General features: G+C 38.0%; 1 protein-coding gene across 8 annotated transcripts; it reads left to right on the top strand.

The window, feature by feature from the left end:
- Positions 1 to 27003: 27003 nt before the first annotated feature.
- Positions 27004 to 95892, top strand: SNX13 (sorting nexin 13). 8 transcript variants are annotated; one of them, XM_083823560.1, is made up of 27 exons: positions 35835 to 44588; positions 45409 to 45522; positions 48984 to 49096; positions 53926 to 54028; positions 58601 to 58690; positions 59089 to 59210; positions 61372 to 61493; positions 61640 to 61741; positions 62403 to 62491; positions 62854 to 62937; positions 65937 to 66075; positions 66812 to 66900; positions 68015 to 68114; positions 69085 to 69278; positions 70876 to 70980; positions 72297 to 72429; positions 74982 to 75019; positions 78640 to 78709; positions 81239 to 81411; positions 83203 to 83310; positions 84197 to 84307; positions 85013 to 85174; positions 86341 to 86412; positions 88541 to 88686; positions 90491 to 90559; positions 91696 to 91808; positions 92327 to 95892. In XM_083823560.1, exons 2-27 carry the CDS (start codon positions 45472 to 45474, stop codon positions 92572 to 92574), a joined length of 2946 nt encoding a protein of 981 aa, XP_083679686.1. In that variant the 5' UTR covers positions 35835 to 44588; positions 45409 to 45471; the 3' UTR covers positions 92575 to 95892. The 8 variants fall into 8 exon arrangements, 6 of the variants coding, with proteins under 6 accessions (XP_083679687.1, XP_083679683.1, XP_083679684.1 ...); XM_083823561.1 differs by lacking the exons at positions 35835 to 44588; positions 45409 to 45522 and adding an exon at positions 27004 to 27564; XR_014579434.1 differs by lacking the exons at positions 35835 to 44588; positions 45409 to 45522 and adding an exon at positions 27646 to 27869 and having other exon boundaries at positions 91679 to 91808; positions 92327 to 92466.
- The last annotated feature ends 25209 nt before the right edge of the window (positions 95893 to 121101 follow it).

Below are 121101 nucleotides of genomic sequence, written 5' to 3' on the forward strand. Positions count from 1 at the left end.
GGAAAAGACAGTCCTAGAAGGAACTGCCTGGAGGACAAGATCAGAACTCAGAAGGTGTTGACAAATTACCAGGAAAACCTGAGAAAAAGGTGAAATACAGTGGTGAAAGTGAAAACATCACGCTTGGGCAAAAAGAGTGCAAAAATACGCAATGTTTAGGTAATGTTACTTTGAAACAAGAGCTAAGAGATATATGCTATTAAAAGGTGAGTATGAGTTAGCAATATCACGCTGCTATGAAAAGGCCAAACATCACACTGAAATCAATTAACAGCAACAGACTGCAGACCTGGCACAACATTCCTACTCTGCTCTGACGGATCGATTAACCCACCTCCCAAGGTTGCATCTTTATAACAGAGTACTACATAGTACTCTGTTATAATATTTGCATTAGTTCATCAGAACAACTATCACTGTGAATCTTTGTGGTGTCGATTTAAGGCCAAAATTCTGAGAAAGGCCTAAATTATCCAACTACTGCAGAATTCAAACAGGTTTGGATGCTGATGGTTTCAGAGAAGTTCCTGGAATGCTGCTGCTTTGTATATCGACAACCCAGTGGAACCATAACTCAACAACAAAAAAAGTCACTTTTGAAAGTATCAGAATATTTTAGTAATTAATACTTGCATTAGCACAGATATTTTTTGCTTAATTACTTCTGTTTGCGATATATTCCTATAGCCCAATTCACAGTCCAGACTTTTTTCATTTGGGAATCTCCTTTTGTGTAACGATTACTACACTTTGGTCTAGTTTTTCTTTCATTAAAGCCTGCATTTCTCTGATAAATGCCACTGCTTCAATTAGACATTTCCTCCCCTTTATCTTCTGTATTTGTAACGAGTTTGGAAATGGCCAAGTCCATCATTATTAGAAGAGCCATTGTCTCTCATTTTTAGTGTGTTATTTTTCAAAAAAAAATAATATAGGAATTAAACTTATTTTTCACAAGTTCTTTGAATTTTTATGTATTAGAAACTTTCATATCTTCAAAATAGTCCTGAGAGCAGTAATAGCTTAAACTAGTAAAGAAAAGTTACATTGCATAGCAATTATTGAATACAACTAATTAATTCACTTTAGAAATGGTAGCTAAAAAAATGCAAAATTCACCCAAAAAACTATGACAGGCTTTATTTTGACATTAAATATTTCCATTTAATAGGCAGATTAGGTCTCTTACAGTTCCTTATTTCCATAATAGAGAACAGAGGATTACATGGAATGGATAGCCTAAGCTAAGAGCAGTGATCTGGGCAGAAGATAACGGTTTCGTAGAAGTCTTTCCATACTGAAGTTTCAGCATGAGAAGAGAAAGCTGTTCTTCTAGAACACAGACTAATTTTTGTTTTTGTTTTTGTTTTTTCCTAAATTTCAATCAGAGCCATGGAAAATGAGTCTGCTCAAAGAATGAGGCTTTTTATTAGAACATCTGGAAATCTATTTGAAGATGTGTGCCTCTGGAGGAAATCTGCAGTACGGGAAAAGGTAAGTACACAGGGAGAAAATTGGAAACCCATTTTGCTGATCTGAGCTGAATTTACCTTTTTGACGATTTCTGAGTATCGATGACAAGTTCCTAACACTTCCTAGAATCATTCTAGTGTGAAGTCAGAGAGTTTGCATGTTAACAGAATGACATTTAGGGGAAAAAGAAAGACAGAGGAAAAAACACAGTAGTATTTAAAATAACTTGGTAGTTATTTTTAAACAATTAGCTGTTCTATGGATATTTGTGCCTTCTCTAGCTAACCTAGTTTTAAAAAAAAATCACTCTGTTCTTCATGTAGTAGAGAATATACTGCAACTTCAGCTGTGGAACCAGTAGAGTGTCATGTTGTTTTGAGGAGTCATAGTAGTGACAGAACAAAAAGAGTTGTTATTAATATTAATGTTAAAATAGTTACGACCTGTAACTGGAGTGCTTTATAATGAGAGTGCCTTAAACTACGGAGTCACCATCCCTGGGGGTGTTCAAGGAAAGGTTGGACGTGGTGCTTAGGGACATAGTTTAGTGGGTGACATTGGTGGTAGGGGGATGGTTGGACCAGGTGATCTTGGAGGTCTTTTCCAACCTTAATGATTCTATGAGAGGGCATTCGTGTAAGGGAATAACTAACTTTCTGAATCAGGAAAAGAGATGTTAGAAATGCTGGTAATGAAGCCCTTTTGAGCCAGAAGCCTGTGAGTTCAGGATTTTGAAATTTTCATGGCAAAAAATAAATAAATAAACAAACAAACAAGTGAGTGAACTCAGGGGTGTGCTATTCTATACGGAAAGTCTTTAAAATGCATTGGAACCAAACTTGCTAACCTTGAGATTCCTCATGTTTTACAACACCACTGCAAAAGCCTGCAGCATTGAGTATGCAATAGGATAGAGAACAGCCGCTGTGATTACTCTTGTTGGTCTCGCAGTCTAATAGCTTAGTTGGTTGTAATGAAAAAAACAGAATTTTGAAGAGAAAGATATTTCATGATTGCACATAAGGAGTTAAGGACAAAAGCAGATTGCATAGCCTGACTTGACTTCAATTGCCTTAAGTGAGGTAAAAGGTAGGAAAGCAGAGCTTGTCTTAGGTCAAGTTGGTGGAAGACCTTCACCTCTTGGAAGAGATGTCTTTTCCCTTAACAGTCTTGTTTGAGACATGGTACATTTACATGCATTCTTAAGAACTGTTATGTGCCTATAACTAGTAAAGAAATACCATTTTTAAGCATTCAGAGCTTAAGAATAAGAAGAATAGAGCATATTTTACAGAGCTGTCAGAATTTAGGCATCAATCCCCCACTGACCAGACTTTGGTAATGGAATACATCTAGCTAAATTTACAGAAACACCAAAAACTACGTAAGATTTTAGGAACCTAACGTGTTAGTTTGGTGCTCATGTTCCACTAGTCCACATAGATTGTGCACAGTCCGCTAGGCCTTTTTCAAAAGGAGTAATAATTAAAGTTAAAGCACATATTACTGTATTAACTTATTAAATAGAGAATGTCCTTACTTTATTTAAAGCATTTATATTCTGCGCCTGAGATGTGAGGATTTCAGTGGTCATCCACAGAGAATTTCTAACTCAAAATGGAAAAAAATTATGTAAATGGCTTGGGCTACTTGTATTCTCTTGGTCCTTGCATCAATCTGTAATACTCCTTAGAGTCATCATGAATCTCAATTAGACAAAGGTTTTGAGTTGGATACACAACACTGCATTTTGAAATGACAGATATAGCTTCCCCAAAAGCAGTCTTATGAAGATTACTTAAATGAAAAAAAAAAAAAAAGGAAAATCAGAGATTGTCAGTATTATCAGAAAAAAAAAGTCACATAAAAGGATTGGATGCAATTGCAATGGAGACAGCGACACAGTTTCTTAGACTCTCAGCTAATCCCTAAACACTTAGTCCCTTCTGAAAGCAATATTATGCTTTCAAATATTTAGCTCTTTTTAGCAATACTGAACATCATTCAAAGTATATTAAGTCTGAATTACTGTCCCAAAAGGAGTCTATGAGTTGTGGCAAGTATCAGGCAAGTATCTCTCAAGTTTTTGGTGGCGCTATATCATCAAATTAATCTTCATCTCTATAAACACAGAATACAGGACTTCTTTCAAACTTTGTGACTGTCATGTATACTGATGTTTAGCTTTTATGTTTGCATAAAAATGTTGATATTGCCCTTTTTCTGCAAATACTTTTCTTTATTAGATATGGTCATGTTAAAAACAAACAAAGAAAACAAAACAAAACAAAACACTTTTGTTACGCTGCCTCCAAGTAAAACAGTGCTCATGTTTTATTAGTTACTAACCAGAGCTCTGCCTTATCTTCAGTAGAATAGGCTGAGTACTTTGATGTAACCAAAAGTAGAGTCACAGTAATCCAATATCAAAAGTTATCCATAATGTCATCTGGGCTCACAGAGGAACTCTCAATTGAGATCTTTAGCATCAACAGTAAAAACACGCCAGCAGGTGGAAAACACTGCACAAGGAGAATGGTAAGCATGAAAATGACATTTAAGACTAAGCTGGGGACTTTTTCCAATCAACCCTAAACCAAACAGCTAGCATATGGTACACCCTGCATATGGATTAGACAGAGCATACAGACATCTGTTCCCACCTCACTTACAGGTGCTGGAGTTAGTGAGCCTGATCTGGCCACAGCTGAAGTCACTGAATGTGTTTTCACAGCCATTGATTACAGCAGGATGGGATTGTTTGCTATTGAATCAATTAAAAGCAACATTAAAAAGTTTACAGTTTCCTTCTTTTTAATTCCTTCTCTAGTCTCTGCTTTCAAAGTATAGTAAGTTAATACTCCTCAACCTAACTTTGAACATTTTCTTTTAGTTCTGCTTCTTGCCTTTCTATTCACTTGTATTTCTCAGCTACCTGCTTTGCATTTCTTATTTTTCCTCAGGTATCATCAACTTAGATTATTTCATAGAGTCACAGAGTAACAGAATGGTTTGGGTTGGAAGAGACCTTAAAGATCATCCAGTTCCAACCCCCTGCCATGGGCAGGGACACCTCCCACCAGACCAGGTTGCCCAAAGCCCCATCCAGCCTGGGCTTGGACACCTCCAGGGATGGGGCATCCACAGCTTCTCCTGGCATCCAGTTCCAGTGCTTCACCATCCTCTGAGTAAAGAATTTCTTCCTAATATCTAATCTAAATCTACCCTCTTTTAGTTTAAAGCCATTACTTCTTGTCCTATCCCTCCCTACACTCCCTGACAAAGTGTCCCTCCCCAGCTTTCCTGTAGGCACCTTTTAGGTACTGGAAGGCCGCTGTGAGGTCTCCCCAGAGCCTTCTTTTCTCCAGGCTGAACAGCCCCAGCTCCCTCAGCCTGTCCTTACAAGATGGGTGCTGCAGCCCACTGATCATCTTTGTGGCCCTCCTCTGGACTTGTTCTAATAGGCCTGCATCCTTCTTGTGCTGGGGGCCCCAAACCTGAAGGCAGTGCTCCAGCTGGGGCCTCCAGAATAAACTCCAGAGCTCCAGAATAAACTGGAGTATAGCTTTCGACTAATGTGTTAGAGTAGTAGTCCTGCTTGTCTAATAATAGCATCATCTACCTGGTTGTATATAGGCTCTGAGGACTCTGTCTGTTAAATGACAACTGGTCACCACTGCCCTGCACAATCAAAAGACAAAGGGCAAAACTGAGAGATCCAAAATGGTGCTGAAAACCCATTATCTTTTGCAATTCTAGTGACAGATAATAACTTTTGAAAGGCTTTGTACATTGGATCAGTCCTAGCTGCTCCAAAAGTTTATCTACTTTTTCACATGATATAAGCATCAAACTTCAATAAAACAGATTTGATCAGAGTTCCTGGAGAACTGCATTGGCTTATCTGTATCTAGGGCCAACGCAGCGTTACTACAACATCACTCACCCCTTATTAATTGTTTATAAATCCTCTGTATTGTGTCTGATTTATTTTTAAAGTCTATGGGGATGTCATATCCTTAAAGAGGAAGCAGTTTTACAAAGAGTTCAGCAAGTGCAAAAAGACAAGTCAGTTTGCTGTGTACGCACCGTGTTGGTGCAGTTGGCTTGCAGAAAGCCAGAAGAAAAGGTTGCATCAGAACAGCAAATATCCTAGCAAGGGGCTGCAAGAACAGGTGCAGGCTGCTCAGGAGCAGCAAGCAACATCAAGTACTTGAAGCAGCAGCAGCAAGAATATTAGAGAAGTTTTCAGTAGCTACCAATTGGTTTGAGCCCACATTTTTTTTTTTTTTAAAAAGTGGTAGAGGGGCAGAGGGTTTTTAGAATCATGATCAGGCCATTCCCAGTCATCTCAGATTTATAGGAAAATCTTCAGAAAACAACATTTGCAAGTCATACCCTCTAAAACCCATTTACTCAGTGACCTGATTCTGGGAAAGAATATATAAAAATCATGAGAGTTGTTATGACTGTTTGACTTGCTTTTTCTTTCCGTGTTTATAATGTTGCATTTATGAAAGCTTGCTAATCAATATGCTGCCGCTAAACCTACATTTAAAAAAATGATGGAATAAACTGCCACCTAGAGTTAAAGCCTTGATATTAATGCTGGTTATATTTATATTCAAGATAGAAAGCGTTAGTATTTCAATATTCAGAACCTATGTACCACTAGTCAACATAGTCTTTGAACACTGCCAAAATGGGTACAGATTTGTCACAAATTACAAACTGAATGGGATGATATGCATGACTTCTTGACAGATAACAATCTATTTAAAAATCACTAAGGAACTACAGATCAGTATTAGCATGTTATTCTCACCCTATTTGACAGGAATATTCTAAATAATAACGGAGATCAATAGAATGAACAAGTATTATTGAAAATAAGGTGCTATTTTTCATTTTTTGACAGACTTTCAGTCTGTTGGGACCACATATTCACATATCATTAAGTTTCTATAATTTCATCAGCTGCTTTATTTTACCATCAAGACATTTTAAAGCCAAGAAATTTCTACTGCCCTTTATATTCTGAGTTGCATTTTGACATTTATAAACTAAACTATTACATAAGTAACTTACATGCTGAAAAATTGCATTAACCTGTAGAAAAGTAATCTCTACTTTAGAGCAGTTGTGACAGCCGAGGACAGCAGGTAATCTTGCTATTGAACGTTGTCCAGACAATGCAGAGTCCTGAATGAACAAGTTATCTCCCTGTTGGAGATGCAATAAGTACATTTGAGAGCCATACAAGCCTGTGGCAGAAATCAAAATGGAACTTGGATTAATTTGATACCTTCCCTTATACTAACACTTGTCTCCTTTCATGTAAGAGGCTTATTACATACCCTTTCTAGACTAGTCTTCTGATGCAGTAAGGTTGACCAAGTCATGCTGCATGCCCACAAGTCTGGAAGCCTGTCCCTCAGGAAGACCGGAACCCATTGGCCTCTACAAACTAAACTGGAAAGAAGATAGTTCAATGCCTGCAAGCTTTGTAGAAATCTATGATTGAGTTGAGGGGAGAAACCTAAGTTAATAGGCACTTCTACAGGAAAAGCTAACAAAATTTAGATATTTTAGTTGTTTTTTTTTTTTTTTCTCCTCTTTCACACCCAAATGATCAGCTTTTGCATAACTCCAAATAAGAGCTAGTATGAGATGTTTAACTCTAATCTGATTTGCTGTATGGACAGTGAGTTTCAAAAGAATGTAAGAGAACTGGGGCTATTGCAGCAGAGGGAGGCATTAGGGATAAAAAACAAATCCATAACAAACTAGAGAGAATTCTTTCTGCCCTTAGCAGGAATTTGTTTGCTAGTTATTATTGACTAATCCTTACCTTCTTTTTAGTTAAGAGATTGTGACCACTCGAATGGCCTATTAAAATGAAATCCAGTCAAGAAAATAGTTGTAAATTATTAGAAAGTACATGAACTTTGAAAAACTGTGTGCATAATATTTTTCTAAATGAATAAACATCCAATAGTTATCTATAAATAGTTCACTTCAACAGAAAAAATCCAGAAATGTTGCACCAAAAATAATCAAAGGCTGAAAAAACAGCCAAGATTGTTTTGACATTCTAGAGAGAGCCTCCGAGAGCTCATTCCTAGCAAAGACAGGTTGGTATGCACCTAGGCTTGACTGCTGAACTGCAGCTATTGATGCTTGGGTCAACAACTGGTTGTGCAGCCAGTGCTCATGACAGGGATTTGGCGTTTATGATGAGAGCCTTGCCTGTAGTGACCATGACATTAAAAATAAAGAAAGCAAGCCAAAGCCCATCTGGAGTTGAATCTTGCAAGGCACATGCAGCATATGGAGGGCAACAAGGTCTTCTACAGAGATATGAGACACAAAAGAAAGATTTCGGGAAATGTGTGCCTCCTGCTGAATGGAGCAGGGGCCTGGGGACAAAGGACATGAAAAAGGCCCAGGTACTCAAAGTCTTTTTCACAACTCTGTGTTTACTGCTAAGATTTGTCCACAGGAATCCCAAGTCCCTAAGACCAGTGGGAAAGTCTGGAGCAATGATGGCTGGCCATCTGTACAGGAGGAGTAGATGAGGATCAGTTTAGGGAACATTTCTGCAAATTGGACATTCACAAGTCCACAGAACCTGAAGAGATGAACTCAGAAGTGCTGAGGCAGCTGGACAGTGCTGAGGGGAGTGATCCTTCCCCTCTGTTTTGCAGTGGTGAGACATGTCTGCCTCCAGTCCTGGGGATAAATATCCCAGTACATCTCATGTGAGAGGCTGAGACAACCGGGACTGCTCAGCTTGGAGAAGAGAAAGGTCAGGCAAATCTCACTGGCACATGCTCTTGCTTAATGGCCTAATGGGAGTTAAACTGATTTATTTCTTGATAAAAGTGGAAGTCTAAGGTCTTATCTTGCATTTAAGTAAGCAGCAATGTACAGAGGCAGAGCTGTAGGAAGTGTAGTAAAGAAGCCTTAACTTTGTTGGCCTGTTCTGTCTTACTGGTGAAGACAGCCTACTACATTATTGTTAACTATCCCATTAATAAGCCTATTACACTTACCATAATCAGACAGAGGGTCCAAAATAATTATGTCACTTCTTCTAATTAGCAAGTTTGACTTTTTTGAATCTTCTCCGTGTTTGTCTTTGGGTCCTCCCCCCCAGAAAAGAAAATCAGGTTTGAGTGAGTGCTCTTGTGCAAGTCTGCTGGCATGCAATTTTACCATATCTGACTGGAACAGAAGTCTTCAAGGTTTTATTAGTTTCAGTAAGAATACTTAAGATTTTTCAGAACTGATGTCTTTGGAATGAATTTTATATTCAAACTTACTGAATTTGGCCTTTAGTCCACCACCCAAATCAAAACACAAGCAGCATTTATGTCACTGAAAACACTTTTTCCTCATATAAAAGTCTGTCAGTCTAATGTATTACTATATGAGACATTGATTTTTTTTAATAGGAAAAATAAAAAACATTCATTTAAAAGCTTTCATGTTCATATTGCGGAAGCATCTAACAGCCTTGCCACAAGGTATAAGCTCCACAGACAAAATAATATGATCCCTTTCTCAAATACATCTTTTTTTTTCCCCCGCCAGCTTCTTCTGAAGTCTGCTAAGTTCTGTCTGACTGTCTGTACCACTCTCCTTAGCACCTATCATCCTGACCAGCATTCTACGTTCCCCCTTTCAACAGTGGGAGTTAAACCACAGGGAGTTTGTTTCTACAGTTGGCTAACGATAGCTATTAACTACTTTAAAGTAAGTTAATTTGTGCATATCCACTGTACGGTCACTGTATGCTGGAAGCACAACATCTCTCCTCTGTAATGGCTTACAGTGAACCTCAAAGCCACTTGTAAACTATTTTGTACAGTAGCTGACTTGTTATAACTGTGTTAATTCCTGTTAGAAAGCAGTTGTGCAGCATTATGTCCGTCACCAGCATTTCAGAAGCACTAGCATAAGACATGCTGTCACTGCTGCTGTATCAGTGATCATTGTTTGTGAAGACTTGTCATGTAATCAATATTAAAGCAGTAAAAAGAATGCACAAAGTTCACTACAAGCCCTCAGATGTTCAAAAAGTTGCATCTACTTTCAAGGTTGAAGGATTGAGGGCTAACAGCACAGGGAAACTGTGCAGTTCCACCTATATCATGTAATTATCGTTTATCAAGCTGTAGTTACAGAGTTATAATGGATGGCTTCTCTACTTTAAGCCCACTCTGCTTTTAAGCTCTTCCTGCCTCCCTCATACGCATTCCTTTCCTTTCAGTCCTCTTAGTTTTGTATTAACCTGGTAACATTGAATAGACTTTGCCACATGCTAGCAGGTAGTCTTTTTCACACATTTGGAAGTGTTTGCTGGGTTTCATTATCACTAGTATTTATTTATTTATTTTGTAAATATAGACAGAGACGCAGGATTAGCTCGGGTAAAGTCTTTGCTTAAGGGCAGAGGTTCTTCCATCTAGCTTCGCAAGCCCAGCTCTGCTTCTCCAGTCACCAGTCAACAAGGTGTGCTCGACTTCAGCGTTATCACCCGATAAAGCTGACCCCGTGCTGGAGGAGGAGAGGGCCGCGGTGCCGAGGCCTCGCAGCCCGGCTGCGAAGGCCAGGCCTGAGGCCGGGCCCCCGCGGTCGCGCCGCGCCTCGGCGCTAGGTGGTGCTGGCGGAGGCCGCAGCCCGGCCTCGGCCGGCAGCCGGGAGCCCGGCCTTTAAGGAGGGCGCTTAGCAATAATTAAGACAGATTTCTTAGGAACGGAGCAATCGTGTCTCCCGGCCCTCGCCTGGCATTTCATGGGTTCAGAATCGCTCCACAAAGCAAACAAATAAAACACTGTGATCCGGACTTGCACGCTTCGGTGGAGATCAGATGTGTAAAACACCTTGTAGCTTATACTTCTTGGACATGCAGCTGCATTTCTCAGCTGCTCCCCATGAAGTAATTCCTTCCACATTTCCCAGGTCTTTCAACCTTTAGGTTTCATGCCAGAGTTGACCCTTCTTTGATAGGAATTAGTTTTGCTAACCCAAAATGTCCTTGGCACCTACGAGGCCCTTGCGCAGGAAGCAGCGCTCCACTCTCGGACTATTAGGTTCAGCCATTTCACTTGCTTTACTGAAACGGAAAATTCATCATGTGTTCTAGCATATTCCACAACAAAACAGTGCCCTGTGTTTTCCAGCACTTCATGCTGAATTCCACATAGTAAACAAATCAGCAGTACAATTCACAGCCACAGTATAAAGCCAACATCATTTGTCAATGAGTGACAAAACACCCAAGACCTTTTAAAACACAAAGAAGCATCCAGTACCTTCGATTCTCCTAGCAAGGCAAGGTCTTGCTTATTTTACTCACACTGCTCCCTTCCCCCCACCTTTCTTGCATGCTCCTGTGGAAATTTAGATCAGGCAATAAATTAGTCGCAGACTTCTAGGTAGGGAGTTTGTTTTATTAGCTCTGTTCTGAGGTGTCAAGCAAGAAGGCTTCAGGAGAAATGGTTTGGTAGCACGCAGGGAGAACTGATGTTTTTGGCATAACTCTGCATCCATTACAGTCAATGACACAGGACTTAATTTTCAAATAAGAGACAAGACAAAGTTATGCCGAGTTTTTCCTTTAGTGTTATACACTTAATAAAATCAGCAGGCCAAAATGAACATTTGTTGTTTCTGGCATATAGAAGTTGTACATTATGTAATCCCTCCACTGCCAAATACTTTCCAGTTTGTTCAGTATAATAGGCTTGAAAAAAACCAACGCTCAGTAATATTAAGCTGATTCTTAAATAAAAAGATGACTAATTGTTACTAAGTCAGGAAAGAAAAGTAATTGGCTAAGTCTACTAAGACTTGTGTATATATCAGCAACTTCTCAGATAAGCAGAAAACTCCCAATACTCTTCCAGAATTAGAAGCATGCCCCTCTTCCTATTTTTAAGTGATATGATGGAGGACTTACTACCTTCTCCTTTTATAGGTGGACTTTGTATTCTAATAAAGAATAAAATCCAAGCCAGGAAGTTATGGTAGTCAGCAGACCGAGCTGTAAGCTGTCAAAGAGCAGCAATAGCAGGGCTGCCCCAGGAGCAAGGGGAGCTGGGGATGAGTACAGCACAGGCAGGGCTTCACCCACAGGGCTTGGTCCCACCACACCACAGCAAGGCAAGCAGAGCCGTAAAAACAAACAAACGCCACCTCAACAAACAGGGCTGAAAACAAGTATACTTGCAGTATAGCTCAGGCAGAGAAATCAATAGCCTGGGCAAGAGCTGAAATGGAGGTCTGGGCCAGTAGCAGTGGCCATGTGGGTGAAGGTCCCAGGTGAGGCTTCTTGCGGCCATTGCACCTCTTAGGGCTCTCAGGGCCCAGGCTTGGAGCTTCTGCCTGCATTCACCAGGAGAACTGCCCTGGTTGCAGAATTACAGTTATCTTGCTGAAAAAAATGTAACTAAAAATATTCCCTTGAAATGCTTATCTGATATAATTAAAGAACCAGAGAGCCTGTGACATCCTTTCAGGAAGAGAATTATCCTAAAAAGATAATTGAACATAGGTATATTTGTAAACATTAGCAAGACCAGATGGGACAAAGACTGTAGAGAAAATATCACTTCTTTCCTGTTAGTTATTATCTGCCTTGCAGCAGAGAATGCAATTTTCAGGCTTTAAGAGAGTTCTTACCAAGCAATTCTAGTAACGAATAAAAGATATCAATCTTGAAAACATTTTGTCACAAAATTTATAATAATTGTGTTATTTTGTCATTGTTATCAGTTTAACAGCAACTCTACTAGGTATACTTTCTGACTTTTAAATAATTTTGTGAATTTATACACCTATTTGAAGCTTCCACATTTGATTGCACAGGTTTTTATTTTTAATTTTTAGTCAGTTCCTAAGCTAAGCATAAAGGTAGAGCCGTCACTGTGGAAGATATAATGTATTAAATTAGATCTCCTGGGGGTTGTATGGGAAAGAGAAAGAAGATAATATGATTAAGAAAGGACATTCAGATGGATTGTTATAAAGTTGGCAAAATAAAGAATCTTAAGGTATTTCTGCACTAACGTTAGAAGATTGGGAGAGCTGCAGAAAACACTACAGATTTTCATGAATAAACATAATTATAATTGGATGACAGAGACAATGTAGAATGAGCCTCACAAGTGAAATGCTCCTCACTGACACCCTGTACTCTAAATCCAGGTCCTGCATTACTGTGGAAAAGGCAAGTCTATTGTATTACATCCTTAGAGCCATACATTAACGGGTCATCCCTGAATACATATCCAGGGAATATGATCTGACTTCACATTAGAAATATTGATTCAGAGGCTTATTCTTCTTCAGCATTTGTTGGTCTTCCAATTTTGTACTAATTCAGAATCATAAAAGTAACCCAGTATCACTTTGGGAACCAACACATTATGCTGAAATGAATGAATTTTAAATAAAATATGCTCAGAATTATGTGGATATAATTGTTCATGTTTTCTATATAAAACAGTATGAGAAAATGCTGAAGAGAGTCAAAAGGTAATTTGACTTTTTTAAACTTGATTTTGGCTCTTTTTTTCTGTGCTTTCCTCAGAAAAGGAGGGTTATGAAATTGTCCTGCTTCTGTAAGCTCCCCTTCTGGTAATTTGCATCTAGCAGCAGCAACTACAGCAAAAGCACTGAGGTTTCACAGTTGGTATATGTACTCAAGTTTAGTGGAAAAAAAAAAAAAAGAGACGCCTAGAGAGAGAAGACAGATGCTAGTAATGATTCCTTAAAGAGAAAATAATAATAATAAGAAGAAGATGTGAAGAATGCAGACATTTTTCCTATGTAACAGAAGCTGCTTGGCTGATCTATGTACACTGGCCACCCAGTCAGGATGTGTAACTGCGCTAGTCATACCAGGTGCTTCATCTGGTACAGTACATAAATGCTAGTCTGCACAGCCAGCAGGTAAAATAAGAGAGATTTAGGATATGCTGGGTGTTTCGGCTATGTTTGCAAATGATGGTGGATTTTGTGTGATATTGATGCAGAGGAGGTTAGCAAAGGTCTTGGAGAAGACCACAGTTCTGCAGTGGGTGTGCTATAGGAACCTAGGGCAACATGAGCTTACTGAGAGAGCATAATATGCAGGACTAGGTCATAAGTCCAGAAGAAACCAAACATTTTCATTTCCACTGCTTTTAGGGCAGCTTATTTTGCTGCTTATCATTTATAACTATGGTTTGAAAGGTGTTCTTTATCAAAAATATCAAGAATATTAAGTTTTGTGATTCAAAGTTTTTAAGACAAGATAACTTTATCTTGAAACTCATACATTAAGTGAAATTGCAGCTAGCTGTATCTTTAGTAGGGTAACTTTTCTCCATTGTGAATTTAGTTATAATACAGCATGTCAATAAATATGTTTTTATGATTGCACTGTGAAATACATTCAAGAATCCTTGAAGTTTTGATTTGAACTCTGATTTATGTATCATTGGTGGTCTTCTGTATGCGATTCTACAGTAAAATACTTTAGAAATGCCAGCATCCCCCAGTAACTCCACAGAAGTTTTAAAATTCTTATATAGGTACATGACTATAGGCACAAAAGTGACCTAATCCACTTATTTTTGACTGCAGTTTACCTTTAAAGTGACATTTTGGTACGGGGATGATGATTATTTCCTAAAATGTCCTCCATAATAAATGTAAAAGAGGTAAATAGTTGGTCCTATCTTTTCTTAGTCCTTTAGAACCTGGAAAATCTATTGCCAAATCAAATGCTTGTCAATTAAAATAAGAACAACAATAAGCCAAACTCTTCTCCCACTTTCTACACTAAATAGTTTCACAGTGAAGAAAATTTTATTTCTTCATCACACATTCTCAATATATTTGTATACAGAATAACTAGAGAAGGCCACATTACAACTTAAAACATTTTTATTGTAGAGTTATTACAGTAATATGCTAATATGCACCTTTCATAGGCTACAGGAAGCAACAATATCTAAAAGTAGCATGTAACGGTATTACTGCCACTCCCATGGGTGTTCTGCATGCCTCTTTTGACTTCTTTGTCCAGTTAAGATACTGGACAATGTTAATATGCAAGGACAATACAAGGACATTCAAAATCATGACTCAAAACCATAAGACTGGTCTACAATCCGAGATTTTTCATGTGTTTTCCTTTTTTTATTTCCTTTGATTTACTTCTTGGTCATTGTATCACATTTTCAAAGTTTTATCTTCAAGCACAAAATTAAGATGCTTATGTCTTGTCTTTTTTGTTGTTGTTGTTGTTTTTTAAGCAAAGATCACATAAGAATAAGTAAATTTAAGAACTTTGACAAAAGTTCCTGAGACTTGTGAGACTCGTGAGACAGAACAAACTTTTATACTGCAGTATAATATTTTGCTTGGAAGTGTCAGACAAATGAAAAAAAAAAAAAAAGAAGTTGTAAAATGTCAGGTGGAGCACATCCTGTAGAATTTGATGCACTTTCAGTTCCTGTAAGCTATGCGCTCTGGTGCATTTGAGACTTTTGAAGGCAGCACTAGGTCTCTGCTAGTCCGTGTAGATTGGCCTGTGACTTCACAGTTGAAAATGGTGTGAGAAGCAAATCTTTCTGCTGACAAAGAGCTACACAGGCTGGATGCAAGCACCAGGTATCCTTTAAAACTCAACAAATAGTTTTGTGAAGTTGAGTATTCTGGGGACTTAGGTCTTTAACGTAAAATGTTGCATCTGAATGGAGGACTCAGAAATACTCCTAGGGTTGGTAAAGAAAGAAGACATAAAACCAGACGGCTGTGAACATTGAATGTATCACAACACGCACCATACAATTTAGACATAGACCAAGAAAGCGCCTTTTTTCCAACATCCGAGACATTTATACAGGTTGCCCCTCCGGGAAGATTCTCTACCGTTGAATAACATGTGCACTTACACTACAACCTTTCCTTTAATCAGGACACTGATGAGATTTTCTTCTTTACTTGGCCATTTTCCAAGCCTTGTAGAAACATATTTATTTTTAGAACTCTAGTCCTAAGTTAATTTGGTTGGAATTAGCCAAAGGGCTCAAAGGTATTAATGAAAAACAGAGAGATAAACATGCATGTGTGGATGCATGCATACTCATACCCATATACATGTATCCATACACACACCTTTGGTACCATATAAAACTCAATCTAAAAATACAATTTAAAACAAACCATCAGTAATCTGCATGCTATACATCAGCAGGAACATAAAGAACAGCTTACAATTTGGTTTGGAAAAATTCCCTGCAGCTTATGAGAAACAAAGTTGAAATATAGCATTAAGCTTATATAGGAAAAAAGGTTATTTTACAGTCCTAGTAAGATGGTTTGATTATGTGCAAGTCCTAGCATAATAAAAGACTCCTTGTTTGCCAGGTAACATCATGGTGGTCTGTAACGAACACTAACATGATACAGCATGTCAGGGATCAAAGCCTCATGGAATAACTCATGGAATCATAATTACTGTTTTGATTTAATCCAAAAAGTTAATCTAAAGCATTTTTAAAGACATTCAAGCATTTTGAAGTAAATATTTTCTGAAAGCAAAACAGGAAGTCATCTGGTTCCTTGTCCTTTGTCCTTTACTTTGTGGCACACCTATTTTTGATATTGGATAAGAAGCACGTATACAACATACCAATCCCCTCATCACAGTTTACCTTCAGTACTACTACCAGCTGTATCATATTTAAGTGGAAATAAATTTATTTTCCATCAGCATCCCGTTTTGTCCTTAGTATCTTGTACATGATTATAGTTACAACAAGTTTAAAATGTGCAGTCTTTTAAGATGCCAGAGTTGAACTGACAGTTTTGCAGAATGAGGTCATCATTATGCCATCAGTTTAACATGATGAAATGCATGCTGCTGTCAAAAGGGTGGCCTGTGCTCCCAAACTTGCCTGACTGCACCCTGTTAAAAGCCTCAGTGGTTGTACCAGCACAAGGAAGACGATGAAAGTGAGCAATTGGGTGCACGGGAAGACAGTGTCAGGTTAATGTGAGCATGTAGCCTTCGCTGCAGGCCTCTTATTTGCAAGGTGTTAACAAGAGGGATGTAGTTTCACTTGTTTCTGTGAAATGTTTCATACAGTTGGGGTACTTTTTAAAGTTATATTTTCCTTATGACAGTTTTCTTTTTATTTACGAAACAACTTACAAATATTTATCATAAGGAAAGTACATTGTATTAGTCTGACCAGTGGATTTTAATGACAAAACTGTCAAATCAGTGCTGATGCCTACACACCTCGATACTGACCTGCAGACAATTTATGATCTGCATAACAAGCTGTGTTTTCCCTCCTTCTTCGAGGGGAAGACCTATCCCAAATATCTGTGAAGTCAGTGAAGAGCTAAAACCTACAGCATCTTCAATAATCTATACATATATAAAAATTGGAAGCATGAATAATTTTGGGGTTGTGTCACTCACAACAGTAAGTATTGTCTTACACATTAAAACTGGGAGCAGTTAGCCTACCCTGTGCCTAAACTCCTGAAAATTGTAGTTGGCAATCACAGGAGTAGGCATACGCAGCTGAGCCAACAAAATGTTATCTTAAAAACAGTTCAACTCTGAAAATTAAATGTCATTCCTAATTGGAAAACAAATCACAAAGTGCCACTCAAACTATTTCATTCTGTATGTTTAAAAAGATTTTTTCCACGTCCCTTTTGCAATCTTTTAATCAGCACCTGTGTACTTTACATACATGACAAGAATAGTAAGTACAAAGGAAAAAAAAAAAAGAAAATGTTCTGTGGGAACAGATATAATTCTGCTCTCTCTAGCTAGTGTGCAGCAATCCAATTCATTTCAGACTCATTCCAATTCATTGTAATTCATTCCACAATTGAGCTCTACCCAATGCAAAGATTAAAAAGGGGGTTACAAAAATACAACAGCTTCTGTATAACTATCCCAGTATCAGCTATGTGCATCTCTATGAATTAATGCAACTCTATTCACAACTCTTACCTGAGGTAAGAGAAGACAGGTATCTTTCTTTATTATCTCAGAAATAAATGTCTTGCGGAAACACAGCTCTGTGTGTCTATAGTTGGTTTTGGGTACAGAATGCTGAAGTAATAAAGAAGACTTCTGAGTTCTGGAAATCTCCAGATTTCTCAGAAGAATACTAATGGATTGTCCTTTGAAATACCAATGTGCTTCTGGAGCACTGATGGAAATAGAGCTATCCAATCCCAATCAATAGGAAGATGATGTCTAAATATGTTTTTGTCACAACCCTACAGATGCTTAAACACATTTCTTTCAGTTCTGCTTGGAAAACAATTGCAGAAGTTATTCCAGTAGTAAATTTAACAGATACAAAGGTTTTGAAAACTCAAAGCTTTAGGAGTAGCAAAGAAATTTTTGTTCAAAGGGATTTCTGTATCACAAAACAGAGATGTATCTTCTGACCTTCCCTGGTTTCCTATGGCTTTAGGATTCACATGCGTAAGCAATTCTGTGTCAAGAGGAAGGAAGAAAACTTGCTTGCCTAAAGCAGAATCTTTTGTCATTGCACAGCTTAGACACATGACTCCACAGACAGTGGCTTTCGGTACAAAAAGAAAACCAGCCACAGGACCTGCTTTAGTGATGAAGTGTATCATATATTTGGCATGTCTAATTAAAGCTACTTCGTATTATGAAAAAGCTATACAGGTTAAAGATGCGTAGATGGCATTTACTGACCCCATTAGCAAGAGTGACTGACATATTAGATCCAGCAGTGCTTTGGGTAGCTAGCATCAGCCTTATCCCAGAGCACCTCTCCTCAAAAAGATAGAAGCCCTTTGGCTTGAAGGAGAGCCAGAAGATGGACAAGGCCTGGCAGCTTGCTCGCTCCCCTGGGATGGTTCTCTCCCCAGGAGCCAAGCAGGAGTCATGAGCCTGGATTCATGCTCAGCGGTGGGAATGAGAGATATTTCTGGAAGGAATAAGGAAACGTTGCTACACTGGAGGAGACATAGGAAGGAAGCATATTACTAGTATGAAAAGGGAGAAATAGAAGTAAAGAGAGCTTAAGTCTAGGTAAGGGTGAAGAACTCATCACAGGGTGAAGAACAAAAAAATGACAGTGAGTGAGCAGAGAGCATATGAATGATTGCAGGTGAATACCAGGAGACTTTGGAGGACAGATGTTTATTTTCCACAGCTGGATGTAGATGGACTGTGTTAAAAAATATATATTTTAGAATTATGTTACATTATTCTAACTTGATTTTGTTTCTTTCTCCTGAGATTTTTTTCTAAATGTGTTTATAGGGCTGCTCCTGAAAAGTGGAAAAAAAAAAATCTAATGCAGTTGATTTATGTTTTGTTACTGGAAATTCTCTGTTCCAACCTTGCTCTTTGTCATTGTTGTCAGATACTCTGGAGCTTTAATTAGAGAACTAGCTGCTGTTTGGGTTTTAAATCTGGAAACACTTACAGATATTAAGTAAGTTCTTAACTGCCTCTTGCATTGAGGAAAAACTTCATGTAACTAATATTTTTCTGAACTGGCAAATTTTTAGTTGAATAGATGAAAAAATTCAAAATAACAGTGTTAAGACATCAGTCACATATCAGAGTAGGACAGAACACTTTTTTTATTTTTAGTTTTTAATTTTTCTTCTGAGTTTTTCTCTCTTTCTTTCCTTATTCTTCTGAGTTTGGAGTAAAATGGGCGCTTTTTTTTCTTTTTTTTTCTTTTTTTTCTTTTTTTTTTCTTTTTTTTTTTCTTTTTTTCTGGCAGCAGCTATTTCATCTCTCAAAAGTGAAATTGTAATCCTTGTAGGAATCTAGCAAAAACAGGTTTGTAGAAAGCTGTTAATCAATCTGTATCATTCCAACATCTCTTATCAGTATGATGACTAAGCAGATCTGAATTTCAGTGCAACGCTGCATTGCAGACTCCTGTGCACAGCTGCTTAAATGAATTTAGCTTAGTCTGTAACATTGCAATCTCAACTTTGACTCCAGAGTAGTCTGGGTCAAGTTATGTTTGTATTCAGTGTTTCCAAATAAAATCTATGTGATCATATGGTAAGTTTAACACAACACTATACTCTGACTGCAGCATCTGTACTGTTTGTAATATGAGGCATAAATAAGCCTGCAGAACTGTGTGCTTAGCCTGAAAAAATGAGATAGCCATTGTTAAACTAACTGACGTCATGGAGGAAGGGAAAGAGGAAACATATTTTAGGCTTACAAATCCTTTTTCAAGTTGGCATTTCAAGAGGATCTATTTCAAGAGAGAATGGAAATTATCAGGAAATTTTGGGATTTACTATGGAGAATTTTACCGTTCTACTTCAGGATATGCCTTTGCTGCAAGGATTAATACTTGAACCACTGTAAAAGCTCAGATTATGTTCTTAACTTCATGACCTTAGGTGTATTGCTGAAGTCATGGCAGCAGCAGTGAAATCATTTGTTCCAATTCTTTCACAATAGACAGTGGGTAAACCTGTCTGTCTTTCTGGGAACTGGATGTAAATCATGAGAATGGACAAGTGGCAATTAGCCTTCATGGTAAAGTGAAGGAGAAACCCACACAGAAGAGAAGGCTCCACACCACACCTCCCTGAGGTGGCTCAGGTTGATAGATGAGACACTCTTAAGTGTTAAAGGGAAAGGAAATAATGGCAACATTTGAGTAAGAGTTGAAGATAACAACTCTTTGACTCTTATTTAATCCTAAGTAGCTTGCAGTGGCCTTGCAGTATGTTTACTAACTTGTAGAGGGAGTGTTACAATCAAAAGTAATGGTAAAATAAATAAAATAAATAAACATCTTGTGAAAATCTCGAGGAGAAAAACATGATCTCAATGATAAACCAAACAAACCATAGCACTAGCGAGAGGTATAAGATCTTTAGTCAAGGGCACATTTTGTATATAAAATACAGCCAGTGGAAGATTCTTCATAATGGCCTCTCTGACTATGCATGTAACTATGAGGAAGAGGAGTGCCCAAGGAACAGGTTTTTCTGGTGAAGGAGGGACCGGGTAGTCCTGGTACCACATGAAAAACCATTTGGAGTTGACGCAGGACCAGTTTTCAACCCTCCTTCAGGGGAGCAGCAACCAACTTGTGGTGTGAATTACATAGGAGAAAATATTCTGGGTCTGACTTTAACAGAACTGAGGGAAATGCTGTCATTCGAATAAGTAATGACGGTACTCCTTGGTATTGTCCTCTTGCTAATGTATTACCAGCAGCATTTCAATTTCGGGAATTTGGATTTCCTGAGGCTCTTTTTGATGATTAAATTAAATCTCTACATTTTGTGGTATTTTTTGCATCAGTCTTTGTTATGAAGAAACTGCCATAAGTGTGCAGCAAAACAAACGACTAGAAGAATGAAGCCAATCTGCAAAGTGACCTCAAGGGTCCGAGCAGTGAGAGCTTCAGCTGTGAGAGCATACACAATACTAATAAACTCCTTCACCCAGAGAGAAGACACAAATAGCAGTGACGCACAATGGAAAACAAGTCTGATAAGCCCTTGAGTATCCTCACGGTATTTGCCAAGTCCTACAAATTTATCAAAACTTACAATATTTAGCTTCTTTCTTTGAGTTTGTGGAGCCATGTTATTAAATGCAAGTAGAAATAACCTTTAAAAAGAGTTTGTAGCCTTTATGATTGCACAGCAAAGTCTGAAAATATGACTTGACTGCTTCTTAAATGTTCAGGAAACAGGGAAAATATGAACAACTTTCGTTTCTATTGTCGTGATTCTTCAAGCCTGGCTAATGGCTCTGAACACCTAGGGTTGTGAGGCAACAGTCAGAAAACACCTCTTAAAGTAAAAAGAAAAAAGTTTTAAGGACAGTTCTAAACCCCTTCGTCCTCCCCAAGATAATGCATATTTATCCTCCACTCAGTTTTTAGTTTTCAAATGTATTTTCTAATTAAAGAACTCCTCGTGCCATGTGTTAACTGCTGTATAGTTGGGCAGATTTCTCAGACTTCTCAGATTTATAGCTTCATCTGGTTTTATGTAAAGCTGGCAGTTTCCACTTAAATGTCTTAGATATAACTCATTTTGTGTTCTCCACGGTATTCTCCATGCTATCAGATACCTTCATTTTGATCTTGAGTCACTGGCAAAGTTCAGTATCACTGGGACACTATCACTGTATCAGTATCACTTTAATCACAATTAAAGCAGTATGTAACCTGAAAATTCAGGCCCAAACTCTATCTGATTGTGACATACGCCTGAATGCCTGGAAAGATAAGCATGATATAATGACACAAACGAATTCGTCTTACCAGAAAAGTAAACTGAGTCTCCAGCACTGAAAACAAAACAAAACAAAAACCTCACATACACAAATTCTGTTTGCAATGTGTTTCAAAACTGGCCATATGCATGTTTGAGAAGATACCATGAGAAGATACTTTTCAGACCTGTGGGGCCTTTATCTAGACTGATCTACCTGCCAGACACATTCAGGAGTTCAAATATCAGAAGAGAAACCATCTAAACCCTTTTGCAACAGGTAGTTGTTGTCATCAGGCCAAGCAAGGTAATAGCAAATACTTTGAAGAGCAACAGAGATATCTTCAAACCACAGAGATATGTTTTCATGACTCCTGACCCACTTGAAAGGAGGGAATGTGCTCATTTAACATATTGCAGAACAAGCATTCAATTTAAGTTTTATGTTCAAATTAGTGTCTCTCAAACAATTGTATTGGTTGCTTCTAAAGGAGTTTTATGAATTAAGGTGAATTTTCTAAAGATTTTTTTTTTGCTTCCCTCTGTAGCAGCAGTGTGCAAATAGCATCGGAAGCCTCCTGTTTGTGTGCACTGTTTTCACAGAACATCAATGGCCAGAAGCTAAGCAGCTGATGACTAAGTTCTATATTAAATTCTGAGATGATTCTAGACATGTCATTATAGACTTCTGAAAGAGACAACAGTATAATTTTGAGACAGTTTCCTTTGTATTAAGAAATATTGTTTATCTTTATTCTAACAGTTGCTTGGACAATTAGGATTAAGCTGCTAAGGCAAACAGTGTCTGATTTAGTCAGAGACAACTGTTGGAATAGCAGAAAGTTCACTACAATGAAGGAATGTAGGCTAGCAAAGGCTTTAAAAGAAATTTCAGACCCCAATAGACAATTCTGAGAACCTGAACAATGGGTAGATATTGCAAAAGAAGAAGCAGGAACTACACGTGATGCTTCTTCAGTGATTATTTATTTACTGCCCAATATTCACATACTATTGTTTATATTGGCCCTTTTGCACGCGCCCTTGCATTTTCTGTCTGTGCTGCACCTAGGCAAATGCTGATAAACCAGAAAGTGAATAAGATCTTTAACTGGAGGTTGTAGAGCTGTGAGCCTGATCAGAAGCAAAACTTCTGGCAGGTCACAGCAAAAAGCTTAGAATAGGCAACATCCTGCAATAACAGAATATTCAAATTTCACGCATTGAAGACACTCTGAGTTCCCCTTTCAATCATGTTGCTGTGTAGTCATTTGCTCTTATAGAATTCAACCATAAAGATACAGCACTGCTTTTAAACAGTGAGACTGAACACTCGAAAGGTTTAATGACAATAAAACACTCCTCAGACCTCCTGTGTCCTACCTTCTCTCCCCTCAAAAACCAATCACAAACCAAAAAACCCTAAGCAAATGCCAACCATACTGCCAGGCTAAGCTATGCAAAGCCAAAATTTGGTTTACATTAGTTGATTGTGGACAATGAAAGCTAATTTATAGTATATGGAAATGATGCTGTGAAAGATCTATTGTAGACTTTAGCAAAAGGTGTAAAACTTTAGGCTTGCTGATGAACCTAGAACAGTCTTGTAACTACTTTAATGAAGCTGCTTAGTAAAGTAAATCGGTCTGTTCACGCACTGTGTCCCTCCCCCAGTGCTGGCTATTGTTTCCCGTTTCCTTGGTCTTCATTTGTCTTCTAGTATAAGACAAGAGGACATATCCTTTTGCCCTCCAAATGCAGGTTACTGCTGTTTCAGAGGGTATCTTAATGGCAATTAGGTCATTGATTTCATTTTTCATTAGCTGGTGAGCTAGCAGTTATTTAGGTTGTGGGACTGCCCTCCTTTTAGTACTGGAAAATAATTTGTGTTCTTTTGTGCTTCCCTGCAAGTCAGCAGAGTTGCTCTTTTATTTCTAAATCTTGCCTGTGCCCCTTCCATATATGTTAAATCCGCCCCCTCACAATTATATTTTTGTCTCCAAGTTTGCCTTTCAACTTAGTGAACTCACTATGTTACACTTTACAAAAACCTTTATAAACTTCTAGCTGGAGAGACTGTCAGTAGTATCCCTATCTCCTCCTGTTCTATTTCTGATTTTAATTCTGCATTCACACATGGTAGATATGCATGCAGTTTCCAGTGTCTGCAGTGGGGTTTCAAAATGTGAATCCAGAACATCACAAGAACTAGCTGGGTTTATAGTCAGTGAAAACTGTAATCAATGTAAAGAACACCAAGAAGTTTGGCAACAAGTAGGAGCTGTTTTATAAATATAACCCTTTATAGTCATTAGCCTTAAGGTACAACTGCCTCTGACTCCTTCCTTGAATTAAGCATTTATAGTCCTATGAGAAAGAAAATTCTCTGAATACTTTAAGGAGTGACTGGGAGCACAGTCTTTCTGCCAGGTTTGTATTTGATTAGAGATAAATATACTTGCCATAACACACTTCTTTGCAGAGTGCTTGCAGGTTTGTGGAGGTGACAATAAAAATAACGAGCGTACTGCTCTGCCTGGATGAGCATGGTACTCGTGTGGCTAAAAGCCTTCCGGTAAGTATGCAAGGTCATTGCAATGCTGATCCCATGGTATATCTGTAAAGAATGCACAAGGATAAAACGTGAGGAATACGCCTCTTACGGATGACTCATCAAGTTTAATAGCATTATTGTCACTTGAAGATAGTCTCAGGAAAACAAATAAGTGGTCAAGTGTTCCTGGCCCACCAAGTATTACTGATAATCCTTGAAATCATCACTGAAGCCTTGTTTCCAGACCTTCTCATACTAACTTAGAAACACTCTCCTCCCCAGAAGAAAATAATTCATACCTATGTTTTTTCAGTTTATTCCAAGAATGGAAGTAGACAATGTAACTGTTCAATGCCTCAGTGTTGGGCAGCTTCCTTTTCTCTTGCTCCTTTTTGCTACTCCCAGCAGACTACTCTCTCAAGAAATGTCTCATATCCTCTTTCCAAGCTGCTGCTCTCAGCTCTCCTCTTCTGCCTCGAGTCTACCTTTATGTGGTTCTGTCCTTCTTCGCAGCCTCATTCCTGCTGTTGCAATTACGCTACCTTTCCCTCTTGAAATTGATGGTGCTAACCTAAAGTTAAAACAATGGACTATACCATTAATATTTTGCAACGATATTAAGGCTATGCCAACATGTGTAAAAACGGGGAACAGTTTTCAGTACCACTGTTGGTAGGTTTATTCCAGCAACACAAGAATGGAAGGTGCTTCCCTGACTAGTAGGCTGTTGGGCTGCCAAATAGCAAGCAGAAGTAGCTGTGAATTCAAATTAGAGTACAAAGTATTAATTATAACCAAATCTTGGTCAGAAAAAAAAAATAATAGATAGTGCGGGATGTAAAACCATGATCTGGAAATCTATTTTTGGGGGGTGTAGGGGTAAAGGGTGCTGCTAAAGGGAAGGGATGGGATGTGACCCAGGCTTGAAACTGATGCTGAAGGGATGCTGATGCCTCTTTGAGGAAAGGAAATATGTTGAAGGACCTCACAGAAACTGTGAATGAAGTTATGCCAGAAATTAACAGCACTGTAAGGCTGAGATAGGTCTCTTCCCATAAACTGATACGCCTTTTCAAAAGTATGTTTGTAAGGGAGTAGAAAGACCTTTGTGATATAAGAATTTTCTTAGTCCCCTCTCCCAAACTGTTTGAAATAACAGCATCAGAGTTTTACAGATTAACAAACTACGTGTTACATGCAACAATATCATTCCTATTATTTGTTCTTAGCTTGTAACCTTTAGAAAAACAAACAGTAACATTTTTGTGAGGTTTGCATAAGATTGTCCTCTTCTAGCATCTACCACACTTAGGACATACACAGTTTTGCAGTAAGTTTTAAAATGGGGTTATGTTTCTTCTGAATAACTCACCTTATGTGCTTAAACATAAAGGGTAAGAGACACTTTGTTTTGCTAGACCATCATCTTGGTTCAACTACAGAAAAGCTATCATTTATTTATATTCATGTAAGTCATGAGACTTTCACATCCTGTTTACCCCTTACATTTTATAAGCTAGGTAATTTATCTTATCACTGTTCCTTGCCCAGAGAATGCATTTATGACTAAGTGACATGGCAAACAGTAAGTGTTTTAAGTATTTTAATTCTATTCATACCTAAATGTGTTTTTGCATAATTACACAACTGATGATTTACTGAGCACTCTGCTATATTATGAGTCCCTTCGGGGTTTCCTCTACCACAGACTGGAGCACAGGGCGTTATTTGGCTGAATTGAAGTGTGATGAAAGCTGTGAATAGAGAACCATAGTAAGGTATGCAAGTGTCTTCCAAATAAGCATCTACAGCATGCTTTATTTCTGCATGTAAATAAATGTCAGGGGACCAAATCAATAAAGTAGATATTTCACAACTCTCATTGCTCAATGGTTTTGAACAATTTTTAATTTATCAAGATGGTGAAATATCATATGCAAGGCCATTGCATGGTTCTGTTATTGTTAAACATATTCCTGAAAAGAGATTTCTGTGTGCTGTGAGATTTGGATTTTCTCTAAGGAATACACTTGAAGAAGAGTAATGCTGACACCAAATATTTAAACATGCAGAAGAATTTCAGAAGTACATAGCTACAAAATACTTTAAAAGGTTAATATTTTGGATTATTTAGAAAAGGCAAATAAACCACAATGAATATCAGGAGACTGTTTTTTTGAAAGTTTGATTCACATGACTAACAGCTGGGTCTCTGCAGGGGAAAAACACTGTATGAGTAAAACTGAAACTTGGTAATACGAATAAAAGCAAGAAGTGGGCAACCTTGAGCTGCTAAGTATTTAAAAATCCCTGTGAAAACTTTTATAAAGCCCAGCAGCCGTAAGAGCACCCTGTCCCCCTTTCCACCTCTGCAATAAACAACACAGGGCCTTTGCTTTTACTTGGTGAGAAAAGCAACTGTAATTGAAGTGTTTCTTTTTTCTTTTCTCCTTTTTTTTTTTTTTACCCCCTACATTATAGTAGTATTGCAGCTTTTCTTTCATCTTTTCTGGTAATCATTACTATTTCGTTTGTATGCATTTTCTCTTACTGGCAATGCAGAAGAAAACAAACACGTATCTCATTTCTATTCCTATCAAGCTAGCGCACCTGAAGTTAACTTAGTAACTCTGAAACCTAGTTAAACAAAACCAAAAAGACCATCAGAACAGTGTTTAATGGAAAAGCAACAAATTTCACACAGGAACCTTCACATGTATTTGAATACTGAGCTGCTGGAGTATGCTCTCACATGAGCAGAAGGAACTAGGCTGGCGGTATGTGAGGCGCAGGTTCTGATGTGTTTCAGTTCCACAATTTATGCCGCTACCTAACAATAATATCGGTAGCAAACATATAGAGGTTTCTTTGTAACATCTAGAGCAGGAAAAAGACATGCAATGCTGCATGCCCTACTGGAGTAGAAGTCGTGCTGTTCGGTCAGAAATGTGTAAAAGCGTTTAAATTAGCGACTGCTGCTTGGCACCGAAGAGCTCAGAGGAAAAGTAGAACCGCGTCTCGTCGGGGACGGGGCACAAAAACTGTAAAGTGCTTTTGGAAACAACGCCTCAAGTTCTCCTGCCCTCAACTTCTCCCTTGGGCTGCCGACTATTTGAGGCCGGAGCAGCCGAGGCCGGGCTCCCGCCGCCGCGAAGGCGCTGCCCGACCTGCGCCCTGCCCGGCCCCGCATTCACCGGCTTGCCCCGGGCCCCTGCGGGGGAGCCGGGCTGCCCATGGCCCCCCCTGCCCAGGTACGGACAGCGGCGGGCTGGTGAAGGAGGGAAGGAGGGAACGGAGGAGGGATCGGGCCCGGCCGGGGGCGGCCCCCATGGGCGGGCGGCGGCGGCGCACGGAGCCCTCGCAAGATGGCGGCCGCTCGGGGCCGAGCTACCGGGGCGGCTGCGGGGCTGGGGGCGGCGGGCGGCCGCTGAGGGAGGCGGCCCGGGGCTCGCCTGGCCGCAGGGTGGGGGGAGCTTTCCGCGCGGCCGCCGGCCTTCACCATGCTGCGGGGCTAGAGCCGCGGAGACGCCGCAGCGGGGTAATAATGTTAGCAGAGGTAAGAGCCCTGCCCCGGCCCGCCGGGGTGCGGGGGGGACGGGAGGGCAGGGAGCGGCTCTCCGCACGGCAGGGCGGGCAGCCCCGCGCCGCGGTCCCCGGGGGACGAGGGGCTGCTGTCGGCGGGGGCCTCGGCTGCTCGCACCGGCCAGCGCCGGGCCCCTCTTAGCGCCCTGCCTCCGCCCCTCTCCTCCGCCAGGAGCCGGCAGGGCCCTCCCGGGCCCCTTCACCCTGCCCGGCGAGAGGCCGCGGGGCGGCGGCTCGGGGAGGGAGAGCCGCACCTGGCCGGGAGGCCTGCCTAGGCCGCGCCGGGGGGATGCGCCGCCCGGCCCCCGCCGAAGCCCCTCCGACCCGCCCCGCTGCGGTGGCTTTGCTTAGTCAAGGCTCCGCGTTTTCTTTCCCCTTCCAAAGGCTTAAGCCGAGCAGTTCTGCCCTGGCTGGAGTTTCTGGCTGTAGGCAGTTGGTAGAAGTGAGCTGCATCTCCCTGCCCGGGGGTCTCAGCCCAAAATCGGACAGACGGCTATGAGACAAGTCTCTGTCTGAGGGTCTGCGTGGGTCAGGAGGGGCTCCCGTGCCAAAAGGTGATGCCCACGGGGGAGGCTCGCGTTGTGTGTCAGTCGCACTAAGCGAGGCTTTCCTCTGTACTTGGTTTTCTCTCCAAAGACGGATTGATTTTCTATTTTTAATCAGTCAACAAGGTGTCTGGCATACAGACGCTTCCCAAACGTGATGACTACGTTACGTGCATTATGTGTTTTGTAATTTATCGCTTGATCCTGCAGTGAAGGTTATTTGTCCAAAAATAAATTGTCTTAAAACTTAAGCATCTTACAGGATGAAGACTTGCCTTCTGACACCTGGAAAATTTAGCTTTGCTTTCCTCAGCGATAGCTAAGGAAGTACACTGAAGCTTTGAATTTGCATCAGAGTTTCAGGGCATTAGAAATGTGGCTCTGTGGAGTGATGAGCTCTCAAATCTCCCCAGGAGGGTAACATCTGCCAAGTGACTTAAACATGTAAAAATACATGACCTATTTTTGCACGCGGGGTATGTGATGGATAGTTGGAGTTAGTGGTCTGCATGAAATAGCCCTGGTAGGGATGATGTGTACAAGCATTAATACTTGCAATTGAGATTATTTTAAGGGTGTCATAGAATGTTCTGGGTTGGTGCCTCACACCTGACTTTTTGTTCTGTTTGGTGATGGCTGTGTGTGCCTATTTCAGGACACTTTATTGTCTTGGACTTGAAAATTCTTGTCTCGTATCATCCACGCTGCTATACCAGTGCCACTTATTCCATTGGCTTTTGGAGGTAAAACCTGAAGCTTGTGTTTGTTATGACTGGTTATGATACTTAGCCTTGGTATCTGGAGGACTGGGTTCTGACGTGTTCTACTTCTTGTTCTCATTACAAAATCTTTGTAGACAAGATGCTTTGAAGCATTGCAGGCTTGGTGTCTTCCAAGAAAACAAATTTTTAAAATTTTGGGGGCGTCTAGCAAAGTTGTAGGCAGGCTTTGATTGCTTGCCTGAACAGCAGTTGTGGGGAGGAGTTATTTAAACAACCAGACAGCTCTGGAACGGCAACAGCAGTGTTTGCAATTTAGAAGCAAACAAGAAAACTCTTCTGACATACAAACTGGAAGGAGTCCTTCTCAGTGTGCTTTTTTTGGCTGCTCTGATGGTGACTTGAGTGACTTGGTAACTAAATCACCTTGTGAAAACTGCGTGCATGCCTGTGAACTGTTTCACACTTGGCAGGAAGATGCAGATTGCCTGAAGCCTACTGATGCATATACAGTATTCTATAAACACTTAAATCTCCTTTTTTTTGAAAAAACAAAAACACTTTATTAGTGAAAAGTTAATTGGAATGTATGGTGGACTGGCATTAGAGTAGGACAATAGGGAGAACTGCATGCGTCTTTAGGCTGCCTAAATTTATCTGAATATCTGGATGCGGTATTTCCTGAACTATGAAGGCTGTACTAACTAACTTTAGGGAGGGTGAACGCCAGACAGCCAGTAGGTCTTTTTTTTCTGTCACAGAGTAACTGTTTATTTAAAAGCATACAGTGAAGTGAGATTAGAAAAAAATAAAAAACCTAATTTGGTGGATTTTTGTGGACGTGGGTAGTTTGCTACTGCCTAAAATGGCCAAGATCACCGTCAATTTTTGGGTCATTAAAAACTTGGAAAAAAATCCTGCTATAACTGCTAGTTTTATGAATTCAATATAATTAAGCAAAATATTTAAGTTTGCATTTTTAAGTGCGAAGACGAGGCAGGATCTGGTTCTGCATGTGCTGTTATCATATGGTTAAAATGTAACTTAGTTTCTCAGAATCAGCTTCCTGCATCCTTTGACTGTATCCATATATGCAGACCGCAGCAGATTCAGGCCAGTTCTGATGTGGTTAGAATTAGGGCCTTGTAATCAGTAATTTCAGGGGAAGATCGCACTTCCTGTCAGGAAAAAAATACTGGGTAGTTGGTTGGATTTTTTTTTTTTTCCCCTTACTGCAGGTCTTATTTTAGTTGCATCACAAATCGCATTGTTGGATGCCAGACACGTTCTTATTTACCTACCTAGCAAAGGCTGTTCCCCAACTTCTTGTCGTCTTTTTGGCCACTGGAACTCACTTTTGCGGTCGTGGCGATGCGTTCTGTCTGTAGGTGTTCAGGGTGCTGCTGCAACAGCTGTTTCTCTAGTTGACCTTTCTGTGTCTTTTCACTTGTTCCCTTTTTTTTACTCATCAGATGTCTCCTTTGCCATTCAAGACTCAGTGTGGCCTGTTCCCACGCGACTTACTGCTTCAGCACTCAGCGCTGGTTTTCTCCTCCGATGAAGCTGTGATGGACACGAGTTGCCCTTGTCCATCCCGTGTGTTTTCAGGTGGCTGCCTTCACCGTTCTTGACTTCTGTGCAGTGGCAACTGTACAGCCCTTGGCACAGCAAGGCAGCTGGTGCTTAACAACTGTGTCTTATGCTGTTTAATTTTATCTTAAATTCAGATGGGGGCAAAACAGGATTTCAGTGAGACTTAGTTTACAAGAAGTTTCAGAGCTTATTTATAATTGACAACCCGCAATTGAGTTTGCAGTCAGTATTGCCTCTCTGGAAGCATAAACATGCTCCTCAATTTTTCGACAGCTTCTTCTCCAATGTTTTTCTTATTAAACTGGTTTGAGATTCTTAGTGATGGCATCCCTCTGAATTTATCAGCAGCTAAATTTTCAACAGTTCAATTCTCGTTTTAGCAGAGAGACTTTGCAGTCACTAGCTAGTGACAGTTGAGAAGCTTTTTGAAATTTGACAAAGTAGGAAAAGTTACTTTTTCTTGTCTGCAACTGAAAATAAGCAATGTAAAATGAGCTCTGATTTGTTGATATTTATTGCAACCAGTCAAGATAATTCACCAACCACAGATAAATTACCTTTCAGTTAAACTACTTTTTATTTATAAAAGATGTATAGCAAACTTTTATTCTTGTTAAACTCTGATGGCTGAGACCACTGAGAGCTGTTTTTGGGGAAAACCAAGGAAATTATCCTGACTTTAAGAACAAAGATTGACTTAGCAGCTTGTTTTAACTTGCTTTAGAATAATAATGAATTAGCCTTACTGAAACAGTAGTACATTGTAATGTACATGTTCCTCCAACCCTGAAAGATGCAGGACACAGTTAACTGCTAAACTGCTAAACACAGTTAACATCTAAACCCTCTGGACTTCATAGCGGCCTTCCAGTACCTAAAGGAGGCCTACATGAAAGCTGGGGAGGGACTCTTTGTCAGGGGGTGTAGGGATGGGACAAGGAGTAATGGCTTTAAACTAAAAGAGGGTAGGTTTAGATTAGATGTTAGGAAGAAATTCTTCCCTCAGAGGGTGGTGAGGCACTGGCACAGGCTGCCCAGAGAAGCTGTGGATGCCCCATCCCTGGAGGTGTCCAAGCCCAGGCTGGATGGGGCTTTGGGCAACCTGGTCTGGTGGGAGGTGTCCCTGCCCATGGCAGGGGGTTGGAATTAGATGGTCTTTAAGATCCCTTCCAATCCAAACCATTCTGTGATTCTATGGCTCTTCCTATATAGGTGGTCATAAAGTGATTTGGTCTAATGGAGTTTTGCATCAGTTCTAAAATGTCAGTCTGTGCAGTTCCCCAAAACAGTGTGGAAGAGGAAAAGTGTGAAGCTTCTTAATTCAGTAAAAATCGTAATAGCTTGCCTGGTTAGATAGTTTAAGGAGCTTAAATGTTGATTTCCTCTGTTTGGTAGTGCTCTAGGGAATTATCTCTGGCTTAAATATGTTTGTCCCTTTATCCCCACCCTTACGGAGATGACAAAGCAGGTTTTCATCTGAACTAACATGAGGAGCATTGCTATTATTAGAAATGAGAAACCATTGGAGTTGTATGCGGGCTATTGGCAACACTTTTAAGAACTAATATTTTCAAGTCCCATTAACACCTTTCGCTGTCACTTGGCTGAAAGTACTAAGGCTGGAATAATAGAAAAATCAATTGTAATTGGCACTTTCAGTTACATGAGGGAGAAACTTCAAGAAGTGCGAGACATCATGATCTTGGGCTTAATTGCTTGTTCTCTTTTTTTTTTTAATTATTATTCCATAAGTAATCAGTAATCTTTCATTTCTGAACTGAAAAAATGAGGCGTTACCTCATGATGTAACCATATTGGAATATTTTGACAAGATCACTACCCTTGTTTACATAATTTCTATTGTATTACACTTTAATTGGGTAATTGTGATTATGGGTATGAGGTGAAATAGACATTGGCTTATAATGTGAGTAAGCGTGGTTGGTGGGTACGTTCATCTAGGCGACTTCTTTTATAACTGTCATTTATTTTGGAAATAAGTCAATTTCTATCCTGCTAGAGTTCAGGAGTATCTGTCAAGCATTTTATTCTTGCTCAGAAACAGAAATAGCTCTGAAATCCTTAGAGAAGAGAAGTAGATTTCTGAAGGACTTAGTGTTGCTTGGTGTTTTGTATATTGCAGGGGATGTGATCTCAGTGAAAGCTCTCTAAGACAACTTTACTTGTGAATTTAATCAATTGGCATTTTAAAAGCCCCACAAATTTTCAGCTGGTTTTGTCCAAGGAGGATTTTCTAAAAGTGCTTCGTAAAACAGAATACAGAGTTTGACCGCAGTGGTTACTTCAGTAGTATTTTAGTTCGAGGCCATTTCATCAGTGGCCCTGAAACTTCTGGAGTCCTGCAGGTTTGCATAGTTTCTCAGACAGTGAGCATGAGATTTAAGACCCATTTGAACCTCAGTAGGAGTCAGTCTGCCAGGTGCCAGCAGGAGAAGAGAAACCTCTGCAATCTCTGCTTGCTCACTTTGCACTGAAATCCCTTCTTGCATCAAATGGCAAGCGTGATGCACATACTGCAGCTTGGCTTGGTTAGAAGAACTCTTGGTATTTAGAACTGTTATCTATCAAGAACTGATTTTTGTTTTACAGGTGGGAGTAGTGCTATGATTTTTTTTTTTTTTCCCAAGAGAGGGGCGGTATGGCCAAGCTAAAGGTTCACAGGTACCTGTTGAGAACATTGATGTCTAGAGCGTTCGGTTAAGTATTGCAATCTGAGTTTTGGGTCAGAAGATGGGCTGCACACGTTTTCTTTCCAAGAATATTCATGAATTTGGGATCTGGCTTGCTTTGTACAGAATCAGCTGCTTTTATTACCATGTGATTCATATTTATCGCGTCTCTTCCTCTGCCTTTCTTGCCTCAGTTCTGTGTTTCTGGGAGGAACGGTGTGGTCTGAGTTCCATTTTATTCAAGTCTGTCAGTGCTATTATTGCATAAATATTGCTATTTTAATATCATGTATTTCTGTTCTTCCATATATGTTTGCAACCCTGAGGGCTAGCTCTGCTCCGCGCTTGTGCTGGTGCCATATAAGGCACTCTAGGTTAGGCTCGAGCAGGAAGTTTGCATTGCTACACATCCTGTGGGATGCTCCGCGCTTCCACTCTTCCTGCTGATGCTGTCAGACGAGGGCCAAGCAGAAAATACTCTCAAAGTTCATCGTGAAATTCTTGTTACAGCTAACCAACTGGTTATGAAACAGTGCCTCAGACTTGGCATAACTCCTGTCATAGCTCATCATCAGCGCTGAAAGCATGGGCAGAACGTGCCTGATGTTCCCGGTCATCCTATGGTCAGAATCTGGCGCTCCAGACCACGGGGATAAGCTAAAAACCTGGTGCTTGAGGAAAGAAGTATCCAGCCAGTGTAACTGTAGAAAGAATGTTTGTTTTAAAGTATTGCTGATCATAAAAATCATCTTGGAACTGTTTGACTTAAGGGCACGGTGAAACCTTGCTCATTGCTGTTCTAAGAACAGCTGCTGCAGGCTGACCAGAGCTGTCTTGGATCCTTTCTTCTTTGTGAGGCTGACACCTCTTCACTTACACCTCTGTATTTCATTGTAACAACTCCAGACTTAGTTTATTTTCAGAGTTTTCCTGAGTGTTGTATTATGGCATCATACAGCATCTTTCTGAAGCATATCTAATGATTTTTGTGATGTCTTGAAAATAATATGATTGGTAATACTGCTAGTTCTTTTGGTAGATAAGGAAAATGTATGTGCTTGCAATTGCACCTGTATTTTTGTGTGCAATTTTTTCCTCAAATGCTATGCTGAGCATTTTTTCCAGCATATGTTGGCATATTTGTTAATAGTTTTTACTTTAATTTTTAATATTGCTACCTATTGTTTGAGGTAGCTAGCTTCTTTTAACATAATTGGAAGAAATACGCTTATTATATTTTGTATATTCAAACAAGCATTTCTGATCACAGTGCTAACAAATTGGAATTCATTTCTGTAAAGAAAAATCTTTTAATATGATGATCTTAAAGCTTGTGATTTAACATCTCATTTACAGATTTAATCTTAGGGTACATTGCAAAACAACGAAAAGGGGGTTATTATGGTTCATCTATTGCTTATGTATAATTTTAAGATTATTGTGGGGGAGATTGTTTTGTGTGAAAGTGACTGTCATTGTTTTGATACAAAGATGTATCTTTATAGTGCTAGGCTGCTGGGAGAGTAAGTATTTTAAATTTTCATTCCTTTTTTTCTAAACTGAGTACTCAGTAGCTGTGCTAAACGTAATTTACTTGCACTGTTTGTGTACAAGCACTGAGTGCCTTGCTTTATGGCATGACGTTATCTCTTTTCTGCTTCATGCTTGCGTTAATTTGACTTTCTTGTGTTAATGATGAAATAAGTTTTATGTATTTACACTGTCTGGACTTTGGATAGTATTGGTCTTGTCTTTCAGTTGGCAATTGCCCTACTACAGCTTTTTAAAGAGTTCTTAAGAAGATGATGAGTTAGAAATAGAGACCAAAGGCAAACTTTGTTTATATAAATGCTCCAAAGCTCTTCCCTACTTTATTTGAGAATACAGTAAAGGAAAATAAATAACCAATTATTGATGGTTTGCTCTTGCCTATCACTTTCTTTTATTTTTGCTTTATTTTACTGATACCTTCTTTTCTCTTGTTTTCTATTCAAAATTGTTTTGCTGTAATAGTCTCAATATGTTAATGTTTTGCTTGCGTTCTTAATTTTTCTCTTGATTTCTAGAGATTTGGCCTTAACCCTGTTTTTTCGTGTTCTCTGTTTTTTTGATGCATTATGCAAGGTATTTTTCTGATTTCCAAGGATCAAAGTAACCATGCTGCTCTTGTGTGGAATAGTATGAGTTGGTCTGTGAATGCTGCCACTTTGTTATCTGTGTGGCTCTTCATTTATTTATTACTTGTCACTCTAATGTGTTTCCTTCCTCTTTGTTTTTCTTCCTTAAACGTTTATCTGTGTTTTCCTGCTGATGTCACGGGGTAGGGCATACATTTTTCTCTAGATGTATTGCAGGCATAAAGGAATATAAGATACTGAGTGTCATTTCATGTTAGAATTAACGTGAAATGACACTCAGTATCTTATATATGAGTGGATCTAGTCTGGGCTGCTGCTAAAGGGGGTTTGCCCAGTCCCACCTGGTCCAGCTGGTGTGATGCTGCTTCTTGCGTCAGGTCTACCAGCTACCTGGGAACCTTGCGAGGAATTTTTTGGCAGCCGCATGAGGAGTCAGTGGGAACACAGAAATTACCCAATCAATGGCTACATGATCCAGTGTGAGTGAAGTGCACAGTGCCTTCCTGCATTTACTTCTATTTACATCTAAAATAGAACTAATACCCAAAATAATTCCTATCTTTTTGAAAATGGGGATCATCCTTGTTCCTTCTGTGACTTCTGAAAGCATTTGTGCCTCTAAAATAGTTATGAGTGAGGTGAGCTGCATCCACTTTGGCAAGTTTTTTTTTTTTTTTAGTGTTCTTGATGTTGTTGATGGCTGAGGTTTTTAGATTTCTTCTGTAAACTTGCATCAAGAGCTGGGAGCTGGGTACTCAAATTACTCGGTTTCATCTGTTGGAAATATTCCATACTCAGGTGGTGGAAATGCTTGTTTGAGAATGAAGTGTTCCAGGGAGTTCATAAAACTATCTGTAAATTTTATTTGCAGATATTCATGCTTGCTGTCCCCTTCAGTGCCGTGGTGGGCAGTGTGTGCACCACAGAGCCATCCAGGATGTAGCTGGCACAGTAACTCTGGGCCCAGATTGTGCCCGAGAAAGGGGAGGAGGCTGCTGAGGCTGAAATATTCATCAGGATACTCAACAGGCTCTGTGCGTACATAGAGGCCAAGTGGACGGAGGTTATGGGGCAGAGACTTGGAAGAAATTACAGGAGGTCTCTCTCTACTTACACGTACCTTGGTTTCTGAGCTACACACTGCAGCCCACCAGCAGTGTTACATAGCAAATCACTCAGATAAACCCTGCGAAGCTTAAGCACTTCAGATACAGCAGGCAAAGTGGGTTTGTTGATAACAGACAGCGCTCAGGAAAAAGTGAGAAGTGCACAGAAGACCAGGAAAGAAATGCTCAGAGTAACCATGGTTTACTGAAAGGAATGGTGAATCAAATGGGACTTGGAAGTAAGTGGGTAAAGCAGGCAAGCCATAAGGGTTGAAGGAGGGATTAGGAAAGGGGATTTTAAACACAGGAGGGGGAAAGATTGGGAATATTTGTAATTGATATTCCTCTTACATTTATCCCACTGAAAAAGGCTATAGTATTCAAAAATTCTTTTCCCCTTGTTGAATAGGGAGACATTTTTTTTTTTGTTCAGGCACTGTCCATTCTGCAAAGAATTAGCAAATCTTTTGATGTTACGGACTACTGGAAAATTTGGATGTGCTGATCTCATTTTTTATTTATTTTTAATGCAGCTGGATGATATTCTGTCCGGAAAAACAGTTGTAATGAACTGGAAGTTTAGAGGATTGCTGTAGCTTTGTAAATGTTTTTGTCATTTTGTATAACATCAGTTTTCATGTTTGTCTTCATCTAGAAGCATCCTTCATATAAAATTTGGCTTTCTGAGAGCTCAGATGTAATCTCAGAGACTATTGAGAATTTGTAGTGAAAGCATTTGTATCAGTTTCTTTTTGGTATCTCGACAAGAAAACTTAGTGCATTTAAAGAGCTGAAGTAAGTTTAAACATAAGAAGGGAATAGCAGAGTAGCAGCATAATTGTCAGAGAAAGGTTCTAGTATTTCTTCGGTGGATTTGAGCTGCTGCTTAAAATGCACTACCTTTGCAGCCTGGATCTGTTATTTGGCTACTGGAAACTGCTTCTTTGAGGTTCCTCTTTTCACATCCATTTAGTTTTGTAGTTGAAGCTAATTATCATCCTGGTTAAAAAGTACTACATATTTAAAAAAAAAGGTTGGAAAAGACCTTTAAGATCATCGAGTCCAACCGTTAACCTAGCACTGCCAAGTCTACCACCAAACCATGTCCCTAAGCACCACATCTACATGTCTTTTGAATACCTCCAGGGAGGGTGACTCAATTACTTCCCTGGGCAGCCTGTTCCAGTGCCTCACAACCCTTTCAGTGAAGAAAATTTTGCTGTTATCCAACCTAAACCTTCCCTGGTGCAACTTGAGGCCACTTGTCCTATCAGTTGAGAACTTCTTGTCCTACCACTTCTTGCTTGGGAGAAGAGACTGACCCCCATCCCTGCTATAAACCTCCTTTGCGGTAGTTGTAGGGAGCAATAAGGTCTCCCCTGAGCCTCCTTTTCTCCAGGCTAAACAACCCCAGTTCCCTCAGCTGCTTCTCATAAGACTTGTTTTCTAGACCCTTCACCAACTTCATTGCCCTTCCTTGGGCACACCCCAACACCTCGATGTCCTTGTAGTGAGGGGTCCAAAGCTGAACACAGTATTTGAGGTTTGGCTTCACTGGAGCTGAGTACAGGGGGACAGTCAGCTTCCTAGTCCTGCTGGCCACACTGCTTCTTATACAAGCCAGGATGCTGTTGGCCTTCTTGGCCACCTGAGCACACTGCTGGCTCATATTCGGCTGGCTATCTGTGAACGCTCCCAGGTCCCTTTGTGCCAGTCAGCTGTCCAGCCACTCGTCCCCCAGCCTGCAGCATTGCATGGGGTTGTTGCGCCCCAGGTGCAGGACCCGGCACTCAGCCTTGTTGAACCTCATACATCTGGCCTCAACCCATCGGTCCAGCCTATCCAGATCCCTTTGCAGAGCCCTCCTACACTTGAGCAGGTCAACACTCATGCCCAACTTGGTGTCGTCTGCAAACTTACCAAGGGTGCACTTGATCCCCTCGTGCAGATCACTGTTTGAAGAGAACTGGCCTCAGTGCTGAGCCCTGGGGGACACCACTACTGACAGGCCTCCGACTGGGTTTAACTCCATTCACCGCAACTCTTTGGGCCCAGCCACCGAGACAGTTTTTAACCCAATGAAGCGTATGCCCATACAGGCCTTGAGCAGCCGGCTTCTTCAGGAGAATGCTGTGGGAAGCCTTACTGGGTCAAAAGCTTTACTGAAGGCTGGGGAGACCACATCCACAGCCCTTCCCTTGTCCACTGAGTGCGTCACCTTGTTGTAGAAGGAGATCAGGTTTGTCAAGCAGGACCTGCCTTTGATAAACCCATGCTGACTGGGCCTGATCACCTGGTTGCCCTGTGTGTGCGGTCAAATGCTGGGGGACTGTTAGTAATTTTTTAGGAACAGCAATTAGACATAGTGAAGGGGAGATCATTGCAAGCGGAAGTCCAAACTGGAACTAGATTCATGGTGCTGGCACTGGTTGAGGTTTTGGAGTCAAAAGAACAAAAGATCCCCCCCCCTCCCAAATTATTTAAAGCGGTCATTATAATGTTTGTAGCTGTTTCCTCAGATTCCAGTGTTTAGACAGTAAACATCCATTATTATATTGGTGGTAGTTGTTTAGGAGACTATTGCTCTTGCTCCTTTTTTATTTCTAAAGATCAAAGTGAGCACTGTTTGGAGGGGAGGATAGTTTCAAAGGTTGTGTTACTTCCCAGTCATATAAATAGGGGCTAGAATATTAATTAGGATCACCAATAAACTTTTAAATCTACCAATCCCATGATGGCTGGTAGAGTGAGTATGTGGCTTCGGTACGTGGATGTACTTTGTTTTGGCAGAAAATCCCTTATGGTTGAATTAAATACCGTGTGTTGGTTTCCAAGTTAATTTGTATCTTAATGGAGAGGCCAAAATAGTACAGAGTACTCCAGATGTGGTCTCATGTCCAGATAGACGATCACTTCCCTGGACCTGCTGGCAACACTTCTGTTTCTTTTCCATAAGGGCTGTCTGCCAACTCGCGTTACTGTCTGCAAGGACCCCTGGATCCCTTTCTGTAGAGTCCTTCCCAGAGAGTTGGCCCTCAGCCTGTATTATGGCATGGGATTATTTCATCCCGGCAAGCCTACAGTTGTTTTTGTTGAATGTCATGAGGCTTTGTCAACCCATTTCTCTAGTCTGTAGATGTCCCTCTGAATGGCAGCTGTGCCCTCATCTGGTGTTGTATGCAGACTTACCGAGAGTGTACCCTGTCCCCTCATCCAGGTAGTTAATGAAGATATTAAACAGTGGTGGTTCCCATGTAGGTCCCTGAAGGTGCCCACCTAGTTACTGGCTGCCCACTGAACTTTGCACCGCTGATGAAGTTTTTGCATCCCATCATCCAGTCATTTTTTTTTCTTTGCTTATCATCCACTTATCAACCCATAGCTCACCAGTTAGGTGATAAGGAGAATGAGGTATTGTGCCTTGCTAAAGGGAAGATGCGCAACGTTTGAGGCCCTTTCCTTGTTCCCTGCATCATTCTCCTCATCATAAAAAGGAATGGGGTTGTCAGGCATGATCTGCCCTTGCTAAATCCGTGTTGGTTGCTCGCAGCCTTCCCAGGGACCGCGATGAGGCCGATGGGCCTGTATCTTCCCTCTTGGCCTGGACTGACCTTCTTGAAGATACCCTTTTGCTGCCAATATAATTTGAGAAGGTGTCTGTGTTGGCCTTCAGCTGAGCTTTGACGTTCCTGATCCAGTACTGCCTGTAGTTAAGGAGCAATATGACATCACAGCTCAGAAATTCAAAGGTTTCCTTTCTGAGCCCTACATTATTGTTTGTAGTTTTCCTCGTTTGTAATAAAGGAAAAATTACTTTTTTTTTTTTTTTTTTTTGGAATGGTGGTGGAGCATCTTTTAACCACAAAATAGTTCCACAAAGATGTGACATGAATGTCAGTAGTTAGAGATAACAGACTTGACCACTAGGGAGAATGTGGAAATTAGTATTTGGTCTCGTTGAGGTGTCTATTTCTAGAGGAACCCTTCTGGCAATTATGGCAGCTAATATGAATTACCTTTTTTTGCTTATATTCCTTCAAGTCTATAGTCTGACCTAATAAGGCAATTAGAATATCTCATTATATTTAGCCCAGTCTCAGGTAAAATACTGTAAAGTTACATCGCTAATTTAATATTTTAAAGTAACTTTTTATCTAGATAAGGAGTGTTGATTATTTGGGAACCATTAGATTGTGTTACGTAATTTTAAAGTTAAGAAAAACCACAACTGGACAGTGAAATACTGCAGTGCATCCAGAGCAGCTTCATCTTAAAGTAAGAGTAGTAAATGAATGTATTTCAGGGGACTCTGACAATTGTGCTGCAAGTATCAAATAACAGATTTAAGATATTACCAGTAGGTTAAAGAAACAAACAAAAAACTTGGGTGACTAATTTTATAGTCAGAGTACTAATAACTAAACCATTCTGGATTGTGTGTGTGTTTGTATATATACAAATTCTCAGTTACAATCATACACATCTACAGATAGGTCATTAAAGCATGGTTTATTAGTTACCTACTTGTTGTATGGAGTTTGCTTGAGAATAATTATATTGCTTAAAGGTGCTTCTATAAAATTGAAGGTATTGTCCATGCTGTGTTTCACACTTGATGTTTCTAGGACATTTTTCAGGAGTTATTTCGGAAAGAGCAAAACAGAAAAAGCACAGTTGGTGCTGTGGCGTATAGTTCCAAAATGTTCATCATCTTATGGAATTGAGCTTATTTTATCCTTCCGTCTTGTTGACAAATTCTGCATTTGTGGGGAAAAAAAAAAAAGCACTTTCACCTCATTTCACTTCCTGTTTTTATGGGCTATTGTTTAAAGTTTTTGAGGTTTCCTGAAGTATCAATTGCATATAAACTTTTTGAAGACAATTTTGTCTAAGATTATGCAAAATATTTTCATTTAGGCACTGTTGTGAAACTGTGTGATAATTCCAGGGAAGAAACATTGGATTTATTTTAAGAAAAATAATCAGTGTTCATTTGATCTCTTAAAACCCATTTCTTTCCACTTTCTTCTCCATTTCTAAAGATCCCAGACAAGAATGGCCTTTGAACAGAAAGCCACATCCTGTGTCATTTTTGTATTTAAAAAAAAATATTAAATGTTACTTGATAAGAGATTGTGATTATCCCTCTTTTCCTTCTCCAGAGTCTTGCACTAGCAAGACCTGAAATAGATGTAATCTGTTTATCCAGAGGCTGAATGTAGAACAGTCTAGATTATCTCGCTGGTTCAAATTCAAGCTTGAGTTAGAGGGATTACTTTGTTCTCACATTGGATCACCTAAGGTGGTCCTGTCAAGCAATAAGCCTGGTCCTGTTTGTCTGGTCCTGATGGATCCTTCGTCTGTTTTCCTTCTGGCCAAACTAAGTTAGATACAAGTCAGTAAGGATCACTTTTTTGAAATTAAGCTAAAAATGACTTCGCGTATGTCACCACTTCTTAGATTTAGGAAACTGGCTAAAAGTGGGCTTGCGTCTCCTATTTCTCATCATCATCCAAGATGCTGAACTGCTGCTTTTAAACCTGACTGTGATTCCTTGTCCTTTTGAATTAGATTATGGTTTAGAATTAGGGTTTTACCACAAGCCTGTGAACAGAAAGTGTGTCTGTGAAGGTGGCCTCTTGGTTTTCCTAGTTACATGCTAAATATTTATTCCACTTTCAAAATTTGGTTATGTGAAACAAGGCTTTCTGTCCTTTGTAGTTACTTCTGCTGTAGATAAAATAGATGTTAGCCCAGAGAATGAATGTTAGAAAAATGAAGGCTGGTTCAATTAAAATAATTAATTAAATCCACTTCCTAACTTCACATTGTCATCAGGAATGCTGGTGGAGCAGGTGTGAGAAAACAAACAAAAAACAAAAAAGCCCCTTGACTCGTTAATCCAGACTGTTTCACTTTGCTTTTTCACTTGAAAAGAAAGTTTTGGGGTAAATATTTATTCTTTCTGGCAGAACCAGTGTTAATCAGAAGACTGTTCTTTTTCTTAATCATCTTACGTGCACAAACAAATTTAATCAAAACATACAACATAATTTTGCTATTTTAATCAGTAATATTCAGCAATAAGGCAGTTTTTATTTTAGTAATTTTTCTGATAAAAATGAATTGCAATAACACACACGACAGCTTTTAAACTTTTTATTACATACTGTGTTTCTGTTGTATTGTTGTGTACTTTAAGGTGATGTTAGCATATATTTTCATTTAAAGGCTTTGCACTTTTAAAAATGAATGTCATAAATCACAGAAGCAGTGCAGTGATTGTGGTTTTAGGATGTAGCAGAAGCTATTACCTGTCCTGAAGCACTTTGCTAGACCAACTTGTGTAGCTGGGGGGACAGGGGAACACGATCCCCAAAGCTTTCCTGTCTCAGGCAGCGTGAGAAGCAGCGGGAAAATCCGAGCTAAACAGAGCTAGGCGTGGCTGCTCTTGGATTAATCCAACTGTTAACCAATTAAACCATTTGACATACGAAGCATGCCGTAAGCAGAACAGGATGAGCTGAGGTGGAGCGGGGACAGATGGACTCTTGTTTAGTACAGAAGAGGGGAGCTTCCAGCCTGCGTAACCAGGAGGGATCAGCAAGAATATTGCACTTACCCAGAAGAAACTTCACGGGCCTAACTTTCTAAAACTTAACATTGTGTAATGTTCTTTATTTAAAAGATGATTTGTTTATATTTACATCCTCTAATATTTTAGGCTTACTTGGGTGAAGGAGGGGGAAAAAACTAAACTTAAAGTAATAAAAGGAGAACAGAGTATATGAAAATCCTTCTCTTTAAAATTTTCCCAAGAATTTTCTTGTGAGTACTGCAGCAGTAAATTGTTGTATAGATTTCACTGCAATTAGTTTTTACATAGTTTGAGAGAGCCTTTTGGGCTAAGGAAGGAAAGGGCAAAAGGACGAGACAGAAGAGGTTAAAAGAGACCTTTAGTGATGTCAGGAAATAGGGATATGCAGACCTCTTTTCAAAACCCCACTTGATGTGTCTTTCACTTTGATTGCTGTAGATTTGGCATGTAGTAGGAATGTAACTACAAAGATATTAATGGTTTATTTTGTACTTGTTAAATGTTTCTCCTGGTAGTGTAACATAACAATTTCACTGCAGATGAAATTGGTACTCCAGTTGATACTGCTTTCCAATTCTACTTGTCATGCTAGTGAAGACACAGTAATTTGAATCCTAAAATAATGTTTTTAATCACTTGACAAAAATGACACTTGCCTTAATTATAGAAAGGTTTATACATGAACACATTCCATTTACACTTAAAATGGAAGTTGAGTGAAAACGCAGATGTGGAGAATTAACAGAAAATTAAACTTGACATCTACTGTATATGCAGTCTTTGACAATTTTTTTAATGTGAGCCCACAGGTGGCGTTGAATACATTTGGCAAATCATCATATTGAAAAAATACTAAAATAGCAAAGATTAGTTTGCTTATCTAGCTAGGTACTTGTCACCTACTGCCATTTAAAAAACACTAATCAGATATACACGGATATAATCAGATATACACAGTAAAATAATTGCAAGAAAGTGTTTTTGTTTTTAAATGACCCTGTTCTTTCAAAGTTCAGACTATTCTGTTGCAAGCCTTCGATTTGAAAGCGCTCAGAAGGGCAACCAGCAGTAGCGATACGGGCCTTTTGGATGTTACAGCTGTGTGATATGAGTGGTCTTCTGCCGAAGCTGTAGATGGACAAGTAGGTGTTTCCCGAGCCCAGCCTTTCCAGCCGTTTTGTCTGTCTGTTCTGCAAGACACAAACGTGGCTGCTGCCTGGTGGCAAAGGGGAAGGCAAGAAGAAAAGGAGCATCTGTCGGCTGGACACCTGGAGCTGTTTTTGCATGAAAGGAGAAGCACTTAGGTATCTGTCAGTTGCAGTTGCAAATGAAAATTGACCGCACCAGTTTAAATGCAAACTGAGCACAGCTGTACATTCCTCAGCAAATATTCAGTGAAAGCTGTGTCGGGGCTGAGGGTTTTGCTTAAAGATGGATTAGAAGCAAAGCTCTGAAAGCTTGTCCACTGGACTAAATGAACAAGAAACCCGCGGAAGCTACTTTAAAGTATAGTTAAAAAAAAAAAAAAGCATAGTTACTAGTTACGTATGCTGTTGTAGTAACTCATTGCTGTTGTGGTTGGTACATTAAAACCTTGCCACGCTCCTGCTTGACTCGCTTGAAAAATAATCTAGCTAATTCGTAAGTAGTGAACTATCATATGCATAACTACTTGCATACTAAATTACAGTGGGATATTTATTCTCTTAAACTGTTTTTTTTAAGACTCTGTCTGTCTAGTCTATAAACTGTACATAGTTTCTAGGCGGTGAATCTTACGGATATACACAAAGTCCTGCATGGATGGTGACATAGTCAGTCTGAGCTCAGCTGTATCAGCTGTAGTTGTGCAACAGGAGCCATCAAAATGCTGCATTAATTAGAAAGCAGAAGCCAAACAAAGGAAAAGCAGAGGTATATAAGAAAACAAGTTTGTGTACTTCTTTTAGTAGGTGTCTGTATTTTTTTTTGTGGTGCGGGGGACATTGAGTGGGAAAAATGAACAAAGCCCAGTCCAAAACAACAAAAAAAGTCAGGTGTCATTGATAGTGTTATCTGCATCAGCTGAATCAAATTTGTGAATATTCACCTGACTTGTAACTAATGAGTCTTTCTGGTGTGCAGTTTTGACTTGCAGGCAGCCCTTTACTGCATTTGATCTTTATTTTGCTGAAGCAATTCCAGTCCATGGAAGAAGACGACTGTGCCTTCTGTGGTGCTGCATTAGCCCCCTCATGGGTATGACCTTACAAATATGCTACAGAAGTCTTTCTTTGTAAAAGTTAAGACACGAAAGAGAGGGAGCGGTGATGGTGGGACAAGTGTACGGCATCTGTAGGGATGGTAAGCCGGTGCGGGTCCAGCTGATGAGGTGGAAGCACTGTTCATCTGGAGCAAAGAACCATTGTCTACGTGTGCCTGTGCGCGCACACAGCGTGCAGACATAACTGCATCCCACAGGATTAAGGCTGATATTATCTCTTCAGCCCCAGGCAGTTGACCGGAGTTGCTTGAAATTCAGTAGCTGCAACTTTGACAGTTCGGTTTGGAAGGGTGCGCTCCTGGCAGGGGTCATTTCAGCTTCTTTTAAGGGGTTTTGGGGAGCTGCTACTTAAATGCCATTGTTAAAGCATCTCTTCAGGAGGCTGGCTTGTTCTTAATGTCAAGAGTGACAAATACTCACCCTACAACCAGTTTCAGTAAGACTAGACAAAGCTTCATTAAATTTTTTTTTTGAAGTGACGTTATAAATACAGCTTATTTGTGAAGAAGTTCTACGTAGGAGGGGTATGACTTTTTATTTTTTGAATACCCCAGCTAGTTTCACCTTACCTTTCTACTAAGGCAGTACGAGTTGCATAGTCATACTTGAGTAATATTAGGACTTTCTTTGCTTTTCATAGTTGCTTTCGATGTGGTAAAGGAAACTTAGATTTCAGTTTTGTTTGGGAGACATGCTGCTAATGGCCCTTTAAGAAGTGTGAGGTTACAGGAACCTTTATTTGCAGTCAGCCTGAATGGAACCTTTCTCATCGCTGCATCCTTTTGAATGTCTCTCTCAGAAATCCACAAGACTATACACCACGTGTCTAAAGTATATAAGAATTGGGCCAGTATCTGTTGTACTTACTGCAGTGTACTGAGTTGTACGAGTTTGAAGAAATCCTATTAAAATACCAAATGAGATTTGAATCTCTGTAGCCATATGCTAAATTGCAAAGCTAGGGTGTAGGACAAAAGGTCACTGTTCTATCTATTAGAGTTAGAGAACTTTCTTTGTTAATTATGCATTCATCCAACCCTGAATATGCACCCTTCTATCTAGTTTAATTAAGTTTTGTTAAGTCATTTAGAGTGCTTATCCCATATTTGGTACTTCAACTTTTTTGAATAATGCCATTAAGCATACTGATTTTTTTGATATAAAAAGATCACGATTAAACGTTATCTTCTGCGTGCATATCTTCCTGTTGTGTGTAGTGCTGTGCAGAAGTTTTAGGATGTACGTATTTCTGAGGGCATGAATTGGAGGAATTGTCTTTGCGTATTAGAATGTAGATGCATAATGAGAATGTATGATGAGAGCTCATGGCACTTTCATTGTTGTGTTTGCCGTTTTTTTGTATTGGTGTCCCTTTTGTTGTCTCTGTCTTCTCAAAGTACTGCTGCATTTACTTCTTAGAAGTTAAAAGAATCTTCTACTCAGCTGTGGCCAAGATTTTTTTAGTTTATTTTAACACTGTTCTTTAGCATTTTAGCTGTTTGAATTGCATGGTTAATATCACCTAATAAAGTCAACGCACTTTTTCAGCTGAAAGAGAATTGAATCTCTTTCAGTTCAGTTTTTGAGCAGCGACACTTTAATTTAAACAAATAAGTAAGTAGATGAGTGTAATTTTTTCCAGCTCCAAATTCCAAACAAAAAGCCAATATAACTTCTCCATCTCTTGCTAAAAAGCTTTAACTAGGAAGAAAACAATCCAGTCTCAACTTTCTATTAAACTCGTAATAAAACAGGAAGAATTAAATAATTCTGGTGATTACCTTGTACATCCATGAAACAATCTCTCTGTAGAGCTATGATTTTGCTTTTGGGCAGCCCGATGTCTTTCTTTCAGAAAAGAACTGAGGCTGCTTTATGTACGAATCTTATTTTTTATTACTGTTCATTGTTTATAGGATTCTGAAAACTTTTTTTTCCCCTCAGGAAGTTTTTTTTTCTTTTTTTTTTTTCTGAATTCTGTGCCTGAGAGAAAGGTGAAATCTAAATAGTCTTCAGAAAAATAAGAAATGTAGGCAAGCGTCCCCCATCTCTCCTATTAAAAGCTTTAAAAAAGGGCTCTCTGCAAATCTGGTGTTCAATTTCTGCTTGTTTTCTAAATGTCAAACTGCAAGACGAGTTTATTTAAGTGCTTTCTTAGTGTTACTTGTTGACATAGCAGTTGTCTGAGTTTCCATCAGGGTGTCATTTGATCACTGGTAGGAAAGGCGTAAATTAGACACCAGCAAAAAAAGAAAAGTTGAGAAACATAGAGCTGGAACAGTTTTGGTGGCCTATAAATACTTGTCATCATCAGTTTCACACTTTTGAGCCTTGGCTGAAACATGCTTTCCATACTGAACTGTAGACTAGGCTGAATTACGTTTATACACTCTCCGGCTGCATTGCAGCACCGTGAGGGTCCAAAGCCGTTGTAGCGCCGCGCAGTCAGGTTTTCACTACCTTGCGTTTTGGACGTATACACACGCATACATTTATATATTTACAGGTATACATCTATATAGAGAGATAAAGATTGTGTGTATATACTTACGTGTGTGCATGTGCTTGCACAGTGTGTAGCAGCACAATGCCCCATATCTCGCTGCAGGAGGAGTTTTGTCTGCTCAGTTATGGCAGGCACTGGCCCTAAGAAACCACCAAATCCACAGCTGCTCTTATGGTTGACTTCAGCTGCACTGGGTGCTTTCAAAACAGCTTTTGTCTCCCCCCGCTGCCGATAAATCTGTCCTGCCATGGGATCTCTCTTCTTTTTGGTATTAAATTTCACTATTTCAAAACAAAATCCTTTTTAGATACTAGAGGATTGTTTGGATGCTCTTGATTTCTGTGCTAACAAAAATTGTCGATATAATGATCAGTTTCTTAAGTTTCCCTCTCTCTTTTCAAAAAAAGAGTAAAAGTAAATTTATATCCAATATTTGATGTACTGGCTGACCAGTGCATCATCTAATGAAGATACAGCATTGCTCGGCTGTGGAAAATTGCACGTTTAGTCATGTAAATGTGATTGTAGTGATATTTTCCTGTTCTGTTGCAAAGTCTGTATTTTTCTTGGAAGTAGTGGAGAATTTCACATGAAGAAGGTATTTCAAGAAACAAGTGTGTACAAAAAAAAATGTAGAGAAGAAAGTTGACACTTTATGCATAACAGTTGCATCTGAAGTGAGAGATGCCTAACAGTAGCTAATGGAAAAATGCTCTAATGCTGGCTAAAGCAGACTGCTGGCTCACAATGTAAGTTGGTAGCAATATGTACTTCTTACTTAGTGTTTTTATTTTATCAAGCAAAGCGTCTATTTCCTACACAGTTAAAATGTATCAAGTTTTTAATAAACTACAAATATTGCTCTGGAGACTTTAAAGTTGTAAAAAATATCATATTAATAATACTTTTTCTATGTGTTCTTGTTTACAGACCAGTCTTTCCATATGGGGATGGGGAAGTCTTGGTGTTGTGCTTTTTCTAATAACTTTTGGACCCTTTGCTATATTTTACTTTGCATTTTATATCCTCTGCTTCGTGGGTGGGTAAGTAGACTACTTACAGTTTCTTTTATAATTGAGGTTAAATTTTAATGCGTGTATTAGCAGTTTGCTGTGAAAATCTGCAGTGACTTCTATTTAATTACATCCTCATTTAAAAAGCTCTTTGTGACCTGAGTTTTTTTCTTGATCTTAAATTTTACTTTTGATAATTTTTTTCTGCTGAATATTGCTTATACTATGTTTGCCAAGGCAAAAAAGATGACTGATTTAAAATAATAATAATAAAAAAAGCAAAAGAGCTATATATAAGAGATGTTAAGAGGACAAATACTCACTTAACACCACTGTTACTTTCAGTTCATTACTTCCTATTTCTGTTCTTCTCCCAAGTAATTATGTCTCCTTTCCTTCTCACTATCTCTTTTTCCTACATAAGGTACTTCATTCATGAGGACAGTGAGCGGGTGTTTTTCTGGTTTATTGACATGTCTTGTAACACCTTCATCAAGTAAATCAGATTAGTAACTGTAGATACTTTATTCTATGGACAGGAAGGGAGCAAACAGAATGTATTTTAATTGTCGTTAGCACTACTTTTGCATTGTATATGTCTGCCTTATAACCTTTACTTCTAATGCCAGATCTAAATGAGAGGTGACGTATTCCCCCCTCCTCTCATTCATCTGTCTCTTCTGCAGGACAGCAATATTTCTTGGTTTTCCACAACCTGATTGGCTTCTAATGAGAGTGTTTGGGCTATCTTTATTCTTTTTCTTCGCTTTGAAACACCGTTTTAGCTTTCTTATTGGATACAGTAAAGAATATTAGTACATTTCTCTGTCATTCCAAAAAGTGCAATGGATTTAGTGTCTAGAACTGGAGATGCTATGCTTGGGTTTTAAACTTGGGTTAAACTTGGAATTCCCTGTCTGAGAATGCAGAGTAGTCAGTTTACGAGATTGGTGAGTTAAACTAGTTTTTAAGTAAATGCCTTTGTCTTGTTGAATCTTGATACGTGTATGACTGGCATATTTTGCTGGCTGTTTGTCCATCAATGCAACTTGGTTCATTTTTGTAGCTAGTCATTGAGCATTGATTTTAAAACTAAAATCATCTTGTGGTACTGTTAAATTTTGTTAAAGCAGAATTTGTATCCATTTTCCTATTACATGTTTATGTACTTAGACAGATATGAAGTCTTAGCCCTTCCAGTAGAGTGTTTAGCTTAAAATGCACACCTTCTTGGCTAAGGCTGCAGTCTGGTCCTTTTTTTACATCGTTTATCTTGTCAGACGTGTGAGATGCATCCTTTAACAGTCAGCATACAGAATCAGGAGTACCAACTAGGTCAAATAGGTTTATTTTAAAGTTATTCTTGCCTACTTTTCTTTGTGAATTAATTCCCATGCAAAGTTATGCAAAACACTTGGTCCTGTTCCTCTTACCTTATAACATTAATATTTGTTTATAACTTTTTCACCTATGGTTAGCAATGATATAACATCAGTTATGTAAATTAAGATAATAATCTAATTTTGGTTCATGTGTAGCATGAGCATTAAGGAAGCTACTATACCCTTATGTGGAGCAAAGTAACAATTTTGGATGTGGCTTTTCATTGTGTAACTTTATCTTAATTCTTTGAATTGTTATCCAATTTGGCACACAGTTTTCTAGCTGTTTACACTTGTTCACAAATGGTGGCTTATATCAATGGTTTCAGACTTCCGCTAGCTGGGAGGCTACTTTTGTCCCATTTTGCAGTTCAAACAGAAAACATTGGTTGCATCCTTAATAATGACCTTAATGTTTATACTATGTGCCAGTGAGTTGTGAAGGAAAATAAAGATGATGCCATAGCTGTATCAACGTTATCTGTTTCTACTGTTTCACTTCTGTTGTGTGCTATCTAGTTGTTTTTTTTTATATACTCCTAACGGTGTCTTTCCTCCTGCACAATTAGCCTGTAGTAAGCATGCTACTGTGTTTGTATGGATAGAAGGATACTGTGTGTCCATACGAAAGCTTTAAATCAGAAGTCGTCTTTGTTTAATTTTGTTTTGTTTTAGGATTGATTTACAAAACAAAACAAAAAAAAGCTAGAGTTTGGGGTTTGATAACTCATCCCTAAGGCAACTGAGAACTTTCCATCCAAAACAGGAGGCAAGAGGTAGATACTGTCTCTAACCTGTATAGCCAAGACTATTACAAGGTGTTAAGCTTCATAAAATATTTGTTGCCTCTACTTCAAGTATTGGTGCAAATCCCTTAACCTGATGCTGGGCCTGTCTTTCACCCATCTTTTCTTTGTACCGTGTATGTTCCATGTGTGTTTTTTACCTTACTCTCTCTCCTTTTCTCTTTGCATTCTAAAGAAGTAAAATAGAAGTTATGTGATCTGTGGTTCTGCCAGCAGCCTTAAGCTTCTGATACTGTCATAACTAAAATTTCTTGGACCACCAATCACTATGACATGTAAAGGAATTTGCTCCATTGTGTAAAAAAAAAAAAAAAAATCAATACTTAATAATATCCATGTATATGTGTCTGGCTGCCTACATTGATTATTCTAATTCCTACCAGATTGGTTCTGAAGCTAGCTGTTTATTGACTTCTACAAAGCCATTCAGCTGACGTTGTTACTTTTCAGACTTGATAGGAAAAAGATAAATCTGTAGTCCTCACTTTTCTGCCTTTCACCTTTGCTCTGTTGTTAATCCATCCCTGTGAAAAGCTGGTCTTCCAATAATCTTTGGAAAAAAATAACTGGTTAAATAAATTACAGTCTCGTTCTTTTTCTGTTCTATTCAATTTTAGAAAAGACTAAACTGATTTCTCATTTACTGGATTGAATATCCTCTTGATGAATTGGATAAGCATTTGCACTGGAAGCTTCTGATTAACTAACAGCTGTACTGAATGGTCATAATCTATAGCTAGTTACTTGCAAGGTTTTGATCCTTTTGAATTAAAGGAAGTAGCTCTTCCCTTCTTTCTGATCCAAATTATTAATATATGGTTGAAGTTAAACCATTTTGGGAAAAAAAAGGCATTTTGGGAATACTGTTTTCTTTAAAAGCAGACTGAGATTTCTAATAGGAAATTGACAGATTATAAATAAAATAAACCCAAACATTTAAATGATTGAAACAAACAAACAAATTGGCATAGTGAAACTAATACTGTGGAGTTTTTTAAGCAAGTTTTTGTCCTTGAACTGAATTATGATGCTAAAAGCAGTGTTGGTGTTATGATTTTAAAGCTATCTGGAAGCATCTGGAGCAGAAAAGCAATTAGAGCTTTTAATTATTTTTTTAATTTGTTGTCCTTCATTCACATGTAGATGTAGAAAGTATTTGGGATTGGCAGATAAAGATGATGCTATAGGCTGTAAAGGAATCAGAATATCAAGTGAAATTTTCTTCTACCTTATCAAATTACCCATAATAATTTTGTGTGGCTTTTTTTTTTTTTCCTGTTCTGGAGTTATTACAGTATAAACGATCACCTCCCTACTTCTGAATTATTGAGCATTACAGTACTTGAAAAGAAAGGTTCCCAGCTTGGGAATTAAAGCTTTCAAATGGAATACTTCTGGCTAATTCAGATGTGTTGGTTAGGAACTAAATTCTAATCATAAGAGTAAGAATATAGTTTAGCAGGAGCAATCTATATTAAAAGAATGTATGATTTCAGCATGTTTCTAGCATAGAACAACCTTGTTAGATGCTGTGACCACAAGCATTGGTCAGTTGTCCTTTAAATGGAATACTTTGATATTTGCTTAAAAAGCCATGCATGTTTAGCCGTCCCAAGACTAGTCTTGAGCAGCAGTAGCTTCTCATTGTTTTTCATGTTCAACTTTCAAAGGCTCCCTACTTCAGTTATGCTATAATTGGCACAGCCTTTAGGTTTTCATCTATTTCTTACTAAAACTAGCTTTGTTTTTGTTTTTGTGCCCTGTGTCATAAGCCATAAATTATTCCTGTTGCAGCAAAATTGAACTTCTTATAGTGGTTATTTTCCATTGTGCTTTCATTATATTACAAAGAAAACAATAATAAAAGTAGTTGCTGTCCTGCTTAACTACAAGTCATAATTTAAATACTATTGACGAATTTTGAGGGGGTAAAGTAATGAATTTCTAACGTAACATTTTTTTAAAAAATAAATGGTCCAGGAGTGTGCTTGTTTCTAGAATTTATATGCTGAATTAAATAACAAAACCCCAACGCCTTGTGTTTAACTTACTTTTTCTTCTAGGAGAACTTTGCCTCTCTGTTCTTAGGTAGCTTGATAGGACTATTGATTTTTACTTTATTTTTCAGCTTAATATAAGTTCCAGATCGAAAACTTTTTACTTCTCATTTAAATCTATGTAATAATGTGTAATCAGTAGTTACTTTCTACACTTACTACATCAGTTTCTTTCTGGTGCTTTTGTGGCTATTACCACAATGTCATGGTCTAAATATCTCTGTAAAGAGGTTATTTCTGCATAGCGTTGAAGTAAAAGCATCTTTGTATAAATGCAACCAGAGTGGCCTATACATGTACCCCTTTTTCACTCTTCTAATGTTTGTGAGCATAGGCAGCATGCTCTTAAAGGTTCTTCTACATAGCAGGCTCTGTAGTATAGACTATAGATATTTACCGTGTGATAACATTATATTAAGAATGAGAACAGAAGACTGGAAAACTTCATACTGCATTGTGTCAGTTTATTTGAGTAGCATACTACACTGAAAGAGCCCTGTCCTATGGTAGTCAATGGTGAGAGTCAAGTATTGGCATTTTGTAACTGTGCAATGTTTTCTAGAGGGTGGGGATTAGAAAGATCGTTCTAGCTTGTCTTTCTTTTTCAATTTTAGGGGTTTTGTGGTTACTCTTTTATTTGGAAAAAGCAACTCAGAAAAATACCTGGAGCAGTGTGAACATTCATTTCTTCCTTGTACATCAGTTGGGATCCCTAAGGTAAGGAGTCTTTACTGACCTTAACTTGTAAATCAGGCTTTATAGCTTTGAAACTTAGATTCAAACTGATTAGCGTTGTTATTCTAAGAATTAGAAATATACCTGTTTCCCAAAACAAATGATCCTGCTTTTATGTTTTGAGTCAGCTATTACACTGGGTATGAATTTGCAATGCAAGATTTTTCTTTTTTGAAATATAAGCTTTTAAAGCATTTATGGAAAGTCTGTTTCAATTACTGTTTCTGAGTTCATTATGCAAAAAGAGTAAGATGCAACTGTCTAATGCTATATGTTAGAAATTACTAAACTATTCTTTTCTAGACTTTTTTTTTTGGGAGGCGGAGGTGGGGAGGTGTTAGCTCCTTCCGGCGTTTTCTTGCAAGATTGTTGTGACTTCTTATGATTCTTCCATCCTTGGGTCTGTAGTTTTGCCAGTTTTGATTCTTTGTGGTCAGTGAGTTTCTTGATGAAGTCTAGATTTAGAGTACTTAAGGGAGGTAGAAGCTCTTATCTTTGACCAAGATTTATGTAAGGCCAAGCAAAAATCACGGAAATGCATACACAAGTGAGGGAGCAGTGTGATCTGGTAACACTTTCCAACTTTGTTGTCTTCTTTTCTGAAATGTTACCAGGTAGATAGACCTAGGCATCCTAGACGAGATAGACTAGATAGACTTCAGGCGTTCTAATTGGCTAAATCTGCATCTCTGTAGTACAGAATAAGTTCTTAATAGCCAAGATGTGGAGTTCGCAGCAATTCCTGGTTTATGAATCTATATGTCTTGGCAGGTGTAACTTGGCCTAATTGGTTTGAACTCATTAGTATAGACAAAACGAACCTAAAAATTGCTAGTTACATTAAAATGCTAAATCTCCCAAATGTTTTGTTGAAACATCTTTCAGCTGTCAGACAGTTGGTCACTGCACTTCATGTTGTCTGTGGTGAGGAAGTTTCAATTTTCTTATCAGCAGCACATGTAAAGAAATGTGCTTTGTGATTCAGCAGCATGTTTTCTAATCACAATTTGTGTGTGCGTGTAACTGAGATGTCTGGGACTTAAGTAGATTCTAAGCTGAGAGTAAATTTATTGGTCCAAATGAAAAATTTAAGGCTTTATTGCCACTATTGAAAAATGAGTCAGCAAACTAATGATTTGGTTCCATTAATGAAACATGATTTTAGGAGACTAAAGTTCTCGGCGCTATATGGATTACAATGCTTATAGTGACTGTGAAGTGTTGCTTATGTCTTACACTTTTTTGAGAGCAGATTTACAAACAATTTTTTTTCTGTCTTTTAGACTTACTCTGAACCTTTTTTTAATGTTTTTTTTTTGATCCCTATATGTATGTATGCTCCAGTTGCTTTATGAAAGAATAAAATGTCTTTTTCTGTACAATGGTTGCAAATTTAGTACTTCTGGTTTTGAGTGTGGATTATTGGTGCATGTATGTCACTTTTCTTAATTTACCAATGTTGAGTGATGTATGGATTTTTTTGTAGTAAGTCAGGAAAAAAAAACCCTTCATACTAAATGCTATTTGAAGTTGTCCTCCAGTTAATGTTTATTTGTCGTCTACAGTAGTGTTCTGCGTGTCTTTTTTGTCACTCTGTTAATACAGCATTAGCTAGTTTAGTTGAGCTTTTCAGTTGGAAGAGTAATCTGAAGATGTGGATTCTTGATAGGAAGCTCTTTTTCTCAAAGGCAGTCAGGAAGGCTTTCAGCACTGTCTCCCGTAACATCCTCATAGACAAGCTCAGGAAGTGTGGGGCGGATGAGTGGACAGTGAGGAGGATTGAGAACTGGCTGGATGGCAGAGCTCAGAGGGTTGTGTTCAGCAGCACGGAGTCTAGTTGGAGGCCTGAAGCTAGCGGTGTCCCCTGGGGGTCAGTACTAGGTCCAGCCCAGTTCAATTTGTTCATCACTGACCTGGACGATGGAACGCAGTACAACCTCAGCGAGTTTGCTGATGGCACAAAACTGTGAGGAGTGGCTGATAACCCCAGAGGGCTGTGCTGCCATTCAGAGGGACCTCGACAGGCTGGAGGGTTGGGCTGAGAGGAACCTCGCGAAGTTCAACAAGGGTAAGTGTAGGGTCTTGCACCTAGGGAGGAATAACCCCAAGTACCAGTACAGGCTGGGGGCTGACCTGCTGGAAGGCAGCTCTGTAGAGAGAGACCTGGGAGTCCTGGTGGACAGCAGGCTGACCATAAGTCAGCAACAGGCCCTAGTGGCCGAGAAGGCCGATGGGATCCTGGGGTGCATTCAGAAGAGTGTTGCCAGTAGGTCAAGAGAGGTGATCCTGCCCCTCTACTCAGCCCTGGTGAGGCCACACCTGGAGTATTGTGTCCAGTCCTGGGCCCCCCAGTACAAGAGGGACATGGAGCTGCTGGAGCGGATCCAGAGGAGGGCTACAAAGATGATGAGAGGACTGGAGCACCTGTTGTATGAGGACAGGCTGAAAGAGCTGGGCCTGTTTATCCTGGAAAAGAGAAGACTGAGGGGAGACCTCATCAATGTGTATACATATCTGAGGGGAGGGTGTCAAGAGGATGGAGCCAGTCTCTTTTCAGTTGTGCCCAGTGACAAGACAAGAGGCAACAGGCACAAACTGAAGCACAGGAAGTTCCAGATGAATTTGAGAGGGCAGTTCTGTGAGGGTGACAGAGCACTGGCACAGGTTGCCCACAGAGGCTGTGGAGTCTCCTTCTCTGGAGATATTCAAAACCCGCCTGGATGCCATCCTGTGCAACATGCGCTAGGTGACCAAGTGTGGCACAGGGGCTGTACTAGATGACCTTCAGAGGTCCCTTCCAACCTCAACCATTCTGTGATTCTGTGATTTTGGTACTGTTTTTCTTTTGTTCTGTTTTGTTTTTCTTTAAGTGAAGATGAATGTTCAAATGCTTGATTTTATAGAAAGAGGTTAAAATTCAGAGCACCAAAATGTGGATAAAGTAATGCGTAGAGTGCAGCAAGGTCTAGAGAACTTACAACACAGGATTTGGTACACATATGTTTGCATAGATGCTGCTTGTTATATATATAGTGAACGCTGTGCATTAAGGGGAAATTATGTAAGTTTGATGGAAGATTATTTACCTAGTATTGCAAATACATAAAACTTTCACTGGAGAAAAAGGACTGTGTAAGAATGGTCTAACCTTGTAGTTGGCTCTGGTTTGAGCAGAAGGTTGGACTGACTTTCTTGAGGACAAGACCCAAACATGAATCTTAAGCGCCTATAAGCATTCAGATTTTACCAACTAACCTTGCATATTCTGTTTCTCTCTTTTTTCCTCTTTCCTTCTGGCTGCTTTTTTTTTTTTTCTGTTTTCCAAATGTGGTTTTGTGCATGCAATCCTCAAATTTCAAACTTCGCTTTTAAAACTATTTTGGCAATTATAACTGTTTAGTAGCAATATATAATCATTCCATTCTGTACTGTTCTGGCATTTTTGACACTGTCAAGACAAAAATGTTTTGCAAATTCATAAATACATAGCTGGAATATTGTTTGAATATGAGTCAACTTTTTACATATTGAAGTAGTATCAAACTGTTTCCTCACCTTTAAAAGTATGTAGAACTTTGCAACAGCAAATATTTCCTTGTTAGTTGAAAAGAGAGATGTTTTCTGGCCTTGTATTTCAGCACCATTCACTGAATGTGAACTTGTTTGAACGAGAGAGACTTAGGGGGAATCATGTAGAATAGAAACACTGGGCATATTGTTTATCATTTTTATGGTTTTTTTTATATATATATATATTTTTTGATGGTTCTATGTCCCCAGTACAGCCATAACTCACTCTCTTCTCTAGAGAATAGGGGGAAAAAAAAACTTGATTTTTTTTTTGAACAGTAATGTAGGTTGTTGTGTTGCCATTTCTCAGAAAATAAAGGGGCTAATTGCAGGTTTCACCAGAAGTTTATAGAAGGACACCGTATTAGTCCACTCAGTGAAACACTGTCAGCAAGTACTTCTTTCAGTATGTTGCTTCCTGCAAGTTAGCTCTGATGAAGTAATACCTGGAGTAAACTGCTCTAAGTTGCAAGTCCTTCTATAAGGCAATTCTTTACATCCTCATCAATTATTTTTCTAAGACTTGCCTGTCCAATTGTGATGGTACCAAAGAGTAGTTTCTCTACTGGCATATATGATAACCTGAGATGTATAAAGAAACAGAGGGGGTTGGGGGGACAACCTGTACAATTCCTTGCCAGAGGCTACACAGGAAGTTCATCGTCAAGTATTAAGATGGAGTCTTACCCATGCTTGTGCTGCTGTCTATCTCTGCACTTTTACTGCTATTTGAATTTTATTTCCTTCTGATCTGTTATTTTAGCAAACTTGCTTCTGTACAGTAAGCAAGAAGTAATGCAAGTCATTTTTTTTGCCATTATTTACCATATAAAAAATGTGGATATTAGATCTTATGCACTACATAGATTGCAATCATAAAGTTTCAGAGTTGCTACTGGAAGTATACAAGTATCATGAGCAGCTATACTTAGAATCCAGCTCTACTTAAACCTGCAGAGTTAAAATTTCCTAATCTCTTTCAAGTGCATAGAAGAAATGAAACGTGAAGCCAGACCTATTAAGATTGACAGAAGACTGACAGGTGCAAATATAATTGATGAGCCTTTGCAACAGGTAAGTTATAACCAGGACTATTTAATTTATTATTTTTATTTTTCCAAGTATTGAGTGTGTAATATCTAAGTAGTTGTGAGACAAATAGAAGTTGAGAAATTATAGTTGAGAGTGGTAAGTGGAAAACATCCAGGATGGACTAGGATATTGGGCAACATTTGAGTCCGTTTTCTGTATGTTGTAGTTTCTTGGCATAGCAGTGGTGAATTCACATGAATCAATATGAGAAAGAGGTTTTAGCATGAGAGTTTTATTGTTTCACTCCCAGTTTTGTAATGGTAGAGTTCACTATGTGAACCTTTTAAGACTGCTGTTGCATTACCAGGCACAAGAAGCTGTTTTGTGTATTGTCCTGTTTTGTTCATTAGTTTGTCTTTCTTTTCCCTGTTCAATTTCAGGTAATCCAGTTTTCCCTGAGAGACTATGTGCAGTATTGGTATTACACACTAAGTGATGATGAATCGTTTCTTCTGGAAATCAGGCAGGCTCTTCAGTATGCTCTTGTTCAGTTTTCTGCCAGGTAAGATTATTTGTATTTTTATCAATACACTGACTAAACAAATGGACAGTTACCTCTGTTGGTTGTATGGTAATAGTTAAACAATTTTTAATTTATCTGTTGGCATAGTTCACTGTATTTTACAGAAAGAACATTAATGTACTTTAAGATTATAATCCAAGAGAGCTACAGTCTTGTTGATCCCTTAAGGAATAAAAGAAGGTGAAGTTTATAGTCATGGTCTTTTCAAAATAGTCTTTTCAAGATTTCGATTAATGCCTAAGATTAGCAAATAGTATTTTTCTGTAGTTTAGGCACTGAGCTGCATGAGTCATCACCTTTTTCTGTGCAGGTCTGTTTCATATAAACAGCAGAGCAATTCCCAAGACAAATCAATTTGAAAACCTTAAGTCAAATATCTGTATCAACTCAGAAAACTTTTAAAAAATGGTGTTGCTCTTCAATATGTAAGAGCAATGAGTATTTTCAAAGGAGTAGTAATCTGGGGAATTTAATTATTGATTTCATGTAATTCTTCCTTAAAAAATGAGCTTACATGGTTCAGAACAAATGGATAGTTTGTTAATTGTCCAATATATTTCAGTTGTTGCTTAATCAAGTAGCAGGGAGTATGTCTAGGAAATTATTTATCTTTAGCATGGCTGATTTCTCAGCCCAGGAAGCCATGTGTGTTTATATCCATATTCTTCTTTACTAAGTAATGATTTCAAGCGTTCATCCCATGGTAGTGATCATCTGTTTTCTCTTTAGAAGCAGTTGTGGGTAACCTAAATAATAATAATAAGCTTCTTAGCAAGTTTTGAGATGCTGTCATCCCCTTCTTCTGACCTTGAAAATGTAGATCAGTATGCTTTTCTGGCAAGAAAGGTCGAAGATGTAGAACTAGGTTTAATGCTAGGAGATGTACATGATAACAAAATCTTACTGACTGTTTCCTAGGTTTTCCATTATGTCATAAACTTGGAAAGCATAAAAGATAAGCTGAATGAATAATACCATATGGGAAGCAATACTGTGCTTAACTGAAATTGATTTGGCTGTCCAATCACAATGTTTTTGTCTATTTCATGAAGTTAACTTTGAGCATTATCAAGCACTGGTTTTGTGTCAAAGCAGGTCAAGTTATAACTAATTTATTTTTTTTCCTTCAGCATTACCGCTTTTCAAAAATAGCCACCATTCCCGTGCAATTGTTTTTTCTTCCTGTACAAATCATATCATCTTCATTGACCTGCAGCAATTTATTATTATTATTATTATTGAGAGAAAATGATATAGTGCATTTAAAATGACTGCAATTGGTTATAGCTGTAGCAGTTTTAAATTAGTTACATAATCTTTAATTTCATCTAGCCTGTGAATTTCTATAGAGAACGAGTAGTGTAGGTTTTTCTTTTTTCTTTTGTAGCTGCTCTTACCGAAGAATGCTGCAAGGCTGCCACCTAGTGTTTTTGTGTGATTTGTTTGTTGTGCTGGTTGTGGATCTGGGTTATCGATGATTAACAGGTTAACTGCCTTTTGAGACAGCTCCGCTTAGGAAGGCATGGACAACACATCAGTATATCTGCATCTTTCTTAGACCAGTAATTAAATGGTTTTATGAAAATTAACGGTGACTATTTTCCAACACTTTGTACATTGTTGATTTAGAGATTCATGCCAACTACTTCTCATGTAAGGTATAGAATCAATTGTTGATAATATTAGGTTGTTGGTAGTTTCAAATGAAAGGTATGTTTTCTTGTGCATATCCTGCAAATTTGGAAGAAAATGATTTTATGTGCCTTCTAAAATGACAGAAACTATGGGAGAAAAAGACCTGGGGAACATTTAGGTTGTAGATGCTTGTAGACAGTTTGTGTGAGTTTTTTTTCTTTTTTTTTTAAACTAATGATGAGAATCAGAATACTATACTGGATATCAGTGTTAACTTTAAGGTAATTCAAACATAAATAATGCGTAGATGTGAGTTGTAAAATGGTTTTTTACAATATTTGATTTGTTTTCAGTGAATAGGAGATCAGGAGGCTTTTTTATTTCTTTGCTTCTCCATGTTTGCTATCACTCTGGCTCTTGGCAGGGAGAAGTAAGTAGAAATTCATAACTCCTTTTTGTATTCAGGATAAACTAATTAATTTTCATGGCTCCCCTTTTCTGATAGGTCAAAGGAAACAGACTGGCAGCCTTATTTCACTACACGACTTGTTGATGACTTTGGCACTCATCTTCGAGTTTTCAGAAAAGCTCAGCAAAGAATAGCAGAGAAAGGTGATCAGATGAAAGGTAACATAATGATGGAAATATATTTTTACTTTGAGTCTTAAGTTGGCAAGCATCTTATATGTGTGAAATATTTGGCTTTTTTTAATTAATCGTTTACTCTCAAATTTCTGATCTTTACAGAAAAGTTTTTATTTTCTTTTGCGTAGACCAAGCTGAGGAACTTGTAGATACATTCTTTGAGGTTGAAGTTGAAATGGAAAAAGAAGTCTGTCGTGACCTAGTCTGCACTTCTCCCAAAGATGAAGAAGGTCTCTCAATATTCTTCTGAAGCTATTTTAGTATAGCAGACAGAATTAAAATGCTATCGAGTTACAAATATGAATAAATACTGAAGCTTTAGTATGTGACTTTCAAAGCATGATTATTTACAATATATTTCTTCTGATTTGTGCATATTAATATTTTAGGTGTGTATATATGGAGCTATCCATCTTTTCACTAGAAAATAATACATTCAAAATGTTTTCTGACAGGGAAGGGTGGCTTTGAAGATGTTTTTTTTTTTTTTTTTGGTTAGATCTCTCATCCATTTTACCACTCCATAATCTTCATTTCAGGGGAAATCAGTTCATTGGCAAAATATGCAGGACGGAAAAACAATCTATATACGTTAATGAAGGAAAATATATTGGAATTCCTTGTTTGGTTCTTGTAATTTGGCTCTTTTTTTCATGGCTTTATGACTGTAGAGCTGCCTCAGTTGGATTTTATGTCACTGCTGCTTATATTCAGTCTGAAAGGTGTAACTATGATGCTTGGACTATAAGAACATATATAGCTGTATGTTTGAATTTTATTTTAAGGATTTATCAGTTGGTATTTATGTTATCAGGTAGGATGAAAAACAATATAATGCAAAATTATGCTGAGAAGTTCGTGTTTGTTTTTTGTTTTGTTCTCCCTCCCTAGGATTCCTAAGGGATCTGTGTGAGGTTTTACTGTATATATTGCTACCTCCTGGAGACTTCCAGAACAAGATCATGCGATACTTTGTCAGGGTAAATACAGCCATCCTAATTCTTTGGTTTAATGCCATAAGAATTTTTAAAGCTGCTCATTTTTTACTTTATTTTTTATTTGTTCTAACTTAACATTGGATTATTTTAAATGAACAATTTTGAAAAGTATTTAATAGCAGGGAATGGTTTGTCTGAAATGTTTCCCAAGTTTTCTGTAGCTCTAGCAACACTAGAAAAGCATGTTAAAATGGATATTTTTTTTCTTGAGGTATTATTATCTTCCCATTAAATGATAATTGTTATTACATGCTTTTTCTTTAGCATCGATACAGTGATTTTTAGATTGTCGCACTTAGTAATTTTATGAATAAATACATTAAAGTAATTATATTTTTTTTCAGGAAATCCTCTCCCGAGGGATTCTTCTTCCATTAATAAACCAGCTCAGTGATCCTGATTATATTAATCAGTATGTCATATGGATGGTAAGATTTATCATGACTTTGTATTTCCAGAATATTTTTATATAAGCCTTTACTTACGTTGTTCCGTGTGATCATGGCAGGTAGGTATTGAGTAGGAAAGTTAACCAATATTGGCAGAAGTACTGAAATTACGGCTGGTGTCTGTGTGTGTGTTGGTGTGGTGCGTGTGCATGCACTTATGCTTTATCTGTATTAACTGTACTCTGTATTGTTCTTTGGCAAAAGTTGTCTGTATTACTTAGCTGTTCTGAAAGTATGGTGGTAACCTTGAAAGTTTTTTTTTCCTTGACTTTTTTTTCTTTGTGCATGTTTTCTTTTTTTTAAAGCTGAAGAGACCTCTAGAATGACAAGTAGTAAGGTGGCTTTTTGTGCATATATGTTTGTTTTTGGCTTCTACTAAGGAGTCTCAGGATGTTTCCTAGAGATGTTTATGGCAATTCTTAATAATTTAACTAATGGGAAGAAACAAAACCTTTACTTTGACATCTCTCTAAATATACCTGCAGAAAAAAAATGCATATATTAAAATAATGTAAATAGAACATTTACATTTTAATTAATGTTATTGTCTGATAATGCAAGTTAAAACTTGTGCTTAAAGTTCATTTTCCCTTGTTATGTCATTAGTCAAGTATCATTTTTTTTTTTTACTTTCTGCAAGTTCTGTCTACTTTTATTTGTATATCTTACTCTTAATGTGTGCGTTCAGTGACTGTGCTGAAAACACCCTTGGATTTCAGAGTAAAAATTCTTATGTATGAAATTGCTTCACGTATACATATACAAAGTTTACTTTGGTCTGGCCACTTTCGTTTTTTGTAAAAGTTTTCATGTTTCTTCTAGAGGAATGTGAAATGGAAAAATTACATGTGCACCAAGCATTTCAATTTTTGTTTCCCCTTTCCTCCTACACATCTTCTTTTTTTGTAACTTGGCCTCTTTCTTTATTTACTGAGCACTGCCCCTGACTGCATCCAAAGATAGAAATCTGAAGCTTTTATAAAGTTTTTCTGTTATGATGATGGCCCAAATATTACTTTTCATAATTTCTTTGAGATGGGGAAGTAAATATTCAGGGAATATAAGGAAGAATAAACACTTTCAAAAATTAGTACAAGCCTTACAGAACGAAGATGATTGAAGAAAATCAAGGTCAGGAGTTGATATGACTGAAATTCTGAAGTTCGTATAGGAACTTTTGACATAAAATCAGATTCAAACAAATAAAAAAAATATTCTTGAGAATGAGATGTTTAATACCACATTTCTAGGCGTACCATTCGTAGTCTGATACTATTTCTCTTAATATAAAACATAAAGCTTCACTATAATATTAGAAGTTAAATAAAAATTCTGTCATTATATTCATTTAAAAAAAATTTTAAAGTTCTATTACTTATATTGTTACTTTAAAAAAAAAAAACATTTCTTAGAAGTTTTTCCATTAACTTAGACCAAAGATATCTGCATTACATTCTCTTTTCTCTGTGCAGCTCATGTCAATGCATTTTGGCAGTGCAGACAAGGTGCTGCATTTCCATACCAAAATGAGCATTTATAAAAGATGGGTGATGTGATTTCCCCCGTCCCCCTTTAGATACTAAAGGCAGCATTAGACCTCAGCATTCTGCACCTGTGTGTGCATGCTGTAAAGCTGCTGGCCTTCCTGAAATCCCCATGCTGCATTCATAACACAGTTTCCAATGATGTGAACAGTACAGCAGGCTTCCTGCACTTGCACAAATTCCTGTGAGTCCCTGGAGCAGACTAGGTTCATCTTATGCCAATACTAGGACTGCAATCCTGGATATAATAGTATGCATTGAAATAGCTTAATAATATTTACAAAGGTATCAAAATTAGGGTTTCCGAGGGGATATTAGTTCAGACATTTCCTAATTTTTATTTCACTAGGTTGTGGTTACATTGTAGAATGTTTTAGTTGCTTTTGTAATTCTGTATCTTAAGAAACCCTTACATGGGGAACATGTATAGTTAGAGGGGCCCTTGGCAAAGTTGAAACATTTTCAGTGGTCTGGTCAATTTCTGCCTACTTGTTTTTATGGGAGTTGGGAAATAGCAGAAGAAGGTTAATGGGTTTGGGGCAGATCTTTAAGTACAATGACGCTTTCCAGGTGGCTTTGCTGTACTTCTTGAAAACAAGAGGAGTGAAACAGATTTTGACTGTATGCATGTTTCTTTTTCCTTGGTCCATTTATTCTACCAAGCATGATTCTTTTGCCCTGTTCCTTCTAATTTATCCCTACCTTACCAACATTTTTATTGTGTATTTGACAACCTTTATTTAATTCTTCTTTTTTTTTTCAATTCCTTTTTATATTTTTTCCTCGTCCATCAATTTTAAAAAGCAGTTTTCCTGTGAGACATGGAAAAAAGTGAACCAGGTTACATTCAAGCTTTTACACTATTTGATGGGAAGGCTCTGAATTGAATCTTGCTTTGAGCAGGACTTAGATGTCTGTCAGAGATAACTTCAAACTGAATTTTTTTAAAAATATTTTGATAACTTTTTTCTGTGTATTGGGAAAAAGCAGTCAGGTGCCTAGGTGATTGTATCCTAAAACTGGTTACAGAAGAGCAATGGAATGAAGGGCATGTGAGGTTTGGTATCATATTATATAGTGCAGGAAGGAGTCATCTGGTGGTGCTGACTCTTGCTTAGAGGCAGGTTGGTTGTGTTTGCAAGGCAGGGCTGCTCTGTGAGACGGAATGATACCATGAACCCACAGAAGTAGAGGGTATAAATATGTAGATAGCTTACAGATGTCCAGTCTCATTTATCATTTGAACTTCTGAAAAAATTGTGCTTCTCTCAGAGTTTATCTAATTTTGAAATACATAAAATATTAGCACCAAAGGAAGATTTAGAAGCATCAAAATGTCTTCAAAATTCCACTTTGCAGTGTTGCATTGAAATAATTTATAATGATAATGTTGTGCTTTTACTGGTTTTACATTATTCACACTTTTTTTTTCAGATTCGGGATTCCAACTGTAACTATGAGGCCTTTATGAATATTATTAAATTAAGTGATAATATAGGAGAGTTGGAAGCAGTGAAAGATAAAGCAAGTGAAGAACTGCAATATCTTCGATCTCTAGATACAGCGGGAGATGGTTAGTACTGTATTATTTAACAAAATATTGAGTGTGTTTACCAGCATGAACCCTGAGGAATATTCCAAAATTTCAGAAAATGCAAACTGATAAAATATAGTATAAAATAGTTCGTTGTTAAATTGTTTTATATATTTGTGTATGTATATAAAAGTGGTAGACCTTGGATGCTATGTTTAAAAACAGGTCTCTTACCATCTGTATTTTATTTCTGTAGGGCTTAGCTAGTACCTGTTTTTTTCATTTGTTTTTGGTTTTTCTTTTCTCGTCTCTTTTTAATGTAGCCTAATTAGTTATATATGTATACTTCTGCTGAATTGAAACTTACCTGACAGATGGTTCTAAATTTCAGTAATGCTTTGGTTATTAATGGGCAGTTACTTAACAGTTAATCTGAAAATGGAAAGAGAAGAATTCTTGTTCATTTCTATTGGTAAAGTAGTTAAACTGAAAAACCTTCTCTGCAAAGCTGATGTGTTTTGTATGTGATGTCATTGCTCTGTATGATTTTTTTTTTTTTTAAAGTAGGATCATAGAACCACAGAATGGTTTGGGTTGGAAGGGACCCTTAAGTATTGTCTAGTTCCAGCCCCCCTGCTATGGTCACCTTCCACTAGATCAGGTTGCTCGAAGCCCCATCCAACCTGAATTTTAAGTATTTTATGAAAGTATTTTAAGTATTTCAGGACAACAGTTTGTGTACTCATCTGCATTACTTTTTTTTTCTTTCTTTCAGATATCAACACTATAAAAAATCAAATAAACAGTTTATTATATGTTATTAAAGTATGTGATTCAAGAATTCAGAGGTTGCAGTCAGGAAAAGTAAGTATTTTAGAATGATTTTTGGTTCTGAAAGAGAGATGTTACAGATGACTTACCAGTTCTGTCTGGCTTTTTGCTTTTGGATTCCTGCTTTTTGAAACATGGCTTGAAGCATGCAATTACAGGCATACATTGTAAAACTCACTTTTTTTTTATTTACAGTTTTAATATGGAGACATTTTCTAAAGGTTCACATGTTTAGGGAGCTTTAGATTCTGGCTTTAGTAGTTTAGATATGCCAGTACATCTTAAACTATTCCCATATATTCAGTATAAGAGTTGAATTGAAATGGTGTGTAGATGACAAATCTTTGTATTTCTACACCTATATTTAGTTCTTTTTTGCTGCTTCAGTGCATACCTCTTGTGTCTCAAGCTTAGTCTTTGCCAAAGTTATCTTAACTTGTTGATAAAGGTACCACTTGGTGATTATTCTGTGGTGCCTTATGGAGTCTACGTATTGTATTTTGTCAGACTTTAGCTTACAAAAAGCCTAAGGCAGATTGGATGTTAAATTTGAGAACCTAATCTTGTTCTGCTTACTTGTTTGTTTTGTTTTATATTTATTACAGAGTCAGTATGTTTGACTTTGCCTAGTTTCTTGACTCTCTTAGTTGGACCTCAGTGTGGCTCTGTGATAACATAATCTTGTGCATATTGACTGTTAAAATGTTTAAAATATTTTATGGCTGGACCCTGAAATGCTACTATAATACCAAGAAATGTCAAATTAGCAAAAGAAAGTTGGACAGAGATGAGTTTAAGTTGTGGTGACCTTCACCCCATCAAATTCTGATATTAATTAATATCAATTCATTTACGTTCTACCGTAACCGGTATGGAGATATTTGGGGTTAATTTGACTTGTATAGCATTACATGAATGTTACATTAATGTGTTAAAAACCAGCCCTTCATATAGCAGCAATCTCTCATGTTTTAGTTATGAGAAGTAGAATAGTTATGAGAAGATGACCTTCTTATTAGTGACGGTAAAAATAACTAAGCTTTGAGAGGCTGCTTTATTGTCTATAACATAGATAAGTTTTTTATTATGTCTGATTTATGGTAAGCTAATTTAAAAAAAAATGAACACACTGAACTGTGTTTTACAGGAAATAGATACTGTGAAACTGGCAGCAAACTTTGGAAAACTTTGCACAGTCCCTCTGGACCATATTCTGGTAGACAATGTTGCACTACAATTTTTTATGGGTAAGTATTAATTTTTTTCTGATCTTTCAATTTAGAAAGACCATCCTAACTCACAGGTTTGTATACTTGTACTTAAATAATAAGTATCTATTGAAAGCTAAATATATGTAAGCCAGAGGGAACACAAAACCTTTTTTGCAAATGGTTCTATAATTCAGAGCACCATACTCAGTGCTTCTGAATACTTGGATTAAGTTTATTTCAATACTGATATTTCCTTAAGACTGATCTTGCAATCGCTCTTGGTCTGTTAGTGAAGAAGTTTGTTCTGTTTAGAAAAGAATCACTGCAAGAATTGCACAGTTTCATAATTGGAATGAGTCTGAGTCTTAATCGCTATTGCTTGCCTTTCTCTGGCCTCAGTGAAACTAATGGAACGAATGACTAGACTGAAGTTCGATTACTGCTGTGTTTTAAGTTCTTGGAGAACCTTCAGCAGCCTTGTAATCAATGTACTTTTTTAACCATATACAAAAGAAATTGATGGCTTAAAGGTTGTGTAATTCGTATTTAATATTTTGTAGTGCTTTAGTGCTTGATGCTCTTCTGTAAATGAATAATGCTGCTGATGGTCATTGCTGAGAGTGTCAGGTTTTTTTTTGTTGTTGCTGATAGTCCTTTTAATGTAGTAGATGTATGTGATTGATTAGAATTCCTGTTTGAATTTCTTCTCAACTCCTGTCATGCTGCACAAGCCTGTTATATCCACATGATAATGATTGATTCGGTTTTTACGTGTGCATTTTAAGATTAGTTGCCTAGTTCTAGACTTTGTTCCCATTTTTTTTAATTATTATCACCAATATCATCCATATAGTACTTTCTGTTTTTTTCACTCCAGATGACAACTATTCTAGATGTATAACCAGATCCTGGAGTCCAGTATTTTGTTCACATCTTAGAGAATTCTTCCTTTTAAGGTGTGAAATTATAACTATGCCTGTATGTTGCCTATTTTGTGTTCGTGTAGATTACATGCAGCAGACTGGTGGCCAAGCACATCTGTTTTTCTGGATGACGGTGGAAGGATACAGGGTTACGGCACAGCAGCAGCTGGAGGTACTTCAAAGCCGGCAAAAAGATGGAAAGCATCAAACTAATCAAACCAAGGGTCTATTAAGAGCAGCTGCGGTTGGAGTTTATGAGCAATATTTATCAGAAAAGGTAGGAATAATGTATTTCTGAATTGTTTGAAACTTTTTGTATGAATAGTTGTCTGGCTACATTAATGTGAAATGGATTTGATATAGTACAATTTGTTTACAAACTAAAACTTAAGGTATTACCTGCATATCTTCTCTTTTCTTATGTCAAGCGGTCAATGTCTTGATTTTTTTTTTTTTGACTCTCTTATAAATGCAATGTGTTCTAGAAAGTCTGCTTTTGAGGGACAATATAGAGGAAAAAAGAAAACGTGAAGACAGAATAGAAGATAAATTCTTAGAGTGTATGCTGTCCTCTCTCCCTTCCCATCCTTTTACCCTGCCCTCTCTCTCACCCTGCTGCCCCCATTCTCCCCAGATTAAGAAGAATTAAAAAATAAATAAGAGAAAGAAAGAAAGAAAAAAAAATAGTATGTGTACAAACACAGATTCAGGTTGGGCTTTGAAACAAAATAAATTCTTGTGCCTCTGCAAATACCTGTATATGTTGCACAAATATCACAAGTATCACAAATATCTTTTGATAGGCAAAGCTTTAATGTTCCCAATAGTATTGTAACATTGAAGTGTTCAGTAAAAGAAAACACTTGTCAACTTCTATGAACAAAGCGTCTTTTTCTGAATTTGTGTATGCATAAAAATCACCAGTCAGCTCATTTTAGAAGCTTCCCTCAGCAAATTATCCCTCAAATCTGTTGTAATGTTTCTCTTTCTTCATAATTTCTTTCACTTTGGTTTTTCACCTCAATAGCATATCAACAGGGTCTTCTATGGGACTGTCCAGAACTTGCTCTACTGTTTTTGTGAGCTGACTGAACACACACCAGTTCAAAGTCAGAAGCCGCCTAATCCCGGAGTTTATTCTAAAGCCAACAAACTCAGCCTCTCAGCTGGGCTACATAGATCAGCTGAGCAGCTAGCTATGTTGGGTCTGGTTCAGTGCTGGCTTCTGTGTCTGTTGCAGAAAATGGGAAAGTATGTGAGCTTGGACCAATCTAAAAGAATGCTTAATGGTCACTAGTTTGAAATGTGTCATATCAAAGGATGACTGAGAATCTGCTGGATGCTAATACGTTGTCTCTTCTGGTAGCTGTAATACAGTCTGTATAAGAAGCTACTTTGATTACAGTTCCTAGTAGTCTGCAGGAATTAGTAGAACTGGCAAGCTGTTAGTCTTTCCTTAGACACTTTAGAACTCCATCCATTTACCTTTTTTTTTTTTTCTTTAACTGTGTTGTTCTTCATTTCTGAATCTGGATCTTTCTGTTCATGAATAAATAAAACTTGTGTTTAAGTCTGAGTAAATCTAGTTGGGATATTGCCTTGAACAATTAGGATGCACAGTTGGGATGTGCATAAATTGTTTTTTGAAGTGTTTCTTAGTATTCTGAAAGTTCTGAGTTTTAATACACAATCCAAATTTTGTCTTTTTTTTCTTCTAACTCCTGTTTTGCGTTCTAGACAGTTCATGACCTGAATATACTCATCAAGCAGAAATGCATTTTGCTTAGAGAATTGCAGAATTGTATTGGATTTTGTTTGTGGGGAAAAAAATGCTTATTTTCATTATGTGAAAGTTGATTTAGATCTCTTGACAGGCATCTCCGAGAGTTAATATTGATGACAACTTAGTAGCAAAACTGGCAGAAACACTGAACCATGAGGATCCAACACCTGAAATCTTTGATGACATTCAAAGAAAGGTATACTCTATTCATCCTGTATTTCATAGGAGTTTTTAAGGCTATAGTGTGTTAAACTTCACTACAGCCATTCAAGAGGAGCAAGAAACTCGATCAGAAAACTAAAACCTGTTTTACCACTTTCATATTCTATAAAATCATATTCTAAATTGTCATCTTTTGCTTGGCCATATGTAGTCCGTGGTTTTCAAAGTAATGGGTAGGTTAAAAATTATGGGATGATTTGTGTTTATGCACCAATCTAAGAAAATGTGCCTATGCAGAATAACAGCTAAGTGGTACAATTTTGGTCTGCTTTGATAAAGCTTTCTTTTTCAAAGGAGGTATAAACATATTACTGTATTTGGTTTTATTTCTTTTAAGAAATTTGACTGCTCTGTTTCTGCCAGCCTACACAGTGTAGCACTCAAAAGCAGCAAGTATTGAAGATAAAATCTTATCAATACCTTCACTGAATTATCACTCAAGTCTAATGTATATAGATATTAAAAAGTGAATGATTGATGTTCTTTCAGTAAATTACATATCCAGTCTAAGAGGTTTTTATGATTTTTAGGTCATTAACTTCATGTACTCATTTCTGTTAAAAATTAATGAAATGAGCTGTAGAACTTAGAATCACTTTGTTGTACTTCATTTAATAATAATGAAAACATGTTGTAAAAACTGCATTGCTCAAAGTAGATTATTATAAGGGCCTTGCATGTGATATCTGCTGAAGAGAACATAAAATTTTCATGTATCACAAAATCGACATCCTCAGACCTGCATGATTTTTTTTGCATTCTTACCAGGTGATTGTACTTGTACAAATTTGTTCCTACTACGCATAAATATGTCTGTATATGTGTATATATATACATTGATTGCTGCAAAGTACTGCTTAAAAAACAATGAGTGAAGAACATAGTCACTTAAGACAATTTTGTAGGGGATTAAGATACCATGTCCTATCTATTTCTCCTTTTAAAATTCATATGTACTTAAACTGCTAGTTACCTTCATGATAAAGCTTGTTTTTGTAACTGGTTGGGTAGGTAGTTGGGGGATTGGATATGATGACACTGAAAAAAAGAATATGTCAATATAGCAGGAAAGCAGTATGTTACTCTTCAAGCTACACAGATAAATTCTTGAGATGATGTGATTAAATCTTTGTGATGTACAATTATACAGTATTGGCTGAACTGGAAATCTTCAGGAAAGTAATATGTGGTGTCTTCCTTCCTCTTCTGTATTATTGATGAAAGCTTGTCTAATTAAAAAAAAAATAAAGTACATATATATATTTCTAACCTTATTTTTATTTCAATAAGGTTTATGAATTGATGCTGCGGGATGAAAGATTCTACCCTTCGTTCAAACAGAACGTATTGTATGTGCGCATGTTAGCTGAGCTGGATATGCTGAAGGATCCTAGTTTCAGAGGATCAGATGATGGTGAAGGAGGTGAGCTCTCTACCTGTAAGGGAGATTTTCTGGGCATATTCTTTTTTCTCCTTTAAAATGAAATGAAGAACATTGTCCACACTGTTTTTGATAAATCAAAAGGTTTGTATAGGATTTTAAATTAGTGTTTTTTTGTTTGTGTTTTTATGTAAATTGTTCTGGAAGTTAAACAAATTTTTCTGTAGTAACTTTATTAGCTTTGTGTCAATTTTTTTTCCAAGTCTTAGTCACAATTGTGTCACTAAAATAAGTGTTCAACTCTTTCACTTGCAATTTTTTTTCTCCAAAATACTGAGGTACTTCAACTTTTACTGGGTTGTTTTAATATGTAACTATATTCTTCACCTGGAAATAGAAATAAGAAGTACATAGGAGATGTGGATTTTTAAAGCTTTCTGGAAAACTGAAAGTCTGTGAAGTCTTCTTGTTGTTGTGAAGAATTGAGCTTGAAACTTCAACTTCAAGATGTGTAGTTGCCCCCCCCCCCCGGTCTTACGTGCTACTAAGGAGCCTTCACTTCTGGAAGTTTCATTTTATACGTTTTTCTCCATGTTTTTTATCAACTCCTCTGAAATTTTTTATTATAAGAGCTTTCCTTCTTTTTTACTACTTTAAAGTAAAATCGTGGATCAAGAGTAATTGTAACGCAGAACCCTTTATAAATAAAATATTTTTTTCCTCTTTAAAGCACAGTTTTATATGAACTTAGTTATTCTTAAGAAAAATTTGGAAGATGGAAGGAGGATTGTGATCTTTACTACCCTCTAGCGATACATTTTGTTAACACCTGAAGAATCTAAATTAGAACTGTAAAGATCAGCTTTGTTCTTCTCACTTAAGTTACTTTCAATATAATGTGTATTTACTACACCATATTCTTTAAGTTTTGAAACAGTCCTGTTGATGGAACTCCCTCCAGTGTCTCTGCAAAACCTACATTAATATACAAAATATCTAATAACACTTCTACAGCCTGCTTTATTTGTTCCCAAATTGTTCTTATCTACTTGTTCTTTTGCCTTTTTTTTTGTTTAGTGGTTTTAGTCTCTATAGTTATTTTAACCAACTTTTGTGAATATAACTATTAATTTTCATATGTTAGTTTTGTTCCATAATGTTTGATTTCTTCCTGTAATGTTGGGGTTTTTCTTGGTCTTCTAAGTTCTTTAACAAATCCCAGAGAACTCTGACAAAATCTATCTTGGATCAGATACAGGTCAGGTTATTCACAAATTAATACCCTTGAATGCGTAATTTAATGAAGTAGTTAATATATTAGATGCAGTCCTGCCACTAGAAACAAGAAGCTGTGTAAATTGAATAATTGAATAAAAAACTAATTCACTCTTAGAGTGAGTAGGGATGAAAGCACCTGCATCTGTCCATCAGAGAGCATGGGCATTTTGATTTTTTTTTTTTTTTTAGATTAGGCAAACTTCGTGATGAAAGGAATTAAAAAAGAAAAAAAAAAAAAAACATACAGGCTGCCTGGTGGTATTTTGGAATTTACTGCTAGCATCATTTACCAGCATTTGGTTGCTTGCTAGTATTCTTAAGAGCACCACTGACAACACAAACCACTATCTTTAACTATTTTTGTCCTGGTAGGGTGAGAATGATAGAAATACTAGCTTTATTTCACTTTGAGAATGTCAACATGGCTTGTCCTTCCTATCCATGTTATCCTGGAAGGGGAGAAGAAGAGTTTTTCTCCTCAGTCTACCACATTTTCTCAAAAGTTGCTGTGTATTTTGAATTAGTATGCTGTCTGGTTTTGTTAGACATAGTGGACAAGGCATAGAATGCATCCTTTTTGAGCAAATTATTAGCGGTCTTATGTTAATTAAATTGGTTTTGTATAACTTGTTGCTACAGTTAGCTTAACTCTTGACCTTTTTTATTCTGTTTCCTTGAGCACTCTCAAGTCTTTGTGCTTTTTCTTATGAACACTTCTGGGTCAAAGAGCAACCAGGTTACAGTGCATATTGAATTGGACTACAGGTTTTTTGTTTTTTTTTTTTTCTATTTTAAAAATCAGTTTAATAAAAGAACATTTTAATATTCAGCATGAATTATAACTATTTTTAAAATCTGATTTCTGACAAAACTAGGAACCATTTTGTCACTCCAGACTTGTTTTTAGTGGAGGTGGAGGGTATTTGAGTGTAGTGTGGTCCCAAAGAAGTCAGGAACTAAAATAGTTCTTTTCATTAACTGAAACATCAGTCTGATGGAAAATGTTCAACTATTACACTGACTCCTTAGTGAAGCAATTTCATGTGGTGATACAAGCTTAAAGTAAAAAAGAAATGTTCTCTGGAGTGTTTATTTCATATCTATAGTTGTATAAACTTCCATACATCTTCATTTAGATGTCATTTTGGGGAACTGAAAGTATTTATATGTCAGGTGCAACTGTTGTGCAGTATCACTTGTCTAATTTTCCATAAGGTTTTGGCTTCACATTTTTATTTCGTCTATATGGGCCCTGTATTGGAGAAAATTTTCTGACCTGTTTTTTCTTTTTTTCTCCCCTTCCTCGCTGCTTCTAGAATCCTTTAACGGGTCTCCTACTGGCAGCATAAATCTGGTACGTACTTTTTTTTCCCTCTTCCCAACAGTAGAGAAAGTGTTATAAATAGTTTAAATTATGTTATTGTTAGGGGGTTTACTTCGTTGCAATTTATCTTCTGAAAAAGTCTGCCTTGCTCTTGAATCAAATTGAAAGACACATAAGGGATCAATTAACCTATAAGATAAAACTGTCCTTTTTGTACTTTTCCCTGAATTTAATGAATTGCTTACATAGTTTCTCACAGAAAGAATGTATTAGTAGACTATAGTAAACTTAAGAAAAACATACTTCCTTATACTTATTCTTTTTTTTAAATAGACATGAATTTCAGAGTTGGGTAACAATAGGTGAAAACAAATCCTTTGATACTGAAATCTCAAAGGATTAAATTCCAATAGACTGTAAAACAAGGCATTTCATTGCATTTTAAATATTTTTTTGAATTAAGACTTGATTTGGAAACATCCAAGTATTTGGATTTTAGCCATTCAAAATATGAATCTTTGTTTCCTATTCTGACCATTTTCAAGTTTGCATTTTGGTATTAATTTTTTAAACAATTTTTTAAGCATTTCCTTCCCTCCCTCTTACTTGTTTCTTCTTAACTGAGCCACAAGATAAACAAGGCTTGATGGTGCATGTGAGAGTATTTTTTCAAAGTCTTACAGTTTTAGAAAGGCTTGCAGTCTGCATGCAATTTCCTGCCTTATGTAATTCATAGGCCCTTCTAATTCGTTCTTGGAGGATTATGTAGCTCTTTAAGAGTTCCTGTGCATTAGCTAGATCATGCTTAGCATGCAGAGGAATATAATTAATTTTGTAATACAGTTTTGAATACATTTACTGTCAATCTAAACATGTTTCCATGTAGGGTTTTTTGTTGCTTGTTTTTTTTAAGCTGGGATATTTTCTATTGTTTTTATCTTGTTTACGTTTTTGAAATATAAAGAGAAGATTCAGCAGATGGAACTTACACAAAATCCTGTTGATGCACAAGTAAAACTTATGTTTTTTAAATTTTTATAAATTTGCATACAATGCTGATAACATTTCACAAGAGATTCTTTCAATGGACTATTCTCTTAAAAAGATCTTTCAAACGTCTCAAGTATTTTTTCTAAAACTAGCCTGACATATCAGAATGCTATATTATGGGTAGGGATTTCTCTTTGTTATAGCTCATCTGGCAAGCGTTTATGGCCTGCTTAATTTCTTGGCTTTTCCAAACTAAACTAGAAAGTCTTAAAGCCTCTATCAAGTACTGTTGCAATATAAATAGGTATTTGCATACGATGCTTCCAAGTCTTGATTTTTGTTGTTATTGTTCTGAAAAGTATAGTTGCCTAATACAACATTTATTATTTTTATAAAGAGTGAAAAACATTCTAGCAGAAATGTCTAACAAAGCCCTGTTTATGCAGAAGAACTTTTCCTTTCTGTAGTCCTTATTCTTCAGGGCTGTTTGGGGTTTTCAGTGCTTTTACAGGTGTTTGAATACTGATAGATTAGTTTTTCCTGGCTGAATTCCACATCAAAAGTAAATTTCTGTACAAATAGTATAGCTCCCTTGTGTTAGTTAGTTACATGAAGAAAAATAGAACTTGGAAAGGTTACTTTAAAGGTCAGGGAATTTCTGTACTTTCACCTAATGACAGTGCATTAAGAAAGATTAGGTTGTGGTGTGATATTTTTGCATTTTAATTAACTTGTGTGCATTTAATATATGTGCATTTTAATTAAATTGTTCCTGCGAACGTACCTCATGTCAAAGATACTGGGGCACACTAAATGCAAACTGTCCATTGCTTTATCTCAAAAAAAGTCTCAACCATTTCAATTATTTGCAGTAATTATTTCTGTATAATGCTTTGCCACAGAAGTTGAGTCTTTGCTAAAGTTTCCATTTTAAAATTTATCTCCTGGACCTTCATTTAGGAATGCATTTGAAAGAGGCTGTTTTGAGGAAAAAGTTTAAAAGTATCATCTTAATTTCTGCGTTTAATTTGACACATTCATCTACTAAACTAGACTAGTAGGGCACCTTGTGGTATAAAATAATTGTAGAATATTTGCTCTTGCAGATTTCATCTAAGTGGATCCATAATGTGAATTTTACTTATTCTTTGTGCATTGAACAAATAGAAGCAGTTACACAGGTATTATACCCAAGACCCTGAATGGCAGCAGAAATGTCTGGGTTGAACTTCTGGAGGTCATTAATATCCATTAGCTTGAACCCTTGCAGTTTTCAGGAAAAAAAGTCAGGTTGGTAATGTAGGGAGGCAGGAAAACAATAACCAATGATGCTTTAAAAACAAAACAAAAAAAATAATTTAACATCAATATTTCATAGCAAGCAAAGTATTAGGGCAGTTGACTCTTACTTATCTTCTGTAATAACTCCTCTATCTTATAGAATCATAGAATTATCTAGGTTGGGAAAACCTTTGAGATCATCACGTCCAACTGTCAACCTGACCTACTGAGTCTCATCACTAAACCATGTCCCTTAGTGCAATGTCCACACGTCTCTTAAATACCTCCAGGGATGGGTACTCCACCACTTCCCTGGGCTGCCCATTTCCAGTACTTGGCCACACTCTCAGTGAAGAAATTCTTCCCAATATCCAATTGAAACCTCCTTTATTGCAAGTTGAGACAGTTTCCTTGTGTCCTTTCATTTTTCTTCTGAGAAAAGACATTGTCCTCATTGCAATCTCCTTTCAGGCAGTTGTAGAGAGTGATGAGGCCTCAGCCTCCTTTTCTCAAGACTAAACAACTCCAGTGCCCTCAGCTGCTCTTCATAAGTCTTGTTTTCTAGTCCCTTCACAAGGTTTGTTGCTCTTCTCTGCGCATGCTTGAGCAACTCAATATCTTTCTTGTAGTGAGAGGCCTAAAACTGAACGCAATCTTCAACGTGTAGTCTCACCAGTGCTGAGTACAGAGGGACAGCATTTCCCTGGTCCTTCTGGCCATACTATTTCTGATGCAGGCCAGGATGACATTGGCCTTCTTGGCCTCGTGGGCACACAAATAATCTGAAATAATTGCAGAACATGGAGACAGATGTTAACCTAAGGGTGTGCCTGTTTATTTGTCACATGGAAAAATATTTCTGAGGAAACTGCTGTTTTTTATGTAGAGTGGAGAATTTTTTGGACTTTTACTGCACTGTAGCTTTTGTGTAATTTCAAGTCAGTTGAAAGAAACAGAACAGTATAAAGATATAACCAAAAGATCTGTTATACAATATTTGCATCCCAGTAGCTGTTCTTTTTGCATTTTTTTTTTGTTAAATGTTCAGTGAAAGACTGTTTGTGTCTGTACTTCTATTAAAACTGAGATATCAAATGAAAGTAGTAAATATATTAGAGTGGTCCTCAGACTATGTGAAACTGTGTAGGGAGGGAAATGAAGGGCCCTAGTGGCTGTGGGAAAAAAAAAAGGCTTTGGTAACCAGGTAATAAAAACTTAGTTTCATTATTACAGTGCATTAAGCTATTAGTGTATGCTGAACTGAAAGTTTGAAAATTAATTAAAGTAATCAGAAAAACCTCTCTCAAATGAGATGTGTCCATGATCTTATTCTCTCTTGCCCATTTCTTCCTTCTTCCCTGTCTTCCCCCACCATGCAGTCCTTAGATGACCTTTCAAATGTCCCTTCGGATGAGACAGTTCAACTCCATGCATACATCTCAGATACTGGTAAGTTAATCCATTACAATGGCTGCTTTTTTTTCAACATTTATTTTGAGTTTTTTGGTATTGCAGGCCCTTGAAATCTGAAACTTTTTTTTTTTAACATCATAAACATTTGAATTCATATTTCCCATTAAGTCCTTGTAATGGAACTCCATACAGAATTAGTGCAGTAGCTCATAGATGGTATATCCATACTTAAAATGTGATTTAATTCTTACTGTTTATAGCGTTATTATTTTTCCTGTCTGTGAATAAATGTTAAATTTAATACTGAGTAGTATTTATTTTGACAGTTATTTAAAGAACAAATTCTAAAAGTGGACTCTTTTTCTAGTCACATGATTTGAATTCTTGACTGTTTACTTCTCTTGCTATGTCACCCCATAATTCTCTATGATTTGTGAGTGACTTAGCTTAATTTAAGGTTGTGACTTCAGTTTTTACAGTGGTGGCACTTTTGGTTGTTTTTAACAAACTTTTGTTTAGAATTAAGTTAAAAAATGTATTACATGAGAGCAAATAATAAACGTTGGGTATTATTTACAAATATTCCAGTTCGACAAGATTCCACTAGGAAATTAATTTGTCAGTGGGTCTTCAAATAGTTGTTTTGTGGAGTTTATTATGCAATAGACTCTTAAAACTCTGCATTTATATAGTGGACATAACCTGTGAATTCAACTCGTTGACATTTTAATTAAACTCTTATTACCCAAACCCAGTGTGAGAACGTGGTGCAATCCACGTATTGTAGTCAGCCGTCAGAGAAGGGGAAAAATTATTTTAGAAGTTAAGAATCACAATTTTGCTTTTTTAATTAAAATTACAGTTATTACTTGTTTTCTGAATTAAACTTAGAAGTTTCATTGTTTTGATCTCTTTAAGGGGAAAAAAAAGGGAACCTAAACCCACAGAAATTGTTTTAAATTTATTATCTGCTAGCAGCACATATTGATAACTATCAGCCTGACTGTCAATCCATAATACTCCAGTTGAACTGAGGGATTCGTACAGATTCATACTGTAATATAGGATTAAAGTGGATGTCTCCTTTCTCTTCACTTTGTATTTGAGCAAGAAATATAAGTCCTTGCCTTCTGGACAGCAGGACTTACAGGCAGCATTCATATGCTGTTCATTACCTTTCACTGTGCTTGTTGATAGTACATGAGATCTCCTTAATTTTTGAGGAACTGATTTGCTTTGTGTTGTAAAATAAGTGCTGGTTTAGAAGAAACAATATAAGGGGCAATCAGAGCTGCTGCTTTCTTTTTCTACCACTCCTGGCCTTGCCGTGTCCCTGTACGGTGGCTGCATGGCAGAGTGGTCAGTGTAAGTTTAGAGGATAAGGTTTGCTTAGTGCTTGTGGGGCCGTGGCTTCTTGTCTCTTTTCTCTTGGGTTTCAGCACTCATCATTCTTCTAGAGGGCAGATACCAAAGAAAAGGCTGATGATGCTACGTTCCTAGTGTGCATTTTATTAATGTGTAATTGCGTTGTCAGCAGCTGCCCCTATCCTAGGGATGCTCACTGTCTGCTTAGGCATCAGCCTTGCTCTTCAGAGAAGTCAAGAGATTAGAGTTGATGATTTGGCAGAAAAGTGTGTTTTATGAAGCACAAGTGCATTAAGAAATTCACAGAACTTAATCAAGAAGTATTTTCAACGAGCTACTGGCTGTTGGCTCAATAATTAGAGTTACGGCACATTAATTTAAATGTGTGCAGTGTATGCAGTGTTGGTTTTAGGTTAGTCTGTAGTTTAAACGGAAGTTTTTGAAACATTCTGTATGGGGATGGGAGGAATGTGGGAGAGAATTTAAATACTCGATGAGGAAAAAAAAGATGTTTGTTTCTATTTCAGATAAGTGTCTCTTTTGATTTATTTTATGGAGAAATCAAACTGAGTGTGCATGTGTACACATACACAGTACATGTATGTACACACATGCAGAAGGCATGCATTTGCGTATGTTTGTGTGTATATAGTTCCTGTTGACTGAGAAATAGTGTGGGGAGGTTATTTTCTATCTTGTAGCCAATAACTGCTGATGTTAATAACAGAACTGAATGCTTACAATGCTTACAGTGTTAGTACTTTTTTTTTGTATTTGCAGACTTTTAAAAATATAATTAGAGAATACTTTGCAGACTGGAATTTCTTTTGGTTTCATGGTTGTCTTTCACCTGTATCTTGAATTCTTTAGAGTAAAATTATTTGTAAAAGATCTGTTCTCTGTTCTTTAATGTTGAAACCTTTCCTGTTCTTTTTTTTTTTTTTTTCCCTTCATGTTTTGCATGTGATAGACAAGTTCTAATCTTTAAGGCTGCTTAATATCTCTAAATTAAACTTAAGTTTCTGGAGGGTATCACTTATGCAGTGTTTTGAATAAAGGGATGGCTTACTCTTCTGCTTGCATGTCCATTTTAGTCTCTCAAGTCTGTCATTCCAGACATTTCTTTACTTCACGTTTGTGTCCTCTCGTCTTCCTTCTTTCTGTTTGTTCCTTTTTTTGTTTTTGTTTTTAAACTACTAGTCTATGCTGACTATGACCCATATGCTGTGGCAGGCGTGTGTAATGACCATGGCAAGACATACGCACTGTATGCTATCACAGTCCATCGGCGAAATCAAAACAGTGAAGAGACATGGAAGACGTATCGGCGTTACAGTGACTTCCATGACTTTCACATGAGGATCACTGAGCAGGTAATTTGTCTCACAGAAATCCTTTAAGGTTTCTTCAAAAGGTGTTTTTTCTGTGTGATGGTATGGCATAGATATTGGCTTTCTCAAAGTGAGTTAAGATGCAGAGTTCCAGCACTATATTATTTTGCATTAAGGTATACTTTTAAGTCATTAATGTAATAAATCATTTGTACCAAGCAGTTTACAGGTGCACCTGTTTAGTTCCTGATGCTGAGGCATTAGATTGCTTTAATAAAAGGATATGGTACTAAATAAACTTGTTTTCTTTCTTCCCTTTGCTCAGATTTACTGTGAAATGTTTGTATGGAAGTGCTATTGGCCTGGAACAGTGGCATAGTTCATCTGTTATATTTGTCACAGAGATTAAGAAATAAAAACTCAGTTTGGAAAATACATATTTAGGTTTTAAGCAAAATGTTAAGGATTGGTGGGTTTCAGAAGGGACAGATGTTGGCATTTCAGTGTACTGCCAGACATTTCTTTTATTTGATATACTTGTACACTCATGTTCTTAACTTATCCTTAAATGAAAGAAAAAAAAATGTGCAAGATGCTTGTAATTCACTGAAGTACAAAGTAAAACCTAAGATTTTTTATTTCTCTTTTTTTTTTTTTTCAAAACTAAATTAAAATTAATAATAATCCCTGGCCTGGTGAAACAGGTATGGGCTACCTGATCTTATTTTTGTGCTTCATTGTAGCATCTCCGAAACTCCCAACCAATATTGCGCTGTTTTGAAAGTAAAATCGAAATTCTTACCGAGTTTGCAGACACAAGAATGTCACTAGTGTGGTGAACTTTCTTGTGTGCATGTCTGAGATACTTTTATTGACATCTTGTGGGTAAATGTTAAAATCTTTATATAAAATTTAATAGAAAGGACAAGGATTTTTTTTTGTGGGGTGAGGTGGGAAATAGGCACTCAATCCAAAATTAAATTGAAGTTGTCTCTGTTTGTAGTATCTGTATGGGCTTTTTTTTTATTATTTTTTGTAGTACTGAATTCACAGAATCATAGAATGACTTGAGTTAGAAGGGACCTTAAAGATCACCTAGTTCCAACCCCCCTGCCATGGGCAGAGACACCACCCCCTAGATCAGATTGCCCAGGTCCTTGTCCAGCCTGGCCTTGAACACCTCCAGGGATGGGGCATCTGCAGTTTCTTTGGGCAACCTGTTTCAGTGCCTCACCACCCTCTAAGTGAAGAATTTCCTCCTAACATCTAATCTAAATCTCCCCTCTTTTAGTTTAAAACCATTCCCCCTTGTCCTATCGTTATCTGCCTGAGCAAAAAGTTGCTCTTCATCTTTTTTATAAGCCACCTTTAAGTACTGAAAAGCTCCAATGAAGACTCACCAGAGATCTTTTAGGAAGATGTACAAGTTATCTTGATGTATAGTCATAACCGTACCAACTTCCACCCAAATAATAACGATAAATCTTGAATCCAATGTTTTTGAGTGGGTGTGATGACATATGAATAACTTGTAGACTATACTAGCATATGTCTGTATTTCAAAACTCAATATCACTTGGTATGTTTGGAAATTAAATTTTGCCCTTGACTGTCCTGAGAGTTTGCATGTACTTATTCTTGACAGCCTACCTTCGTTTTGGCATCTCCAGGGAGCCTGAGTTCTAGTCTTGATGCAGAAATTATTTGCCAGGTATTATATGGTAGATGAGAACAGGTGATATGAAATAATGACCCCTATAATTTCTGAGGTTACATGGTCATTAGAACCTCCTTTGAACACAGAACGAAAATCTTTTTTTTTTTTTTTTCTAGTTTGAAAATCTGGCAAATATACTGAAACTTCCTGGCAAAAAGACATTTAACAATATGGACAGAGAATTCTTGGAAAAGAGGAAAAAAGATTTAAATGCATATTTGCAGGTAAGCTGTTACGACTTTTGGTTGGCTTTTTTTTTTCCTAAGGTAGATAATTTGCTAGCATTTTTTGTTGGTGGTGTGTTTTTTCTTTTTTTTTTTTAGAGCACGAAACAAAATGCTGTTTTAAGTTTCCCAGCTGAAACTAAATGCCAAATTTAATTTTGAATAAACAGAAATTTCATAGAAACATCATCAGTACTTCCTGATATTACTACAGGAGGGTTCAGGAGTTCAGTTTTGAGATAATGCTAGCTAAAATTCAGATAATTTTCTAACAGAATTCATCCAAATAAATAATGGAGATAAATACTCAATAGTATACCATAAGAAGTTTAAACTTATTATTATCTAGTCAGTTGGCCATCTCTGTGCTCTTTTGGTTTATTCTCAGCTGTTTCTGCCCTCATTCCCCTTGAGCTGGTGAGGTTACCATTGTGTTGTTTGTTTGTTTGTTTGTTTTTAGCACTACACCACTTAACTTTCTTTCATTGCACTTATTTTTGTGGTTACCTTCTCTTGTGCCATTGCGTAAGGATTGGCACAGCACCCACTCTGCTCTGTAGCAGAACCACACAACTTCTCCATTCAGATAAGGCCTAGCTTTGACTTCACAGGGACTTCCCGTTGACTGACTTGATGGACATGTTAATAAATAATGAAAGCGTATTTTTCTGTGAGATGTAATAATTAACATAAAAGTTAAAATTATAGAAATTACCAGGCAGCAGATTGTTTCCATCTTTAGAGTAGTGTTGGAATAAAATTTAGAGAATGAATGAAAAAATACATTGCAAGATACGGTGCTTTTGGGCATGATAAACTTTTGCTGAACTGCATGAACTTTTTCATAATTAATTAAAAAGTGCCCTTCAACAATTATTTTACTCAGCTCCTGTTAAATCCTGAAATGATGAAAGCGTCTCCAGCTCTAGCCCATTATGTGTATGACTTCCTGGAGAATAAAGCCTACAGCAAAGGGAAGGGAGATTTTGCACGGAAGGTAAGAATGTTTTGCACTATTAGGGAAACTTTAGTAGAGCATTTATTAGTGTGATGACTGCATTAAATGGAGATATTTAACCGATATTAAGCAGCTTTATAGCACTTTCAAAAAAGATTTCAAGTGAGTTGTTTTAATATTTGTGAATAACAAAGTATTTCAGGGTACACAGAACCAAAAATGTACTATTTCTATAGCAGGTACATTTATTTGTATGACAATAAAATCAAAATTTTGAATTGGGCACCACATATTGCACTAAGAGTTTATAAAACATGTTTTTGTTGCAAATTACTTTGTCAGTGACATCTGTGATTTTTTTGTTAGTCTCATTCCTTCTAATATCCTTTTTCAAATCTTTGCTCTGTATTTGCTGTTGTTACCATGCTGTCCACTCTTCAGCCGAAAAGATGAAATGCATTTCCCTTCAGAAGCAGCTGCTGTGTGTTTAATTGTTGTAAACATTCAGAGCCATTGATCATATTCAGAGCTCTGAGCTGTGCATCCTTTTTGTTAAGCTACCAGAAATATTCAGAGAACTGTTGGCCAGTCTCTGCATTTTGCTGCATTTTGTAATGAACTTAAGCAACTGGAGTTGTTCCTTATATTATTGTTCTCTAGAACAATGTGATACTTCTCATAGTGTATTAATTTACTAGTGTCCTCACAGATTATACAATTCTGGTTAAACATCTTCCCCTTCAGATGGACACATTTGTAAACCCACTGCGTAACTCTATGAGAAATGTATCAAATGCAGTCAAGTCTCTCCCTGACAGCCTGGCAGAGGGAATGACTAAAATGTCAGACAACATGGGTAAAATGTCAGAGAGATTGGGACAAGACATAAAGCAATCATTTTTCAAGGTAAGAAAATATTTGGTAGTTAATGCGTACCAGTGAATTAATAGGAGACTAGCTATCAAGTCATTTAAACTCACGTTGTGTGCTATAATGAAAAGTTACATCAACAGACAGGAAAGCAATCTGTTTTATACCTATGCACTTCTAATAAGGTTCAGCAGTCATTATAACACAAATGTAGAGTTCTCTTTGGTATTATGTAACATATTTGAAGATGGAATTTATGCAGGGACCCGTTAATTCAGGGCAGCCACTTGAGAAGAATATGGTTGGTAAAAATTGAATGCTCCTCCATTCTCATAAAACTAGGTTGTGGCATTTGCCTCTTTCAATAGCAAAAGAACATATGTATTGAAACTTAGAATAAGGAGAGAGCTTCTTTTCTGCTTATACCTTGCTGAATTCTGTTTTTAATCAAATTTTCTTTCTGCCTGTCCTGTCATCTACAGCTGTTATCTTTTCTTATCTGTTGTATTCCTAAAATACAACACCTTAAAGGTGTGGAGTAGTAGCAAGGCATGCTATCCAGAAGTCCCATAAAGTAGTAATCTTACCCTCTTTTCCCTCACCCTATTACTTGTCTTGCTGTACGGTCCTGTGGTCAGGAATCATTCCATTTTATAGTAACAAAACATTTATAGTAGATGTAGAACTGTAACCAAGATGAGTTAACCCTTAAACTATGAAAGGGAAGAACAAATCTGTGATGTATGGTTTTGTTGCTTTTTTTTTGTTTGTTTGTTTTTTTAAATGTTGCTTGTGAGAGAATGACCACCTCTGGACTTTGTCATTGCTGGTAGCTTCCCTGGTGTGTATGTCTGCAGTTATACTCACTGGGAATTCTTGTGGTAAAGAGCAATTATCTAAAGAAACATCAGTCCAATATGGATTTATAGATGTTTTTCAGTTGAAGCGCTAGGCACTTGGGAAAATATGTGGACTGTCTGAATGGTATTGATAACTTCAGCAGCTACTGGAGAATACATGCAAGACTTGATTTGTTGGAAGACAAAAGGTCTGCTTTATGTTTATCCGCTTCACTATATAACTGACTTTTGGCCAGTTTGGTTTTCATTTTTATAATCATTTTGGTTAGAATGGCAATAAATCAGGTTTGTTTTCATACAGTATTTTCCTTCATAAACATTACATTTTTGATTTCATTGCAGGTGCCTCCTTTGATCCAGAAAACCTATTCAGACCCTGACCATTGCCGTGTTGCAGCACCAATTGATGACAATGTGAGTCTGACACTTGTCCCTTCAAAGATGAATCTTCTAAAACCAAATTAAAGATTTAGTTACTTTGTTAAGCAATGTATTTATCTTCTGACAAATAAACCACTTAAAAACTACTTATTTTTTAAAAAAGAAACTGATACGCTCCCTTTTAAAATTAACATTTTTTAGTACTAAAATAGCTTGCATCACAGTGCAGTAACTTAAAATTCATATGACACTGCTTTGGTGTTTTGTATTTTTTTATATGTTTGCATTTTTTTTCTGTCTTCTTCCTATTTCTTTCTGTTCAGTGGTAGTACGATACCAGACTGTTATATTATATTACATTATTTCAGTTGTCTTTTTATAGAGTCTGGTTTCTGAGGTGACCTTTTAGGGAGCATTCATTTAATGGATCAGAAGTAGTGTTTGGTATGTTTTGAAGAGAGGGAAGAAAAAAAAAAACAACTTCATATATTCCTGAATAATAAACTTTCAGTATGTGGATACCTTGAATGTATGAGGTAATAATATTAGGAAACTTGATGGTGAAGTCTAAGCTCTTGATGTTATCATAACTATGGTATTTTGCTGTTGTTTTGATTGAAACATTGATCATATATGTGAAAACAATTGGAGAGGGGAAAAAAAACGAAACCTTCATCTTTAAGTAGGACAGAAAGGCCATAAGATTACCAGTGATTATATGCAATTTGTTATGGTCATAAGTCTGCACCTGTTCTGCCTTTCACATTTCATGTTTTTCAATCACATCAAAGCATTCCAGTTTGTCTTCCTGTGCATAACTGCTATGATGGCTTGGTAGATGTATTTTTACTCAAATAACTTAGATTTGTTCTTCTGGGTTTTCTTTTTACCTCATTGTTTTTCATTAAATCAGACTATTTATCTGTAAATTTGTAATTACAAATGTGTATCTTCTAACACTCCTGAAGCTGCTATTTTTTGCATGGGAAAAATTAATATATTTCAAATATATGAGCAGCTTCTCCACAAATATTTCACTGATCTTCTGTAAAGTGAATAGAAGCTTCAATTCTTGATAGCTTCTAATTTAACATACCATGTGTTTCTGAAAGGCAGATTTCAAATGTTTTAAAACCCTTCAGTTCTGAACTGCTCTGAATTCTACACAGTCACTAAATCAGACAAAAATATGTCAATTTGAATAGAATTTTACATTTCTTATTTCTTAAGCTAGGGGAAACAATACTGTAAAAGTGAGGCATGGATCCATGACACCTTCAGCTGAATGATGAATCCGCTGCGTTCCATTTGTATATAAAAATGTTCTTGGTACTCTTAACCACAGTTCTAGCCTTAGAAACTCACTCTGAAGTGAGATGTACCTGTGTAGCCCACCAAGTAAAATAAAAATTCTCCGGTAGCAATGAGGTCTTGCTACTTCTTCTGTGGTAGCATTAACAGCGTAGTGGAAACATGAGTAAAATGCAGGTGAAGTTGCACCGCTTGCTGAAACCAGTCTTCCAGTTAGAGCATTTCAGATTTAAAATAAAACACCAAACCATGAAGGTTATATGTGGAATGTAAAAATCCTAATCCAAAACCACAGAAAAGGTATTGAGTCTTTATGTTTTTCTGAGGATATAAGATAATTTTAACTTTTAATTTGCTATTCTATAAAGTTTTAATAATGAATATAAAGTTTAGGTAATGACTGAGTCAAAAAATCACGTTCATTGTATTTGAGATAAACAACTGTGGTCTTTTGTGCAGTACTGTGCAATACAGTAACTCCAAATGCTATGTTTTTACGTAATAGTTTAAGATATGCTATTAACATAAAGTTTAGATTGCTGTAGTTTGGCATATAAGCAGGCTTTGTTGTTAGCAGCTACTGTAGGATACAAAATAATAACAGGAAAAATTAATACTCTTACTAAAATTTAGTAAACTTCCTCAAACTTTAATATTTTAAAAATAATGTAGATGTTGACTGTCACTACAAATGTACACTATCCATCTTTAAAAACAATTTCACTTAGTTACTGAATCCCCTATATTAGGATTTCAATATTTTTTTTTGTCTTGTGAAGTAGCTACTAAAAACTGTACCTTTCTTGAGCTGAAGTAAGTTTACTAATTGATCCTATTTTTACTCGGTCAGGTGGATGACAATATCCCGCTTAGAGTAATGCTCCTTCTGATGGATGAAGTCTTTGATTTAAAGGAAAGAAATCAGTGGTTAAGAAGAAATATAAAAAATCTGCTTCAACAGCTTATTAGAGCAACATATGGTGACACAATTAACAGGTACTGTTTTTCTTGTAGAGAGCTATTGTGTAAGTGAAGCTATGTAGAATGTGTCTAGAAATCCTTTTTGGTATTGCTCAGCTACTGTGTTTTATATCTTCTTGCCTTCCCCTTTAAAGAGGATTGGGAAAGGAAGTGCAAACATGCTGTAAAAAGGTGATACACACAATGTTGCTGAAAGACCAATTCTGGTCACTCTTACATGCCAGAGAACTTCCACAAAAGTTTTCACATATCCACAAGAGTTCATGGCTTTTGTGAATGGAACTTAATACTAATGGTATAAATTTTTTTCACCTGTGTTTTAACATTATGCTTTTTGCTGTTAATACTCTTCATTACTTTCTGCCATATTTCTGGTTTCATCTCTTTGGTGCTACAAATGATACACTAGCACTATCAAGTTGGGTGAACTGTACTTGTACTTAGTTGGTATGTTACCTTTTTCCTCTCACTTTAAAAGATGGAGGAGAGAAAGGTAAAACACTACTGTGGGATCCCACAATTACGTCTCTGTAATTCAGACATACCCCTTTCATTCATGTGCAAAGCAAATTAGTAGTGCTAAATAATTAATGTTTATTGTTAATCTACAGACTTAGAATTCTACTGCTTCCAAGTTTTTCCTTTCTAATCATTTATTTTTGAAAAGTAAGTCAAAATAAAGAACAAAGTCTTCTAGAAGCAATTTAATTGACATTAAGTTGTCGATTTGGTATGGGGCTGTGAATCAAAACTTGATTTCTCTCAGTGAGAAGTGCGCTTTCTATTACAATGAGGAAATTCCCAAAAGAGTACTTTGTACCATTCATGAGTATATTTGTAGTGTTTTTGTTATCACTATTTCAGATAAACAGTTCTCATGGTACCAGTAGTGGTGATGCCTTGTAATAATATAGCACCGGATTGCTTTCAAATACTTCCTAGTGGGAAGATGATAATTATGTTGAGACCTGTGCTTCTAAAATCATGCTAATCTATTGAACAGCTCTGTGAACAATTTTTGCTGTTTTCAGATTGTGATATAACAAACTAGCTGAGTTTGTACACAGACGACAGCTTTCTTAATGCAGAGATATGTGCAGAACTATTTTCCTTCTGCATTTGGGACTATTCCAGATGTTTACAGCTTCTTCTGGTTCAGCAGTCGGGCCTTGTTTTAGCAGATCCTTAAAATTTAATGACATTCTGCCGCAAAGTTCTGTTTTTACTTTTTTTTTTTGAAAATTAAATTCAAATTTTTTTTTAGGAAGTCAGTCCTGGGATTTCGATGATGCACAGATGTTTATAGCATTTCTGTAAACATGCCAAATCTGAATATTGAGCTGTGTGTATGTATCGAAGAAAGAAGGTCAAACTTTATGATCAGTCAATTTGTGTTCAAGATTACAAAGTAACTTCATATATAAGTAGGATAATTTGAAATTTTAAGTCAGTTCTTTGCTTACAGAAGCAGAATTTGAAGTATACTCCATGAAGAGGAGAACTCTGCAAGCAGAACATCTATATAACGCCGAAGGGGGATGTAACGTCAGTTTTCCAACCTGCTTAGTCATCATGCATTTGCTCAAATGGAAAAAGTCTTTAATTTTAGCAGTGTTCAAAGAGTGATCAGTGAGCTTAGATTTTTATCTTGAGAATTGGTGTTTGCCTTCCTGATATGCAGCTTTATAGAACCTATGTACGGAGTTGGAGAAAAGCTGAAGTTACACTTTGTTTGCACCAGAATGCTTTTCAAAATGCTATGCTTTTTTTTTTCTCTATGTTGTAACAACAAAATGAGACTTTGTTGCTTTGATTTTAGGAAAATAGTTGATCATGTTGACTGGATGACATCTCCTGAACAAGTAGCAGATGCTGTAAAACGCTTCAGGTACATCTTTTATGACACATGTTAAATATAAAGTGCTTGTCAATTGATATCTAATATCTGCGTATCACTTCCATTCATTTTGTGTGAGGAAATTATTACCGTATAGAAATACAGTTTGAGTAAGTCCTGCTTCTTAATTGTTTTAAGTGAGTGAAAGTATTTGTGACGTGGAGAAAAATGTTTTACAGTTTTCTCCTTTTCCTTAAAGTTCTTTGTTAACTGGCCCTGAAGAGCTGTGGTGTTGTTATATCTCTGAATTCAGGATGTGACTGAATGAAGTGTCTTGTTTTCCTTGATGAAGGCATGTGCATGCCCAGTCTTAAAAGGCAAGCAGTTGTTAATACTAAAAACCCTAGCTCTATGCTAATACATATTCCATACAAGATGGAACAATTGAACTGAAGTCTGAGTTTGAATTTGTCAAAGAACCTCGTGCAACAATCTGCATGTTACATCATTTTCTTTCTAGAAGTCTTCATGGCTTCTGCAAAATTTGTTGAGCAATAGCACCCCCCCCCCTTGCCTTTTTCTTGGGGTGCGGGGTGGGGTGATAGATGTACAGTAGGATAACCTATTAGCCAAAGGGTCATACTTTAGAGATACTCTGTTATTCTTTAATAAAGTTGAGTAAAAACACGTGTGTCTTACTCAGAAAAAGAATGCGTCATTCACTGAGGAAAAAATAGCTTTTCAGACAGAGGTATGTGTTTTGCATGGGGCATTATAGTATAATGAAATGACCTCATCTCAGATTTAGCGTGTTCATAGATTAACTTCTGTCAGAGATCTGTTGAAATAATTGATAGACCTAAGGCTACAGTCTGTCAGTGGCAATGGAGACTGATTGGTAAAAGCAAATTTTAGATATATGTTATGCAACAAGGTATGTGGTATTTGGATGTTCCTGCGCTAAAGTAGCGTGAAGTTAACCACGAATAGATTGAGTGCATCATACTTCCTGCTTTGGATTATTACTTTTTCACCTTTCTTTTCCCTTCTCTGATATTTAAAGTGTGTTAGGTTCTCTATAATTACTTTCTTGTATTTATTTTATGAGATAGCTTGGAAGGGATTAAAAAGAGCCTTTCACTTGATTAAAATGTTAATGTATTTTGACAGATTTGCTTTTGTTACAGAGATGCTTTTTGGCCCAATGGCATTTTAGCAGAGACTGTTCCACGGAGAGACAAAGCTATTAGAATGAGAACAAGAGTGGCAGGGAAGACCAAATTACTGGAGGTAATGCCAGGTAAGTGGGTTTGTGTTTGAAGCTAAATAATCCTTACCATCTAGTGGTGCTGGAGCTAATGTTAGTGTTCTTGTTGATTTACTGAAACGTTGACTTATTAACTGTGTCCAAATGAAAGTGGTTTTAATTATTAATGCACTGAAAATCTTCACGTGTGGTACCTTTGCAACTGTAGTTCTTAGAACCAACCCTCTAGTTTCACTAGAGGATTTAAGCTTAGTACATTAAAAATATATATTCCAATGCAGCGTGATTTCACCATAAAAAAGCATACTCATTTTTTGTATATTTTCCACATATACAGTGTGAAAGAGAAGTAATTTTCAGAGATCCTTTCTGCTGTAAGAGAACTGTTAGCTTAATCGTGTTATATATAACAGAGGTACTGTTACTTCAGATTTCAGGTGACATAATTTTTGAAAAATTTATACAAATTACTCAAAAAGACTTAATATTCAGTTTAAATTTGTTGTTATCAGGTAGAATTTAATTTAAACATGTAATTTTTATTTTTGTAGATGAGCTGAAGCACATCATAGGCGCTGAGACAACTCGAAAAGGCATTCTTCGGGTCTTTGAAATGTTCCAGCACACTCAACTGAATAAGAGAATGGTGTATGTCTTTCTGGAGAGATTCCTAGAAACCTTATTTCCACAAAATAAGTTCCATGAGCTCTTCAACAAACTGCATTCACGGTCAAAGCAGATGCAGAGGTACAAACAGAGACTACACACTACTCAAGCGCCTTCCTTGCAGAAAAGGTGACACTTCAAACCTATTAAGCTGGTGTATGTTTGTCCAGGACTAATTACTTGGGCAGATTCTCTGGGGCTTCAAACTCACATGCTGTTACTTCTGCACCAGTCTTTTAGTGTCACATATTAGATTATTAATGCATCTGTAAGACCTGTGGATCTTCTCATCTTCACTTGTAATTCAACCACTACCAGAAGGGTTCGTGTGTCTTAAATGATTTGGTGCGTCTTCATGCAACATTGAGAAGAATACTGGCCCATTATATAAGAATGCTGATTCCTTCCGTTCCTGAGTTGATGTTTGCCAGCAATGAAAAGTGCCAGACTGTTTGAGTGAAGCACAACAGCTATGGCGATACAGTGGAGGAAAAGAATGTTTTGGCACTGGGAGATAGTGCAATGTGTGAGAATCAGGTGGAATTGTTCTACCTTATGGCTGTTGAGACTCCGTAGGGCTTATTTAACATTCCTGTAAAGGCTGAGCTAACATGAAAAGCAGTCTCTGGAACAGCAGGTTCATAGGGGAGGGGAGATACAATTACGCCCCCATCATAAAAGTATATTTATTAAAGAAAAGTTGGGGTAATGTGGTTTTTATGCCACATAAAGTTTACCTTTTATGTTTTGAAAAATAAACTAACATCTATCGGGGGGTTTAGTAAAGGCAGAGGTGCAGTAGAAATAAACCCTTTATTCTGATTATTCTGTAGCTCTAAGGGCCATACTCTGCTCTTACAGCACCTGGCATACATTTTGCATGTAACTTCAGTGGAGAAGGGGCATCATATTTATGTTCAATTGGTGTATTTGAACATATGTCAAGTTGATAGTTGTAGAAGGAAGGGGGTACATGTTTCAAAGAGGACAGACATATCATGTTAGAAGATGAGGAAATGGCATGAAGAAACAGTTCTCACGCAAGTCCCCTCTTAAAATCTGAAACACTTCGGGTGTAAAAGACTGTCCTACCCAATTGAAGGATTCCTTACCTTTGGGTGTGCAAGCCTCATGGAAAAATGTTCGAATTAGTTGGTTCCTTACAGATAAAAGATTTCATTAGTCATATGCAAACATTTGGAAATTCCTGAATGCATCTCAGTGTATATATGAAAATAAAAAGGAGATAAAACTACAATATTTTTTTAAATATTTTTTTTATTTTTTTGCATAGTGTAAAATTTTAATAAAAATTTGACATCAAGGCCCCACATCCATCTGTTTAGTTTCATCGAATAATTTATGTCCAACTAAAAATAAAGTAACATGAGTAATCCTGTTTGGCCACAGCATATCTCAGTTTGTGTTTTCTTTTTCATAGTCCCCTGCTGTTTATGAGCACCACTATCCAGGTGAATAGAAAGATCCTGCAGAGTCCATATTTTTTCTGAACACTAAATACAGGGTAAGATACAGCTATTGATCAAGGATCCTTATAGCAATTCGTGTCGAAATGGGAACAAATGATCCTTTTATGCAAGGGGGGAACACAGACTTTTTACGAAAGTGTTCTAAGAGAAGATAGAAAGCTCTTAAAGGACTTAGTTAAATTGACTGAAGCCTCTATATAGATATTTTTTTCTTACGGACTCTATTCACACAATGTAGCCTTTTATCATACTACTTAATGGTGATCATATTGTACTGTTAACATTCTCATACAGTATGCATGGGCTCAAGTGCACTTGTTTTTTTTCTTTATTGCAGAACTAAATACTGTAAATTAAATCCCTTTCTTTTATAATTTCTAGGAAGACAAGTTGGCAAATATGTATGAATCCTTCCCCCTTCCTCTCTGCAGGTTTTGTAGAAACGTGATGATTAAGTGCTGTTGAGTTTAACAAAATTCTTGAGTTCCTGTGTGAAGTAATCAATATAGCCAGCTACTATTGTTTACATGTCTGTATTTTCCTCTGATGTCAGGGTATGCTCTGTTATACCTGATATCTGACTGATAAAGGTCATTCAGCAATTGTTCTTGGTGATATAGTAAATATATCATTGATACTACCAAACCTAATTTATATCTTTTAAATCACTGAATTAGTTATGCAGTATGAAAATGGGAAGTTTAAATACTGTTTTGTCAAATCTGTGGAGCCTCTTTTCTATCTGCAGGTACCATGAAAAAAAAATCAAGAGTGATCGTGTGCAAATTTGGGATTTTCTTAATTGTCTGGTACATTTCTGTACAAAAAAAAAAAATAAAATAATATCTCTAGGAATGTGAACTGAACATAATACAATGTGTTTGTTAGTCATTTTACTTAATGAATTTATTACGTATATATACTTATACACACATTTATATACATGTGTGTGCATATGTATATATGTACTAAAGTTTTGTCTTCTGTATTTAATTACAGAACTTGGCTTCCTAATTCAGTGGTGCCTGTTAGCTGGCAAGAATGATCAGAAATGAATATTTTTTGTTTAAAAGTTTGTATGTATCTTTATTTAAGTGGTTTTCCTGTTGACGATTTAAAATATCTGCCCTGTCAACCCATGCAGCCTGTTATCCTATAAAGTCTCCAAAACTGAATGTTAATATACAGCACTTAAGTTTCTGGATGTATCTTCTGGCCTTCGGGTGCTGTGACTGGCTGCCGAAAATTGTGCCATTGTCAACAAATGCACTTGTTTTAGCCTTAATTATTTTTAAGAGAAAATGAGCAATTCAATTTTTCATTTGGTTCATCCTCAAGCTTGTGCTGCTGGTGTTTGCTAGAACTAAACAGTAAATTTTAAGTGCTACCAGAATGTGTACCAAAATAAAAATATATGAATTCCACAATCTAAATTTTAATTTTGTGCAATATTTTCATTAAATGCATGTGTATTTGAATAACTGTAAAATAAATGAATTTTTAATGTTTTGAAGTCTAGGTTAAAAATGTCTTCTCAGCTAAACAATTTTGCATTCTGTTGTTGCGTTAGTTTATTTAAGGACTTGTTTTAAAAGTCTTATTTGTTATTCCTCTGTTAATTCCCTTGTTCTTAATGATCATTGCTCATATGAGCATAGCTCATACATTACAAGGGAAAAATCTGAAGAGCACATCTCATGAATATAGCTGTTATAAATTACTTGTGCATATCATTGTACAGTAAGTGTCAGCTGTGTGCCTGATTGTTCTATTAATGCTTTTTCCCTCCCTTCCCCATCCTGTCGTTTCCGTAACAAAGAATGAACATGAAACAGACTGCCAGGGTCACTTCTACTGGAAGGCTGAGGACTCTGAATTATTTTTTTTGGAGTTTGCATTTATGTTCTGTCCAAAGCTAAAAAAAAAAAATAAAAAATTACACTAATAAAGTATTAACAGGATTATTATGAGTCTCACTGTTTGTTTGAAAAATAACTTTCTCACTAGCAGGTATGAAAGTTTCTTAGCTCTGGGAGAAAAAATCACTGAAGATAAATATTGCTGCTAAGTGCTGCTTTAAAAAAAAAAAAAAGGTAATTTCCTGATTTTAAAATGCTTTATAAACTGGTTTTACTTTTAACAAGTGAATCACTACATTCATTCTCAATCAGCATTTTCAGTGTCCTGTATTCTAAAAGGATATATACAGAAACTGTAATTATATGGTGCATGCTTTTTTTTTTTTTTTTTTAACTATTTGGCTTTTTTCCCCTGGGTTTATTTTTGCAGCAGCTGGATCTACCATGGGAGAGCACAATTGTTACCCTTTTGATATATTTATTCCAGCTGTTTCACATTCATCAAAAAGATGTCCTGAGCTACAGAGATGTTAGTTCTTTGACCCTAGGGTAAAGTGTTTACTGTTTTCACTAACTTGCACAATGTTGCTACAGGATATAGACACATGTCAAGAATTTCATTAACTTTGCAAATTCATATTTATTGAGGCTGTTATCCTAGGATAATTTCATGACAGGAAATTCACTCCATTATAATTTTTTTATAAAATTCTTAAAAGTATCTGCCGTTTGTTAAATGAGGGTCATATGTGCCTGTGGCTTATTTAATTCTCCAATCTATCACGTTATCTGGTTTATATTGTTTGTGGTGTTTAGTGTATGTGTGAGGATTGCTGAAGATTTTATAATGTTTGGTAATCAGCATCACTCTGATTTATTTAACTACAATTTTCATGTTTTTTCTCTTGGAAGTAAGGAAATTATATAATGGAAACAACAAGTTTACTTCTGTTAAGGATTTAAAAAGAAAGTAAGCTTTCTTTTCATGAACACTTTGAAACACTTACGCCTCTGCAGTTCCCCCACCGCGGACACAGCAATATGCTTGAATATTTCTGAATGTAGGTATCTCAAATAACTGTTTCCCATGCTGTGTCTCTGTAAATTACTCTGGCATGTTGGGGTTTGGATAGGGGAAATCTGCATGTTAAATTATTTGACATCTAGTTTAGAAAGGGCTAACTGGAATTCTTCTTTGACATTTTAGAACTGAGCTGGCCCATAAGTTAATTCTGAGGTTGATTTAACTACAGAACTAGATTATACTGAATTTACTGGAAATCAAGAGCTATTTATTGGGAGGAAGGAATACAGTTTTCAAAAATGTCCTTGGTCTTAGCATAGCACTTTTAAAAAGCAAATTCCAAGTAATCTTTTCAGTCATTGTGTCCTGGATTTTCTCAGCTTGAGGTTGAGAAATGCTGTAATTCTGCATTGAATCAAGAGAGACAGAATTTTCAATTAGCACTGGAATCTTAGGAGCTTCTGAAAAACTTGTGGGAATTGGGAACATTTGTTCATTCAGAACATGTGGAAGATTGTGCAAGTGATCCAGTTATTCCGTGGACAAAATAACTAGAACTTTAAAAACTTGTTCTTTTTACCAGTGCTAGGATAAGTACAAAACTTCCTTTGCACAAGTCAGCTCATGTTAGCAAGCTATAGGTTTCTTATTTTTCAGTTTGAAAGTGAAGTTAATCTGGATTATGAAAGAAAACATTTTCCTCTTGGTTTTCAAGGACTTCATACAAAACATTGGAAACAAACAAGGTGTGCTTATACCTAATATAAAAACATTAAGAGGTATTTGGGGGGAGAAAAGGATAGGAGGCTCATTCAGTGTTCTGCGGTCTTGGGTAATCACATCAACACAATGTGGAACTTCGATATCACTCAGTTTAGAATTCATTAATTTTGCTGACTATCTGCAGTGCTGGGAAAGGAAACAGTGGTCTGGATTCTCTAGTATATCACATATATTTAAAAACAACAACAAAAAAAACCACCGAAGGTATTTTTTATGTGTAGGTTCTAAGGGCTGCTGAAGCTTCCAGTTAACAGCTGTGTTAAATGTCTTTTAAATACATTCTTACTTAGCAGGACAGGATATAAATACAGCTTGCAAAACTGGATTTCATTGACAAGGATGCTTTAGGACCAAGGTGCAGGCTTGTTCTTGTACTAGAAAAAAATCTTTCTGAAGTACCTGAACTATTAAAAGTGATTCCGTGTATTAACATTTGTGCTAACTAACTTCTTCACTTGCTATAGAATCCGTGCTATTTTTTTTTCCCTCTTAATAGTACTGAGACTACCAACAATGTATTGTCTAAAGGAAGTTGCCTTGAACCACAGCAAGCACGCTAATATTCAGTAGATAGCTGTTTGGACTCTTTCAGCTGCTGATATTGGGGACAAGACTAACATTCATGGGTGGTACTGTGTAGGGTATTAAGTTGTAGTCTTTCCAACTAATCCAGTAATTTGTTAAACTAAGAATACTAAATAGAATGACTTGAGCAGTCATTTGGTTTCTCAAGTTTAATTTTTGATGTTACGGTACTTTATATAGCAAGACTTCCATTGTGGCAAAGGCTTCACTGATTCAAAAAACCAGAATCACATCGTAATCGTAGTGACTTGTCATAACAGGTTATCACTAGTACGTATGAATGGAAGTGCGGGTGAATACTGGACAGGAAAGCATTTTTCAAAAGTTTTCTGATTATAATGAAAGAGAATCTGCATCTTCATCCAACTCACCAAAACAAAGAAAAACTACCACCAACGACAAAACTGATTAAGGGAGGTATATAAAGCTGTGCCACTGTCAACAATCCGAATCTTTATATCAAAAAACTTTTTTCTGTGCTGTAGCTGCCAATATTGATTGAGCAGTGGTTAAAATGATTTGGTGTTTACTAGCTAATTAGAAGAGTAAACAGAAAAAAACTACTTAAGTCTAATTCACTACCATTTGTAGAATTTATATGTAAAACTGTGTTTTATAACTGTGTTTCTTATAATCAAGGGAAGAATTTGAAGGAATTGGTATGGACAGTTAATAAAGTGAGATCCTCTGCATGTATTTGATTGATGCTCTCTCTCACTGGGCTATTTGTAATCTGAAGTCTCAGGGATGTACTACATCCTTGTCTGCATTCCACTTAATGTTGATTTGAGAGCACTAGATAATAAGGAATGATGTAATACAAACAGAACCTGATAAACTATAGTGTTTTTTTTTTGTGTGTATGTTTTTTAACTGCAGTTGGAGAGTGTGGGGGAGAAAAGTGTTGCTTCTTATTTATTTTTCCACCTTTTTTAGAGGATTTGAGTGCCTGACTTCAGAAGAGGTACGAGTACTACTTAACTGTTTTTTCAAAGCTAATATAGTATAGCAACTAAAATTACACCCAGTATCTGAGCATAACATTATATAATATTAGTTTCATGATTGAATGTGCTTCTTTGCTTGCAGCCTACAGTACAAGCGAAATTATTTTTTTACTCATCCACTTTTACCACCAAAACTTAAAGTCCAAGTTTCTTGCTGCAAAAAACAACATTCATGAGACTTCCTTGCCATCAAAGCTCAGAATTTGTCCCAGGTGCTTCTCTCTTGAAATACTGCTAACTACAGGTCTTCATTGATTGATACATGAGCATAACCATTCGTAACGGTTTGCTCTCTTGTTTGAAGAATCATGAAAGCAAAATACATTATGGTAAGTTCTGGCAGATTCTGCTCGTTCATTTTTGTAGTCATCAGAGAAAGCAGACAGCAGTATTTTGCACACACACAAATTAAATCATTAAGAAATCCACACATCTTTATGTGCCATTTTGCACAGCAGTAGCAAACATCTAGGTAAGAAAAAAAAAAAGACTTGTGTACATCCATGTGCCTTTTTTGTTGATGCTGAGAGTGTTCAGAGATTCAGGAAGTTTTCCTTGAAGTTGCCCTTGAAGTATGGACAATGTAAACACCTTTGTGGTTAAGTGGTGGCGTGGATTCATCCATTTCTCAAGTAGCACTGGCCTGGCTTCAAGGCAGAGGGGTTGTGTGTGGAGAAGGTGTGAGCAAGGAATCCTGTGCTGTTGGAATTACAGATGTTTAGAGCACAGAAATAACAAAAAAAAAAAAATAAAAGCTTTTTATTTATAAATAAAGGTAAGGACGTGGAATGAAATCTTGGTTAACAGAAGTTGGAACAAAATGCCAATGCAAATGCTAAATTAGTGAGTTTGCTGTCTTTGAAGCTGATTTGACCATGTATGCTTTTCCCTCCTGCATTGTAGCAGTTTCTCTATAAGGTGAGGAAAAAATCACATTTAGGACTCTTATTTCTGGATCTGTGTTTTGTGGGCCTGGAATAATATAATTTAAAAGAAACTTCTCTTTGCTATGGACAGTTCCACATGCAAGATAAATTCCATTGCTTAATATTATATTGCTAATAATATATATTAAATTATATTATATTAATATATTAATAATATATTGCTTAATAGTCTGCTGCATCTTTTGAGTCATTTTAATTCACAAGACCTAAGAAGAAAATCTTGCAAAGGTAGTTACCTGAGATGTTTTCAACATTTGCTTAATATATCATGTTTAAGGAAAAATGTTATTGATTCTCTTTATTTATTTATTATTTTTATTATTTTTAAGTAGTGTTTGAAGGAGAGTAGTTATAGTCTTGTTTGTGCTTAGTAGGTTTTTCTTCATCAGCTATTCTTTAGTCAGTGTAGGAATACTCATGAGACTTTTTTGTTTAAACTTGCAATAAAAAACAGTTAGAAATTCCAACAGTTCATTTAAATCAGATACAAACGTTATTTAGATATATGTTCTCTTTCAGTTATAAAGTCAATATTTAACCATTTCTTATTCCTTGGGTTGATTTGTTACAAGAACAACATGGGTAACATGCTTCTAAAAGCAAATTTATTTTGAAGGAAATTGCATATTGTGGGTGTTAGGGGGTTGAATGACACACGGGATAAGGTACCCGGGGACAGGCTGTGAAGGTACTGAGAGCAGTGAGGAAGATCTGGGACAGAGGAGCTGAATGTCCTAATGCACCTTCCCCCTCCTGCAGTTCTAATCGCGGGGTTAAGCAAGAAGCCAGGCAGCAGATCTTGGATCTGCACCCCCCCATCCATCCTTCCTACTCCCTGCAGAGTGTTTGGGTTACATTTTATGGCTTCAAAACTGAAGGAGCCCACCTATTGGCTTGGTTTGCTGCTGACATTTCACAGGAAGAGTTTTCATATGAGACAAAAACAAATACCTCAGAAATATTTATGAATTTTGATCCAAAACTTGATGACAGAGTTCCAGAACTCTGTTCTCATTTAATCTAATCCTGAACCACCTCCATGGACTACATTCCTCTCATAAAATACACAGCACATAAAATACTTTGTGATCGGTGTGTGATGGGCCAGCACTGCCTGAGATCTGTTTGGTACAAAGAAGGTGATGGAGTATGTTGGTCTTGGCAGTGCCTTGTGGTGATATAGCTGCGATAACAGGGAACTGACACACAGCAGGTGTGCAAGGAATAAGCAAAAACATTTTATTATGCTAATGATCATGAAACTGAAGGCCAGAGAATGTGAACTATTTCTAAGGCCCCTGACACTTTCAAGTGGTCTTACGGTACGTGCTTGCCATCATGTGTTCAGCTGTGGGGAGTGTTGAGGAAAAGATGTTAATGAAATGCTGTAGTTAACAGAGACCCAAAACTTCATGTTATTGTGTAAAAGTTACCTTAAAAATAAATGAGTGGAAGGTGTAGCTTGAAGTATTTTCCACTGAAGCATTTAGGATCTGTACATCATAGCATACTTGGCGTTATGTGGGAGTGGTTTACGTTTTCTAGTTGGGTTTGGGGGCACAGGAGTGAGTGGGGGACCGAGCCCTGCAGGATGGGGCTGAACATATGCTGCAAGTCAGTTCTTGGGTGGCATCTCCTTATGTTGGTGATGGAAAGCAACATCAAAATCATTTGTTCTGGTAATTCTGGTCGTTTTGGGAAAGAGGGAAGGATCTACTTTGAAAGTTCCTCTGTGACCACAGACATGCCTAACAGACACGTAGATCCTTTTGTTTCAATGGGGCTTCTCTGAAATTACTGGGGGTGGGGGTATGTGAGGAGGTCACCCTGGCTTCAGCAGGTAGGCCTGGCGTATCTTCTACATCGCATCATCCCCCTAGAAGGGCTTGTTGGGCCAGGGACCTCCTTGCCATCTGAACCAGGTCAATAGAGAAGGGCATTTTGTTTGCACGTCCATTTGCTGAGAGCAATCCCCTCCTGCGCCCTCCCAGCTCAGGCCTCTCACTCACGGAGCCCCGCATAGAGCTGGCAGGAGACAGCGGTGCTGCTTGCAGAGGCACGGGGTCAGCATGGGTCTCCTTGGGGAATAGTGGGCCCATCACGTGTCACTGCTGTCCTCGTGGGCTTCTTCAGGACTGCACCCACAGGCTTCAGCTTATTAACCAAGTGAGAGCTACTAAGATGGGCTTGAATGATAACTAAATCCATCAGTATACCAGTCTGGTGCAGGTTTTAAGTGCTGTGTTTACTGCTACTTATTGCTTGGACTAATTTAAAATATAAAAATTAAAATTTAATCTGACTGTGGTCACCCAAACGCTTGGGCTGAACTGCATTACCCTGGGGCTACGGGAAGCATAGCAGCGTTTTCAGAGATCCCGTGGGAAGGTTATGCTGACAGCTTGCACCCTTAGACTATTACACTACATTTATAAATATTTACCAACCTACCACTATATCTAACATTTGTTATATTATTTATCCTTTTTATCTTGAACCTCTGCCTTTTTACATTATGCTGAGATTTAGTAATGATTCCTCAGAGAAAGACGACTGGCAGATTTTGCCCTTAGTGTGTCAGTCCTGCCAACCCAGATCTGCAGCAGTTGGGCACTTTTACCCCTTAGCAAAAAAACCCTTCTAGCTACAGGTGTTTTTCTTTTTCTGTACGGGGGTTCTGGAAGGTCACAGAAGCATGAAATCTATCCTAATTCGGCTTAGCTGCTAATCACATATAGAGAAAGGAAAGTGTGACTGAGTATTGAGTAAATGTCAGTTGGCACCTGTTTTCACAATCTCAATTTGTTTTTCTTCTCACAGCATATTACACCTCCTAATTTAATTTGTGGCTGCCCTTTTCTCCTCCCAGCTGTCCGGGGCTGCAGCGCACACGTTCCAGCTGGTGTTATCAGGGTTTAGCTCGGCCCAAGGACCGAGCCCAGCAAATTGCTGGCTCCCGGGGACGTGCGGGGTCTCAGCACTCTCTTGCTGCCTTATCTCGCTTACAAGCTGGTAATTTGATTCTCGGGACCTGAAATGGGGTATGCATATTTCGAATACCTTTAAAACGTCTCCCATCCTAACTATGTTGTTTTGGGATTAGAACAGACTTTCGGTAACAGAGTGGCCCATTCAGCAGCTTTACAATAATTACAATGCTAGTGTTGACTTAAGTTTGTTTTTTTGAGCAAAGAAGTTCCTAATGGTATTTGCAGAAGGGCAGGCCGCCTGGCAATTATGCTGTGGATGCATCATGTGTTGGGGTTATGTTCTCCTTCCCTCCCATGTGCAGACACACAAAAACAGTGGGTCTGGAGAAATCCAGCATCCCCACCCCCGTGCCCCAGAAAAGTTTAAGGCAGTCCCCAAGTGACGTTCATTGAAGTAGCAAATTTAATTTCTTGGACCTCAGGCTATGATAGCTTAATCCTTCCTCTCTTTAACAGCTATCTTCAAAAAGAAGATGCATGGCTGTCTGGCGAAGTTAACAGACAGACTGGAAGATGATGAATTTGCAAGATACAGAAGCAAAGTGTTATCTCCAGAGCTTCCCTGGGAGAGGATCTGGGTGTTCCAGGTCAAGAAAGAAAATTGCCCAACCCTGTTCTCCCTGAGCAAATGTTTCATCTCTTCTGTCAGCTCTGTGAATTTCTAAAAATGACAGAAATCATATGTGGTGGTGCATGTTATGAAATAGACTGTTAGTTTGTTCTACAGAAGCTAATCTAAATTACCAGCTCTGACTACCACTGAGACCTGCAAATTCAACCTATTTCCATCCTGATAAGCTCACCGTTCAGCATCACTATTACTAGTTTGCTATTATTGTTGCAAAGGTATGACCCCTGTTACCAAATTTTGCAGTTTTAATGTGGGAGAAGCCCTGTATGGTAACGTATTCCCTATATTAAATGGTTTCTTTTCCTTTCCATACTTTCCATAAAGTGTTCCAGGGAGTGAATGTTAGCAGTTGTCTTTGAATAATAAATCAGATTAAATCAGATTGAAAACACATTTATGAAAATGGGTCCTACTAAACTAAGGAGTGTTTTTAGTTGTTTTGCTGTCTTTTTAATTTTTTTTTATTATTTTTTATTTTATTTTATTTTTTGGTGTGTGTGCCTTCATGGGAAAATATTTTGTCTGAAAAACATTTTGTTCAGAGGCAGTTCTGGTCAGTCCACCCTGTGGTTGCAGATGGTGTCAGCAGAACAGGCATCAGGCATGGGGTCTTGTAGCTGGGAGGGCAAAGTCCTGACTGGAAGCTGTGGCTGATCTGTCAGTCCTGCCGGGTCTCAGGGGCTATACAGATGCTTTGGAAACTTTTTCTACCCCCCAAAACTGTATGTTGTTCCTTCTCGCTCTTCTCTATAGGTTTCTTGATTCCACATTTCTGTAAAAGCTTCTGGTGCGCTAGAGAGCTGATGTATTAAAATGTTACCCTTGCCCTGCATGTACTCCATGTCTGTGGGACAGTTGTTTGAGAAGAAACAGCCATGTAATCTTTAGGTCTTGGTTTGTAGGTAGTCTCTGCTTACACATGATGATGAAAGAGGAATTTTTAGAAAAGTCAGTCTCGTCACAGCCAACTACTGCTCGAAGCTTGAACCTTGCCTCATGTCAAGGCTGTCACCATATAGGTTACTGTAGCTTGCTTTTTCTCCAGGTCTTGATAAGTGCAATCTTATCTCTTCAGAGTGCTGTCACAAAGACCATATTTTTGACTTAGGCTATTATCATTCTACTTTCATGCCATGGCTGCTTTCACAATATATGCTTTATAGTCCCCTGAACTTGTAGAAACAGTAATCCTAACAGGAGAAATTAAGCTACAGAGAGATCCCTTAACAAAGTCCAAGAAGTCATCTTTGCCAGTTTTTGGCATATATTAGGAGAATCACTTACTCATTTTGATTTGCAGGAGACTTCTTTCAAGGGTGTCATCTTGGAAGGGTCTCTCCCAGCTGTACTTCTTTATAATCCTCTTAGATCTACTGTCTATATACAGCAAACTCTCCTCTTGGCAAGCCCAACTGCTGTTGCTGGTGAGGGACCTCGTGCTGCCTTCCTGGGCACCCCATGGTGCCACGTGATAAAGGTTTGTTTTGCTGACATGTGTTTTACGTGTAGTCCCTGGTGTTTGACAAAAATATTTGAAAAAGGAAGTTTCTGCGTTTTGAATCTCAGTCTTTTTCCTATCTCCTGCTCTTGCAGGTATGCCACCGTAGAACTATTAGTTGACTTATTTTTTCTTGTATTTCCACATACTTTGTGCTGATTGCCACAATTCTGAGTCAAAAATGTGCTCATTATAGGGCTCTATCTTGAAAGATTTTCAGTTAACCCAGAAAGTGAAAGGTTTACGTAAAAAGTTGGAGCAAGCATGGGAACTGCTGGCAGCCTTCCTTCTCCCTTGCCTCGCCTTTCCATGTTTATTTCAACCCTCACGTTGAACCTTGTCCCTTCAGAAAGGTATCGCAGGGCTGACACAGTAAATACTTATTGTACTTGTTAGCCTATCAGTAATGACAGGAATGTCTGGTAGAACTCCAGTATGAGAGGGTTCATCTGTGCAGGCAGCTGAATTTCTCTTCCATTTGATCTCATAGAGGATGGGGCTGCCTAAGACTGTCACACTGAGATACAAGAAATAAAAATGAAGCTTGGAAGGAAAATAAACACCGGGGAAATCAGCACTGATGAGAGGCGGATGGATTGACTGTCCAAAGATCATTCCATCTCCTGATGAACTTTTGTTTTTCAAAGTGCAGAGAAATTCTGTAACAAAAATAAAAAAGGAAAGAAAAAACTTAAGGCATTTGGCTCAAAAGTAGGACCACTTGAAAATAAGTCTTCTCCCTTTCCTGCAGTAAAAGAGAAGTTGCTATCCTGAGTATTTCATCCCCAGCACATCTTGAAAATTCATGAGGTGTAACATCCAAACAAAGTTTGTCATGAGAAGCGGTGCATCCTCTTCCTGGCATCCTCTTCCTGCGCAGGAGGGGGAGGAAGAGAAATTTGGTGGAACATTCCTCTTGACCAGAGCCAAACAACTTCAGTCAAGAGATGCAAGAAAGGTTCATAGCTGAAAGTGCAGCAAGATTTCATACAGAAAAAAAATAGACATTCTACCAACTAGGAATAATTTACCTAAATAAATCAATAAAATGAGGCTTGTAAAAGAACAGCCTCTCTGTTACAGAATATCCCTGCTACACAGGTACTGCAATGTCAATATATAAGTACATATATGTGTATATATATATATTTTTTTCTGCCTGAGATGAACAACTCCTGCCCTGTGTTTCCTAAATTGCTCACACAGCTCCACTGCCCCCCCCAGCATGGTGGGAGAAACACTCAGTAGACCTTTCCAGAGCTGCAAAATTATCTTAGGTCTCTGCTGCTGAGCAGTTAGCAGTTCGACAGTCAAGGCAAGGAGGCAACACAGGCACCATGTACCTGGGCTTCTACTCTGCCAGCAAGTCAGAGAGCAGGGCGAGAGCTCCCCAGGGCTGCCCTTGTCTTGACTGCCTGTCGATGCCCACTTGGACCTTTCTGTATGGCTGAGAAATAAAATGTGTTGAAGGTCCTTCAATGACTGCAACTGCCAACTGCTGTTAGTTCAAGCTGTCTTTGCTAAAGCTGCCGTGCAAAAGCCAGTTGAAGATGCTCAACCTCCAGGTTGACCCCCCCTAACAAAGGGGGCTGGAGCACCAGTGGTGCCGTTTCTTCTCCCAGCTGATTACTGCTTATGCTCAAGGCAAAATTAAACAGATGTGACGTGAACAAGTGACATGTGAATTAAACAGATCAGATGTGCTTCATTACCAGATCTTCTACTTGTTAAAAGCAACTTTGTTGTCTCAAGTGCTTATGGCTGCCCACTTTAACTTAAAGGCATGTGCGTTTCCCTGGAAGCACTTTTCCAGAACGATCCTGACTTTATCCGCCAGCTTTTATCCACCAGCTCCTGCAGCGGTACCGTGAAGTATAAAAGAGGCAGGAAATAGGTGGCTGTAGTTGTTGCCTCTCTTGTACCTACCTGCCCTTGTTACTGGTGAGCATTCAGACAAATGTAAAGTTCAGATAAGTGCATTTCTCCCAGTGTTCGCTGCCAAATCAGGGAGCTCAGGTAACTGATAACGTTTGGGTGCCTTAAGACAGAAACCTGTTCTCTCTTTGTTCAGATAAAAGTGTTATTAATAACCACAAGTGCACATATTAATAAGTTAATATTTTATGTAAAGAACCTTTTAAATAAGTAATACTTAAACTAACAGATATCTAGCATTTACTGAAAAGAGGTCTGAGGCTTTCCAGGCACAACTTTGCCTAATCTAAAGCCACTGGAATATGATGCAGTAATACTGTTTTTCATGTTAGAAACACACGCACTCTATGTTCCCAAACTATAAGCTTGTGAAATGCCCTTATGTAGGATTACCATGCGTATCTCATTTTAAAGATGAAATATTTTTTTGCAAAGATTTGTGTGGCTGCTTAGCTTGGTCTATTCACTCTTTCATAATGCAACACCTTTGCTCTGGTGCATCTCTATTCCCCAGGGTTAAAGGAATATCATCAAAAAGTGTTATCTTCATGAAACTTTGCAAGAAACATTTGCTGCCACCATATATTCTAGGTAACGCTTTCACTCTTCCTTCTCACTGCTTTATCTAAGGGCCAGGTTAGGCTTGGGTCTGTGGCTGGCAGTGGTCTGTGCATTGCCCACATGGCAGCAGGTCTCTTCAGATGTGTGCTGTAACCCCACAGTGAGCAAAAATACAGAAGGGAGAAGTCATTCTCAGCTTTAGAAACATCTCTGTGGTTTGCTTTAAGCTCCTCTATAACGCCAGTCAGGCTGCATTCACTTCTGGGAATAAACAGAAAGCTGGAAGAAAGTTTTCTCCATCCCCTCCCTACTGCCCATGATGCGGTGGTTGTCCTGTAGCAGCAGCACAGCTTCTGCCCCATGCTGATGTGCTCCACTCCTCAGCGATGTTCTCCCCTCCACAGCTCATCAGGTACCTCATTAGTTGAACGCTTTTAGACAAAACATTATTTGTTTGTTTTAATTTTCTAAGTAATGTAATCGAAATTCAAGGGAAGAATTTTTGTTTGCTTTTTTGGAGAACCTGACATCATGGTGATGGTGTTCCCCCATACTTCCCTGTGCAGAGGCATGGCTGCAGAGCTTTCTGGCTGTGCAGGAAGCAGTATGATCCTTTTTTTTTTTTTTTGGTATTTACTGGGAGGCTGAGAAGGAGGAGTTCAAGCAGCAAGGGTAACAAACTTCAGCGGAGGGTATTTCCCAACGAGCTGATGACTGACTGGTTTAAATGACCCTCAGCTTTCCTCTGGGTCATTAACTCTCCTAGGTAGTTGTTAATCCTCAGGAAATGTCCTGGGTCTCAGTGTTCAGTGCTTACAGACAAGACAGTCTCTTGCAGATATTTTTCCTACAAAGCATCCAAAACACACATTCAACTGATTTTTTTTTCCTGTCCAGATGTTCCCATATTTTTCAGTCTCCTGCAGAAGTCTTCTCTTATCTTAGTGATTTATTTTGGCCCTATGTTGAGATGGGTGGTTCTGCTGTTACATGTCTGCAGGAGATTGAATGTTTCCATACCCTTTGGTCTTGGGGCCTTCACTCGTGCTTCATTAAGCTGACTGTAAATGTCTGTGTGCAACATAATGATTGTTGTGCTTTGGCACACAGGATTTTTGGCCTTATTCTTGCTTTCAATCCTTTACAGTTATCGTGCTGTACTGATGCTCCCAGCCACTCACAACCAATGGAGAGATTGGTACTCTAAGAGACACCAGCATAAACACGTCCTCTGCATGTCAACAGTTAATCCAGTATTGTCAGAGCCAGGGGATGAAGGCTTCTCTGACTGAACAGCCACAGCATGGCTTGAATGGGCAATGCCTTAAAGAACCAGAAATATTTTAATTTTACTTTTGTATGCTCTTATTTCCTTTAGGATATAATTGCTTAAAGTATCAGAAGTACGGGGGGACACTTCAAAAAAAATAAAAATGTGGTGATGAAAAAGCTTCTGCCACAAGGCAGTGCTGGGTCTAGGACAAAACTGCCTGCCTCACCCCTGGGGGACAGAAGTGCACCAGCACAGTGAAGCCTGGCTCGAGCTGGGTCTGCGGTGCAGCGATGGGAAGTCAGGCAGTGCGTATGTTGCTGGATGCTCTTGAAGAACTAGACTAGAAGCAGGCAACTTCTGGTGTTTGCAGATAAACTCTTTGTGTAAAGTAAAAAGTTTTGAAATCTCTAAAATGTTAAATATTTAATTACTACCTGATTAGATATTTGTAGAGAATGATCTTGACTTTATATGCAACTTGCAAAAGAGAGTTCTTTTTTTCAAGAGGTCCTCTGTTTGGAGAACATTTCTGTGGTGCAAAATACCAAATTAAGTATTAAATGCATAGTCTCTCCAGGAAGCATTCAGATCAGTAAAAGTTACAGCCAGGTGCATGGCTGTGGCTCCTGTAAAAGTTCCCCTTTCAACTCTTTCCTGTGTCTCACTTCTGTGTGCAGTGTGCCTCTGCCTGTATCTATATCTGACTGTGGAAGGACAGAATGGCCAAACTATCATGAGACACAAAGGAAAGGCCTGACAAATGAAATATAATCATGGACTTGTGTTACCTTCTGTTCAAAAGGGATCACAGACTTTGCTATGGTAAATCTCCCATTTACGTCACTGAGGTTTTTCCTCAGAGCAATGTATTGCAGGTGGGATTAGGCCCTGCACAAGAAATAACTCCTTCTTCTCAGTCATGGGAAATATATATAATAATATCTATCTGTATATATTTTTTCTCTGAAACCAGGGCCACTTTGCTTTGCAGTGTGCTCATTTTTCAAATACCTATCCAAACAACTTTTTGTGTGCTCGGACACCTGTTACTCTTGTGTTACTCTAGGCTCTTCCAGGAAGCAAAATGTATGGAGTCCCATACAAAGCTCCTTTGCACTAATTTTTTTTGAGGTAGTTAAATCACACCTTTGATAAAGAAATAAAAACTTCTCATTTCACAAGCTTAAAATGCTCTCCCTTTAAAAATAGGGCTACAATCAGATTTTCAGTCCTGAATAGTAACTATAAATAAAAGCAATGTTGTAAAATAATTCTACCAAACGAGAACAATTTTTAAAGATGCAGTTTTCAGTGAGGATGCTCACCTTTGTAATATTTTTGTCACTAGAGATGAGGATTTTTCTTTTCCTTTTCTTTTGATTTTATGCCTATAATAAGCCTGTAGCTGCCAGTTTTACATCTGCTGGTTTTTCGTTCTTGCCTGCTGCAAGTCAGGGTGGAAACGGCACAAACGTGAAACAAGATTGCCACCATCTGGGAAGACCTTGGAAAAGCAGCCGAGATGAGCGAGCTGCATTACAGTTGGGATTTTTTTATCAGATTAAAGTATTTGGCAAACAGTACTAATGTCTGGTTTTCCAGCAAAGTGCGGTCGGCTCCAACATTCAGGTCTGGGACGGGGTGTACGCACTGCCACCAGTCCCTGGTACCCCAGGAGAGATGCGTGGGGAAGCTGCCGTGGCTGTGGCGTGGATGGGTGTTCACTGTGGCCAGCTCTGCGTCCCCTTGAAAGCTCTTGAATACCAGGGGCATACAGAATTACTAAAATCTTATTACCTGTTGTTTTCTACAGTTTGAGTGCCACCTGAAATGGCAATTTTGCTATGCCATCATAATGCAAAATTATTCAGAGTGAATAATTTTCACCCTGTTCTTCAAGTGTAAGGGAAGAGCAGGCTGTATGGAAGCTGTATAATCATCCAACCAAATTAAGGACATTGCTTACCCTATTTAGCGATATCTCATACGCTTAGGGTATCATTCAAACAAAACCATGTAAAACCATGTAAAACATGTAAAACCATATAAACTCCATTTACCTTAACTGACCTTTGAATATGTTAGTGTTGCTGTATTTTATTTTTACTTCATGCATTTATTTGGCATCAGTTCAAATAATTATATATGATTGTAGGTTACAATACTTCAGGTCAAGTCAACAAAACTCTAATTTTGGTGAAAGAGAAAATGAAAATTCCTAATTTTTTGGAAACTGAACCCCTTCTGTGCTCACAAGTGACTCTGTTTTTTGTCTAATGTTGTTTTTGAAAATGGGTAACCCCCTGTGGTGCACAAAACTTGGAAGGTTCTGGCTGATGTGCTCAATGAAGATGTCATTAGTGTTGAGGAGATCAAGCATGAAAATCTAAAATATGTTTAACTTGGTAAAGACATAACTAAGCAGTTTAAAAATCTTACTTTGAAAGATACTGTGGTTAGAACCGTTTGAGCTAATTGTTCATAGCAGATACTACTTATATTAAAGGAAAAGTCTCCATCTTACTGTTCTGGGTGATTATGCATTTGGCTGAGGTGATGCAATGAGCCCCTGACACAGCAAGAAGCACAACACGAATTGCCCAGGCTCTGTGTTCGATGAGCCAAGTGCCGTGCCAGGCTGTCGGTGCTCTTCAGTGGCTGGTCTGCTGGTGGCACCCAGGTGCTCCGTGACCTCAAGGTCACAGTTACAGGGTTAATCTCACCTTTGCTCACTTAGGCACAGCTGGTCGTGTCCAACCACGGCAGGATGAGGCTCATATACAGCATTTCCTTCCCAAAATTCTGGGCCAAATAGCTGAAGGGTAGATATATCTGCCGTTATTTACCTACCGGGAGCTGGACAGAACCGACCGAGTCATTTAGCTGAGGTCATTACTGGCTTTTTGCAGCTGTCTCAATTACATCACTGAAGGGAAGACTTTAGACTCCCAGCCATGAAGAACTTGTAAAGTAATGCATTAACTCCTATTAAACTCAATGTTTGCTCTCCTTTTTACAGGATTTGCTTGGTGAAACAGCAAAAGCAAAGTGTTCGCCTGGAGACAGACCTATAACACCAAGCGTTACTGCTGAAAATTTGCGGAGAGCTGCCAACTAATTAACACATCCGAGCAGCTCAGCTCTCCTGCTGAGTTACAGCTGCAGAGGGACTATTCAGAGAGTTGGTTGCGAGCACTGTGGTGCTCTGTGTCTTTTTCTAAACTTCTCATATGTGAGCAAGTGACAAAAATGGAAGAAGGAAAACATTCAAATAAATACTTTTAAAGGACCTCGGAAATTACTTAAAAGCAACTGTTCCTCTGAATGTTAATATCTGACTCAATAAAAAAATGACTCCACATAAAACCACTGGAAAGACTGGAGAGATGATTCAGCAGGGGTTTTCTTCACTGATATGTATGTCTCTGACACTTTCATATAGTCAGCTTTATCACATCTCCTGTTTCATCACTTGTGGTCCAGATTTTCAGAAGTAACTGGTAAGTGCCTTCAAAAATATGATCCTAAAGACTTCTTGGCCATTCAGAAACCTGGTACACAATTTGCTCTCTGAACAACGGTGGAGTTTGTCCTCTAGGAAGTCTGGGACATGTCTGAATGGACTTTTCTGTGGCACAACAATTAGACATGAATTGTGGCCTTCACAAGCACTTGCAAATGCTTGTGCACCTCCTCCCTAGGTGCCAGATCTGCCCTGACAGTCTGGCCTCTCCTCATCAGGTCTCACATACAGCAGCCCTAGTTGTGAGCTATCTTTGTGCCAAGACCACAGAACAACTCTTAAAAACTGTTCTTTGTGCATACAGACCCCTGTAAGCAAGAGCTTTGACATCCGGCCACCAGCTACCCCTCCTCAAGCCCCTTTTCTTCTGCCAGCTCCCTGAAGGATAGGTGCCAGAGGAGCTGCATCCAACAGGACACCTGCAGACTTGCCCCATTCAATGATCCTCTTAGGTGGGCACTTTAGAGTACCCAACTGTTTTCCCCACCTTTGCTAATGGCTCTGGCTAAACATGACTTGAAACTCAGCTGCATGATAATGTTGGGCACTGGATGAGATGTCTGTGTGCTTGGAGATGGGTGTGTGTTGGCTGGGTAGGAAGGCTGGGGAAAGCTGCCCAGGTAGGGTCTGCACAAGATTTTGCATCTGGGCTGCTATGAGGTCTATGCTGACCCTGTTGTTCTGGCACCTCATGGCTTTCTCTAGTAGAAATGGAAAGAAATATCAGAACCTGCCTGTGACCTTTGCATTGAGAAGACTCCCACAGGGAAAAGGGTTCTGGTCTTTCAGGGGCAACCACTGGCCTTTGTTTGGAGTTAGCAGCACCACAGCTATTTCTTATTTTAATTTTTATTTGGCTTTTCCTACACCATGGATTGGTGTTGGGAAAAGACCGTGACATCTCCTGGCTGCTCCCACCATGCCTTTGGCTCAGGGACAAGCTGTGGGGGTCTCCAGGAAAAGTAATCCACCAAGCACACACAAGAAATAGCACAGGCACGCAGTAGGGTCTAAAAATGAGCAGCTATTTTTTTTTTTTTTTTTAACCTTCAAAGCAAATCCAGCTTTTTCTTTCTGCCCTCCTTTTTTCAAATCAGCATTGTGTATTGTTGACTTTCTGACCCGAACAATGCTGGAGTTCATAGCAGGGTTTCAGAACATTTTACCCCACGTTCAGTCTCACTGCACTCCTTGATGGGAAGTGCTTTGGCTGACACAGCTGCCCTACACGCTAGTTTACTGTGCTCGGTGGAAAGTGCGGGGAATTGCAGTCCTGCACTATTAAATCCTGCGGATTAAGAATAGGCAGGCTCTAAATTTCATGTCCTTTGATTTTCAGTTTTCTCAGTGAAGATCAGGAAACCTCTGTTATATGGTCTATTGAATTAAGCTTTAGTAACCAGTAACGAAATTGCTAGAAATAAAGTATGCATCATGTATCATTATTACAGCTCAGGATCCATAAATGAACATTTAGAAGGGATAAAACTTTCTGGTGGCTCAGAAGTTCAGATTTCTGTTTTTCCTTTTATCTCTTCCCCCCCCCCCCCCCCCCCCCTTTTTTTTGGTCTTTTTTCTTTTTCAGTATTTTCTTCACAGAAAACTTAAGTAAAGTATATGTCATTAAAGGCAAACTTCAGACACACATTAGCTGTTTCTCCCCCCCACCATGCTAGATCTTTTATGTGGTTACATCACCATTCAAGTCATCATAAATATAATATATGATGCATATTGTGGTTTTAGCTCATAGTCTTTTGAAAAACCGTTCTCCTGCTGAAGATGACAAAACACGCTATTAAAACCCAGAAGAACTCTTAAAGAAGGCTTAAAAACATAACGTGGTTTTTCAGACAGACATCTGCACCACGTACAAGAGTAAATGCCGATGGGCTTTAATTTCATTAGCAAATGAAGGACGGGCTAATAGTGCCACCTAGTGCATGAGGCTGAATGCTCTCTATGTGTAAAGGGGGAGCATATGCATTTCATGCTGGTCCTGAATGATATTTTCACTGCCAGGATTTAAGGCTACGACAACAGGAAATCAAGTACAGCTGGACTTTGTTGTTGTTGCTTTTTATTTGTTTGCTTGCTTTTACTGAGGAAAAGGAACTTTAAAATTTCAAATTTTGATTTGAAATATGAATCTATATGTTTTATGTATCATTTCCGTGGTGATCTGAGTGTCTCCTTTCTGTTTCTAGAGGGCTGCTTTTCAACACGGTGACTTTTAACAAGTCTGAATGACTTCAGGCACTGTCGTGACTACTAACTACATGCTCAGCTGGTAGGTTACACAGAAAATGAATTTCCCCGTCACAGCCAGATAATATTACTTTGCACAGAGATGTGTACTGTGGCCACTACAAAACATTAGGTCTTACACACAAGCAGAAGGTATATGCAGAATATTCAGTGTTTTGCCTAGTACTTCACAACTGGTGTGAACGCAGATGATCTTTGAATGCGTTTGTTTTAAAATACACACACAAAGGATGACTCAAGTAACATGAAAGAAAAAGCAAGGAAAAATGATTGCTTGTCTGTATTTGGCAGGAGTTTTAGCTTCTTTTAAAAATTATTTATTTATTTATATGCTATTTAAGCCATCTGAAGTGCATATTTGAGATGAAAATAGTTACTGGAAAATAGAACAGTTGCCATCAATAACCTGATGCGTCACACTGCTTTCTTCCTGCTCTTATGTATTTATCTTTAGTGAGAAGAGAGGATTTTTTTTTTCTTTGTAGTTTTACTGTTTGCTGAACGATTTAGGAAAAAACTTTATTTCTCTTTCTTGCAGTTTTTGTTGATTTAGGTAAGAATTTTTGTCTTTCCTTTTGTACACCCTTGTTCATAAGCTAAGAGCTTGCTGTCTGTAGTCAAGAGCAAACAACCAGCAAAGAGCTGGGCTTGTCACCCAGCATATGCTGACTAGACCCTGAGATGGCTCTGAATTTGTTGTACATTATTATTGCTCCTTCCCCCCGCCCCGCTCTGAATGGATCCCTTTGGTTAATTTTGCTGGGATGTGAAGATCTGTGGTTGCTCTGCTTGGCAGGTCTGTGCCAGCCAGAAACAATGGAACAGGCTCTGTCCCTGAGTACCTCAGAAAGCACTTCCAGCCTGGGTGAGCCCCTTCTTGAATGGGGCCATGGTGGCTTGTTCTGAAAAGGAAATGCAATTAGGGAAACATCAGCCTGAGCGTGAGTCCTCAGGAAGACCAACCAACAACAGACGCACAGTCTATTGCTGACCTCTGAGGTCAAAAACTTGCACAATCTGAGAGAAAAAAGCTTTGGTGACTAATGGAGACCTTTAAGTAACATCCTTTCCCAGTCCAGGAGAGCAGCCATTTCAGCTTCATCAGAAAACTGCCTCTGAATGGTATTGTAGCCTTGATAACTAACCGTCTCAGAGTACAAACAAATTCTAAAGCCTTCAAAAGGGTCTCTGATGTTCTATCATTATTCTTACTGTGCTGTGGGTGAGAGAGCATGTGCACTCTGGACATGGTAGGAATAGGGAGAGAGATCTCATGTTGGTGCAGCAATAAGTGGGCTGGCGGGTATCTTTTTCAAGAGTTTGTTCTGTTTAATGCACTAAATCATACTCCTACCAGGCTAAATCTCACATACAAAGTCCCAAAGTGGGAATGTAGAGTTCAGGTACCTTGTAGTTACCTTAATTTTACTCTCTTGTGAATACCATGCATTTATTTCAGCAGCAGGATCTTTCATGGCACAACGTAATACCTGCTAGTCTGGCCTATTAATATGTTTTATGGATTGTCTCCTCATATAACTTTTCCCAGTGTGCTTAGGGTGATATGGGAAGACAGTGGGCTAGAAAATTTAAGATTTATTCAGCGTTTCAAAATGAAGGTAGCTTTTTTCTTTAACCCTTTTTACAATGCCTTTCTAAAATCTTACTTCTTGCCCCCAGAAATCCACTGGAAGATAAGCAATTTAGGAAATGGTGAGGATTCCAGTTTGGGAAAAGATTTGGGCACCCACCGCTTATAGACACAGCACAGAACAGGCAGCTCCAAGAAGACAAAGAGAGATGCCTTTCTTTCAGGAGAGTCCATCCTGAAGGAGCAAATTCACCGGGACATCTTGCAGATTGGCTTTTAAAGCTGGGTCTGCAAAAAAATCTCTTCATACAAAAAGGAACATCACACAGGAACCCTGTAAAGTTAAGTGAGAGCTAACTGTTAACGTGTTATAATGCTTTGTTATTTTTGGTGTTACCCATAACTTAAGAGGCACATTTGCATTCTGTGTTCTCTGTCTTTCAATTTCTGTTTGATTGGCCATGGATAGGCTGTCTTTTTGGAAGGCAAAGGAAAAAAATTCAATATATTTTATCCAGGCTGTCTGATTTTGTCCTTTCTAATTGAGATAGCTTCTTTTGATCTTGAATGAATTCAGGGCTACTTGTGACTGCAGCCATTCTTTGCTATGAAAAACATACTTAGGGTGGTATATGTGCATCCAGGCTCCTCTCATTGTCCTGCTTCAGTACGTTTCACAGGGCCAAAATCAGAAGCCTAAATTTTCAAATGCAATGTAGATTGAAATCATTATTGACAATGTATAACCACAAATAGTCACTTATGCTGATGCAATTGCGAGGAGAATCCATCTTGCTTCCTTAACTTTGAATTTTTTGCTATCTACAGTTGAGGTTTTTTGTGTGAATGAACATGACTATGTTTTTGTAGTGTTGCATTTACTTGTTTGGTTTTTTGAAGATGTTAGTGGTGGAAGCACCTGTAGTTTAGACTAACTTTCCTAAGCAGCTCTTATCAATCTGTGCTTATGCTTTGGTCTCCATTAAGTCCTTTCACGCATGACATCTATAATAATTCTCAGCAACTCTTGCTGACAGACTCCCAAGAATTATTCCCACTCTACCAGGATCTGCAGCCAGGAACACTGACTGCCTGATACCATGGCTGTGATGATGCCATGGCTGCACATGCCTACACCATCTGCACCACCTGATGGCTGAAAAATCATTCTTTTTCCACTGCTAGATGGCATTGTGTCATAAGGAATAAAATGCTATTTGATTGTGCTCAGTTGTTCTACATTTTTTTTTTCTGAGTGGAACCTATATTGTTTGTGTTTTGACAGAAAATTCCTATTCAGTGTTATTAATGTACCCCACAATGTGGAGGAAACCATACCTCAGATGCTTTATTTATAACCACTGCTTTGCAAAGATAACTTGCAGCCTTATGTTTGAAACTTGGCTATCTAATGGCGTGCTAATGGATGGAGCTGTACTTTTGAAAAAATCTCATTCTGTTGCAGAACAGTTCAAAAAAGATGCCTTATTGAGATATTTTTTAGGTGGAAAAGATGGTTTTGGTACTAGAACATGTACATTCAAAGTGAAGCCACCCATTCACACATCTTAGTAAGCTCTTGCAGGCTAATATAGAGCATCTAGTTCCAGCCTAACCTTACTTCATTCGGGACTGTGTGGGGAAGAAAGAAGAAGTTACACTAGGAGCAAAGAAGAAAATTTATGCCTTCAGCTGACAGAGGCTTGGCACAGTAGGCTAACTTCAAAGTGTGCTAATACTCTCCAGAGATCAGTAAACATGATTAATATATAGTCTGTGGGATATTTTTTTTTCTTTGTGTGTGTGTGTGTGTGTGTGAAGTTACATAGACTTCTAAAAGCAAAAACAACTTTTGTATTTAATGTCTAATGCATTCCATCTGGTGGAGTGTGTATCAATATGTTCCTATTAAGGGCCAGATTAGGGACATAATGCACATGCTGAGTAGTAATTCAGTCTGCAAATAGTGCAATAGTGCTATTCTAATGAGAAAATCATCAGCATATGATTTTCAATCTCCCATATCAGTATGTTTAGAAAAGCAGCACCATGCTGCTTGGGGTTTTCTTTCCTGCACCATACCTATTGGGCCCCTTTAGGAGGCAGCCTGGGGAATGGGAAGCTCTGATACTGATTTTTATTCTGTGGTAGGTCTGCTCTGTGTCAGGCTACGTGATCTGTGCTGTTCATGCTAGTGTGGCTTTACTGGAAATTTCTTCCCAGAAGCCACCCCTCCTGCGTGCATCTTAATTTAGCTTAATGGGTGATACATCTCCTCAGCAGATGCTATGGGCATAGAGCACTACTGATGGGTCTTGCTCAGCTTCATAACTGTGCCCTGAGTCAGGTGTCCTGAATCATCTGTTTGTGTGTCTTTGCTTTTTTTAAATACCAGAGTTTCTGGGCTTTGTTTATTTGTATTTTGTAGACTTCAAAGAGACTCCTCTGGATATTTGTAGGACAGTTAAACTGCAGTCCCTGCCCCAGCTAGCAAATGGCTTGATCAGTGCCGTTCTGTTGTCTTTCAGCTGGTGTAGGAACCTCATGTTTGTAAGTGACCATGTCATTTTCCTGCAGTTCTTTTATTTCCTTATAAAATAGGGAGGAGGGCAATGTGGTTAATGTATTTTCTTCCTCTCTGCATTTCTTTCTGAACTTATTTGTACAAAGCTATACGCTGTTCAGTTGTAAAGTTTCCCTGTTCCTCCTCCTCCCCGCAGCCGCTGAACAGTTGGCAGCCAGCTGTAGCATAAAAGGAGGGCTTTGAAGGGGTGGGGGCTGCTCTGCTGGCATCGCTGCCAGCTTTCCTGCAGCCCTGCTCGGGTTTGCTGGGCTTTGTGCAGCGTGTGTGTGCTGCCTCTGCCCTCCCTGCTGTGAGCCTGGAGATCTCAGCCTTCTCCTCTGTGCTATCAGCTACCTTGGCCAGCCTGTGTCAGCTGCCCTTTCATCCATGGGCATTGCCTGGCATGGCCTGTGAGTGAATGCTGTGAAGGGTGCCTTAGTTTTCTTCGTTCAGCTTCAGAAAGATCAAGTGTACAGCATAAATTTGTAAAAAACAAACAGTAAAATACGCTCGGTTAGGTGGTATGGATTCTCCTTTTCGTCTTAAAAGGCAAGGTAAAATTTCATACTTCCCGACAGGAATGTGGTGCAGTTTGTGGCTATGTCAGCAGCAAAAGCATGATGCCTTTCTGAGAGGAGAAGAGGTGGTTTTGGCTCAGGGAGAATGAATGGTCAGTGACACAGCATCCCTCCTCAGTTATGTTCTTCCTCTCTGTGGCCTGCTCCAGGGACTAGCTCCAAACATTCAGTACTAAAACCCAGTAACGGGGGTGGTTGCAGTGGTACAAATAGTACTAAATTGGCGATGAAATGAGTAGTAAGGATAATGACTTCCTTTTATCTCACGGCACTGCCAGGTAACAGCACTAGGCACACTCAGCACATTTGTCCCAGGTCAAAGCCAGCCCTGCAGGGTTCGGCTCTGTGGCAGCCCATTACGACAGCAGCTAACAAAAAGGCAAGCTCACTGTCTGCCTGTTTCCAATGTGTGATCATAGTCTCCAAGAGACATCTCAAGACAGCAAACATGACTGTTACCTCAAGACATATCAGGAAGTATCAGGTAAAGTGGAAATTTTAATCCTAATGATTTGTTAAACTCAGACACGCAATTTCCTTTCCAGATAGGTTTGTTTTCCACACTTTCTGGCTCTTCACATCCTAATTTGTTGGGATGGAAACAAATCTTAAGAGGTCTGATTTTAGGAAGGTGATGACAGGTGCTGATTTCCAAATGGTAACAACAGGGTCCCCTAAGTCCTACTTGATTTGTGCTCTCTGCACTAGCAATGCAAAGGCGGCAGTGAAATTCCTGGTATGATCCCACAATCCAGCTGCCATGGGAGCTGGAAAGACTCGCCTGGGGAGGGTGTTTTTACCATGGCTATTCACAAATACAGGTATTTGGAAGTATGATTGGATGTACAGTTTTAGCATTAATGCTCTGCTGCCATATCCTGTCATCACAGAAGAGATATGGGAAGGCATCCAGGGCTGAATTTCTGGAGGCAGACCCCTGTTCATCAGGAAGAAGTGTGGGATTGCTGTGGAGCATGGCTTTCTTGGCAGATGGAGAGAAATGACTTTGGGTGATTCCAACACTGTAGAGTTACCCGTATTCTTCGTGAGGATTTAACCGATGTTAGTAATGTATTATATTGGGATTTTTTCTTCTGATGAATGGCATGCAGTCAGAATAACAGAAGTGCTAAGCACTTGCAAGGATTTAGTTTTGCTACAGTTGATTTCGTTTTTAGCCAAGCTGTGAAATTTGCAATTATATTTTTAAAATGTGATTTTATTGTCATGTAATTTCACAGAATATCATAGTAACTAAAACCTGTTAGGCAAGCGTGCTTGGCAGCAAGTTTGCATTGGTAATCTGTCTAAGCTCCATTCAGAATGCTGAAGTCTTATGAAAGTTAGGTGCTTTCCTCAATAACAACTGACAATTCAGAAACGTATATGCAACATTTTCAGACCAGTTGCCTTGTTTTGGATTGCACAAGCAATGGAATGTGTCGAGATTTGGCTTAATATGCTGTGTGACCAAGGTGTGCAGAATGCAAATATTTAAGGTTTCCACTGGGGACACTGAGCTCTAACAAATCCTTTCTGAAGGCTGATGCAATT

The sequence above is a fragment of the Anser anser genome, assembly GCF_964211835.1.
Source record: "Anser anser genome assembly, chromosome: 2".
Taxonomy (NCBI): Eukaryota; Metazoa; Chordata; class Aves; order Anseriformes; family Anatidae; genus Anser; species Anser anser.

Excerpts from the sequence above, each read along its gene's own strand:
- SNX13 (XM_083823560.1), top strand. The coding sequence starts at position 45,472 with ATGGAAGAAGACGACTGTGCCTTCTGTGGTGCTGCATTAGCCCCCTCA. Across the intron at positions 54,029-58,600 it reads CATCAGTTGGGATCCCTAAG|TGCATAGAAGAAATGAAACG; the intron begins GTAAGGAGTCTT and ends ATCTCTTTCAAG. Across the intron at positions 61,494-61,639 it reads GAAAGGTGATCAGATGAAAG|ACCAAGCTGAGGAACTTGTA; the intron begins GTAACATAATGA and ends TCTTTTGCGTAG.